This window comes from Haemorhous mexicanus, chromosome 9, assembly GCF_027477595.1.
Source record: "Haemorhous mexicanus isolate bHaeMex1 chromosome 9, bHaeMex1.pri, whole genome shotgun sequence".
NCBI lineage: Eukaryota > Metazoa > Chordata > Aves > Passeriformes > Fringillidae > Haemorhous > Haemorhous mexicanus.
The window spans coordinates 24,938,202-25,081,254 of NC_082349.1; the positions used below are offsets into that span (position 1 = coordinate 24,938,202).

At 44.2% G+C, this 143,053-nt stretch overlaps 2 protein-coding genes across 4 annotated transcripts in view; one reads left to right on the forward strand and one right to left on the reverse strand.

Annotated features, from left to right (window-relative positions):
• PTGS2 (prostaglandin-endoperoxide synthase 2) overlaps window positions 1–4,824 on the reverse strand; it is a 7,518-nt gene extending 2,694 nt beyond the window's left edge. The window contains exons 1-9 of the mRNA XM_059854566.1: window positions 4,699–4,824; window positions 4,236–4,352; window positions 3,968–4,111; window positions 3,400–3,543; window positions 2,838–3,019; window positions 1,958–2,041; window positions 1,541–1,787; window positions 354–640; window positions 44–191 (exon numbers count right to left, since the gene is read on the reverse strand). Coding sequence (XP_059710549.1) covers window positions 44–191; window positions 354–640; window positions 1,541–1,787; window positions 1,958–2,041; window positions 2,838–3,019; window positions 3,400–3,543; window positions 3,968–4,111; window positions 4,236–4,352; window positions 4,699–4,753 — 1,408 coding nt within the window. The 5' untranslated portion in view covers window positions 4,754–4,824. The remainder of the gene's footprint in view (window positions 1–43; window positions 192–353; window positions 641–1,540; window positions 1,788–1,957; window positions 2,042–2,837; window positions 3,020–3,399; window positions 3,544–3,967; window positions 4,112–4,235; window positions 4,353–4,698) is intronic.
• A 23,698-nt stretch (window positions 4,825–28,522) lies between these two features.
• PLA2G4A (phospholipase A2 group IVA) lies at window positions 28,523–96,016 on the forward strand. 3 transcript variants are annotated; one of them, XM_059854567.1, is made up of 19 exons: window positions 28,523–28,600; window positions 44,448–44,544; window positions 44,703–44,841; window positions 51,146–51,227; window positions 62,941–63,089; window positions 65,577–65,690; window positions 68,140–68,177; window positions 69,905–70,043; window positions 74,890–75,026; window positions 77,919–78,141; window positions 78,964–79,078; window positions 81,480–81,617; window positions 81,960–82,052; window positions 83,412–83,483; window positions 85,182–85,433; window positions 90,156–90,340; window positions 93,165–93,360; window positions 93,578–93,735; window positions 94,529–96,016. In XM_059854567.1, exons 3-19 carry the CDS (start codon window positions 44,809–44,811, stop codon window positions 94,661–94,663), a joined length of 2,259 nt encoding a protein of 752 aa, XP_059710550.1. In that variant the 5' UTR covers window positions 28,523–28,600; window positions 44,448–44,544; window positions 44,703–44,808; the 3' UTR covers window positions 94,664–96,016. The 3 variants fall into 3 exon arrangements, with proteins under 3 accessions (XP_059710550.1, XP_059710551.1, XP_059710552.1); XM_059854568.1 differs by lacking the exon at window positions 28,523–28,600 and adding an exon at window positions 28,685–28,826; XM_059854569.1 differs by lacking the exons at window positions 28,523–28,600; window positions 44,448–44,544; window positions 44,703–44,841 and adding an exon at window positions 50,346–50,394.
• Window positions 96,017–143,053: the final 47,037 nt, after the last annotated feature.

A 143,053-nucleotide genomic window follows, 5' to 3' on the forward strand; every position in this document is an offset into this window, starting at 1 on the left:
GGCAATGTCTCTCATTTGCTGGGAAGGAAATGAGGACTGTTACCTGTAAGCTCTTCGAAGGATCGGAATGGTTTCAGCATGAAGCGTTTCCTGTACTCATTCAAGGACTGGTACCTCATCTGCCTGCTTTGGTCAATGGAGGCCTTTGCCACTTTCTGCACTGCAGCAGGAACATTCTTCCCACCAGCAACCTGTACAATAAAGAGAAAAAGCTGTAAGATCTCCTGATATGAGTCATGAGGAAGTTGTGCCTTTCCAGTGATTAGTTTTAAATAGCTTTATCCCATTCTCTTGTCCCACCCACAGAGGCTCATCCCTCTGTTGCTTCACCATCAACTTGAGGAAGGACCTACCCTGCCAGCACTTTGCTTGGAGAAAGATTTGACCATATGGGATAGTCCGTGCTCCAGCATGATGGAGTTGTTGTAGAGGAACTGCTGGAAGGTGTACTCCTGGTCGTGGATCTGGAAGGTGTCGGGCAGCAGCGGGTGCCAGTGGTACAGGGTGTTGAACTCGGCTGCGATGCGGTTCTGGTACTGGAACTTCTGGTTGAACAGCAACTCAGGGTCAAACTTCAGCTTGAAGTGGTACCCACTCAGGTGCTGCACATAGTCCTCTATAACAATCTTGATTGTCTCTCCTGTTGGACAAAGGAACAGGAGAGAATGTTGGCACTGCTTCTCCTCAATGTCAGGGGAAACACCATTTCTGAACTGTTCTAAAATATACTACAGTGATCAGGACAACAAACATTTTTCTGTAATCTCTCCTAGAAAGCAATTAATGTATTTTATGGGACTAAGGGGTGAACAGCACTTCAGATCCCAAGAGTTCTCGGCTGTGGGTAGTGAGGTATTTTCTACAGCCTGTTTTCCCCCACCCAAGACACAATTCCTTGCACCATCCACAGAACAGCACACAGTAATATTTACACTGTGTTCAGCTATACAATATCTCTAGGACAGAGGGAGGGGATAATGAAGAAAGTAGATGTCTGAAAGCAAATCTCAGCTTCTGAACTACGTAATACAATTGTCTTGGTTTCTGGTTTCAGCTGGGGCAAGGTTTTTTCCAGCTTAGAGCACACCACCATTTACATAAGATGAAATATCACTGGGCACACAATTAGACAGGAGAACTATGCGGAGTTACATTTTACATAACCTTCTGAACCTTAGACTTAATCACAGCCTTTCTTTTAAAGCATACCTGAGCTGACCCAACCCTAGGGGAAAAAAACCCAAAACCCCAGATCAGGGAGCCTGAGGTCATCCAGCCTCCCAGGCTTTCTCTGAGAAAGGAACCTGAGCTTCCTGTCTTTTCACTGCTTTCGGTTCTGCTTCCCTCAGATGAGGGAATTGACTGTCCCTGAGTTTACTTCAGTTCCATCTTTAGCAGAGCTGGGGGGAAGCTCCACTCAACATGACCCCAGTGACAGGCCACCAAGGAGCCACTCACACCCCAATTTAGGGGATAGCTTCCCCCTCACTCCAGCCAGGCAGGCTGGAGCTGGAGCTGCACCTAGCAGCAGGGCTCTCACCAATCAGAATGAGCCGGGTGGTCTGGAAGAGCTGCTCGTCATCCCACTCGGGGTGCTGGTGCTTGAGCACATCGCAGACGCGGTTGTGCTCGCGCAGCCAGATCGTGGCGTACATCATGAGCCCCGGCACCAGCCCGAACACCTCCTGCCCCACGGAGAAGCGCAGGTGCTCGGGCACGTGGGGTGGGTACAGCATCTCCGCCTGCGTGTCCCGCACCGTCGGAGGGTACATCTCTCCATCGATCATCTGTGCGAGGGGGAAACAGCAGGAGCTGTGAGCTATGATACTTTGGTTAAGCTCTGTCCACTCTCTCAGCTCTGACTCACACTTTAGATCACCTACACCATTCACACAACACTAATTTAGGAAATCTACGCCATCCAGTAAGAAGGTAGGAATTCTGAGCTAAGACATACCTGGTATTTTAGCTTTCCATCCTTTCGAAGCCTCAGTTTAAGTTGTCTCTCCAGAGTCTCTCCATAAATGTGGTTCAAGTCAACCTATAAAATAAAAGCATTTGGGACATGAAGCCAACCTGCATTTTTTGCTATTTTAGGACCGAAGTCCCTGTTCTATGGATACCAATAGGAGTTCACCCCCTAGATGTTTACCTTTCAATTATATTACTGCTACCTTATAAGTATCATGCACCAATATTTAAGATGAAGCCAAATTATTTCCTGGCAACTGGAGCCATCTTTGCATACAAGGAGGTTGTTACATCAGCAATATAAAAGGACTCTGTTTAAAGTGCCAGCAATTTTTTATTATGCAGACAGCTTTCTATATATACAAACACAATTTATAGCTTTGGTTTGGACGTAAGAGTGACACTTATAGTAAAGAACTCTTTGTCCAAAGGATGCCTGTCTTGTAGGTAAAGATCTTAAATCCAAGTCTGCTTTTGAAGTTCTTTTTAAACTAAGCCTATTGGCAGTACATAAGCAATACTTAAGTGCTGGACACAGCTCTTTGGAACTGACAGAGCCCACAGAAGTTCTGGGTACTCACTACATCTAACATGCTTTAGGTGAAAGCAGATTTTGGGAACAATAAGAGATCCCTAGGCAGGTATTTTAAACAGAACCACTTATGCAGAGCACGCGTTTCCAACCCGGGAAGAGACGCTGCCAAACACTGGAATTTAGCCTGCGGAGCAGTTACAGAAGGGGTAATCCCATGGATTGTGGCACAGTGTGCGCACAGGTGTTTGTGTCCCCTGGATGCCATTCTGGCCATTCCAGGTGCTCTGCAGCTCCTGAAGAGCACGAGCCGTGTCCCCAGCCATGATCGTACCCCGTGGCCGAGCGCTCTGGTGAAGGCAGGGCCCCGCTTCTGGTCTGTCTTGAAGAACTGATGGGTGAAGTGCTGGGCAAAGAAGGTGAACATCACGTTTGTGCCTTGCGGGTCGGGAATAAACTTTCTCCTCAGCAAAAACTTCTCCACGATCAGCTTCGAATCGGGGAGTTCTTTCTTACCTGTGGGAGAAACAGACAGTGAGAAACTCAAGACAACTCTTTATGCCATACTGAAGTTTATTCCTAACAAAAAGGCTTAAGACTTTCAGTGGAATATAATGACAGCAGCATACAAACAAAGGGAATTACCTACTCTTCTATGCTCACTTTCTTGATTTTACTAGAAATTTCTAAATTCCCTGCTTTTAGCATCTAACTCAATAGCAAGAACAAGAATAATATCTTTTAGATCTTTAAACAATATATCCAAAACACAGTTATTCATCAAGTCAACTACACTGAAAAAAGGCTACAGACAAGCAGGTCTCATAGGAACTGCTACTTATTTTTTCCTCTAAGAAAAGACCAAGCAATCATTACGTGTCTGGTTTATTCCTGACCTTTAACACCCATTGGTGTTGGGCAGTCAAGTCCTACTGGTGGAAGGCTTCTTGTGTAGTAGGAAAGATTGGAATAAGCTTCCCAGGTTTTGTAACTGTAGTCACTATTGTAAGTTGGTGGGCTGTCAATCAAGTGTGATCTTGCTGAAAGGCAAATAAATATTTGGTTATTTTTAACTACATTTTAGGCTCAAAGAGTAAATGACAAAGCCAGATCTTTTGCATATATTTGGCAGCAGTTGTAAATTCCACACATATCAGTTACTGATGTTAAATATGATTACAGTTACTGAATAACAAGACTGGATCCTGGCTGATCAGCTGAACCTCACTATTAACACAAGCAATGGAGTGCCAAGTTCATGTCAGCAAAATCCTGGACTCTTGCAGAAAGCAGAATCAAGATGCACTTCAGCATGTTTCATACAAGCCTGCATCATGCAGAAGTCTTAAATTTTGGTGTTTTAAGTTCAATGCAATTTAGGCTGCTTGGTTTGTAAACAGATCAATTCAGTGCAATATTCTGGAGTAAGCTTTAAGAGGACTGGAAAAGACAATTGACACTTACACGTTAGTACATATCTCATAATAGTGTCCCTTAAGAAGGGAATGTTGTTGATGATATTCCAGGCTCCTTGGAAGTGGGTGAGGATGTAGTGGACAGTGTTTGGTGATGGTTTCAATGCTAGCTTCAGCCACGTGAAGAATTCCGCTGCAAACGACAATGGGAAGGTTATTATCAATTAGCTCATGAAAGATAACTTGCAATGCTGGAATTGGACTCTGTTTCATTTCCACGGAGAGGGGTACCTCTATATTCCACGAGGGATACTCACGTGTGGTGCAGTTCTGCCCGTAGAAGCCTGTCCTGGTGCAGTCGCACTCGTAGCGATCCGGCCCGGTGGTCATGCAGACGCCTCTGTTCTGGCAGGGATTCGAGCAGCAAGGATTGGCTGCGGGGGAACCAGAGCTCGGGTTAGCATCTCTGCAATACACTCCCACCTTCCCAGGGCTTTAGACAACGAACGAGAACGCCCTGGAGTTAAAGGCTGATCGGGAAGGCATCACAGCGACCATCCATACACGGCAACCTCTGGGGTACCAGGGAGAAGCTTTAAAAGCGCAGGAATTCGCCTCTTGTCTGCTGCCAGCAATAACCCCCCTCAGAAGGGGAGATCATCCCTCACAGGCCAGCGGGGACCTGGCACCCATAGAAAGCAGAGAAATGCCAAGAGAGTGAGGAGCAGGAGAAGCAGAAAGGCAAAGCGCGCGTTAATCCGGAGCGTGGCGCGGACTCACCGGCGCGGCCGGCGGCCAGCAGCGCGGCCAGCAGGGCCAGGGGCAGCAGCGGCATGGCTGGGATGGGCTGGGCTAGGCTGGGCTGGGCTGGCTCGGCAGCTCCAAGTGCCACCCGCTGCTGCACATCCCGTATTTATTGCAGCGCCGAGCTGAGTCACTAGCCGGAAGCATGAATTGGGAATTTCACCGCCAGCCCCGGCCCGCCCCGTCCCGCCCCAGCCTGGCCCCGCTCGGCGCAGGTGTGAGGCACGGCTGAGGGGACGGCACGGGGCTGGCCCCGCGCCTCGGCGGGCTGCTGGCAGCGCCGGGTTCCGCTGACTGACGGCTCACCGTGCGTTTAATTCATTCCGCGGGAGCTCGCAGGGCTGTGTCGCACACGGGCTGCAGAGCACTCGCGCTGCCAAGCGCCCCGCACAGCGGGAAGGAAGGAATAACGCAGGGAATTTAGTTTTAGTTTAGTTTTAGAGAATTTAGTGTGCCTGACAAGACCAGATCCTGTTATTTGGCATTTTTTGGAACAAATCGTGGCTTTTCCCCAGCACTTTTCCGTTAAACTCTCCATCACCATTCATCCCTACCCTCCCTTCCCCCCCGCTATGGTTGCACTGTAAACAAATTTTCCCTCATTTCTTTGAGAATACTTTATCGTTTGGTCATAGTTTATTTACGCTTTGCTACTATTTTTAGTGCCAAGTGCGTGAGGAACGACAAAGCAGGAGGATGTCATGCAGTTGTGCAACCCAGTGTGGAGCTGCACTTTCGCCCTCGATGTCAGCCTTATACACCAAAACCCCATAGTGGCATTTGCTGATGTTTGAACTGCAAATCTGGGACTTGACAGTGGATTCAGGCCGATTTAAATATAATCTTATTTTTGGCCCTGAAGTGTATTGTAGTCAGTGAGTAACTAGTGTACATCAGTGGTGGCTCTTTCTGGATGTTTTAAGACTGGTACACAAGAAGTTGCATAATCAGGAGAAGGCAGATAGTACTTTTTTATACATTTGCATGCAGAAACCACAGGCTGGGTCATACACTTAAGCAGAGGATATCTCTGTCAGCTGAACCGGGGGCCTGTGGCCACAGCCACGTCTTGCTCAGTCTTATCAAGTGTAAAAAGGTGAGATTTTTTTTTTTTTGCATAAGCCAAATCAATTAAATATGGAATGTTGGTTATCTAGTGGCTCAGGCTATGGCATGAATAGCACCAAGGATCTACACACATTTTCATACATTTCATATGTCCATCTCATGCTGATTTTGTTCCATCTCACAAAGCTTTCTTGGATGCTGTCACACAATAAGGCTTTACAGCAAACAGCAGGCATGTGTTTAAATAACATGCATAGGAAAATGTTTCCAGAGTTGTTTCCAGCAAAATTAAGGGGAAAACTGAAGCAATTGTGTGCAGCCAGACAATTGCCCCTGAAATGATAATTCAAAGGTAACTGCTATGATTTAGAGGACCCTGGAGACAGAGCTAACTGATGATGCTTAAAGTTTTGAATTATTATAATTATAATTAATCAATATGTAAACCAAGAAACAGGGTAGAACTCCAGGCTTTGGAGAGGATGTTCCCCCTTGAGAAGCAGTATTTCTGCAGCTGGAAAACCAGTCAGCACCCCCCACCTTCCACTCAATGCTGCAGTCAGTGTGATGTGAGCTCTCTCGAGTCTGATTTTGGCTGGGGAAGGTCACTTGTGTCACTGTCAGCTGCAGTAGAATTGAAGGGATTTTTCAGCTTTTCAAAATAAAGAAAAATCAGGGAGATACAATAGTGCTGCTTCTCAGAAGGCTGCCCTTCCCCACTTGTTGCTTTGGGATTATCTCGGGTAAAGAACTGGTTATATGTTGGAAAGGGAATTTTTCTCAGAAATGGAAGTTTGCTGTGGCAGGATTCACCACCAGGTGGAGATTTTACGCATCAACTAAGTGCTCTTTTCGTTTTTAGCACATTAACCATCTTTGCTAAGAATTAATGTTATTTTTCTTTCTGTTACTTGAAGTACCTTTTGGCCCAGGTCAGAGCAGCCTGTGGAACAGAGAACCTTCGTCAACCTCAGCCTTTTTGCATTTGCTGACATTTCTGCAGGAAGCAATTCCCTGAAGCTATTCCTGTTTCTATTTTAGGTTTAACTGCATAAATTCACACCTTTCCAAGGCAAGGGTTCAGGACAGAGGATGCAGTGACCTGTAAGGATTGACATGCTTCAGCAATGCCACCAAAAGAAAGGGAGATGGAGTGGCAGCAGGGAAAACATTGTCTGTTGGCACTGGTGCTTCTCCATTTTGCAGTGGGTCATCTGAACCCAGCTGAATTAGCGCTGAATTTACCCTTGAGCCTTTTTAATCTGTTTGAAATATTTTCCCTTCCTTTGTGACTGTGGCAATCTCATGTTTTGTAGTGCAGTAGTTTCCTGGGATGTGAATCAGTTTCATTTGCTCTGTGCCTTTTTTGCTGCTCTTTTATGGCAGAAGGAGCTCAATCTGAAGTTTGCTGTCAGCTTGGATGCGTTGCAAGCACACTCTGAGGCTGATTGGACATGGATATGATAACAATCCTGGGTGTTCTGACAATGTTCTTGAGCACTGAAGGACCTCCAGGGGAAGTTGGTGTCTTTAAGCTCCTGTTCTATGCCTTTTCCAGTATTACACCTCTCTTAACAGAAGGGTTTGATTATAAAATTCCTTTGTGCTTTCATGGGATCACTCTGGCTAGACAGCTAGGCTCTACTTTCCTGTGTCTTCCTACTGTGTCCTCATGGAGCACTCTGATCACTTGGGTCCCAGTTTCATTGGCACCCTGAGTTGTGCTGGAAAACAAAAGTACTCATTACCTGGTTTGGAGACAAGGGAGGTTTGCTTATTTTCCCCAGGAAAATTGCAGTAAAAAGGTGCCTCGTTTATGGGGTTTCCTCGTTATGGGGTTTACTGCAATTTTGGAATTTTTTGGAACACAATTCAGGCAAAACTATGTATGAAAAAAGAGGGTATGAGAGCTGGGAGCTGGACTGCCTTGCCCTCAGGAGAAATCCCATGGACGGTGATTGGCAAGGAATGTTTGTGCATGGGCTGGGGTTGCTGGCACACACCTGTTGCAGGGGGACCAGGAGGGTGAGCTGGGAGCTCACCTCAGTCATTGGGTAGGGAAATGGAGCATACCTTGTTATCCAAATCAGCTTCAGTTTGGGTTGTTTTTATTCCTGGAATTATATTCATTAAAATGTGGGGAAAAAAAAAGTGGCACAAAAATCTACATCTGCCTTGGGCAAGACATGAGCAAGTTTGAGTCCCCCTTTTATTTCCTTTTTAAGAGCTGCTTTCCTTTGGACTTCAGCTGCTGGAAAACAACATAAATCCACAGCTTGTGTTTTATTTGCAAGCCAGTAAGAGTTTTCAGGAATGTTTGCCAATATGATAGATTTTATTTTACCATTAACATCTGCATAGAGTAAACCCTGCTCAACAAACCCTTTCCAAGCCTCTGTTTTTAATAACATCTCTGAGTTCTTGTTTTAATTCCCTGGCATTCTTGACAGACCCAGTTACAAGTCTAAGGCTGTAATGAAACAGGTGAGAAGACTGACTTTACATCAGATTTACCTGCAGAGATGAGATATGAAATGAGATACCTGTGCAGTGCTGTGTGGTGCCAGGTTTCTCCCAGGCCTGTTTGCTTTGCAAATTCTTTGCCAGGTACCTGTATGATATCATGACTACAGGGCATTTGCACACTGCTTGGGACATGATACACATCAGTTTGAGAGGAAAAGAACACAAGAATTGCTCCCTTTTGCTCAGCTTAAATGCAGATCTCCACCTGATCCAAAGCAAGGCTGAACTCTTTCCTTGGGAGGTACCCAGACACTGAATCCCCATGATTTTAAATGAAAGGGAAGGAATGAAGCCCCTGCAGAAATGGCTTTCAGAACTGTGTTTTGTTTGTTCAGATGAAGTGTATTAGATGATTCCTTTCCTCATTGGCACTCTTGGTAGTCACAACTTCAGTCCTGCTTGACTAGTTCCTGACTAGTTCCTGCCCTAAATGACTTAAACTCAGCTTGAAGCTCTCTAGGACAACCTTTTTCCAAGGAGTGTAGATGAATGGAGGATGAAGCACAACATTTTTATCCTACATGGTAGTTTGAGGCAGAGGCTGGCTGAAAATTTAATCCTAGCTACAATCTGTTCCATTTTTAATTTTTTTTTTAGGTCACAAGACTTAAAATTCCTTTTTATGTTCAATTTAAAAGGGAAGGCCATAAACATGAACTATTGGATAAACATAAGATTTTTGGCAGCCACACTCTGGATTAGACTTGTATATTTTTTTAAACTTTTTTAAAAATTTAAAATAATTTCTCAGAGACTTTGTTTGGATACACTCATCTATGGTTGGTTTTTTTTTCCCTATATGAGCTGTACCTATTAAAATGGAAAATATTTTTCGTCATTTCTTGACTGAAGAAAAGGATGTTTTCTTTATTGGCAATTGTTATTGGTAATTGTTACCAAAGTTAAGCCATGAACCTCCCTGCTCCTATGATCCTGGTTTTTTTTGCAGAGCCCATTATTCCCCACGCAGCCTCCATGTGTTTCTGATGTGGACATTTGATCACAGGCAGATCTGAAATACGTCATGAGATTTTGTAACTGCCTTACATAAAGAAACGTCAGCTGACATTTTATCTGCTTTTGGTCACCAGCTGCAACTCACATTAAGGTAATTGCTTCTGCTGTGCCATTTTTAGTAAGCATTGTATGTTGAAAAGCTATCTTTCTGTGGGAAACCTGCACAGAAAACCCTCCTTAGAGAGATTTCCAAATACTTCCCTCCTCAATGCAGATGCTTGAATTTTTTTTAGCAACTTCCTGCTTAATGTTAGTAAAATCTGTCATCCAGCCTCATGCTCTTATGTTGTGCAAATACATTCATGTGGAATTTTCCTTTGCTTCAAGCACATCGACATTAAACTGGATAAGGGAAATGGAGGTAGGTTTTGCTGAGTGGAAAACTATTTCAGTGTAAGGCTTTCTTACATAAAACATGACGTTGGGTATTGAAATTTATTTAACTTTATTCATTAACACCGTTTTCCAGTCAATTTAAAGAAAGGAAACATTACTTCTGCAAATAAGATTTTTTTTTTCCTACAAGATCATTTACCAGATCAGTTTACAACAGTGCAAAACCTGCTGTTCCAGCAAGTAAGCTCTGCTCTGCAGGTTTTTGTAAGGTTGTCTGTGAATTCAAGGTTTCACGGAATCACAAAATCGCAAAATGGTTTGGGTTGGAAGGGACCTTAAAGCCCATCCAGTGTCACCCTGTGCCATGGACAGGAGCACCTTCCACTAGCCCAGGTTGCTCCCAACCCTGCCCAGCCTGGCTTGGGACACTTCCAGGGATCCAGGGGCAGCCACAGCTTCTCTGGGCACCCTGTGCCAGGTGCTCACCTCCATCACAGGGAACAATTCCTTCCCAGTACCCCATCTACCCCTATCTTGCTGTCTGGCAGTGGAAAGCCATTCCCTGTGTCCTATCACTCTCTCCCTTGTCCCAATTTCCCCTCCAGCTCTCCTGGAGCCCCTTTAAGCACTGGAAGGGGCTCCAAGGTCTCCCCAGAACAATGGCATCCAGTGCTTTGAGAAGGGGGACTCTGCAGCTCCTTGTTGTGACCCTTCCCTCGGTGCCCACAGGGAAGGTGCCACCAAGGTACCCTAAGGCTATTCCCTGGGGCCTAAAGGGGATTCAGATATTGATACTGAGACAGTGAGTTCCTTAAAACTAACTCTAGCTCTTCCCAGCTGGAGGCTGAAGGAGTCATCTGGTGTCAGCCAGAGAAGAATGTTCCATGACACAGCTCCCGTGGCAGCCCTTGGATGGACAGTGCCCGCACAAATTATGGCTTTGGCTTGCACCAGGGTGGGGAGGCTCCTGGAGCAGGCTCTGCCCACTGCAGCATACCCAAACTCCCAAGGCTCCTCTCTACTCATCTTCACTTCCAGAATTAAATCAGGACTGTTTTCCAATGGCTTGTCACTTTGACACACTTCCAGCATACCCTTACATTAAAAAAAAAACCAAACCAAAAACTAGGAAGAAATTAAGAAGTAAAAGGGATGGAATTATTTTGAATGAGCTGGTTACTGGTGAGGGAAGAGGACTCAGCGACCAGATTGCCCCGTGATCCTTTTCCACAACAGGCCTCCAGTGGGAATTGGAAACGCCTGAAGAAATACTGCGAGTTAAACTACTCAGGTCAGAACAAGATCTAGACAATGTATATCTCAGGAGATACAAACTGGAGAAATTCCCGCTTTATTCAAAATTAAATTAGATTATTGGGAAAGAGACATCACATCATATTTTGTCTTGCCAAGACATATGACTCTAAGCAAAAGCAAATCATCTGGAAATTCTTCAAATACTTTTCTGCTTTTTGAGACGGCCAGTTATTCAATGGCACAAAAACCTGGCCAGCTCACTGGGCTTAAAATCCAGCCTCCAAGGGAAACTGTGCCCTGGAGATGCTCATCAGGAGATAAAGCCTTGCTGGCTTTGACTCTTCTCCCTAGAATATGCAGTTAGGGAAAACATATAATGATCAAAATTACAGAAATAGAAAATAATTAGGGATCTACAAGCCCTGCAGTGGTTTTAAGAGCTCAGAGCCACAGCCCAGAGAATTTATATCTGCAAGGAAAAACATCCCATATCTCTTTTCAGTGCTGGAGCTGTGTTAGTCATCCCTCTTCAGCAATGTCATCCATTTATCGTTGCTGTTTGGATGTCTTGGGGAACTAGAAGCCAGCCAGGCGCTCTGTGTGCCTGCAGAAACAGCCCTTTGCAAAGAGCAGAACTGGCCATCACAGGATCCTTAAAGCTGGAAAAGACCTTGGAGACCATCAACTCCAACCACAATTCACAAGGGGATGTGTTCTCACACTAGAGAGTTTGTTCCAAGAACTGAAGTGTCCAGGTTAGGGATTAGCTCATGGCTAGATGAATTACTGTTTTTACAAGTAAAGTGTGTGAGTTTATGGTTATTGTTATTGTCCTTCACACAACTCATCCTATATTATGAATTTTGATGGTGTTACTTTGTGGAGCAGTTGTAAATTTGGTTTAATAATGACATGTCTCTCTTCCACTATTTTCCTGTTGATCCAGAGGCAGTCCTGACTATACTTTGGGATTTATTTCTCATCCTGACCTCCGGTGTAGAAGAGATAAGTCATAGAAGCCCAACAGAAAACAATCAGCTTGTCTGGTTCCGTGGTTTCTCTGGAAACTCTGTGCTGGTTGCCTCTCTGTTCATTAAGTAAATGAGGGCTTTGCAGCGCTCTGGCCGTATGTGTTATTTTGGGGTTTCGTTTCAGATGGCATTCTTCCGGGGATTGTTTTGGAGAGAGTTGCCAGCAACCTTGAGCCAGTGGGCTGGAGGCCAGGTTTAGGTGGAAATAGCAGGGTTTATATCCCCAGCACTGAGCTCTGTCTGGGCAGCTAATTTTGGGCTGGTGCTTCTTTGAGGCATCGTCAGTTCCTGCGTGTGTCTGGTTCCAGCCATCATAAAGGCTGTCACAGCCTTGGGCAGGCCATCAGTGGTGCCCAGGCCAGCAGCCAGTGGCAGGGCTGGTGGGAATCACAATTCCCTGCTGTTCCAGGGAGCTTTTCTGTGCCTGCAGCTCCGTAAGGGGTCCAGCTCTTCCTGGGGAAAGAACACCTGACTCTGTGCAATGCCTGCGTTTCCTCTTGATTCGATTTCCGTGGGAAGGGCCTGAGCTGTCATGAAAACCACTCCCTGTGGCTCCTCTCACCACAAACACACTCCTCCACCCTCTCTCCTGGACTCCATGAATTGGGATCAACTGGGGTTGGGCCCATGTGGGATGGCTGGGAATAGAAGTGTGGATGTGGCAAGAGAGACCTTGTGAACTTCCACTGGCTGAACTCCTGTGAAAGGCTGGAGTTCCTGCCCAGATCAATCAAATATGGATGGCTCCACACACTTCAGAATAATTCTGAAGTGTTGCAACGTAGCTCCTGGGGATTTTAAATGTTTATAGACTTTCCAGAGGGTAGGAAAGAGGGGAAATATTTACATGTAGATAATTTCTGTTATACTTGAGCAATAGAAATGCTGGGCCCCTTTCCCAAGGCTCCATGCTCCCTGCTCTGCAGGACTAATGAATGTAAATGAGTAAAGGCAGACCTGTGAGCAATGCTGAGTGGAGAAAAAGCCCCCAACAAATGCAAAGCACAGCAGGAATCACCAGATAACCACCTTACATCCTATTTTGTGTGCTGCACCCAGTGGGCGTGCAATATTTTCATCTCAGGTGATTTGTTAGCTGCTCCAAAACAAGTCTCTGCAGCCCCGTGGAGATTTACATTGCAATGATTTGGATGCTCTACTTATTCTTGGGCTGGAATATTTTAGTGATTGCCAATTACCTAGAAGTCCTCCTCAGCACAAGGCACTGCAAGATCAGTGTGAAATAAAGAACTTATGCACAGCATCAGAATCTGGACAGTTAAAATGTTCATGGTGGGCAGGAGTGAGCCAAGCCTGTCTGCAGAACTCCTCCAATGGTTTCATACACTGCTGGATAACACTTACCTAACTGACTTGGAACCACTTCCTATGCAAAAACCCCTATACGACTTCAGGCTTGCAGTCATCAAAAATTGTGTTGATTGAGACAATGTTTTTCATTCCACACCCTAAGGCTTTTGAATTTCATCCAGCTGAACCTTTCAAAACATCCCCTTCCCAGGTGTTCTGGTTCCAACTTAATTAGGAGGGTGATTTTAGTTTTACTCTTTCTCAGCTGTTCCATTTTGTTTGATGCTTAACCAAAATATTAATAAAATCTTCACCTCCTCTGCATTAAAAATTGGCTTTTCCACCTGATATAGCTCTGTCTTTTTCTTAAGGTGAATCTTTTTCTCTCACTTTGAATTTCACATTTGATATAGCCATTTCTAACCTTCTTTTTAAATTACCAGTGTCTGGAATCAGTCCTGATTTTGGGATGGAGTGCTCATCCCTGAGCTCTAATGCCTGTTGTGCCTGGGATCGGGCATTCATGAACAGGAGCACTACTAGAGAACATGCCTTTAAATACATTCAGCCCAGGCATATCCATATCCATTTCCAGGTATGGAATAGCATATTTGAAGCTTGTGGCAAACAATGTATTCTGCATTTGCAGAATTTTTGTTAAAAATAAGTGGTTTTTTTCCCTGAGGATATGCAAAGTGCTTTGTTTTGACAAGAGCTGAAATTATTTTAGTCCAGCCTGGTAAAGGGACTCACCCCTCTGCCCTTTCCATGCACCTGGGGTGGGTTAGAAGTGAGGCTTCCTGGAGAGGTTTCAGAATCACAGAATCATTCAGGTTGGAAAAGACCTCTAGGATCATCCAGTCCAACCCGTGGCTGATCACCAGAGCACTCAGCCCAATGAGTCTTTGTCAGCCAGACCAGAGCCCTGAGTGCCACATCCAGTCATTCCTTGAACACCTCCATGGATGGGGACTGGGCAGCCCCTTCCAGTGCCTGCCCACCCACAATTTTGAGTCAGTAAAGCTGCTGGATACTGAGGCTAGGAGGAGATGCATATAAAAACCTCTAGGGAAAAAAAAAAAAAAAAAAAAAAAAAAAAAAAAAAAAAAAAAAAACCAAGGAAAAAATCTTTACTTTGCTACCCTCAAAACTGAAAGGTAATAATTAACATGAAGGTAACCACTGCTAACAGAAATAAATAGTTTGTTTAGTTACTGAATAAAGTGCCATTAGGCAAATGAGATGACAAATTTGAATTGACGTGCATCCTAAAATAATCCATACAAATTTTGCAGGAGCGATAGGCACTGCTGTTGTTCTTTGAGGTCACTCCTCCCTTTATCCACATAACGTAACGTGGGCTGGGAGCTGTGTGAGCCTTGTTTGCCTTCCTGTTACAGGAGCTGTTCTGCTCCTGTAGTTCAGGGGTTTGTCATAAACCCCTGAAACCTCCTGAAAAGTTTATGGGGGATTATGAGGAGCTGCAAGCTCTGGAGCACCAGGCTATCCCGGTATCACTGGGACTGTGTGTTCAGCTCAGAGACTGGATTTAAGGAATAATGGGCATGGCTAGGTGATCATTTTGGCATCATGTTGTTCTTTTGTTTGATCAGAGAATAAAGCTGAAAGCGTAGCAAGACCGAAAATAATCATCTGTCTTTAGTTTCTCACTCTCAATGTCCTCCCACTTTGTTATCAAAAAGGAAAAATGTTGGTTTTCAAAATATTTGCCAACTGAAAATGCCCAGCAAGTTGCTCTCAGCTGGGTGTGGGCACTCATATGATACAGTCCATTTTCAGAACCACAGAATCCCAGAATGTTTTAGGTCGGGAAGGACCTTAAAGCCCATCCAGTTCCACCCCCTGCCCCTTCCACTATACCAGGCTGCTCCAAGCCCCATTCAGCCTGGCCTTGGACACTTCCACAGATGGGGAGTCCAAAACCTTTTCCCAATGATGGTGAGAGTGTGCAAGCCATGGATAGTGATGGACGTTACATGCTCTGTTCTGTCTCCTCCCCTGACTCTCACCTCAGCATTCTCCTGGCCAGGTTTCCAGTATTTATGTTTTATGAACTTTACTAGATGAATATGTGTAAGGCATAATAAAATTCATTTAAACAGAAAATCATAAATAACAATCATAATAAGATAATATGAAACAGATCAACATTTTGAGGAGAGAACACAAAATTTATCCACACATCTGGTGAAATAGTGACTCTTTTCGGGCTGTCTCCTTACAACTTTAAAAATGAGACAGGTGAAGCCAAAATAATGTTGGGCTTACAAAGGATTTTGATTTAATCCCGTCTGGTGAATATCTGTCTATATTGCAAATGGCACAACCTTCTTCCCATCCTTTAATGCACAGAATTATGATGAGGAAAAGGGGATTCTGATGTAGTCACCTCTAAAGAGCCACGCTGAGGAGGGGTCTGCAAGTGAATTGTTTTTACCTGTGGAAATATTATACTCAAAGCCAGCCTATTTCCAGCTGAAGTTTTAGGATACTGATCCCATTTATTGATCCCTAACCATCTACCAAATGTTTTAGGATCCTGATTCCACTTATTGATCCCTAACCATCCACCCAGCATCTTTTAGCTGTATCTTGTACCTCCTTTAGCAAAAATCACCACACAGTGGCATTTGTGTCATAGGTTTGTTTCTGTCACTACTCAGATCAAATTTCCCAGTATTTCCAGCAAGCAGAGACACAGAATAGGCTGAGCAGAATCACAGCTGTGAATTGTCAAGATAAATCAGCAGATAAATCATCTGAGAAGAGCAGAGAGTTAGAGCTGATAACTTAGTCAAGTTGGGTTTTTTTTCACAGAGGGAAGACTTGGGCAGGTCCTGTGAAAATACCCAAGAATTACAGCTTTTGGTTAGCATTAGCAAGGTGAAATTAAATCTGGAATCAACAATGATACAGGGACATCTTTGCTGCACAGAGGAGCACCTGGCTCTGGAGCCCTGGCAGTGTCCTAGCTCAGGTTGGCCAGGGCTTGGAGCAACCTGGGCTAGTGGAAGTTGTCCCTGTCCAGGGCAGGGGGTAGAACTGGATGGGCTTTGGGGGCCCTTCCAACCCAAACCATTCCAAGATTCTGTGAGTTTGTTAAACCTGAGCAAGTCCAGCTGTATAGAGGAAACCTCAGGAAGTTAATATTTCTCCTTTGGTTTCTTTTGTCTTTCTTGGTTGGCAATAATGGATATTACCCCAGTGTGATGCAGGTTGTGTTTGCCTTGCTTTTTGTGCCTGTTTGTGGCTCATACCATCCTGGACAGATACATTTATATAGATACAGAGTATGTGGACATATGCTTGCATGTGTGACACATCCAACCACATAAACTTTTATTCAAAGGGTTTTCTGAGAGCCCACTGTGAACAATTTATTTGGTGTGTTTGGAGCTCTAGACTTAATTCCAATTGGGCTTAGAAATCCATAGCATGTGCAATTGGAGATAAAATGTAGATAAAATTTTACTTAACCACTGTAGGAACTTGCAGTCAACTTGATTTAGATGTAGATTATTTCAAGCCTCTAACTCAAGTGGAAGACATGGATGCAGAGGCTTTGTGTGGTGCTGATGGGTTCAGAGTTTCACCATGCTCTGTGCACCCCATTTGCATCAGGGGCCTGTTGCACTCAAAGAAGGTAAAATTAACAATGGCAGATGGAATTCCTGGTCTTCCTTCTTACCCTTTGCTCCTGCATTCCCATCCAATCACTTGAGGCTGTGGAAGGGCAAAAGACAGGGATATTTCTCTAATATGGGAAGGGAGTTGTGGACTATCTGTGTGCCAGGCACAATCCTAGGGATTGCATAACTGCAGGAAAAACACGGCGCTGTTCTGGCACTGTCAGAGCTGGCATGGAGGAGGAGCAGAGTCCTTTGCTAGAACAAACAGTTCCCAAGTCAGCCTCAGTGCAGGGATCTCCCCCTTGAGATCCTTTCTGTTTTGTGGAGATTTTTTTAACTGTGCTGAGTTGAAACTGGAAATAATTTCCATCAGGCAAGGAGCAGTTAGTTTTTTCTACCTAATCTTTCCTTGCTAATGGCCCTCTGTATCTGCTGGACTGCTTGGGATTTTCTGAGCACTATTAACCTGGATTAATGACCTGAGCTCAGTTAGAACTGCAAGCACTGGGACCTTCAAGAATGTTAGAATTACTGCTCAGTTCTTAAAAACAATAAAGCATCTGGGTGTTTTACACTGAAGGATAAAATTTTAAAAAAGAAAAGGTCTGGATCCAAGATATGTTTTTAGGACTTCCAAAGTGAACCAAACTTTCAAAACTTGAGGTGTTTTGTTCAAGCTTGGGCTGAAAATGACTCTTTATACCCAGGAATAGTAATGTGCCCCTTCAAAATTCCAACATCCATTCCTAGCAGTGTTTTACAAAACTAATGGCTGAAGGGATGGCAGCTTAGTAACAGACTTTGAGTGAAGCATTGTCAAAAGGGGGAAGAATGAAATTCTGCCATCTCAAGTGCAAAGCTCCTTGAAATTTCCAGCAGGCTGATAATGGGTTGATTAGCAGTAAATCAAAGATGCTCAATAATTATGGTTTCCTTACAGAAGTAACTTCCCAGTTATTAGGAAGTTAACCCAGTATGATATTGAGGCTGGTCCCACCTCGTACCAGAGTGGGATGTAATGGTTTTTAGTGCAATTCCACCTAGATCCTGCCATTTCTTCTGAGTAAAGAAGAGCTGGAAGAAGTTCAGACCCAGAAATAAACCAGGTAAGTGCCTGGAAGGCTGGAGTTCTGAGAGGGTAATAAAGTAGGTAAATAGACAGCACAACTTGGCTCCATGACAGTTCACCTTCTATGGACACTGGTCAGGGAAAGAAGAGTTTCAGGTGTCTTTAAAAATAGCAGATAAAGTAATGGAGGAAATATTCATCTGGATACAGGGGACAGAATCCTTAGAAAATAATGTCTTGCAGATCATCCCATTCTCCCTCTGAGAAGTGATGGAAACATGGGAGGGTGCTGAGCAGCAGATGAGGAATGGGGAGGGGGTAGTTATAAGCAAAGCAGGCACAAACTGCTTTGTGAGGGGCAGGAGAGATGGCAAAATGCCATGTCCTGTTCTTTCCTTCTTCCAAGCATGCTGGGCCAGTCCCCCCAGTGCTGTGCAGGGAGTGGCTGCTGGAGGACAGCATCCCACTGAGGAGCTGGGACCGTTCCTTGTGCCAGAGCCTCTCCGAACACAGCTGCTCTGAGGGTTTTATCTCAGTGCCTGAGAATCCCTGCCTGGAACACACATTCCATCCCAATGACAGTGGGATTTTAGGTAGCAGGACCCACTTCAATTGCCTTTTCCCTCGTGGTTGATAGCAGAGAGCTGTGGTATGAGAGCTTGAGTTCAGGGCTGGTCTAGGAGCAGAGGCGGACATGTCCATCCAGAGGAGCCAGAGCAAGGAATTCCCACTGCCTACAGTGGCTCCCACTAACTGGGAAGTCATGCCCTGACAGGAGCCAGCCTGGGAGAGGTGTCACCTGAAGAAGGCTCTGGGGAGACCTCAGAGCCCCTTCCAGCCCCAAAAGGGGCTCCAGGAGAGGTGGAGAGGGACTTCGGACAAGGGATGGAGGAAGAGGACAAGAGGCTTCCCATTGCCAGAGGGTAGAGTTAGATGGGATATTGGGGAGAAATCCTTCCCTGTGAGGATGGGCAGGCCCTGGCACAGGGTGCCCAGAGAAGCTGTGGCTGCCCCTGGATCCCTGGCAGTGTCCAAGACCAGGCTGGATGGGGCTTGGAGCAACCTAGGCTAGTGGGAGGTGTCCCTGCCCATGACAGGGGGTGGAACAGGATGAACTTTTAGATACCTTCCAACCCAAACCATTTACTGATTCTGCATATTCCATAACTGATAACATTCCATGTCTGTTCTTTACTGATGGGTGTTGGGGGTTTTGCTTCTTTTTATTTAGGGAATTTTTTTGTGTGCACACTAGGAAAGAGCTGCTATTCCTGTCCTCACACCTTCACCTGAAAACCCCTCAATTTCAAAATTATAGTAATTCATAGGGTTATATTTTTCCATTCCAAGGGAGGCTCTACCTTCCTTGGCAGACACGTGTCTTTCAAACCAAGACAATGGGTGATATTCTCAAAGGGACAAGAGGAATCAGAGGCCTTGAGAACCACACTGGAGAGGTGGAGTATGGGTGGAAAATGCTTCTGGCAGAAGGACTTTTTTGGTGACCTTTACCACTCAGCAGTGTTACAATAAATTCTAAGAAAACACATAGGAAATTGGATGTTTGTAGCAAGTAATGGCCTGGAAGAACAGCCTGCAGCCTTAGGCAAAGCTGAAAGCCAAAGACGTAGCAAATTAATCATTAATCACAGTAATGGTTTGTTCTCAGCACTTTATTGTAAGAGATGTAGTTTTTTATTGTCAGGTACTCATGCTTTAGGATTTTCTCCTGGTTAGGCTTAGGATGGTTTTTATGTAGAGAATGCAAAAAGGATTTGGACTTGGAAAAATTAATGTAGTAATATGAATTATTTCCCCTGATGGAAATGATCCCATAGAATTCAGAACAAATAGAGAAAGTGGCCATTTGTGACACATTCCAGACCAGCCTTTAAGCATACAATTAAAATTAAGCATATGTTTATATCTCTTTGACGTCAGTGGGACTTCAACAGGGCTTAAGTGATGTCCTGACTAGAGAAGCTTCCATCACCTTATAGTTCTGATGATTTAAACCTGGACTAAAACAGATGTCCTTAAAGCCTCCATGCATTTTTATGTGATGTTCAATCCCACTGGCAAATGTGTTCACAATAGAATAAAAATGTAGTGCCAAGTGATATTCTGATCCAGAGCTGGCTGCAGGATGGATGGCAAGGTTTTATACAGCTTTGTCACAATTTGTCTCCACAGGAAGCTTCGTTTGGGGGTGTACAGGGAGAGGTCTCATTAGGGAAAAGGCAGCAGGGAATATTTTTACATTCCTTGAATAAGATGCCATCCTCCCATGTGGAAAGGGAAGAGTTAGCCAGCAAGGAAACAAGGGTTTGTTCTGATAAGCAAAGAGCTGGAATAAGCTCTGTGTGCTTGGCATCACATGAGAGGGGATGCTGATGTCAACTGTGCTGGACCTCTCAGGGCTGGTGTGCTGAGCTCTGGGTATTGACAACGACTGATGAATGTTGGTCGTAGTTTATGCTACTTCTGTGTTTAACACTTCTGTGTTTTAGAAAAAACAACAAGCAGAGCAAAAGGAGAAAGGTTGGGGTCTGCAGGCCCAGGAGTGGAGGGTGCAGCTGCAGGTGAGGACCCTGCTCTGCAGTCAGCACTGTTTCACCAGGGCAGCTGAGCTGAATTCCTCAAAAAAAAAGGTGGAACAGAGAAAAGAAAAATTCTGCAAATTTGTCTCAAACACAAGAACTGCTTTGTTCTCCTTATTTTCTGCATCTTGGCTATTTCTAACAATTTGCATACCTGGGTACCTTGTTGCCATGATGACTGTTCACCAGGCAATTATCAATATTATCTGTGACCTGTTTTCCTCATGTGTTTCATTCACTTGCCTGCTTTTGCAAGTGGCACAGGACTGTGTCCTTCTGCCACTAGCAGGCTGGTTTGTCATACTGAAACATTCCCATGTCACATACTGACAAAAATATAGTTCATGCTTCAATCTGTGGGTATTTTTTCTTCAGATGTTTTACTTGGCACCTCCACAGGAGTAAGCCCTGTTGGACTCACTGCAAGTGCAGAGTTATGTCCCTTCACATAATTTATTTTGGGAATATCCAGGACTGTCAAGAAGCGTAATCATTGAGGACTGAGCTCAATGCACCCATTTAGTCATTAATAAAAAAGGATTATGCTCTATCAAATAATAACATCCTCTACTAATTCCTGTATAAAGTTTGTTTTCTTTGGCAAATTGCTATATGTTCTTTTCCAGTAGATAGTGATACTTGTAAGGGGTGAGTAGATAAGGCATGAATCATTTGGTCAGAAAATATCCTGAGTGGGCCCACAGGGATCATGGAGTCTGACCCCTGTCCCTGCACAGACACCCCAACAATCCCACCCTGTGCATCCCTGGGAGCGTTGCCCAAACCCTCCTGGAGCTCTGGCAGCCTTGGGGCCATGCCCATTCTCTGGGGAGCCTGGGCAGTGCCCAGCACCCTCTGGGGAAGGACTTTTCCCTGATCTCCAGCCTGACCCTCCTGTTCTGGTGTTCTGCACTCTGATCTTCGGTTCTCTCCCAAGGCAGTGGGTAAGTGAGACAGAGATGGAGTTTAAATGCAGGATTCTGGAGAGAGGCCCTCCCAGAAGAGCCATTGCTTGTGGAGAAGGTGCCCCCTTTTTCACAGAATCATAGGGACCTCCTCAATTTTCTTACATAACAAAAAAATACCTTATCCTGGGAGGGTCCAGTTCATTACTGTGAGAACAAGTGAAAATCCCAAGGCACAGCTCATGTTTAGGAATCATCCACCACAGAGATTTTAGTTCCTTAGGAATTCAGCTGCCTTAGACCTCCCCAGACCCCTCTGTTCCAGCACAGAGCATGAGTCCATGGAGCTACAGAACAGGGATCACAGGGCTGGAAGCCTTTCCTTGCCTCATACTGCCTTGAGCTGCAGCACCAGGGATGCCAGGCTGGGGTTAGCTGATCTTGAAGTTTAAGAGAATGAGGAAAGATATATGAAAATTACTCAGAGTAGTTCTTAAACTCAACATTGTGCAAAAAGTCTAATTGGGATAGTCAGGCCCTGAGACACAAAATGAACTTTTTTTTCTTGCTGTATTGGAATGCCCAGGTATGTTTGTAGAGTTGTAAAAAAAAATCCTTCTGCATACACCATGTATTTATCCACTGTTCTGTATTGATCTCTGTGTTATGGTGACTTTGAATATTTCCAGGTCTTACTTCTGTTTTTTAACTTCTACTTGCAAAACAATCTGTCTGTTTGTTATTGTGAGGAGAGTGATGACACGCTGCCAGGCAGGGTGGTGTGGGTGATGTTTGCCTCATCCTGATGCTTTCCAGCTATTTCTGGGAGCAGATGTCTTTAATCACAAGGACCCTCCTCTTCAGAAATAAATAATGGAAGTATTCATCACTGTGTAAAGTGACTGCCAAGGATTAATCTGCATGATTGCTGGTAAGGAGCAGCAACTCACAAATTCAGCTGTCAGTGAGAAATCTTTAGGTTTGCTCATACTCCAGAGTGTCTTTGACCATTTGCAAGATAGAGAAAAGATTTCAGAGTTTCTCAGGGAGACATGTGCAAGTCTGTACAGTACCTGAGAAACAGCTGGCTCCTGATTTCCTTGGTTTATCTGTATATTAAGGCAAACATGTTTTACTTCCAGCTGATCTATTCCTCAGTGTCAAACAAAAAACCGGGCTAGAAAAAAAATTACAATTTCCTCATTCTGCAGATGTAAAAAATTGTTCACTTTTCTGTGAATTCTGCAAATTTGGTTGGGAGGTTGGGAGATTGTTCCATATCAGACTTATTTTTTATTCTTTTGGATTATTATGCTTTGTGTCAGACTGAATCAGTACATTGAGGTTCTGCTGCTCTAGAAGTATTTTGAAAATTCAAGTTCAGCCTCAGCAGACAAAAATATCTTTTTTTCCTTTGACAAAAAGAACTGAGGGTCCTTAACTCCTACTGGTTAAAAACCTGTCCCATTTGAGTTCAACTTGTTTTATAGAGTGTTTCTTTGTGGTTAGAAAATGTTTTTATGTGCTTTGCCTTTGTCACAATAATATAACAGATTTAGGGCATTAGGGAATAAAGTTTCCTGATAGTCAAAAACTTTGATGGCATCTAGGAACTTTCCTGAATGTCAGGACATATTTAAAATAAACCCAGCCCTCTGCCTGGTGTAGTGTCTCCTATCAGCCTTTGATATGGGGTTTTCATGGCTTAGTTCATGGGTGTGAGACAGAGTAACAGTCAGGAGAATGAGGACAAAATGGCCCAAAGAGATGAAGGCAGTGTTTGTCAACAGAAGATGCAAAACTCGGCAAAAACATTTCTCCAGAGCTTCTCCTTAGTCTGTCACACCTGGAGTGCTGCACCGCTCCTGGATTTCCATGATAATTTCTGATGTGGAACCAGGTCTCTTGTGGTCACAGCAGAGCTCAGATTGATTTTAGTCAAACGGAGAAGCCAAAGAGTAATGGCTGCATGGAAAGAAAAGGAAGGCATTAGAACAGAAATAGCCTCATTTGGGAGAGGAAATGTTCGAGTTACCCTTTAAATGGAGTGTTGTCTTTGAAGAGCCTGAATGAACCATAAAACCAGCGACCCATGGTGTTAATAACAGAGTGTGAAGTGAATGTTGATGGTGCCATTACTCTCAAAAGGGCAAACAAGGTTGTCTAAACACCTTCAGCTATTTAATGAAAAATACATCTCTTCAAAAGTATATCTCCAATATAGTCTCTGGGTTCCTCTCGGTTTTCTTGTGGTACTTGGGGGAGTCCTTTGCACTTCTTAGGAGTGGGGTTGACTTAATTTCTTTTGATTTATGTATTGACCACAAGGACTTCATTAGTTACTGATTTTTAGTCTGAATTTCAAACTGAATTCTATTTCTTGTAGCTTTTGTTTGAACTGACTTTTTCTCTAATAATGGTTACAGGACAGAGTTGAGACTTCTGGACCTGTGAGTCCTCACTTCTTCCTCACTTTATAATATTAAATTATATCTATAAATATGTGATAACCACATGATTTTTTTCAAGGGGAAATCAAGGGGAAACTGCTGGGCACGGTTGTCAACAAGGCACTGGGCATGAAGGCAGGTGGGAAATGACAGTGAGGACAACAGATCTGCAGAGTAATGAGCTACTTAGCACTCATGTTCTTAAAATGTTTGGGGCTTGTCTATTGCCTCCTTTAATGACTGATTTTTGTTTAGACTGAGGTAACTTTATTTATATCCATAATGTAAGTGGATATAATTTGATAAAATATTTGGTCCTGTACTCATCTCATTTAAAATGTCCTAGTATAAATAGGATCAGTCTCAGTATAAAATTATTCTTATTTGTTGAAAAGCCACAAGTCAAAGTCTCATGAAAAGCCAGTTTCCTGTCAAGGAAAGCTGGGAATATCAAGCCCTGGGCAACCTGGTTGGCCCCAGAACTGCCTCTGCCTTGAGCTGGAGTTGGATAGGAGCCTCCTGAGGTCCCTTGCAGCCACTTCTCCTGTGATCCCATCATTTTATGAGGACAGACACCATAGATCCAGTAGCAGGCAATTACAGGGACTGACTTCTCTCTCAATATGAAGTTTTCCCCTGACACGCTGCACTTCAAGCCCTCAGGGGATATTTCAGGATCACAGGATTGTGACTGAAAGCTGCTGTTATTTTAGCCCTTTCTGTTTGTTTCCATAAGTGCCATGGGTGGCTTGGCCACAGCCCCAGAAAACCACCTTGTAGGTGGAAGCAGGGAGAGAAAGAAGGAGAGGAATATCAAGGAATCAGGCACCTGACTGAGAGCTCCCTCCAGAAGTCTCCTCTGGTGCAAAGTTTTCTCATTCACAGTGGAAAGTCCTCCAGGATTATGGCTTATTTTTTTATGTCATAGGGGAAATATTTCCATGTGGGAGTGAGGAAGTAAGGGCAAAGGCAAATTGGCTTGGAGGAAAAGCCATTTTTCTGCAGTCCTGATATATCTGATAAATGGTCTTAAGGAGTTAAGTGGTAAAAAGGAATGCATTTACTCTGCTAGATGTCAATGATAGGAGGCAGCAGCTTGAAAATCCTGCTTTAGACAGAACCCCAGCTAAACCATGTCAGGATATGCAATGGATAAGCAAATGGCTAATTTTCACTTGGAGAAATCTTAATAGTCCCCCCCCCTCACCTCACGGTGCCATAGATAATCATTTTCACCACAGCAGGAGAGGTATTTTATCTTGACAAGAGCAAATGTCAGCCTTCCATGGAATACCTCATATTTGTGAGCCTGATCAAAGAATGATTTTTCACTGATACATGGTGAAATGCCTGGTGAAATGCCTGGAAGAAAGTAGTGTGAAGCATGGTGAAATGCCTGGAAGAAAGTAGTGTGAAGCATCTGACAAAATACCTCATTTTGTTTACTTAATTGCGTGTTTGTCCTGCTATCCCCACTCTCCTTTTTCCACGGTCTGCCTGAAGCTATGCCCTTGAGGACACCCTAAAGGGCCCCTGTAATTTGGCATGGCTTCCTTCAAAGTTCTGCTTCAGATGAGATCTCTTTGGTGCCTCTCAAGGCCCGTTCCCATACCCTGTTATTGCTTCGCCGCAGTCCAGGGCTGTTCCCATTGCCGCAGGAAGGGAGGGAAGCCAAGCAGGGTCTGGGGGCTCTGGCAGCTCTGGGCACACACAGGGGAGCAGGGTGGGTCAGGGACCCTGCAGCAGGCAGTGGGCTGAAACAGCCTGAAATTAGAACAACAAACTTTACATAAAAGACAAGGCAGAGAGGTTTCTTAACCCGTTCCAAGGTTAGTTGGTGAGGCACCCCGCAGCACAGTGTGTGGGGGAGAATGAGGCATGGGGAAAGGCAGCTGCTAAGTGTCCTTTGTCACAGGGGAAAAAAATAAATCATGAAACCCTACCCATAATTTTCTTGAAGAAACAGGATTAAGATTAAAAATAATTATATGAAGTAACAAGAACAGTCACAATGTAGAAAAAAGGGTTTTTATTTCTCCTTGCATCAACAAGAAGGGAAGAGGAATTTTTGACTTTTAGTTACTCAGCTCTTTATCAGGAGTCTGAGCTGTTTCCTTGACCAGGGAGAAATTGGAATTTTGATAATCAGAACTGACTCTGGGAGTTCTGATGGAAATACTGGAGTTCCCCTGCTCGCTGGGGGTGGTGTTTATTCCAGCACTTGCTATCTGTAAAACCACAAAATCTATAACCAAAGCCGTTCCCTCGGTGTTGCACTGTGGAGAGATTTAAAATGCCGAGAAAGAGAGTCAGAGATAAACCCTGAGTTTGCAGATGCCCCTTCCTTGGCAGAGTTCAGGGACAGCTGATCAGGCCTGCAAGCAGCACTTGGCTCCACACAAATCTGTGGCTGGAGCAGGGCTGTGCCAGGGAGCAGGGGGAGCAGGAGGACCCCCAGGAACGGGGCTCACACCTGCCCTGGGCACTCACGGTCACATCTGAGCACTGGGAACTCCTCTTGTGCTCAGCAGGGCATCTCTTGGGCACTTCAAAGAAGTGCATTTGGAGGAGTTAGAGCACAGATGAGGGGGTCAGAACTTCAGCCTTGCTATCAAAGGGGAAAGGGTAACTAACTCAATGAGAACAATTTTATTCATGTTTTTGGCATCTCTACGTGTCTCCAGACCAATACTGAGCTTGTCTGACACATTTCAGAGTCCTTTCCTACCAAGAGACGAGGTGAGGTGGTCTGCAGACAGTGGTTGACGTGGAAGACAAAAGGACCCAAATAATGGCACCATCGTGGATTCGCTGCATTTTTCTGGTCAGTGTTCCCTCAAATGGCACATTGAGGATGTGGAGGAAGAGGCTGCCACATCAAAGAGGAGCTTTCTGAGCTGGCAGTCTTAGGCTGACTTTCTAAACATACACTTGCCCTTCTTTGTGACAGCACTTACAGAGGGCAGCTCTTCCCTACCCTGCTTCCCTACCCTCACCAATGAGACAGACCACTAGATCATCAGTGGTGGGCAGGGCAGCTCAGCCCCTCAGTGCATCACAGCAGGGGACCAGTAAGATAATGGAGAAAATGAGAATTCTGGCTTGCTTTGTGCCGAGGGGTGGCTTGCTGCCCTCTAATTGTGGCTACTGCTTTGCCAGACACTCAGCTTTGTTAATACAATGTGAATGCCACCTACGTGCCCCTCGCTGGTATCCTTCGGTTTGCTGCGCTTTGAGGAGGTCTCAGCTGAGTCAATTCAGCCTTTTCTTCTCCCCTTTATCTTTGCTTTTTTAAGACCACATTTTTCAAGGAAGTGAGTTCCAATTTAGGCACTGAGTTTGTGCAAAAGCCCTAGCGTAAAAATGGGTCTTTGGAAAGAGCTTGACGTCAGCATTGAAGTCTCGTCTTTTGTTGTGTGTGGAGAAGAACTGGCATCTTAAAGAGTGCAGGTTATGTTGTGAGCAGAAGCTGAGGTTTAAGCCTGTCAGATTCTCCCACTGACTCACTGTGAGCTCCAAAAGCTCAGGTGGAAAATGCTTTTTTGGGTTTTAATCAAAGGATCATGGAATAGTTTGGGTTGGAAGGGACCCTAAAGCCCATCCAGTACCACCCCCTGCCATGGGCAGGGACACCTTCCACTGTCCCAGGTTGCTCCAAGCCCCATCCAGCCTGGCCTTGGGCACTTCCAGGGATCCAGGGGCAGCCACAGCTTCTCTGGGCACCCTGTGCCAGGGCCTGCCCACCCCCACAGGGAACAATTCTTTCTTAACCCAAACCTGCCCTCCTTCAGCTTAAGGCCACTCCCTGTTTAGCAGGAAACAATGCAGCAAATAATACAATACAATTTAGAAAGAAATTTTCCAATTTTGGTATATTTCAAAACACTTCAATTTCAAATCTATTAAAGCAAAACAGAAAAAATGTGAATGAATGAATGAATGGAAGGGAATTCTAAGGTAATCACCACAAAGGGCGAAAGTGATAGAATGAATAATGACTTAAAAGTCCACTTCTTAGATGGAAGTGTAAAGTGGACCAAAGGGGACTGAGTGGTCAAGCAACACCTTGGTGGACCTGGCCGAGGTTCACAGGGCACAATCACCGCTGTTTCAACACCCAATCTTTTCAAAACCAAGAGTGTGTAAGTGAAAGTGTTACACGTGCAAATGTTCACGAGGTACTTGAAGAGCATGAAAGTGTTTTGTGGTCACACCTGCTGAATCAAACACCTTGAGAGAGGCATATTCCCACAGTAACATCCACCGCCGCCGCGACAGCAAGGGCATTTTAACGCAAGGGATATTTTAATGCAAATTCCATTTATTTGATTACTATTTTCTACCACATCAGTCGGTCGCTCCGGCTCCGGCCAGGCGCTCCCCACGGCAGCGCCCGGGTGTCCTCCGTCCCCTCGGCCCGGTCACCGCAGCGCCCGGCGAGCCGGAGCGGCCGTAGCCCCACTGCTGTCCCCTCTCACGGCCGCTGTCCCCTCACACCCCCTGTCCCCCTCTCAGCTGCTGTCCCCCACGGCCCCGGCCGCCGCCTGGATCCTCCTTAAGAGGCGGTGGCGGCGCGGGCCCCTCCCCGCCCGGAGCGCGGAGTCGCCCGCGGCGGGAGCGGGAGCGGAGCGGGACGCGCCCGGCGGAGCCCGGCAGCCGTAAGCGCGGGGTGGGAGCGGGGGGGTCACCGCGGCCGGGCGCGGCTGCAGCGGTCGCAGGGCAGGCGAGGAGCGCTGTCGGGAACGGGGCCGGAGCGGAGCCGCCTGCGCGGCGGGACGGGACGGTCCGGCCCGGGGACGGCGGAGCCCCTGCGGGGAGCAGTCCCTGTGCGGACAGCCCCGGCCGCGCCCGGCCCGCTCCGCTCCGCGGTGGGGGCTCCGAGAGGTACGGGGAGGCAGCGCGGGGGAGCGGGGTGGGAGCGGGACCCGGGGTCCCTGCGCAGGTCCCCAGCTCCATCCCCGGCCGGGGCGGGGGTGCGTGCCTGGCCCCTGTCCCCGCAGCTGGCACGGGCAGGCGGTGAAGCAGTCGGGCGTGCGAGCTGTGGGGAAGTGCGGCAGGGCGGCTGCAGAGGGAACATTTCGCAAAATGCTTGCGAGAGCAGCTTTTTTCTCGGGTCCGATGTGAGAGAAATGTAAGAGTTCTTGGTCACGGCCTTTAGCAGGTTTATGTTCACTTACATTGGTGTGATCACGGACCAAAGTCACGGAATGGTTTGGCTTGGAAAAGACCCTAAAGCCTGTCCAGTCCCACCCTGCCCTGCGTAGGGACACCTTGCACTACCCCAGGCTGCTCCAATCCCGGTCCAGCCTGGTTTCCATGGGGCTCCCTGTGCCTCTTTGGGACTGCCACACTGACAGGTGCGGGGCGATTTGCTCTGGCCAGCCCTGCTGCACCTGTGCAACGGTGCTGCCCCAGCGGTGGGACCAGTTCCTGTGCTCCCCCAGCAGCTCCGGGCTTTGCACTGGGCTTTGTCCCCTTCCCTGGGGAGCTGGAACTGCTGGGGCTGGCTGACCCCTGCCCAGAGCTTGACCTTGTGCGTTCACTTTGGGGAAAATCCCTTTGGCCGCCTGAACTGCTGAGTGCGGAGTTTCCCATGTGGATGACGGGTTGCAGACTCCGGGTTACAGCTCCAGCCCCAAGGGAGGAGCAGTGGTGTGGGTAGGACCTTTAACTGCAGTGCGTGTTCCTGGCAGAAGATGCTGTTCTTCACCTTAGTAGGGTGAGATGCACGTGAAGCTGTTGATGCATGGGATCAGCTGCTTTGTTGTTACCGAGAGTTGTTCAGCCTGCTAAGGATTCCAGACAGAAAGCATGAATCTAAACCTGACATGCTTATTTTATTTTCTTTTCGTTAGTGAGAAGTTTTAAATATAAGGTGTAGAGATAAATGCTCTTCTAGGACTGTCCTGTCTCCAAATCTTCAAGTTGGCCTTGTCTACCTTTCTGCACTCTCCCGTTCCCCTGTGGCAGGGATCCATAACAAAAGAGAAATGCAAGTATTGATTTGTGCTTGAATCACATAAATTAACCTCTTCGTGCATGGCCAGTCAGTCTGCACTGGAAAAACACCATTTTGACTCTTGGCACCAAATGCTGTTTATGACTTGTTTTTTCTTAAAAAAATTAGGAAAAAAGCAAAAAAAAAAAAAAAAAAAAAAAAAAAAAGGAAAAAAAAGTTATCCAGTGCTGCTGCGTCACTAGAGTTGCATATTTGATTTCATCTTCACCTGAATATGTTCCACTCAACATTTTTATCATGAGTATAATTTTCATGGCACTTTGAATAGGTTACTTCTGCCAGTTGGCCTAAACCATCTAGAATGGGAAATATTTCAGGTTTTACCATGGTTTTTCCCTTCAGTTTGTGAATTTTCATCCTACAAAGGGGAAAAATCATGAGCACTGAGTATTTCCCTCAGAGATATTCCTGCAAAGCCATTGAGCAAACTTCACTGACACTTTGGATAACCTCAGTTCTTCTGACAATGCCAAGGGCTGAAGCCAGTGCAATGCAGAAACGACCTTCTGGGTGCACATTGCTGCAGGAGTAATGGGAATGGCTCTGTTGGAGTCTTTGAATTGATGTGCAATATCCAGGGATGTGGCAACCTCAGTGACTTCCATGTAGGTTGGAACAGGACAGCCTTGCCGGTGGAACTGGAGACTTGGGAACTGTGAATTCAAATCACATGAAGTTAATTGAATGGCTTGGGATGGAAAGTACCAGGGATAGCAACAAATAGCATCCAGAGAAGGAGGTGTCTCCTCCTTGTACCCAGAAGTCCAAGTATATTAAAACTGACTACAAAATACAAGAAAATACTTAGTTTTCCTTGAAAATTTCTAGCTCAAGAGGTGAAAGCTCACAGTATGGTATGGCCTGTGGTGAATGTGGAGTTGAGAGATTACATCCCAATTTATTTTTTACCTGACACATAACACTGCTGTGGAGCAGTCTCCCTATCCTTCAGGGCAATATCCTCTGCATCTGAGGAAGGGGAGTGGCCTTGAGGGAGCAAAACTGAATTCTTAACTAATTGTTTAGTTGACACTGATGAGCAAGTATGTGTTAACAATATTGGTGCCTTACAGTCTGGACATGATTTAAACTATAAAAGCAGGTCCTTCCCTACAGCTGTGGTTTAGCTAAGGATTCAGCTTCCGGTTAAAGCCTGAGGGCCACTCATGGGACACACTTTTAATCTGAGTTTGCCCCTGGTCTGGTTTTATTTCATTTGTCTCTTTCCAAACAGAAGCTCCACATAATTTGTGGAAGAATTTGATTTGCTGGGCAGGGGCAGCAGGATCCTGCTGTGAGGTGATGAACCCTTGTCTGGGTTTGCTGTGGCGCTGATATAACTGTGTCTTTCTCAGTAGTCTGAAAAACAAATATCAGAACCTGCCTTGGTAATGGAAATTACCTCATCACTGCCCTAGGTTATAATAACGTGATGTAGTAACAGAATACTTTCAAAAGAATTCTTCCTTTTTTAAAAAGAAGGAAAAAAGCAGCCCCTCATCACCTTGGTATTCAGACTTTCCTGAGGATTTTCATTTACTGTTTACCTCAGAGAGATGACCCAGATTTCCTGAGTGTACCAATTTCCAGTAGCCTGTGTGTCAATGTCTGGAGCAGAGTTACTCAGACCATGAGGCAGGGATGGGAGGTGGGCTCTAGGACAGGGGAAAGTGGTCCCCAAAGCAGGACCAAACTAAGCACCAAAATTTCCCCATAGATTATGGGGAAACAAAAGGACCTAGTGAAACTTTAAAATTTAATTTAAACTTTAATTTTTTAAAATGAAAAATATTGTGGCAATACTGCAAGTGAGAATTCATTGACTTTTTTTAGAAATACCTATTAGTTCTCCAGTTGTGGAGGTGTCCAGGGCCAGGTTGGATGGGGCTTGGAGCAGCCTGGGCTGGTGGAAGGTGTCCCTGGCCATGGCAGGGCTGGAACTGGATGGGCTTTGAGTTCCCTTCCAACCAATATCACTCTGAGATTCTGTGCTATTATATAGAATGGCACAGTTTATGTAAAAAATAAGCCAGCAGTGTTGGTGAGGGGAAAATATCAGCCATATATTGATAGATGTACAGATTTAACTCATTTTATCATGGGTTCATTATGGGCTGCCAGCAGTGGTGCTTCCTCAGCCTGTGCTGGTCCTGTCTCAGCTGGCAGCTGTGCCAGGGAACACAGACACTGCAGCTTTTCTCCCAGGTGTTTTCCTTTCCCAGAGTGTAGGCTGTGGGCATGACACTTCGATCTCACAGCCTACTTCTGCTGCGTGCTGGTAATTCCAAGACTCTCAGCACATGTAGGGAAGGATAGTTTTGGGATCTGGACTGACAAACAGCCAGAGTAGGAGTCAGTGTGGGAGTGTCCCAGACTCTTTAAGTGATCCCTGGAGGAAAAGCAGGTGCTTCCATGATAAAGTCCATGTGATTCCAGACGGATATCCCTCAAAGCACAGAGATGATGCTCTGGGAGTGCCCTTTGCTCTGTGCAAGAGGCACAGTCTGGAGTTGGTGCTGGAGCTGGAGAGGTGCCTGTGGTGCCTCTGAGCTCTGGGCTGCTGTCCAGGCTGCACAGCTCTGCTGGCAAGCTCTCTTTAATTGTGATGTTTAATCTCCTTCCAGATGAGTTGGTAGCACTGGTGACTTGGAGGGAAAGCTACAGAGCTGCTTTTTCTCCTGCTAACAGCATTACTTCAGCTTAGGATGCTGACAGTATTTAAAAATACAGCTAAGCCTGCAAACAAAAATAATTTTCTTTCCAGCTTCCCTAGGAAGCAACTTTAGGAAGGAGACACAAAACACAGGGTCAAAATCATCCACATACACAAGTTCTGAACCATTTGAGATGTATCAGTCGCATCTGTGTTTTTTTGTGGTTACTTGATAGTAAAGCTGTTGAACTGACTCATTTTTGATATTCATCTGGTATTTTCCTTAGAATGATTTCAGCATAAATCAGTAAGACTCTAATTTCTTTTCCTATTCGTATTATCAGTGCTCCTATGCTTTGCCAAGATGGGTATGAATGTGCACTTCTACAATAAATTATCCTTTTCTATTTACTGGGATTATAAAGGTCCTTATTTATGCACACATACAGATCTTATAATAAGATCTGTACAAATGTGTATTTCTTGCAGTAAGGGGCAGTCCCAGCCCCCAAGGGATTGCATTTTATTATGCAGGAAGGACAGGACTGATAAGTGGAATGTTGGGATAGGTGGAGTATGAATTGGATGCACATGTCCAGGCTGTCTCATCCCATCTGCTCCATGGCCTTGGCCAGACTATTAAATAGAAATATTTAGCCTTACATATTTGGTGTGAAGTTACTTTTGATTTGGTGGTGCTTCCCTGCCCCTCTACCATGTCTATTTCTCAAGGGTAGAGATTATAAATAGGATTTAATTACTAAAACTGTGTTTCTCCTGCATTTCACTTACTGCACTGTCAAGTGGATGTTAAAAAGAAATTCCCCCAAGCAGAGGTTTCATTCTGTCCCATCTCAGGGGAAAGCAAACGGCACCTGTGGGTGATTGCACTGAAAAGGGAGCAGCTCTGGCTGTGGCATGCACCAGCACTTTGCATGCTCCATCCCAAAAACTGTGCCTTTGGACCTCACATGCAAAACTGGAGCTCTGTGCAAAGCCAGCAGCTGCTGCCTGATCTGGCATTACTGGGAGGAACAACATAAAACTACACTTTGGGGAGAAGGTGGTTGTGGAATGTGAGTAAATGGAAATTTTATATTTGATCCTCTTGTGTTCTGTTTTTCAAAACTATAATTGAGAATTTTGAAAGACTTTTGTGGCACATCTGTTCTTTAATTTAATCAATATGGGTGTGTGTTGAAGTCAACATTGCAATAGTGGCCATGTCTTGTCCTAGACAATTTCTATAAAATACAGAACTAACTATTCATGTGCTGCTGTTCTGTTTGAATCCTTTTCCTCCTTAATCCAAGCAGAATGGATAATGAGTTTCTAACCACGGCACTGAGTGGAACACCCCTTTATCTCCTGATAAAGGCAGGACTCTGTAATTTTCACAAACCTGGTGGTTTTGGACAGTTGAATTGTGAAGAAAAAGTCATTTTTCCTGTGTAACCAAAGCCCTACAGCTGTGACTTAAGGACAGTGCTGATAAAAAACTTAACAAAAATGGGAACAGAGCTTGTACAGCATCTGAGAGGAGGGTGCTGGGAAGCAGGTCCTGGCTTTCCCTAAATCCAGAGTGTTTTTAGGGGTGTGTGTTTGTTTCAGTGATGGTACTCTCAGACTCCCTGCTTTTCCCAGGCACTGTGAGGTTCCCTTAGGGAGCTGCTGTGAAGCCTGTGCTGATGGTAATGAGAACCAGCTCTTTGCTAATGGCAAAGCCTGCCAACATCTTGCATTTCTCTGGCATTTTCCACTTGGAATAGGACATGTCCACACAGGTTTTTTTGGTGAGTGATTGCGTTCAGCTGGGAGGCGCTTCCAAGTGTTATTTTGCTTTTTAAACTGAAATTCCTTTTTCCAAGAATCTCAAATTCATTAACTCATTGTGCTATTCAATGAGCTCTTCAACTCCCCTGTGGCCTGGAGAACACAGGTTAAAGTTTTATAAGAGTGTTTTTGATATTGAGAAATTATATTGGATATTAGGAAGAAATCCTTCCCTATGAGGGTGAGGAGGCTCTGACACAGGGTGCCCAGAGAAGCTGTGGCTGCCCCTGGATCCCTGGCAGTGTCCAAGGCCAGGCTGGATGGAGCTTGGAGCAACCTGGGATAGTGGGAGGTGTCCCTGCCCGTGGCGCAGGGTGACACTGGATGGGCTGTAAGGTCACTTCAAACCTTCTATGATTCTGTGAAATTAATTGGCTTCTTCCAAGGCATTAAGTCAGATCTGAATCAAAATCACCATCTGAAAGGAATGGTGTGGGCAGGGCAAGGTCTTTCTACCCCAGCTGAGGGACCTTTCCTGGCCACTTAGTGGCTGTTTTCATTGAAGTGCTGTTTTTAGGGTTAAACTCTTTTTAAACTGATGTAGTTCTCTTCTGATAACTTTGTGCTTTGACAAATGGACATTTTCTTTATAGAAAATCTTCTTGAAAAGCGGGCAAACACCTGCACTCTGTGCTCTCTGCCCTGTAAAGTGTCAGTCATTTCCCTTTCACCACAGAGCCAACACATCCATGGGTGTTTCATATGCTGAGAGAGAGTTTGAGTTGGCAAGGGAGGGAGTAAGCCCTTGGTGTCTTAAGAAATAGTTAAATTAGAAGCTTAGGTAGTTTGGTAAGAGAGTAGTCATAGTTCATTTTAGTTTCCTGAACCAATCCCCTGTGCCTCAGAGAGGAGCATGAAAGTCCCCCTTGTGTCCCAGATTTTGCAAAGCTCTTTTAACAAGGGGGTATGTAAATTTGGGGTTTCTTCCTCCCTTTGATTGCGGTCCTTTTACTTTTGAAGTCACTGTGGCTCCTTAGTGATTGAGAGTTACTGTATCACACTCCTGAAATCCATGTTTAAGTTGCTGTGTTTTTATGGGCTTTGTTACTTCTGTGGGTTTTTTCTGTTTTGTGTAACCACTGATGGAATTTATGTCCTGGTATGTAAATTACACATTTTATCACATTACAGTAAAGAGAAATTAGTAAAGAGAAATTTACTTTTTTTGCTTGTCATAGGGAAAAATTTCCAAAAATTGTATAAAGATGTTGTTTTCAGTCTTGATCCATCTCCAAAGCCTTAGTTGGGAATGTTGGGCATTTATTTGTAGTGGCTTCAGTCCTTCCCTTCATCCTCTCAGGGAGTGACTGTGTGTCTGTGTGAATAACAGGTGATAGTTATCTAAAAACAAAGATTTTAGACAACCTGACCCAAAGCTTTACTCCTAAATCAGCGGGGGTGGCACTGTAGCTCTTGCCACAGCTCGGTGTTCTCCCTGTTGGCACTCTGGATCCATCTGGAATGGTGGGGCAGGAAACAGAAGCCCTTGGAACAAAGTAGGAGCCAGGCCTGGTTGGCAGGGCAGGGCTGGCAGAGCTGCCCAGGGAGCAGAGAACTTGGGGAAGTAGTGAGACCACGGCACAGGAAGAGGAAGGAGCTTGGGCTGGGGCAGTGAGGTGCCGCTCCCAGTGTGGTCTCCGAGCAGGAAGGTGCCACTGCTTGCCCTCTCCAGCAGGACAGGAGGGTGGAGGAGAGCCCTGCCAAGTCTGGTGCAGAAAATCAAACCCTTGTGCAAACGCTGTGCCAAGATGAGGTTGCCTTCAAACACAAGCTGGCAGCTCAGGAGCTGCTTGCTCCTGAGAGGTTGGGGCTGCCCCATCCCTGGAGATACCCAAGACCAGTGTGGATGGGGCTTGGAGCAAGCAGGGATAGTGAGTGGCATCCCTGTGGGTGGAACGAGATGGTCTTTAAGGCCCATTCCAACCCAGACCAGTCTGGGATTCTGTCTAACAGCTCAGATCCAGAGCTGAAGGTCTGCTTTGCCAGAGGTTTGGCTGTGTGGAGCCAGGTGGGGCTTGCTCCAGGTCTGGCTTTGCTCAGCAGCCAAGGGTTGGATACAAGACAAAGATCACTGTTATGGAAGTACTTAATTTCTCCTCTCAAAAATGTAATATATGTGTTGGGCATGTCTATGTTTGTCTTTGTGTCTGTGTGTAAAACATATATTTATGTTACTTACTCAGACTCCAGCTTGTCAATAGCCATGAACTATTTCCATATAAATTTTACTCTCAGCATTTAAAGAGGCTGAAAAATGTCAGCGTCAGAAGTTTGTTCATCACTACTTTTACTAGAAAGTCCAGACAGATTTCCTTGAGTCACTCCAATTTTGTCATGCTTTAAGTGTTGCGACCATAGAGACCAAAGGAAGTGTGGCACAATTGTCCCCTTGGCTGCAGACAGTGACCAGAGCTCGTGTTTGGAGTGAGGTGCCCAAAACCAGAAAGTTGAGTCACATTGTGCAGACATGCCGAGTGGGAGATGACAAAACATACCTTGTGAGTGCAGCCCTTCCTCCACCATGGCAGTGCCAGCAGCCTGGCTGGGGTTACAGCCTGTGCCAAAATGCCAGGAAATCCCCAAAATTGATACCAACTGAACTGAAAAAGAATCAAAAAGATATTGAAAGGAAATATTGAAGTACTGACCTTAAGGTCAGCTGAATTTGTTTTACTTGTGTTGCTGACCAGAAGCTAGCTGTTAAATTTTACCAGCTTGTTCCATTTTTAGCCATTTGTTGGGGGTTTTGTGTGAAACCGCTGCATAACTGTAGTGCAGAAGGGCTGTCAGCTGCCTCAGTTGAAGCCTGAGTGCATCAGGCACCTTTGCATGTTGGATTCTCTCACAAAACCCCATAAATACTTACATGAAAGCTTATTCTAATGTTTTCCCTGGAGTTTCTGTTTTTAAACCATTCCTACTTTACAGCAGGGAAGCAAAAGAAGGGGAATGAAGGTGTGGATAAGTTAAAGATATGCAAGAACCAAATCCTCATGATTTTTATAATCTTTAAAAGGCATTGGCTCAGAAATACTTAGAAGTTGGCTGAGCTCAGTGCTGTCCCCAAGGAACAGGGATGGGTTTGGAATGAGATTTTTGGAGGCTGACTCTAGAGCTCTAAATCATGCAGCAGCAGTTCTTGCCACGGTACCAGTGAGGCTTCTGATAGGGGGATCCTGAGGTTTTGACAGGCAGCAGCTCTTGACCACAGTGCAGCAGAGCAAGTGGAAAGTTTTGCCAATGCTCCAGGTAAGAAAGAAAGGCAGGGGAGGTTTTTTCCCTTCCTTTCCCCACTTCACATGAGCTTTAAAGGAATATAGTCAACAAAAAGCTCTGCGCAGTCAGGTGTTGCAGTTGAGATGTCTATCTTTAATTTTAGGAGTTCTTGCATAAGTGTTTGCATTCCTGGCAAGACTTTGGAAGCTGCCACTGGCAGTGAATTTTTCCATTTCAGAGAGCCTGGCTCTGGGTACTTGGGGCACCCAATATCTTGAAATTCAGAAGTGAGCCTTAAACTGGGTTTCCAAAAGTGAAAATACCCTTAAAAAATAACTGTCAAACATTCCTGGAAGTATCCAAGGTCATCTTGGACAAGGCTTGGAGCAACCTGGGGTGGTGGGAGGTGTCCCTGCCTGTGGCAAGGGGTTGCACTGGATGGGCTTTAAGGTCCCTTCCAACCCACATCATTCCAGGATTATATGATGGGAAGTTTATTTGTGGAATAACTAGGTCCCAAATTCTTACTGTATAGAAATCTTGGGCATTTTCCCATCTGCTTTTCCTAATTGCACTGTGCTCATTGTAAATTACCTGCAGAGGTGGGTTTGAGCAGTGCATTCTGATTGGTTTAGGTCTTTATCCTAATAATTGTTTTTAATGGAACTTCTGTCAGATTTTTCACGTTCCTCTTTGTTTCTTGGCTTTCTTGCTGGAAAACAAGTGAGCTACTTCCCACATAAGCCTGACCCACGCGGTGGGGATTACTGGTCAGCTGCCTGAGGTTTTTTGACCAGTTTTGAGACTCTGCCTTGTGGCTTTGATTTCTGTAGCAAAGGATAGTGACTGTTGCCATTTTTAAAGAGTATTCTTGGCATCTCTCAGCTGAGTTTGTTGTTCTTTCTCAAGGCTGTTTTTTATTTCCAGTGCAATTTCATTTAAGTAAAATATGATGTTGAAGAACAGTTATTTAAAGGTATTAACTCAAGGAGCTCTTTCATTCCTTGAATAAATGAGCTCCTTACTTTGAATTTACTCATTTCCACTTTGACATCCTTCTGTGAGTTTGCCATACAGTGAGTTCACATATGGGGGCATGGTTTTTCTCATAACCTCACAGGCTGTTGCAGCGAGTGGTTCTTGTTAAGTCCCCTTTGCGTAAGCAGGATAATTGTAACATAAACCATTGTGCCCTGTATCAGTTGCCTCTTCCTCAGACTTGCAGATGCTGTCTGTGGGGAAACTCCAGCACTTGGCTTGGTTTTCAGTCCAGGGAACTACCATGGCCAACGTGACACAGGTGTGGGGATTCAGGCAGAGATGCTTTCAGCCTCTTGAATATTCCTGTTGGGGAGGCCATTCCTTGCAGAATATAAGATAGGGAGGATGTTTTGAATCCAGCCTAATTCAAGTTTATCAAAGGACCATGTCTGATGCCCTTGACTCACCAAGCCTTGCATCGTGTATCATGGCCTGATAATTTTGCAACTTCTGTCTGCCTCACTTTTTTTGGCCTCTAAAGTAGCTTTCACCACTAGAAAAGGAGAAACTTTACATTGGTGGTAATTGTTGGGACTTTTCCAGAGTTTCAGCCCTGCTAGAGTGTTTACAGCCCTCCCTCCACTGTTGCTGTGTCACCTATACTTTCAGTAATTGTTTACAAGTCATCTTTAAAAAAAGATTCACAATCTTTTCATCTATTACCTCCCCTATAGCAGGAAGTCAGATCTTAAAATCTCCTGTCTAGCTATGCTGTGTCAACATCCTTGACAAGCTTCATCTCACAGTGTCCTCCAAAAATGTAGCACAAAGGTTGAACTTTTTGCCCTTCTGCTCAGAATCCTTCCTCCCACCCATACTTCCTTAGCAAGGCATGGGGAGAGCAGTCACAGAACTACAGAGTCACTGGGCTTGGAAAAGGCCTGTGACTGATCCCTACCTTGTCACCAGCCCAGAGCACTTCCTTGGACACCTCCAGGGATGGGGACTCCACTATGGGCAGTCCATTCCAAAGTCTCACAACCTTTTCCATTAAGAAATTCCTTCTGATGTCCAACCTGAGCACAGTTTTAGGCCGTTCCCTTTCTTCCTGTCCCTGTTCCTGGGAGCAGAGCTTGACCCCCCCAGCTGTCCCCTCCTGTCAGGAGTTGTGCAGAGCCACAAGGTCCCTCCTGAGCCTCCTTTTCTCCAGGCTGAGCCCCTTTCCCAGCTCCCTCAGCCTCTCCTGGTGCTCCAGACCCTTCCCCAGCCCCGTTCCCTTCCCTGGACATGCTCCAGACCCTCAAGGTCTCTCTGGCCATGAGGGCCAGAACTGGACACAGCACTCGAGGTCCCTCAGCAGTGCCAGCACAGGGCACAGCCACTGCCCTGGGCCTGTGCCCACACCAGGGCTGGCACAGCCCAGGGGCCATTTGCCTCTGCTCCACCTGGGCACACCTGGGCTCAGTTTTAAGTTCTGTCTCCAACACTCCCAGGGCCTCTTCCAGCTTTCCAGCCACTCTTCCCCTCAGCCTGGAGCTGCAGGGGGTTGGGGTGACCCAAGGCCAGGACCCAGCACTTGTCCTTGTTGAGCCTCATCCCCCTGGCCTTGGCCTGTGTGTCCACTTGGCACGTCAGCAGAGCATCTACTTTTTCATTTGTGGTGGAAGTGAAGTGATGGGTGCTCTACATGGAGCAGAGGTAATCCCTCCTCCTTGTGTGGGAAGCCCTAAATTAAGAAATAACATTACTGTGATTTTCCAGGATGCTGGACAAAGTCATGTAGAAACAGAGTATTTGTTATTTCTGTTATACAATCACAGGATCAATCTAACCAAATAAAATGCTGTAATGTGATTTGATAGAAATGGAGGGTGACATTCATACAAAAAGTCTGAGTCATTACTTAGCTTATTCTCTACCCCTTACTCTTCTCCTGATGGATTGAAAGTTAATGACTGTGCTGGTGAGTCACACTTATTATATTTAAAGTTGTTCCTGTCTTTGATTTTTTAAGAAGAATTGGACAGCTTGATATAAACAACTCCCTCTAATGATTTTTCTTACACTTGTGAAGACGTATTCTGGCAATGATATTTATATTATGCTGCGTTTACTCATTTTCAGGGCTTTTCCACTTCGTGAGACTAACTCCAGAGTAAGCTTGTGCTCAGCATGGGAAAAATCTCATTATTCTTCTAATCTTTTGACATATCCTGTACAAATGAATTATCTGTAGGAGTGTACTGAGAATGAAAATGTTCCAGTAATAATCTCTATGCGTGTATGTGTGTGTGCGTGTGTAGCTTCTTTTTGTGAGTTATGTGTTATAGTTGGTCTTCCAAGAGGATAATCCCTTCTCCATTTCAGTCTGTCACCTCAAGTGAGTATGAGCTGAGATCACAGAAGGCTGTTGACTCAAGGAGTGATCCAGCTATCCACTGTTAGCTTGGTACTGATGGTGCTTGAAACTGTGCCTAGCAATGAAACACCCTTGTCCTGGCAGAGGTAGAGTTCACTTCTGGGTGTCAGTGAGATTTAGGCACTTAGGGAAAGGCTGGCTCTCCATGACAAGGGAGAAAGGGAAAGGCTAGCTTTCCATGACAGGGCCAGGCTGAACTGTGGCCTGTGTGCTGTGTAATTTGTAAACTTGGAAATTGACCAATAAAACAGTGAGAAGCAGAGGGTCATGGAATGATTTGGGTTAGAAGGCACCTTAATGCCCATCCAGTGCCACCCCCTGCCATGGGCAGGGATACTTTCCCAGGTTGCTCCAGGCCCTGTCCAGCCTGGCCTCGGACACTTCCAGGGATCCAGGGGCAGCCACAGCTTCTCTGGGCACCCTGTGCCCCACCACCCTTAGAGGGAAGAATATCTTCTGTATGTCGAACCTAAATTTCCCCTCAGTCAGTTTGGAGTCGTTCCCCCTTGTCGTGTCACAATTCCTGATGCAGAGTCCCCTTGTGGCTTCCTTTAGGCTCCTTCACATCCTGAAGTGCTGCTGGAAGGTCTCCACGCAGCCCTCTGTTCTCCAGTTAACTTAATCTCTTCTTTGATCACCTCTGATAAATAGTTAAACAGTTGATGTTGGTGGTACTGCCTTGAGGTGCTCTTTAGGAAGGAATGCTGTCAGCCCCAGCAATAGCACAGTCACAGATGGTGTAACACCACCAGGTATACGGGAAACAAAACAGCCTGAGTTGGTAATATCAGAATGTCCTTGAAGATGTGTTTAGAGGCACTGCTTCCCCTGTGTCTGCCAAGGGTGGGGCTCACCAACTCCAGCTCAAGTGCAGGACTTGGTGTGTGCTTGTGATACAGCCCTGAGTTAGTTATGGTCAGCCTGGGGAAGAGGAGGCTGAGGGCAGAGCTCACCGGGGGCTGCAGATCCTCCAATCTCTGCTCCCTGTGCCAGGAGCCAAGGAATGGCTGGACCTGGGCCAGAGGAAGGTTTTCCTGGATAACAGGAATGGTTCTTCCCCCAGAGGGTGGTAGGCACTGACCAGGCTTCCCAAGGAATGGGCATGGCCCCAAGGCTGCCAGAGCTCCAGGAGTGTTTGGACAATGGTCCCAGGGATTGCTGGGGTGTCTGTGCAGGGCCAGGAATCAGACTGGATGATCCTTGGGGGTTCCTTCCCACTCAGGACATTCTGTGATTTCATGAAGACTTTCCCATTAGGCTGTGTGGGATGGATGGCATCTAGGGGAAAGTGTTAAGCAAGATAATTTTGGGATTACAGCTCTATTTGCTGCAGATGTTTGCAGTAAACATTCTTCAAGACTTTCTTCATGGCTTTTGATGAGTGTAATCAGGATTTCCTGGTTGCTCTGTATTTGGCTCCTCTGCCACACTACGATTTTTAGATCTAGAAATCTCTTAATTTGCTTTGCCCAAACTCCATGGGTAATGCAGTGCGAGCTTCCAGAGGGTGTGGTGTAATTAACTGATTTAAATTAAATCCACTGTAAGGGATTAAGTATTCAAGTCACTTAAATGTCTGCTTTCTCTTGAGGTGTCCTGCTGGCTCTGAGAAGAGCGTGGATAGTTGGCTCTGAGAAGAGCATGGATAGCTGTTCCGGCCCTGGGCCCCTGAAATGGCACTGGGGCCCATCCTTGGGTACGTGCCCGTCCTTGGGTACCTGCCTGAGAGACTCTGATTAACACAGCAAGCCAGGAGCTGCCATGGAGAACCATGGCATGGGCAGGGCTGGATGTGCAGTGCTGATGGTCGGAACAGTGTGGCACCCCGAGGTGCCAGGCTTTGTGAGCGAGGTCCCCTTGCTCCCTGTCCCTGCTAAGAGCCCTGCCCGTGGCCTGCGCTGTGCGTGGGTGTTGGGATGCAGTTGTTGATGACGTGCTTGCATTTTTGTCCATTTGCAGGATCCTTGCCTCATCCAGCATGGAGGGCAGATGGCGCTTGGGGACTCTGCTGGCCCCGTAGCCAGAGGCTGTTTGCTGTCTGCAGCATCACCAGCGCGCTTCCTGCAGATGTCGAAACAAATGAGGCAGGGGGTTGCAGGGAGAGAGAGCATGATCTCATGTCTGAACCAGTTGAGGGATCATCTGGGGAACTGGAGCTCTGCCTTTAGGATGCAGGATGTTAACTCCAACCAGACTTTTCGTCCTGGGTCCAACCTGTTCTCTTATTTCCCCAGACAGAGCAGTATCCTTGGTTTGGTTTTGTGTATCCTCTCAAAGCGAGTGTGTTAGTTGGCTGTGCACTTAGGGGAAATGAATATTTTCTGGTTTTACAAATTTCCTCTCCGTTATGGTGATTGGGTAGCTCCTGCTGTTCCCTTTCCTGGATTGCCTTCCAAGATGTCAACAGTTCCTCCGGAAATTATATAGCTGGGCAGGTTTACCATGATTCTCCAATGCTGAAGTCTTTCTTATTCACACTTCCTCAGATAAAAATGAATAAATAAACCCAGGGTGATTCCTAGCCTCAAACTATTGTTAGGGCTGACAGGAAAGGGTGGTCAGGCATGACCAGGGAAGTGATGGAATTGCTGTCTCTGGAAGTGTTCTGAAAACGTGTGAGATATGATGCTTTGGGACATGGTTTAGTGATGGGCCTGGCAGTGCTGGATTAATGGTTGGACTTGATGATCTTGGAGGGCTTATCCAGCCTTAATGATTCAGTGATTGAAGAAAGGACATTGTAATGTTCTAGTGATCATAATGAAACTAACTTTTTAATTGTCATTCCTTCATGTAGTTGCTCAAGAGCAAAGGTTTGGGAGTGATATATACAATTGTTTAGGGCTTATCATACTGTTTCAGAATTGAGCATTAGGAATCATTGCCTTGAGACCAAACCCCAAATGGTGCTTCACTTCTTTTCACTTTGAAATTTCTGCTCATGGTTCAGGTCTGACGATGGTCCAGCTGGATCTGAGAACTGATCCTGTCCAGCAGTTCCCTGGGTTTTTTAAAGATGCAGACAAGAGTAACCTCTGGTACTTGGATGGTTAAAAACTGTTCTGACTTTGAAGGCCTCCGGTGGCCCCTGATCTTCACCGAGTGCTCAGAAAGCAGTGGCCTATGGAGAGCCTGTGGAAGAGCCATAAAGTCCTGATTTGCAGTTTGCCCCTCCAAGCCTCTGGAACATCTCCAGTCAGATGCGGTTGGCTGGGAGGTTACATACAGCTCCAGCTGGAGTTCCCTTCCTGGATTTACAGAGGGCAGTATTGCTGCTCCTGCAGACCTCACAGTCATAACTAGCACAATAATGCATGGAAGCATAAATACTACAATATAGTTACGGAATAAGTATAATTCCTCTCTCCTTTTGTTTATCTGTAGAGCTGCTAGAAACCCTGACATGACTGGAATTTAAGATTCTGGATTCCTGCTCTTACCCTGAAGAAATAAGCACGAGGAATTTCTCCAGCTTGGGCAGGTAAATACCTATATCTCCACAGCTTATGTGGAATTAAGTTCTTGGTAAACAAATTAATTGTGGAAACCTTCCTAAAGAATAGTAACCGATTTGCTCTGTAAAATATAGTTCAGAAGGAACAGATTAATTTTAATTATATTTTATTTTTTATTTATTAGTTAAACAACCTTTCATACTGAGCTCTGCTTTGAGAAAAGGGGAAGCCTCTCCTGTGTGTGATTGAAATAGATACTTGGCAGTTGCCTTGAATAAACGAAGGCAAAAATGTCTATCATAGATCCTTATCAACACATTGTGGTGAGTAGCACTGAATCTTTTATATATATATGTGTGTGTGTGTGTGTATATATATATATATATATATATATATATACACCATCTTCTCTGATTATATATACACTGTCTTGTATAATGACTTCCCTGCTGGAAGTTACTCTAAATAAGCACATAACATTAGAGTTGTTACTATTTCATGAAGAAATGGTGTGTCTAGTTTTCTTCTTTACAGTGCAGGTTTTTTTTTGCGGGGTGGGAAGGAGGAGGAAGTTGTACTCTTTTCCTTTTCATTAGTATGAGTGGAGAGCTAAGTTGACATTTTGGGATATTTAGATCTTAGACTGCTGTATGTCACTAATGTTGGTTCAAAGAGAGTCCTCACAATATATTGTGCAAATTCTGAGTGAGATGATCTGTGCCACTCAGCAGCACACTGTGCCCCTGCTCCCTTCCTCCTGCTTTATTCCAGTGTTCCTGCTGCATCCTTGTCCCAGCTGTCACACCCTTGGGATGGCAGTGAACCAGTGGATCCTGCTGAATGAGCAAAAAACCCATTCAATACAAAAATAGACAAAAATTTCTTAGGGAGAATTCCTTCCCTGTGAGGATGGGGAGGCCCTGGCACAGGGTGCCCAGAGCAGCTGGGGCTGCCCCTGGATCCCTGGCAGTGTCCCAGGCCAGGTGGGCAGGGCTTGGAGTACCCTGGGCTAGTGGAAGGTGTCCCTGCCCATGGCCTGGAGTGGCACTGGATGGGCTTCAGGGTCCCTCCCAAGCCAAACCACTCTGGAATTCCATGGAAGGGTTAGAAATTCCATTCTGGCTGTTGGAGCTGGCCCGAGGGGAGGGTGAGCTCAGCCCATAGATGTGTAGAAGTAGGAGCAAGGGAATGAGTAGGAAATGGGAGCAGAACTGCCCTCAGTGGCTCAGCAGCCTCTGAACACAGCTGTGCTGGAAGCGAGTTTCCAAAGCAAACACTGGGATGGGAATTCCTGCCCAAGTCACAATCCAGAGCCACACTGGGGGTGTTCCTTTCAGGGGCTTCTCGTAACAGCACAGGGCTGACAGCACCAGTGAGGTGTCCCCAGAATTAGCTGCCCCACACTTGTCACAGTGTTTTACTTTTACATGGCTAAAAATACTCCCTGTGCTTCCTACAAGTGATCTCTTATCAGCCCTGTGGTTTGTACCCCATGCACTCACATCCTCCACACCAGCCTGCAGCCAGCAGATGTCAAACTGGCTTTTACTCCCTGCCCAGTCCTGGGAACTGCTGGGAGGGAGGACAAACCTCAGGGTGATGTCTGTGTTAAAACAATACTGGCTTAATTCCTCCCAGCATCAGTGCCCTCTCCTGGATGGATTGCTTGGAATGATCTGTAGCTTTGTGGGAGAGGTCTTTGAGGCACTTGGTTATGTATTTTAATAAAACACTTACATGAAAGGACTTTTTGATACCAGTAATCAACAAAATGGAGCTGTCCTACATATGTAATATAATAAATAAAAATAATATGTAGTAAATGTAGTTACAGCTCCCTGGGAATGCTGAGCTGTTGCTAATTCCAGAATCAACACTGTTTGTGCAAGAGCTGATCCTTTAATTGCTTGGAAAGTGAATGGAAATCTTTGAAGTTTTTTAATTTGAAAACTGAAATCCTGTGGAAAGTTTTATTGCAATTTTGAGTGGTCCTGGGCAGCAGGGTCAAATTAATGCAAAAATACTGGATTTAAATGATATTTGGCATTAAATTACTCAAAAGGATTCTGAATTTTCCAGAAGTCCTTGTGCTGGCTTTTGTGTGTTTTCTGAGCTTTTTTTTCCTCATTTTATGAAAGACTCTGAGGTATAAATTAACATGTTCAGAAAGCTGCTGCAGGTGCAGACAGAACTGACTATTCCAAAAATGCAAAGAATTAAAGTGTGTAATACCTCTTCATTTACTTTGATATGGGGGATAAATATTATAACAATGGAATAAAGCACTTCAAGATAAAATTTGTGTGTGGGCACAAAAGTTTGTCTTAACTGTAAAACCCTGTGAAAGAAGAGCATGGGCTCCATGAAAATCAATTAGTTCAGTAAACAAGCAAATATTTTCATTTGTCCAGCTCCATTGTTAGCTCAGGTGTCCTTAACATGAAGGAAGTAAACCCATTTAATACCTGTGCAGTCTGCCTGATTGCCTGGCACACAGAATGCCCATGTCCTGGTGGAGCTGTGCTCTGTGACTCAGCATTCTGGAATATGACAAATGTGATTTTGAGCACATGCAAATCCCTGCCTGGCCGGGCACGGCTGGAAGGGCGGCAGGCAAAACCCGCCCTTTGTGTGCCGGGAGATCCTGGGGCTCTGCCCCAGCCCCTGGTGGGAAGGGGTGGTGTTGGTGTGCAGGGACATCTAAATGAGAGCAAAGCAGGTAATTGGGAAATTTTACTGAGGGCAAGGAAAGCGCTCAAAGGTGAGAGAGGAGCAAAGGAGAGCTGAGGTGTGAGAACAGGAGATGCTGAACTGTGGCTGTGCAGGTGTGGAAAATGCTGTGGACTCAATAGTGAATATTGTCCATCTGAGTTTCCATAACTCAGAAAACCCATATTTAGGGCATGGTGAAAACTTTTTGGTTTTTCTCTTTTCCTCGCTAAATTTACAGAGAAAGAGGAAGTGAAATGAAACCCATGTGTGAAGTGGGTCACTTTGGATGGTGTATTTTAGTTTTTTAAATTCATAGAATCCCAGAATGGGTTGAGTTGGATGGGACCTTAAAGCCCATCCCACCTCACTGCCATGGGCAGGGACACCTTGCGCTGGAGTTAATTGTGAGCTTTTGAAATTTGTAACTTGTCCTAGATTTTTAAAGGAATGTAAATGTTGCTCCTCTCAGTGTTGCAAGGTTTAAGTGATTTATTTACCATCATCTGTTTTTCAGAAGTGCTTGAGGTATTTGTACAGATTTTTATCAAGACTTAAGGTGAACATAAGTCTCTTGAGAAAATGCAGCTTAGTCATCTAAACTAGCAAGGGCTGGATTTGTAAGGGCATTCAGAGTCAGTACATTTCTCATTGTGTTTTCAGGGGCCTTTATGAGAACTCCTTCTGAAAAACTAAAAAAAAAAAAAAAATGCTTCTGAAATATGGACATTTAGGCCTTTTGATCTCCTTAGAAATTGAACTCTAGGTGGAAAATTGCCCTAATTTCCACTTGCATTTAATTTGCATGAAAAACATTTATTTTGGTGTAAGAAGAGATTCTAGACTTTCGAGCGTCTTGTGTGTATTTGTGTATTTTTTTTTGTTTTTGTTTTTCACTAAGAGGAGATTGTTTATTTCAGTAGTGGTGAATTTCTTCCAAGTGTGTGACCATGGCCAAATATTAATAACTGTGTATAACTGTAATCCTCAGTGTGTTGTTTTGGGTGAGGCACAGGGAAAGCAGATACTGCTTTTCTGTTTTGCCAGGCCTCTTTGTTTTCACATGCCTTTCAGAGGATCTCAGTCTTAAACCAGACTTAATTTTCTTGGCAGTACAACAGCTGGAATGATGGGGGTTGCTGCTTAAGTCAATAAAAAGCAATTTTTGTGAAGGCATTAGTAAAACAGTTATGAACTTGTAATAGAAATAGGTGATCTCTGTGCTGCTGTGAAGAATGCAAACTGGGAAGTGGTGGCTTGGCCTTGCTTTGATGGTGGGCATAAGAATTTAGGCATGAGTTTAGGCATATGGGAGATGCAAGCAAATTATTTTACAGAGTGCTTGTTATCAGGGGGTATGATGTAGTATGTCCCTTTTCCAGCCAGAGCTGTGGGACATTGGATATGCGCATGAACTTCACCTATCAGCTGAGAACTAAACCCAGCTCACCCATGTCTCATCCTTGTCACTTAATTATAACTCCTCTTCACTGTTAAATGCTCAGTGATCTCTGATTTGTGGTCTCCAGCGAGGACAAGCTCTTTCTTGACAGCTGAGAAAAAAGAGGAGGGTGGTGTGTTTGTACTTTGGGCTGTTTCTTTTAATTACAAGGTTGGATATGACAAAGGAAATGCTTCAGTCTGTATGAAGAAACTGAGGCCAGTTGTGAAACCAACTTCATCAATCTGGCATACTTGGGAGGTAATATAATAGGAGATAATAAAGCAGCTTTGGACATTTTCAGGCAGCAAACTGGAAATAGGGGGCAGCGAGAGCCCATGGTTTCTGGGGAGTCACAGCTTGTAAAAGTTCTTGGGGCAGGGTAAATGACAGAGCTGGGGTGACTTCACACAGTTGTGTTCCCAGCCCTTCCCAGATACCCCTGAAAATCCCCATTTACCCTGCTGTGGAGGAAAACTCTGGACTTCTTTTTGCCCTCTGGCATAGGCAGAAATTTGTTCAGGGAGAAGTCTCATCCTCCTTCCCCTTCATCCATCTCGGAAGCTTCAGTGCAGAAGGTTATGGATGTCACTCAGTCATTGGGATGTCTTCATGTCAGCCCATGGAAGGCTGTGAAATAGGTGTTGCTCCTTAGGAACTCTGGGTTCCCACAGGTGAGCCCTCTCTGCTGGCTCTGATTCTTTCAAGGTCCAGCATCCCACTGGGAGAGTTGGGAAGAATCTGAATTCCCTTTTTCCTGTGAGTGCTGAACCACTTGCAGTGCCATGACAGTCTCAGTGCACCACAGGTGCCATTGCCAGTTTCCCCCTGCCAGTTTCCCCTTGCCTGGATCCAGATAACTCCTGTGGCTGCCAGGGGAAAATTCCAGAGCCAGGCAGACAGTCCTGGCTGGATCCTGCAGTAGCTGGCACAGTGTGGGGGTGATTCCAGCCAAATAAAGCTGATAAACCCAGTGTCTGGGTCAGGCATAGCTGCAGTGGAGTCACCCCTGCCTGGCTGTGGGTGTTTTCTCCTGGAGCCTTTGCCACGGGGATGTGGCCGTGCCTTGCCACACCTCAGGCTGCTGCAGGAGTTGTGCTGCTGTCACTGGAGGTGCTTTTTAATGACTCCTGACTCAAATGCCAGTTAAGCACTCACAAGTCACTTTGCTGTCTTTAGAAGATTAGTTTTGGCTTTCCTCCTTTTTTTTTTTTTTTTTTTTTTTTTTTTTTTTTTTTTTGAGAAAATGCTATGTAACCTATAAGATGTTAACTTTTTTCTTTATTGGTATGAGAGGGATCCAGTTTGGCTCAGGTCTCTGGGTGTGAGCTGTAGACACAAAATAAGGAGGTTTGGCTGAAACAACCAGTTCTAGAAAAAAAGAGAAAGTATCCAAAAGACAAAATAGCAGGAAAGCATCAGGCATAGCCTGAATAAGCATGTCCCATAGCAAGAGTATTGTCTATGATTGTAAATGAATTTCAGAATTTCAGTGAATTTCCTGATGGTGGCCTTCTCCCTGGTTGTTTTGGTCCCAGTGACTGAGTTTATTTTAATGTACTTCACAAGGTCAGTGAGCGGTTAGGAAAAGATAGAAAATATACAATTATGTGAGACCTCATCCTGGCTTTAATACCTCACATTTCCTTCCAATCTCTGTGTTCCTGTAAAGGCAGTATTAGTTGCCCTGCAGTCTGCACTGGTGATCCTCAGTGGTATCCAGCAGGTAGGTCAAACTCAGGGCTATGGAGATCAAGCAAAACTACAGCTGAGTTGGTGACCTCTTTTATTAAGGCTTTTGCTTTTTGTTTCTTAATTTCATATCTTTTCCTACTTCCCTGGTTTCCTGAGGACACACCTGCTCCTAGGCAGGCAGCTCCTGCTGTGTGTTTGGGCTTTGGAGGAAACAAGAACCTCCAGAAAGTGCAGGAAAGGTGCTGGTGGCTGTTTTAACAGCTTGCTTTGCACCTTCCTTACATTGTCTTGAGGCTTCTTTCACACTGAATATTGATGTGTACTAGAAAGTACAGCACTAACTCTACCCCTTGTGTCTGCAGTGTGCATTTATCTGCCCCAGACCACAGACTTGGAAGTAATTCCTCTCATTCTTTTTAGCAGGAGAAGGCAGTTACCACGACAAGCTGTAAAATAGCCCATTTTTATTTTTCCCTTGCCGTCCTCAATGGTTCCTGCCTGACTAAATGCCTTGGAGCAGGTTCTGTGGTGAGAGGGAGTGTTGTTGGTTGAGATTAGTAGGTGTGGCTGCAGGAAAATCCAGCAGCCCCAGTGCAGGTACCTCTTGGTAAAGCTCCAGGGTGCAGTTCAGCTTTAGGATGCTCTATCCAGTATGAGTTTCCCTTACGTTTTGACTGGGTGATTTCTCTCTCTCTGTTTTTGGACAAAATGAAACCTTATTTTGAGAGATGGGGTGTTTTTTGGTTCTGGAGCTTAATCACCTCTCACTCTCTGACTTTCAGGTGGAGCACCAGTACTCACACATATTCACTGTGACAGTAAGGAAAGCCACAAATGTCACCAAGGGAGCCATTGGTGACATGCGTGAGTATCTCTCTATTTTACTTTTCTTCTGTGAGCCTGGGCAGGGAGGGGGAGCTGGTGACTCATTGTGTATTAAAGGGTTGTCAGTGGGCTGGTGGTGGATGTCTGTCTGTCCGTCTAAAGCCAGGGCAGTGTCCCCATGTCACTGCTCACTCTCACTCAGAGAGCAGATGTGCCGCTCCTTCTTTCCATGGATCCCGAAGGGCTGAGTGACTTGTAAACGATTTGCCTACCAGCCAGCAACACCTACAATTAGCTTCTTGGCTGGATCAGAAGTGCTGTGTGAGTGCAGTGAAACTGGAAATTGCTGCCACCTCACAGGGCTGTGGTTTGGTGGGGGATAGAAAGAGCCTCAGCTCTGCTGAGTCAGTGCAGAAAGCAGAAAAAAATGTAAGTCCATTAAAAAAAAACCCCGTCCAAATGGGCCAGCAGATCTTGTGGTGGGGAGGTGGATGACAACAGCACTTCTTCCTCTTTCTGGGAGGCTGCTGAGCCTCTGGACTACACAGCTGAGCAGGAAACCACTAGGAAGAAAAACTCTGCTCTGCTCTTAAGGAGGGAAGAGGGAGAGAATATTGGATGAATCTGCAAAAAGAACACTCCTTTTTCCTTAGGTCTGTCTGCTTTGCTGCCAGGCCACCTCTCCCTTTTCCCAGTGCTCCCCAGTGCTTGCAGGCCGGGGCAGGAAGGATGAACATGACCTTTGTCTCCTGCTTTCCCATCAAACTGATTGGATATACAGGTGTTTCCCAACTCCTGGAAACTACTTTTGGGTCAAAGTACAGCAGCTGCTCTGACCCACCCATCCTGCTCTTTGCTTCAGGGGGTTGAAGTCTGCTGTTGATGCTAAAATCGCAGGAGGGTTCTTGAGAGGGGGATGTTCAACAGCCACGAGTACAAGGGAAGAGAGGGGAGCCCTGGCAAAGGGGAAAAGAGGGAATTGGGAGTCTGTCATCCTCTGTGGGGTAAGGGGAAGGAGCACACAGGGAAGATGCAGTGGTGTGTGTATGTGTGGATACAGATATATATAATTTTATAGATACAGTGGTCTTTAGATAAGAAGACCTCAGGAAAGAGCTGGAAGAGTGCAACAAGGAGCCCATGAGTTTGTGTGTGTAAGAGGATGAGTTAAATGGAGAGACACAGGTTCTTGGATACAGGTGGCCATCATGAGGCAGTGTGGGCAACATGGGCAGGGCAAAAAGAGAAGCTGAAGTGGGGACCCCATGATATGATATTAAATAGAGTATGGAAAGGATGACAAAAGCCAGAAGATCATGGCAACTTTGTGCACCAGAGCAAATATGGCCCTATAGTATAAACTTCAAATATTATTCTTCAATACAGTTGTATTTTTTTTCTAGAAAAAAAAAAAAAATCCTCGTATCTTAGCAAGTCATCAAAATCAAGAAGCTGATCAAGAGGAACATTTTATTTTGATAAAACCTGCCAGAGTGATGCTGTAGGGCCACTGAAACCTGCTTGGCTTCTTGTCTGAGACAATTGCCAGAGCTCAGTAGCCTGAGGCACTCCAGGCTGAGGCATCTCTGGGTGAGCTTCAAGGACCCAGGGCTGGTCCTTGGGGTCCTGGCAGATGCCCCAAAGCGAGAAAAAACAGATCATTGTTGGTTTGGGTTTTTTTTTAATTTTGGGAAAATTTAAAGTATTTTTATTCCCTGTTATGGGAGCCTGGCAGCTACTTGATGAAATGAATGAATGTGTTAATAACTGTGGGGAGGTGCTTGAAGCTATGAGTGGGGAAGGGCCTTTACAGTTGATTGTGCCAACTTATTTTTTTATATATATATATATATATATATATATATATATATATATATATATATATATATATATATACACACATATATATATATATACACACATATATATACATATATTTGTTTTATTTGATTTGCCAAAAATTAAACTTGTTGAGGGAATTGCTGAACTTTTCCATCAGGTTTTTTGTCTCAAGGACAGGAAGATGGCTGTGACAGACCATGTGTGAACCCTGTTTGGGGTGGGTGCCTGAATTTCACTTCCCTCGTGGACGCTCCCAAGCTGTTGACCCTTCTGAGGAGTTCCCCTTAGTTTTTTCTGTTATTTTTGCTCCAGGTTATGAACTAGAGGTGCTCTGGGAACAATTTTACGTTGTGGTGTGATGGAGGCCTGGGGCAACACAAGGGATTTTGTTTGTTTTGCTGTTCTTTTTTCCATATCAGCCTTTCCAAGACTTTCTGGAACAGCTCTGAGATATCTGAGCAAATCTAAATTAATGAAATATGCTGAAGTGCTTTCTGTGATAATTTTCATTGGAGGTCCTGAACTCTACCTGCGCTCAAGGATTTTTAGCTGGCAGGTCTGGTGTGTTTGGTGCCCCACACAATGGGTGGCATGGAAGCACTGACTCCTCTGGCATGGCTATCCACACCTCTGTCTCCTCAAGCCCAGGCTGGGCAGATAACCAGTATTTCTAGAAAATTTTCCAAGATTTCTTGAGCTCTTCATGAATGGGCAGTGTAAATGGTTGTGTCATCCTCAGGCCATTTTGTCATTCCTTGAATCTGTGTGTGGGAGTGATAAATGAGATTTCCTGTAAGAACTCCACCCCCAAGATGGTGGGAAGGGGGCAAAAGAGGTTTGAGGGCAGACCCTTTCTTTCCCAGCAGCTCATTCAAGTCCCTTCTTATTTCAGGCATTTGCCCATTTATTGTTGCCTCTATAGAAGTCCTTCCTTTATTGGTGTCACTTGTTGCAGTTTTAGTGTCCCCTGGGAGTGGGTGACTCCCAGACCCTGGATACCTCCTGTCAACATCCAGGTGATGCAGCTGGAGCTGTACAAAGGTTTCAATCCTGGTTTAGAGGCTGCTGCTCTGGTAGGTGTGCTCAACTCCTGAGCAGGCTGGGAGGTTTATGAGCTGAGTAAGTGCAGCAGATGGGTGCTGGGTGACCTTGGCTGGCTGCTGTCACTCCCTCTGTCAACAAGACAGGGAGAGAACATGACAAAAGGGTCACACGAGGACAGGGACAGCTCTCACCTCTCACCACATAAGCAAACAGGCTCACTTTAAGAAAATTACTGTCATTTATTGCCAGTTAATCGTAGCAGCCTAGGACAGTCAGGAATAAAGGAAAACCCACCTCCTGTACACCTTTCCTTCTGTCCTGCTGCATCCTTCTACCAGCTGTCATTGGGATTGGGGTCAGCCAATAGACCCTGCTGAATTCAGAAACACAGTTCAATGAAAAGGAAGACAAAAAATATATTAGGAAGAAATTTTTCCCTGTGAGGGTGGGGAGGCCCTGGAACAGAGAAGCTGTGGCTGCCCCTGGATCCCTGGAAGTGTCCAAGGCCAGGCTGGACAGAGCTTAGAGCAACCTGGGCTAGTGGAACGTGTCCCTGCCCATGGCAGGGAGAGCTTTACAGCCCCTTCCAACTCAAGCCATTCTAGAATTCTATGTCCCTCCTGCCCCAAACCTGCTACATAAAGCTATTACAAAGTGAAAAATCAGAAAATCTGCATGGCTTTGGTGAGGATTTCATTATCTTAATTGCTTAGCTTGCTGCTGATTCCAGACCTTGTAAAATCACTTCTCTGACTGGACCTCTTGAAAAAGACTTTGCCTCTGGCCCAGTGAGTTCTTATATAGTAGATGTGTAGTTTTGAGTCTACTCAGATGCCACCCAAACTGTAGAGCCTTTCCTTACTTCCATGACAGTACAAGAACTTATAGGGAAATAAAAAACAGAGTCCAAAACTGCAGCATTGTGGAAGAGAAATGCTTGCAAGCTGGGTCTCCTTTCCATAGCATCTCTCCACTTCTGGACTTTCAAGGATCTTGGTGGAAAACTGGGTCAGAGGAAGCATTGTAAAATGTGTCTTCTATCTTTAGGTGTGTATTTAAGTGTACTGGCTTTCACAACAAACGGTGGTATCTGCAGAGGGAACCAGTCGTGTGACTCTGCTCTTAACGATCACTCATCTTGCTTAATCCTGTTTGGGATTTGCAGCTTTTCCTTGCTTCATCTTCTTTTGATGCTGCAGTAATGAGCAGTGTGGGGGTACCAGTAATTGGTTTTTCTGGGTCTGTATTGAAGGCACTTGAAACAGTAATTTGTGTTCAGACTCAAGTGTTTATTATTTATTATCAGTAAAGCAGTCTCATCCCTGTGAGTTCTGCAGCTTTTCATTAGAAGGCACAAAATGGCCAACAATCTCTTGTGACAAGGGCTTTTAAGACTAAATTATCCAATTAAGAACTGACACCTGGTTTATTTCCCTTTTAACCCAGTAACTGATCCCAAAGAGCTGCAATGTGGACTTTTCTGCCCAATTACAAAATGCCACCCAAACCCATGAAGAAGAAGGAAGAAGAAGCATGAAGAAGAAACCCAGGACAACACCCTGTGCCCTCCATCTTTCTTCCATCCACAACATACTAAAAATTCCAAAACCTGAATTTCTCACTAAGTGACACACCTACACTGCTCTCTATAATCTGTTGCACACTTTTGTGGATTCCAGTCTATCTTGACGTCTGGAAACTTTTTCCAGGAATGAGGGTCAAAGTCAGTGCTGCCATGGGGATCAGGTTATGCCAGAGCAGACAGAGAAATATTCCCTGTGGTGCCCTGGGTTTTCCACATTCTGGGTAATTTTAGGAAAAAATTCCCCTCTTAAAAATGTTTAAAGTTTGCTAGCTTGCAGCACTGGCACTCAGCTTCTCTCCAGTTGCTGCCCACCCCTTTGGAATCAGAGATGTGTCTCCACTGCAGTTAAGCTGCTCAGATAAAAAAGTGCTGGGAGCAGTCCAGTCACCAGAGCTCAGCTCTGGTGCAAAACTTGCCCAAATAGAGCTGGGAAGAAGCTCTTGGCTGGCTCTTGGCATGGTCAGCCCATGTCACTGCAGCCACTGGGTTCAGGAGATGCCCTTCCTCATGGCTTCCTGCATCTCCAAAGGAAACTGGGATGGGAACACACCTTTACCGATCTGGGATGTCCAGCATGCACTGTTTGTCCCTCACACCCCTGTCCCCTGGGGCTGTTCCCTGTGAGCCAGAGCTCTTGGGGTTCAAGCTGGCTTGGTTATAAACCCAAGTCATGGCAGTCCAGGCAGGTGTGAGCAGGGTTTTAAACCTGGCCTAGCTGAAAGGAAGGAACTGGAGATCTGCCTGCTTGTATTATGGTTTGTGTTACAGCAGCTCATTCAAGACTCATCCAGCTGTTCTCTGGACTGCAGCTGGACAGTCCTGCACCCTGAATTAGCTACAGTGCACTTACCTGGTGGAGTGCCATCAGATAAGGCTCTTCCTGCAAGGCCCTGGAGCAGCTCCTGATTTTTGCAAGGGGAAAACAAGCTAAACAGCTCCCCTTTTCCAGCCTAACAGCCTGGGAAAAGTAGGTCAGAGTTGGCCAATCCTCCACATCCTACAAGCTGCATGTGCTTTGTGTGGCTGAAATATGGATCCATAAAAGATGGATAAAAGAAAAAAATCTTAAATGAACAGTGCTGCTAACAACTGCTCAAGATGTCTACTGCAGATCTCAGTCTAACACTGAGGCAAGCAAATGCTAGATTTCAGTTTCCTTGGCACACCCAGTGTCCTTTACCTTTTGTGTGGATATCCACTGCTGGGAGGTGGAAGTCATGTTAGAAACCGGCTCTTGTGTTCCATAGTGAAACTGATCCAGATAATGTTGCTCTTCCCAGCTGCAAAAATATAATTTTGATGAGAAATTCTGTCTGTGAGTGCTTGCCATGGAGTTACTGAGGGGGGACTTGTTTTTGTGAGAAGTTGCTGAAAATTCATTCCCGTCCTACAGGAAGCTCTCCCATGACTCTGATATGCTGTGATGGTGATGTGGAGCAGTGCTGGCTCAGGCCTGGGATCCATCTTGTGTGGCTGGAGAAGCCCCTGTCCCTGCTCCAGGCTGTGACCAGCCCCAGAGCTCGGCTGGGAGCTGCTCCTGTCCTGTAGGCACACAGTTGGTGGTAATTGGGAGTGGGGCTGCCAAGCCTTATCCCTAATGAGCTACAGCTGTGAGCAGCAGGTGAGCAGCACTGACAGCAATGAGCCATGGAGTGCCCAGGGGCACTGACCAACCACCAAAGGGAACAGAGAGCACACAGGTGCACTGCATCAACAGGAGGGGATGAAAGGTGGGACTAAAGAACAGGAAAGGTGGATGCTTGCAGCCTTCTGAAGAGGTGTGGTGTTACTCTGTATGTCATGGCCATTTAAGCTGGGATGCTCTCCCATGAGCTGTCCTGCTTCAGGCAGAGCTTCCTGGTGGGGCTCCCCTCCAGGACCTGTGGCCATCCACTTTGGGCCTTTCCATTTAGCAGGGAGCTCCCAGTTGTCCCCTGTGATAATTTGACTTTTTCTTGCTTTTGGTTCTTTTCCCTCCCATCTCGTGTCCCAGGAGTGCTTTGAAGTTGTGTTAGGGTTGGGCTAATGCCTGATCCTAGGGAGAATTGGGAAGAACATCAGTCACAGTGAGATGTAAATGAAGAATACAAACAGGGTAAGAATGTGATACTTCCCACTGATCCTCTCCTTTCCTTGCCTGCCTTCAGTGGGACTCCCTGAGCTGGATGTGCCTTGGGGGTCATCAGCTGTCACTGGGTTTCTCTTGCAGAAAATTTATTGGTTTTACTTCAATCCACATAAGTCTTCTCATCCACAGCTCTTTGGATAAGGAGTTCTGCAGGTTGCTGCCTGAAGGAGACTTTTAATTCATTTTGAAAATGTTATTTTAAAAGCATGAGCTGAAGAATCTGAACTATATCAGTTTGGGGCCTGTGCAGATAACCTAGAGAAGGCAGTGTTTCTTTTCCTCTTGGCCCTTCCACAAATGCGGTTTGACCAAAAGCTGACTTGTTTGGGGATTTTTTGCCCTCTCAAGGCTGGATCAGTGGAAGCAGTAGTGTCCTGCACCAGTGAACTGGGTGATAGTGCAGTGCCTGTGCTGGGAGCTGGTGCTTCCCTCCACTGAAGTAATGCTAGAGACGAAAAGCACTGTCATAAAAGGCACAAATAATTTTTATGAAGGTGTTACCTAATCCCAGGATTTCTCATAGCATAGCTGCTGCTTCAGAGCTGCCTTACTTCCCTTGGAGTCACCTTCTGCTCATGAAATCAGGCACTGCATCACCCCTTTGCAAAATCCCCAGAGCCACCAGCCCTGGCATTCCCTGTGGTGCCTTAAACACAAGCAGCAGGCAGTACTCCTGGGGTTTTTGGGTTGCTGTGGCCTTCTGGCAGGTCTCCTGGCATTTGCATTATTGCTAGGCTATGGATTTGTCTGGAGCATTTCAAATATCTGTTCCATGGTTGGAAGGACAGTTATTGATAAGTACAGTTTTTAAGAATTCCCTTTTTAAAAACTAAAAAAATCACATAAAGCTGGGAAAACCCATGATTTTAATTACTTTTTCTCCTGACCGTGGCAGAGACACCAACTCATATTTCCATGCCACTGTGAGGCCCCATAAAATTCACAATTTGAATAGAAATTGTGTAATTACTTAGCTTCCTTCCCCTTTGAGGGGAGAGAGGTCATTCATTATTGGCTTGGCCTCAGCCAAGCTGCTCAGCTGCATGTGCTAAACAAGTTGTAGTGTGGTGCAGCAAGCCAAAAAAATGGTGGGAAATACACAAAGATGGTCCTTTGGGACCTAGTAAGTTTTTGTCAGTGGGATTGCACTTAATGGTGGATAAATTAAAGGTTATTACCACTTTTTATTTTGAGATAGATATGTGTCTATCTCAGTATTATATTTGAACAGGCTTTCTATGGTTTCTTTATGGTAACTATGCTGTTGAAGTAATTGAATTTGGAATGACTGAAATATAAATCATATATCTGAACTATTAATCATATTAATATAGATGCCTGATGACAGCCATCTCACCAATCTTAATAACATAAGATCAAATGGTTTGCAGTCATTGCAGAAAATTTGACAGGTTTCCCTAATAGCCAGATTGCTTAAAGCATTACTCATTTTTCACTGTGAAAATGTTTGACCCTAATTATTGTCCACTGTGTGTTTCACTTGGTGATTCACAGTGTAATTTAAAGGGAGAATCCTGTAGCCATGACTTCAATAAAGGAGATAAATTAGATGAGGAAAAGTCAGTGAATCCTTACTTTCTACCTCTCAGCCATTCCCAAGGCAGCAGTTTAAAACCAGCAAAGGGGATGCTGACTCTGCTCTTGTTTTTGGATGTGTGTCTTCAGCCCATGGAGCTTTGGGTGGGGGGCTGTAAATCTGGATTATCACCAACATTTTGTTAATTACCCAAGACTTCATCTGCCTCCAAGCTGCTAATTGCAAGACCCTCATTGGCATCAGTGCTGAAAGCCTTAATTGTGTTTTTTAGAATGCAGGTGGGGTTTGAGATACCTCTGCTTAATTGTTGGTTCAGCCTGCCTTGTTTCTGAGAAATGGTGATGGAGCAGCAGGCTTGCATAAGGAACAGCCTTAGGGCTAGGTGCACAGAAACTCTGCTTTCCTCAGAAATGTCCTGGGAACAAGTGCAATTCCCCCAGGTGGCTGCTGCTGAGGCAGCTGCTGCAACAAAAGTCCAGTTCCCCAACAGTGCTGCCCCTACACCAAATCCTTAAGGCTGGAAAAGACCTTTAGGGTCATCAGGTCCAGGTAAAGATCATTCTCACACATAGGTAATTCTCTTGTCGTGATTGAACGACAGCTTTTGACCCATACACCATAATGATTCTTCCTTTTAAAAGCAAAATATAGATGGCAGTCTTCCAGTGCCTAAAGGGGCTCCAGGAGAGTTGGAGAGGAACTTGGGACAAGGGCTGGGGAGGGGCAGGACACAGGGAATGGCTTCCCACTGCCAGAGGGCAGGGACAGATGGGATACTGAAGAGAAATCCTTCCCTGTGGGGGTAGCACAGGGTGTCCTGAGAAGCTGTGGCTGCCCCTGGATCCCTGGCAGTGTCCCAGGCTGGACAGGGCTTGGAGCAACCTGGGCTAGTGGAAGGTGTCCCTGCCCATGGCAGGGGTAGGACTGGATGGGCTTTAAGGTCCCTCCTAACCCAAACCAATCTGGGGTTCTGTGATAACAGTGGTAGTCAAGCTATTTTTAGTCATGTTTTCAGCTTAGTTTTTTCAACATTGCCTGGCAAATGAATTAGCAGAAGCCCAGGCAGGAATTAAAAACACTCATGCTGAGAGTGCACACTGGCTGTTTAATGTACATTTGATAACTTCAATGTTTTGCAATACATTAAGTGAATACTTCTGTGTTATTTGCCAGATTGCTGGTAGTTTTTGGTCCTCCTCCAAAGGGTGAGATTTTGATTAATATATCTTAAAGAAGTATTTAGTATTGCTTATAGCAGTATCTTAATCAGAACAAGCAGTCTTCCCATGTATTTTCTCTTCATCTAAAGAAGGAAGTTAAAAAATAATAGATTTTCATTTTCTTAACTGAAAAAGCTCCAAATAAACTTTTAAACATGAAAGGGCAGGTGATTAAATCTTTGCCTTGGGTTAAAAAGCTAATAAAGAGCTGGAGTGAGATGACTTGGCAATACTGAACTACCAAGACTGATTTTTCCAAGTTCAGTTGATCCATGTCTTGGGTTTAGTTTCTGTTTCAACACTTACTGGGATTTGCCTCATAGAAAGGTAGTGATGGATCTGCATGTCAGAGGTCTGGGGTTTCTACGTGCTTTGGGATTTTAAATATGGATAGGAAACCATTTGCTGTTTGTGTTGATAAGAAAAATTGGATTTTTGTAAGCATTGGGACTGATCACAGCATGATCTGAATTGAGAGGGAGACATTGATCTTTTGCCCAGAACTCTGCTCAGCCATCAAGATTTTGTCTAAAATCCAGGTTTTTGTAGGCAACTTCAGTCCCTTGGCAGGGCAAGCCTGGGTGTTTATTGCCAAAGTCGTGCTGAATATCAAGACTTAGTAAGACCTTGTCACTTCATGGATTTTTAGTTTCAGAGAACCTTGTTTCTCTTGGTGCTTTTCTTTGTGGCTGAGCTTTGTGTAGTAGTTGGAAGGAATAGAAAAGTTGGCAAGTTGGAACATCTGCCCGTGAGGAAAGACTTGGGGCTTGATCCCCCAGTTCCCCTGCCCAAAATGAAGAGACAAGATCAGGCATAACTCCTCAGCAGCTAATAAAGGTTGCTATTTAAAGCCTTTCCACACTGATCCCCAGCTTTAAATAGCTGCTTGTTCATTACTCAAGGAGCACTGAGACCACCTCAGTGTAGCAATTAGCTGAGCCCCACAGTTATGGAGCACAGTGGAAAACTCCTTGACAAATTGGATTAGGGTAACACTGAATAGGATTTGCCTGGGGATGCATTCAGAACCTCCTGAATGGTTTCCAAAAGCCTTTGTTTTTGGTTGTTTGGTCAGGGTTTTTTCCCCAAAAGATATTTAATTTGAAATTACCCAACTTTTTTGTTTTCCTCTTTACCTTCTTCTCACATCAGGAGGGAGAAGTGATTCTGGTCCTCAGGAATCTCATGGATAAGGTCTTATTGAACTCCCAGAGTTTCTAGAATTTGCCTTCATTGAAAAAAAGTATCTTTAGACTGAAAATGTGTACAAGGAGGAATGTTTGGACTTGCTTTTCCTTGTGATAGGATTTAATCTGAGCACTGCCCAGGCTCCCCAGGGAATGGGCACGGCCCCAAGGCTGCCAGAGCTCCAGGAGGGTTTGGACAATGCTCCCAGGGACGCACAGGGTGGGATTGTTGGGGTGTCTGGGCAGGGCCTGGAGTTGCACTGATGATCCTTGTGGGTCCCTTTCCATTTCAGGATATTCTGTGATTCCATGTTTCAGTTGGAAAGATGGGTGTTTTACCACAGCAGAGCAAGAAGCTTTTCCTGATTCACCATAACCACAGAAATAACTTCCCCTGCTCTCCTGGGAGGCATCTGAGCCCTGGCCTCATTTGACACAAAAAACCCCCTCATTGTACAGAAAACCCCTGCTTTAACTTGTTAGAGAGTGCATTTTTATGGCTGCATTCTGTGCTTCAGGAATGGCTATTTTTAGATACACATCCGAGAGGATTTGCCAATGTTTTCTTTTCTCCCCCTGGTAATTCCTATCAGCTGCAGTTGCCATATCTCTGTTTTCAGTCGGTGTTCTGCTGTGTAAATGAGGTGTCCTCATCCGGTGGTGGCTCCCCAGGGCTATGGTGGTGGCAGTGTTTCAGAACTGAGTGCTCCTTATGCTGTGAGCAGCACTGCAGTGCTGGGACAGATTTCCTCCATCACTCCCAAACCAGCAAAGGTGAAAGAGGATCCAAAACCCACGACAAACTGCTTGTTTTCATTATTTTGTGGGATACTTGCTGCTGTGGCACGAGCCGAAACCATTAAAGGCTAGAAAGAGAGGAAGAAATAAAAGCTTTTTAAAACACCACTCTCTGGCAGATGTTTGCATATTCCCAATTAACTTGACTCAGTCCCTGTGCCCTTCTGTTTGCTCAAGGCTTTGCCCCTCTCCTCCTAAAACCCTAATGTTTCTTTTGGGGAGATCGTTGGTATTGTTGTATCATTCATGTCATTACATTTATGTAACTTAAAGAGTTGCATATCTTTCTGTCCTTTGCCATGAGGGGATCTGTGGTTTCGCAGAAGTTGTACAGATTTTTCCAGCCCAAGCTGGAGTTTTCCCTTGCCTGACCTGTGTTGTGCTCCACAGTTGACACTCCAGATCCCTATGTGGAGCTGTTCATCCCCACTGCCCCTGACTGCAGGAAGAGAACCAAGCACTTCAACAACGACATCAACCCCGTGTGGGACGAGACCTTCGAGTTCATTCTGGACCCCAATCTGGAGAATGTCCTGGAGGTAAATCCCATGGCTGGGCTGGGCAGATGAAGGGTAAAACAACAGTGCCTTACACATGTATGGCATTTGATGTCTCAAGATCACCCCTTTGTTTAAAATTTTAAACCTGGGTTTAGCTGTGGTGCTAAGCAAGCAGTATTGGATAAATTGAGTTATTCAAGGAGTAGCCTGAAGAGTCATTACAAGATATGCCTGTGAGTCATCCCTTGGACAGCTTCTGAGGAATTGTAACTTCTTGTTCCTCACATCAGCTGCAGAGTACTCCCTGCTTCCTACCCTGATTCAGCTCTTACAGATAGGGAATAGGTGGGGCTTAAGTCAAGTCTCTGCCCATGGAGACAGAGCAAAAGGCTGGTTCTGCTGTGTCCTCCTTGCCTGGAGCCCACCCAGGGCTCTTCTGCACACTCCATGTGCAGCCTTGTTGGCCAAGCCATTGTTCAGTCTCGTGTGTTAAACTTATCCAGGCTGCACACAAGAGCTGAATGTTAGGTGAGAGTGTTTTCTGAGTGGGCATGGCAAGGATTTAAGGTTAGCTCTGGTCCTTTGTGAGCTCTTTTATCATAGAGGATGGCCCTGCCACCTGCTCTCTTCTGACCCTAGCTTACAGAGTTCAGTCTAAATTGGCTAACTGGGACAGAGGGTGCAGCCTGGGAAGGTTTTTCTTGAGCCTGTGACCATCAGACCTTGGGTCTGAAAGGGAATTGTGCTTCCTACAAGTTCCCTGTGTTCTGAGGAAGGCTCCACAGTTTGAGCATTACACCTATTGCTTGTTGGATCATGAGGAACTATCCCATGCATCCTGCACTAGAGACAAAAGGCATTAGGGAATTCACAATTGATTTCCAGGGCATCAGTTCCTGCCTGTTTCTCTGGTGCCATTTCTGGATCTCCTAGAGCAGAGCCTGGGCCCTATTCTGAGCTAACTTTCACTTAGGCAGGTTCTCTAGGAATGTTTGAATTTGTTGAGGATGAAATTTGGTTCAAGTGTTTTGAAAAAGATAAAATTACTACAGTCACAAACACAGCAAGATGAGTTATAGGTAGAAATCTGTCTTCACAATATTTAGTTATTGTAAAGACACATTTTTGGCTGTTGCTGGTTCTGAGATAGTGCAATAAAATTCCCTGATAATTGCCTGCAGAGAGTAGATGATAACATTTAATAATGGTTAATTGCGGGCCTGGTAGTGTAGGCAAGAGCCTTTGGATTCTGCAATGGAGTGCGGTGTCAGAAATGTGTAAAGTCACCTCCCCACTCAAATCCTCTGTGAATTCTGAAGCTCAGACTCCACAATCCTTGTGACTCCTTGAATTGTTTCAATCTGCATCTTTAACTCCATCCCAAGGGCAGTTTGCCCTCAAGTGTAAGCAGCTCTTTAAAATCCCACTGAGAAGTTTTTGCTTTAAGAGACAGCGCTCAGAGATTGCAGGAATGGGCATAAAGTTCCTCAAGGAAACAGAGCAGTGTAAATACCATTAAAATAATGAGCTCTGTCCTAAAATAAAGAGAATTCATAATTTCAAAGGATTGCTTATGGCACAGGATGAGGAAAATTCTTTATAGCTGAGAAGAGGCTGATCCCAGATGTAGCAACTAATTATTCAAGTGATTGTATCTTGATTCCTTTTGTTTTCTGCAAAAGATACAGTCCAAGCCATGAACATGTGATATTTTAGAAGATATAATGACACAAAGTGGAAAAAGAACCCATAAATCAGATGAGTCTGATTTAATAAAAACCCTGTAAATGATAATTTGAAAATCTTTCTGAATATCTTCCTTGAGGACTTGGAAAGCAGCCATGGGGAAAAAAGTCTGCTAAACATAGATCCACATGGATTAGAGCAAAAGCATGGAATGGTGATCTGCCATATCCACATTCTTCTTTGGATATGATCACATTTTTGAAAGGTTTCTGCTCCAGCATGGACGGTATGAGAAGAGACTTGAAGGTCTGGCTGGACACAGAGATCAGTTTTGTGTTAATTGGAATGCTGCACACTTTGCCAAATCACTGCTGTAACAATCTTGGTGTGTAGAGTCAAGGCTGGGGTATGTGGATTCCATCTTCTCTGAAAAGTTGCTGGATGTTTTTTTGGCTGAGCACAGTTAGAACTATACAAGTTTATCCATAGGGAAATTTTACTGACTGGAAATTTGAAGGTACTGTGCTTTGCTTCTGTACTGTATGTGAAATTTGAAGGTGTTAGAAAGATGGTGAGATTTGCTGCCAGAAAGGTGCTGAGATTAAAATCCTGTTGTGAGTAATCCTGGTGTGCTCCTGCAGTTCAGTTCCTTGAAGTGCCACCTCCACTGTCCATGTGCATATCCTGTTTTAAAAGAAGTGTCAGTTGGCACTAGACATTGACTGGGTTGAGTCAGGCCCATTCTTCTTCCATATTTTTTTTTTAACTTCAGGCATGAGCTTGATGGAATTAAAAAGGGATTTCTTGCAGTGGAATTGAATATCTGGATATCTCTTACAGGTTACTCTCATGGATGCCAACTATGTTATGGATGAGACTCTTGGCACGTCCACATTTGCCATCTCTTCTCTGAAACTGGGAGAGAAGAAGGAGGTCCAGCTAACTTTCAATGATGTAAGTTGGACATCCATGACTTTGCCCTGGTCAGAAGTTTTCTGAGCATTCACTGTTGCCCATGGACAAACACAGAGCCTAAAGCCTAATTAAGCCTTAATTATCCATCTTCTTACAGCTCTGCTGAGAGGACAATGAAGTAAAGCAGTGCCACTGAATCCCTTGGTGTCCCTGCTGGAAGAATCCTCTTTAAAAGTCTAGTTTGGGACTTCCTCTGCCTAAGGCAGTTCCTTGCACACTCAATGCAGTTTAGTTTCATGGCCTCAGTTAGTGTGGGGTTACTCAGTTTGCTGGTCAGTGCATTGCCCCTCCTGATGCTGCCTGTGGCTTTCAGAAAGCTGCAGGAATTCTTTTATCATTACATGTTCCACTTTTTGGAAGTGGCTTGTTGTAACACAGACCTGCTAAACATGCAGTGATGTAGGTGATGCAGTAATTGGATTATTCCCTTTAAACATGTCTGCAGATCAGATGGAGTCTCTTGAACGGGGCTTGTCTGCCTGCACTGTAACTCCTGGAAACTATTGTTAAATCTGGGGGGAATTGAGCTTATTCTGCACGTATTGAAATCTATAAATACCATCTGCATTTCTGGTTTGGGCTATGGTTGATTGTATGATCAGAGATCTTGATTTGTCACCACTCTGCTGTTTTCCACGTGATACAACTTTAAAAGCATAGTTAACAGCAAATAACTGGTTAAAAACCTATTTATTGGAAACCAGAGAGCTTCATATGTGAAGTTTAGCATTTCATTTGGCATAGCCTTAGGGTAGTTGGAATTTTGATACCCTCCGTTATTTTTCCTTTTTAAAATAACAGCATTTTTGAAGTTTCTGCATATTTATTTCACTAAGTTTCAGTAACTCTTGGGCTTCCAGAGCATGGCCTGAGAGCAGGTCCTGGTTCTGCCAGGCATGAGGTGGGGCAGTGAGAAAGAACTGATGAATAAATTTTGCAAACACAGTTCACAGATCTTATTCCATTAATACAAGGCCTTGCCTTGCTTGAACTTCTCATCAGTGTTCAGCAAAGCTTGGTAGGGAGTCATAGGGTGAAAAACAATGCATAAAAGGCAAAGACACTCTGAAATCTATAAGCAAATACTTAAGGGGAGATGAAGTCAGGTTGAGCCCGATATAGACAATGTATACCTAGAATTCCTGAAACTGAAAATGAAATAATATTCCTGAAATGTCTGTGGCAGTCTGTGTAAGGTATAGAAAATGCCATGATATCTCCCTGTTGGAATGCTTCCCTCCAAGGGTTTCTTTCATGTGCATACATTTTTATAGGCATTGGATCACTGCATGGTTTCAGGAGTGCTTTCTAAATTAGTAATGCCAGGTGGGGAATAATGTAATTGCTTCCCTGCCTTTGAAGTGCTTCCTCAGTGACTCTTCACTCTGTTTGTTCATGTCCTCCCTTTGTTGTTTCTCTGCCTGTTCTTTCTTTCTCCCCCCACCTTGCTCATACCCTGCCTCATTTGCAATTCCTGTGTCAGGAATTGGGTTTGCATGTGGGAGTCAGAGGCAGCTGTGCATCCCAGATCCTTCTCTGCTATCTGAGGGTCAGGCAGCCCTTCAGTCTGGGCTGTTGTGGCTCCATCCCTGGTGCTCACATGTCCCAAGTGAGGAGGAGAATCTGGTTTTACATAGAGGACACTCTGAGTCTGTCACTCCTCCAGGGCTGCGCCAGCAAGGCCATTGCACAGAGAGAGGGTGAAAATACCTCTCCATTCTGTCTGAGTTCCACAGCCAGTACTCCTGGATTGTGCCTGACAGGGAATTGGTGCTTTAATCATAATTTTTTAACTTCTTGCCTGCAGGCAGCCCTTTCAGTGCTCTGTGAAAGGCAGAGGAGGCCAACCCATAGCTCGTGGCCAGGCAGTTCGGTGTGGTTGGCAAGTGAAGCCATTGTGCAGTGAAATTTATTGCATTTTCCAGCGAGCTGTTAGCAATCACCCTTCCTGACTGCTAAATAAGGCATGTTTAGCTGTGGAGGGACGCTTGGTGGCTCCTGTGGAACACAGAACAGTGATTCCCTCGCACAGGTGGCACTTACGTGTGATCCCCTGCTTCTCCTGCCAGCCATGAGTGGGTGAAGAGCATCAGATCCCCTCAGGACAGAGATGACCTGCATGTCAGAAAGGGATTAGCAGTGCAAGAAAGGCAAGACAGTGGGATCTGAGGAATGAAAGCCAGCACTTACCAGCATTTTCCACTGTATTCAATTCTAGTGGTGTATTTTGGAATCACAATGTGTGCTTTAAAAAAAAACCATAGAAAAGAATCTCATTCATAGGTGCCAAAAATATCCTCCTTTTTTAAAAAAAGTGAAGAGGAAAAAAAGAAAGAAAAGTTCTGACAGTAGTAGTTGATGTTCCAGGTGTGTTTGTGGGTTTTCCCTCTTTTAGTGCTGTAACCATATTGGAATATTTCTTGTTTAGGTCACAGAAATGACTTTGGAATTGTCTCTGGAAGTATGGTGAGTATCTATTTTTTTTTTTTAAGGTGAAAACATATCAGTAGCAAAAGAATTTCTTTTATTTTAAACTGTTCATTAAAATTTTCGTGGAATCACAGAATATCGTGAATTGGAAGGGACCCACAAGGATCATCAAAGTCCAACTCCTGGCCCAGCACAGGATACCCCAAGAATCCCACCCTGTTGAGATTTTCTTAAAAACATGTGAGGTAGAGTGCAAAAATTCCCTGTTGTAGCATAGAAAGATCAGGTACAGGTAAAAGTGATGAGATTTTACCACTTTGGTTTATTTTCATGTTGTAATTCTGTTATTGACTAAACACCCTTACTGGGACTAAGAGGTGTGACCCTTCCAAATGTTTGCAGGAACGAGGCCATCCCATGTAGATCTCCCAGCCTGGTTTATGTGAAGGCCTTTCCTTCTCAAGGGCTTTGTTTCTAAAAAACCCACAGACCTCACTCAGGTGCAGCTGCATCCTCACTGTTTTACCTTCTCTGGCAACTTGGTCCCTCACATGAACTTTCAGCTGCTTTTACAGAGCTGCTCCTAAAATGTATTTAAATGTAAATACCACACAGTGAAGGTTTAGGTGAAGATTTAGGGCCAGGCGTTCTCCATGTAAGAGCTAAGCGGATGCCTACCTCTATTTGTCCCTTTTTTCTCCCTCTCTAGTTGTCTTCCCCCCTCCTTCTTCACCTATCCTGGTGAGCGACCATAAATCATATTGAGGCATAAGCACAACAATAGATTTCAAGTCTAAAAATGATTTTCTGAGAGCAAGGAGTTTAAGGAGTCATTTTTTTGTCTGTAGCTATAAATAGGAGCACTGAGCACTGTAATAGTCAAGTTATTTCCTGATTACTCCGGATGACAAACATCCCCCAGGGATACTTTCTGCTCATCATGTTGTACTAGGAAAATGCATTTGTGGGTGGTCCTTGAGACCACCCTGAACCAGCCAGGCTTTGTACTTTACAAGCATTTCATATCTCTGACATTAAATAAACACAAGATGCTTGGCTGTGTCTTCTTCTTAGGCTTTGAAATGCAAAGGATCTTATCAAGTTCTGCTGCTATTCCCTGATAGCCATGCAGATTGTGGTTATCTTCATGGAACATTGCTTCTAGGGACTCTTTTTACCCCTTTTCTTAATCCTATTATTTTATTGCATAATTGGTTGTTTTAAAAAAGATGAGAATTATAATCTGAGCCCAAATGGATCCATTCCACCAATCTGGGGAATTATTACCTGAGCCTAAAGGATCCATTTCACCCCCATATGCTTTTCAGTGGGACCAGGGTGGATTTGTCTACTCCTCCTCTTTGCTGTCCATGGGAGGTGGCAGCTGAAGTTGTACCTTAAGTACAGCGCTGAGATCCTTGCACAGCCTCGTGTACATTTTTTATCCCACAATGTAGAGAAAATACTGAGAAAAGGGCTCAGTTTTTCCTGTGCTGTAGGTTTATAATTGTATGTGAGTGCAGAACTCACTTGCTCTATTTAATGATTTGCTTTTAATGAGTTCTATATAAAATGCATGTCTTAAAGACACGTTGCACTTTGCCTCCATCACTCTAGAGCGAATGGATGGCGTCACATGAAAAATACCATTTTATTTCATCTTCTGTAAGTGGGTGAGGATTTTCTGCTGGTTTCCCAGGGAGGTGTTTGTGATACTGTTTAGAATCGAGCCTCTTGTGACAGCCTGTCCCTTTCCCAAACAGCTCCTCCACAGACCTGAGGTTCAGCATGGCCCTGTGCGATGAGGAGAAGAGGTTCCGGCAGCAGCGCAGAGACAACATGGTGCACAGCATCAAATCATTCCTGGGGGAGAACAGCCACAGCCTGAGCTCCTCCCGTGATGTAAGTGTGCAGAGTTCCCAGCAGGGTTAGCATCCCCTTTGGAGTCCTTCATTTGCCTGTCAGAGGAAAGAATGAGGTGTGTGAGGTGGAAGGGTTTGATGGAGAAAGATTATAGATTATAAAAATCCTTTTCTTCTGTGAACATTAAATATTTAGCCTGGAGAGTAATTTTTCTTGGCTCTAAATTTAGAAATTAAAGTTTATGACCAGGGGAAACTATAAAAGGAATGATTCAGATTAGATATTACAAAGAAATCCTTCCCTGTGAGGGTGAGGAGGCCCTGGCACAGGGTGCCCAGAGAAGCTGTGGCTGCCTCTGGATCCCTGGAAGAGTCCCAGGCCAGGTTGGACTGGACTTAGAGCAGCCTGGGCTAGTGGAAGGTGTCCCTGTGATGGCAGTGAATGAGCTTTAAGGTCCTTTCCAAAGAAATCATTCTGGGGTTCTGTGATTCATTGCCCCTTAAACAAACTGCTTCAATTTTTCCCAGTTTGAATCCCAGGCTTTGTTAAGGTGTTGGCTCTGAGGGGAGATTGCCATCTGAAAAGTGCCTCAGGGTGTGTGAAATACCTGCTGAATCCTGCAGTGGCTCTGGGCACTCACCCAGCACAGAATATGCCCCTACATGCCCAGTACCCATCCCATGCTCTGTGCCCTTTATCTCTGAAAGACTAGACAGAAAATGAGCTGGTTTAAATTTAGAGTCAGCTTGGAAATTAGATTATTTCTTCCCTTCCTTCTTTTCCTTGAGCCAGTTTGACTGGATTAGGGTTATGAAGTTCAATTTCTTTGAAACATGAGGAACTGCAGCTTTCCTTGACTTGCTGGTGCTTTGGACCAAGCCAAGAGGAGGAGAAGCCAGCAGATCTCAGTGGGCTGATGGTGGCTTGGGGCATCTCACAGAATCAGGGAATGGTTTGGGTGGGAAGGGACTGTAAGGATCATCCAGTACCACCCCCTGCCATGGGCAGGGACACCTTCCACTAGCCCAGGGTGATCCAAGCCCTGTCCAACCTGGCTTGGACACCTCCAGGGATCCAGGGGCGGTCACAGCTTCTCTGGGCACCCTGTGCCGGGGCCTCACACCACAGTGAGGAAGGGCCCAGATCCTCCTGAGCTCTTCAGTGGTTTCATAAAACACTTCATTATTTAGAATTAACTAATAATCCACTTGGTACAGATCCACTTAGTTTGTTGTACCTTTCCCATTCTCTCTCTTCCTTGCCCATTCCCTCTCATGTGCTTCTTCCAGAATTGTGAGAGGGACACTTTGTGCCTATGGGGGTGCCAAGCAATGAACAGAGTCCATGAATTAATCTGGGTTGATCCCTTCATTGCTATTGATTCCTTCTGTACATTTTAAATATAAGGAGAATGTGACAGTCTTTTGCAACCAGCACTGAAGAATGTCTTTTACATTTCCCTGAAGTTTTGAGCAGCTGGTAAATGTTTTACTGTTGTGTACTTTTGAACTCTGTCTTGCTTCATGAAACTTTCTGAGGCACGTGAAAGAATTTAACAAGTATTGTTCATATTTTAATTGGACTGGGAAAAAATTTGTGTATTGAGAAGGAACATTTTCAAAGATTCCTAATTTTCAATTCAGTTATTTTAATCTTAACACATCCAGATCTTCTCAGAGTAGGAATCTGTCAGTGTGACATTGGTGTGACCTAGAGCAGAATAAGATCTTTCACAGAAAGGATGTGGTTGTTCTGCCAAACTCCCATTGGAATTGGGAGTTTTCATTGCCTCAGGTCTCAGTTCCATGGAGGTGGTATCTGTACATGAATTATTACAAAGGACAGCTAAGATCTCTTATTCTTTGTGTCATCATCTTCCCTTGGTATTCCTCACTGACTCCAGTAGTGAAATTTTATCAGTTAAATTGCATCTTCCCAGACAGTAACTGTAGGTATCCTCCCATTTTTCATATGCCAAATGCGTATTTCTAAGCTTACAGAATTTTTATCTGTTTTTAGCAATGAAAAAACCCTTTCTGTTCAAATTAAACTCTAGCTTTACTTTTATTGCTGCAGATGGATGGTAGCCGGAGGATTTATGGCATGTTTGAAGTCTTAACATGAAGTTGGGAGACACTGAGTAGTCTTAGCTGTCTGTGGGCCTTGTTTAATCTTGAACAAGTCACATACTCAAAATTCACCCAAGCTGCTTCATCTCTGAGTGGCTTGTGCTTTGCAGGGATGCTGAGAGGCTTTAATACATCTGAATTCATTATACATGTCTGGATGGGGAAGTGAGTAGTTCCAAATTTCCTATCTTAATACTGAGGCACGTTCTGGAAACACAGAGATAGAGATTTCTCGTGCTTCTATTATTGTTCGGTTTATTTTTTTAATTTTTCTGCTTCAAGCAATTTTCTAAAAATACCATAATCTTCCAAAGGAAGCATATAGTTCTCTGTGACTGGATTTGCAGAACAATTTTTTAATAATCATGTGTGTGTTCTCTGGCATTCTTTTTCCACCACAGGTATTCAGATTTTGTGCACTGTGTTTCCAGGGCATTTGGATAAAGACCTCTGCACTACTCATTGCCAAAACAAGATTTAGTATGGTTTAGATTTTTTTCTTGCCTGATTACTGGAAGATAGGATTAAGAACCTTTTGGTTTGAGTGAACTCATGTACTGGTGATTCTGTACAAAGGATTTGGGGCTCAATAGAAGAGTGTGCAGCCCTTGGTATCCTCTTTGCTCAGTTCTTCATCAGGTTGTGGTTTCTTGATTCTTGGCTTTGGGTGCTCTGGGTGCAGCTCCTTCCCCCCTTCCCTGCCTCTGCCCTATTTATCCCATAGAGCAACTTGCAGGACGAGGGTATTTCATTTCACTTTTTACTGTTTTGTGCCCTTAAGCACATCAGAAACTGAATTGAGGTTAAAAAGCTGGTTTAACAAACAAGGAGGAGGCAACCAGGTGGAGTTGGGCTCTGCTCCCAGGGAACAGGGACAGGATGAGAGGGAATGGCCTCAAGCTGTGCCAGGAGAGGATCAGGTTGGATATTAGGGAAAATTTCTTCATGGAAAGGGCTGTAAAGCATTGGAAGGGGCTGCCCCTATCATCCCTGGAAGTGCTCAAAAAATGCCTGGGTGTGGCACTTTGGGGACAAGGTTTAGTGGTGAACACAGTGGTCGTGCTGGACTGGTGGTTGGACTTGATGATCTTGGAGGTCTTTTCCAACCTGAAGGATTTTGTGATTCCATAGTCCACCTTCCCCTGGCTGTACCCACCCTTCCCAGTGCAGGAACCTGGGATGCCCAGAGTGCCTGTGGAACAGGAAGCATTTGCAGTCAGGATGTTGGTGACTCTCCTGGGCATCCCCAGCCCATCTCCATAGTGGATTCCTCTGCCTCCTGAGGGACTCTCCCCTTTTCCCAGTGCCAGTGCACTGAGGGGTGGAGCAGTGGTGCTCTGGGAGTGTTCTCAAATGCCTTCTCCAGGCTTGCACCTGCAGGTGACATCTCCATCCTGTTGGGATGTGTCTGCTCAGGCTGAGTGGGCAGTGCTCCTGAGGAGCTTTCAAAGCCTCCCCAGGTTATTAAAGGAGTGATTGCTGACATGTCTCTTCCTTCAAAGCAGCTGCTCCGTTATTGGGGTGTTGGCTTAACAAAACATATCCCAAAACATATCCCAAATCATTCCCTGGGCTGTGTCATTTTTGGGATAGATCCCTATCTCTGGAGCTGCACGATGAATACCTGTGGTTTCTATTACTAAAGCTGAACACTTAGGGAGGAGGTAACAGAACCATCTCACTGCATCAGGAATAAGCAGTTTTTGGGAGTGGAAGCCTCAAGAAACATCTTGAGTGCCTTGGTCATTGTTCACGGGCATTTCCTTGGGACAGTCAGTGCTCAGGGGAGTTTCATGGCTTAGAGCAGGGAGTCTGCAGAAAGAACAGGACTCTGTCATACATGGATCCTTTTCCTGTCACAAATCCTGTCTATTGGCGCCTGGAATTGCCTTTCAGGGGGATTCTTGACAGATTAGCAATTTGATCAGATAGGGGCTTTCTGCACAGTGTGATTCTTTTTATGCTCAGTAACAACCAAGAGGTGGTTCCTTTGTCACCTCTGAACAGTGGAAAATCCTCCTGGATTTTGGAAACTGGGAACCAGATGAGCCCCTTACTTAGGCCAAAACATGTGATGGTGGGAGCAAATGAATATTTGTTTTATTTTGTCTTCTTTTTAGATACCTGGGGAAGCTGTGCAGTTGAGGGGAACAGCCTGGATGTCAGGTCTAGGCAGTAAGAAGGAGAAGAGTGTAAAATGAACCCCTGTGGACACAATTTTAACCTGGTGCCATAATAAACATGGTTCTGCTCACTCCTCTCTTGGTGGCTGAGTAGTTGTCCAGATCCCCATGAATTCCCATTGGCTCTCTGGTAGTTTTTGCAAAGTGATGGTAAAACTGAGATTGTCTTCATGCTTTGTAGTAATCATAGATGGTTTTGTTATAAAACTTGTTTTTAAACTCCCAGTTAAACTCCCAGACAATATTATTTGTCTCTTTTCTGTTTCTCATTAGTAAATATTACTGCCTTTGGCTCTGTCACAGTGATACAAATTGGATTAAAGCTGGTGTTTAGATTACTTTAAAATCCCAGTGGTCTTGTAACTGAATAGTTCATTTAATAACTGAATTTAATATCTCCTCTATTTCACATCATGGATAAGAAGGACAGATTTATTTCATGCTACAAGTGGTGACTTGTAGCATTAAACAAATAAATTCTAATTCTTCTTGGGATGTCCAGGGGCTGGCCTGGGTGCTCCCAGAGCATGTCCTTGTCCCTGATGTGGTGCTGGTGTTGTCTCATCCCTGCAGGTGCCGGTGATCGCTGTGCTGGGCTCAGGAGGGGGGTTCCGGGCCATGGTGGGCTTTGCTGGAGTCATGAAAGCACTTTATGAGTCAGGAGTCCTGGACTGTGCCACCTACATTGCTGGGCTCTCTGGATCCACCTGGTAAGGCCTTCCTCTTGCTTATCCTCAGCTTCCCTGCAGCAAGTTCTGAAGGAATTGTCACCAGAGCTGGCTTATTTCTATGGTTATAATTCACATCACGTTTTACACATCCAAGTCTGCTGGGGGAGGTGTTTTGGATGCCCCAAAGGGCAAGGACAGTTCAGGCTGCAGGTGCTCTTCCAGGAGCTTTGAGAGCAGAAATGGATGGAAAAAGGTGCCACACATATGCACCCATATTTCTATATCAACACCTCATGTGTGTTGTTTTATTTTCCTGATGAAAAGTGAAAACCCAGAAAAATCCCTTGTGATTTGAAGCTGATGACTCAATCAACCCCAAATATGTTGTATGCTTCAGGAGGGCTTTTAGAGCTCCTTAAAATCACTGAAAGATCTTCTCCATTTTACAGCCAGTGTAAAATACTGGGGATGTCTGGGGCCTGGCTGCCACCCTGCAGGGCATCCCCCTGTCTCAGTCCCACTGGCACTGTTTAATTTAGACAATACCTCAGGTTTTAAAATAGTTCATTTAACCTTGAGGAGCAAGCACAGGCATTGATGGGGAAGATCTTCAGTTCCTGATGAGTAGCTGTGAAGAACACAAATTATTTTGGAGATTCCCAGGGAAAGGACAAGGAGTAATTGGTTTAACTCTTAGGGGAATTGCTGCAGTGAGAGTGGCCAAGCAGGAGAATGTGTTGAGCCATCCTCACCTGAGGCTGGGGACGGTGTCATCCTCAGGCTGACTCAGTGCTCCTGTGAAAGCTGAACTTCACTGAGCACCAAGAGGCTGGAGCAGATACCTGAGGGATGAGATTATACAATTGTCTCAATTCTTTGAGATAAAAAGACTTGTTGTAGTATGAACAAGCAGGGAATCTGCCTGGGATGAGTTTTATCAGCTGGTTTAGCTCTAAGGAAGCACATGAATTTTAATTCCACACTCGAACCCCAGAGTTGACTCTTGAAGGAGATAATGATCAGTTCTATTCCTTGTATGGGTTTTTTTTGTCAATTATTTTTCATTGTGTGAAGCTTGCTTCCCCTCTCCCAGGCTAGAGGGAAGCTTTCAGAATGCCAGGAGGTTTTGAAATGCCAGGAGTGTCTGTGAACTAGAGTAAATTTCTCCTTTAGATTGCACTATAAAAGGTGGGAGCCCATCTCTCACTGGTGGTGGGGGCAGATTTGTCACTGGCCACTGAGAGAGATGGATGGATTTCTGTCACAGCTGTGAGAAGCAGAAGGTGGATGAAGAGCAGTGGAATAGAGCAATGTGGTGTTGAAACATTACCTGTGTTTCTAGGGAAGGGTTTGCAATCCCTGCTCAGGACAGATGTCACTTTGCTGGCTATGAGGTCCTTTTTGGGGAAAATCCAGGGGTGAATACGTAGTTGATCTAATGTAAACCTATAACATCTGAGTTAAAATAGTGAGATTATCATTTATATTAGATTATCTGAACTGCTCCAGTCAGAAACAGATTGGAGACGGTTTGTGTTTGAACAAATTTGCCTTTGCTGTCTGATGTCATCCTTCAGTCTTTGCTTGCTTGATGAATAAATAAATTGACACTTTGGCACTCCCTTCCTTTTCTTTCTTTTCCATGTAGTCTGTCTTTTGGGAATAATTCTCTTTTCTTTTTTTTCCTAAAGGGTGGAGAATTCCTTTCCTGGTGGGACAGGCAGGTTTTTACTTGTCCCCTCAGCTGCATGCCTAACCTTGGAGCAATGCTTTTCTGCCATCTTGCTTGAACCTTGTGCTGACTTCTGCAGCTTCATTCCCCTTTCCCTGCACCCAGGAGCTCACGTGGAGCCTGTGGATGGAGTCCTGGCAGCCCACGTGGGACAGGGCTGGTTGTGCTGTCACACAAATGGCTGGGCATGACCTCAGGGCCAGGCTGACCCCGTGTGTGTCTCAGAGCTGTACCTGGGCCAGGTCTCTGGGTAAATAATTGTAAATGAGCCTGTCACAGATTAGAAGGGCCTGTCTTGTGTGACCTAACCCAACCAAGTGGAAGCCAGGGCTGCCTGCATGCATGTCTGAGCTTTGTTTACAGTAAAACTAAACTTGTTTCTTAGTGACAAACTCAGGATTTACGTCATCCTCACAGTCAGCTAGCTCTCTGTGCAGGTTGTAGTTACTGTGCTTCAGTTTATTATGGAAGCATCATATCCTGGGAAGTGGGGCCATATCCAGGCCTGGCTGAGCCCCCAGCCTGGGCAGCAGGGGAGGGGGATCCTGCTCCTGTGCCCCTGAGCTCAGGTGAGACCCCACCTGCAGAGCTGTCCCAGAGAAGCTGTGGCAGCCCCTGGATCCCTGGCAGTGTCCAAGGCCAGACTGGCTGGGGGGCATGGAGTAACCTGGGATAGTGGGAGGTGTCCCCGCCCATGGCATGGGGTAGGACTGGATGGGCTTTAAGGTCCATTCAACCCAAACCATTCTGGTATTCTGTGATACACTGAGAAAGTTCAGGAATTTTTCATTAGTGATAATGAACTGGAGGGCAGAGAGGTAACTCTTACAGGGAGAGAGCTGCATGTGTCCTTCAAGCACCTCCAGTCTGTCACACAGCTATGCTGACAGGAGGAGCTCCTTTGGGCTTAGGATGTTCTGCCTGCTATCTCTTAAACAGAAAAATGAGGACTCTTTAATCATTTGCTTCATACACATTGTGGAAAATGTATGTTGAGTGTTTGATCCTGTGCTTATATTTAGAACAAATTGCTCAGCTTTCTATGCTTTGAGAAAAAGGAAAATACGGTTTCTTACAAAGGAGTTAATTAACGTGATTTAATCAGTAACTCTATCAACTCATGTATGAATTTCATGTAGCTTCCAGGCAGCTGACACTGCAGCAGCTTTGATGTTCACAGAGCCTGTTTGCCTTTGCAGGTATATGTCAACTCTGTATTCCCACCCTGACTTCCCAGCCAAGGGCCCAAAGGAGATCAATGAGGAGCTGATGAACTCGGTGAGCCACAACCCCCTGCTGCTGCTCACCCCTCAGAAGGTCAAGCGCTACATCGAGGCTCTGTGGAACAAGAAGAGCTCAGGGCAGCCTGTCACCTTCACAGACATCTTTGGCATGCTCATAGGGGAGACACTGATCCATGATGTGAGTGCTCATTTAAGCTGTCAAACTCTCATATAATTCCCATCGTTACTATTTTTTTTTATTACCTTAGTTGCATTTAATACAGGGTGCATATTTTGCTATAAGAAACAGCATTTGCTTAAAAAAGTACTGTTTGATGCTTCTTAAGCTGTCAAACTCTTGTATCATTCCCATTGTTACTGTTTCTTTGAAATGACCTTAGTGACATATAATAAAGGGTGCACATTTTGCTATAAGAAACAGCATTTGCTTTAAAAAGTACTAATTTCAATGTGAAAGATCCCCTTGGTTTCTTTGAAAATAAGACAATAGGAGAGCTTCATATTGTATTCTGTAATTGAAAATTCTTAATTGGCTGAATCGGGCACAAAGATTTCCAGTTATGAGTCAAGTGAGCAGCTGCTGGAATTGATCTTGTGGCAAGATGGAAATGTGTTAATAGAGTTGCAGATGTGTTTTATACGCTTCTATCCCTACACTGATAATGGGTTTTAAACAATTTAAAACTGAGACAGAGGCAACACAGCATTTAGTGGCAGATGTATTGAATTGTATCTTGCTGAAGGGCTGTGAATGGTTGTGTGAGGTTGGTTAGAAGTCCCTGTGTACCAAGGGATGAAAAAAATGCACAGAGGTTTAATTTAAATCAGAACCTGACACATCAGTAAAGAACTTTTTGTATCAAATATCATCGACAGGAGGAGTCTCTCAGACCTTTATATGAAATAAAAATGTGATGTTTATGTTTTTATACATATATGTATATGTATCAGCAGGCCTTTCCAGGGTGTGTTTGGGACCAATGTCTTTCTTTCCCTGCAGAGGATGGACACCACTCTGAGCAACATGAAAGAGAAGGTCAATAATGCCCAGTGTGCTCTGCCACTCTTCACCTGTCTGCACGTCAAACCAGATGTGTCAGAGCTGATGTTTGCAGGTGTGTTCCCAGTCTGTGTTGAGTCACTTGTGGCAAGGAGGGAGGTGTGTGGCTGGTTAAAAAGCTTTTTTTCTTTTTAATGCACCTGAGACTAATTGCATCTGACTTCTGGGAATCTGACAGAGTGATAAGAAGTTACTCAGGGATAGATGATGACATATTCAGGTAGGAGTGCCAAGCCAAAGAGAAACCTGGTGACTACAACAGGGAAAAGATGTTTAAATTAGGGTCTCAAACAAGAAAGGGAAAATGTCCTCAGTCGCCTTCTCTTTCAGAGAAAGGTGACATCAACAGTTAGACTCGATGATCTTAGAGGTCTTTACCAACTCTAATGATTCTGTGATTAAAATTGAACAAACAAATTAGATATAATGCCTCTTTTTCACTTCTTGCCCAGTGTGAAGTGCTGTTTGTAATACAAAAAAACACCCTTTTGCTTGTATTTTTTCCATAGGTTTTCATCCCCTCTGGTAACTTCAGTTGAGAGTGGGTCCAGTTGTGGAAGATGCTACACTAAGATAAGGATGTGTGCATCTATAGTTATATACAAGACTGGAAAGGGAAGTGCCAGGTGGTTTGCCTCAGGCTTAAATGTCATTGTATTTCCTAAAATAGTTACTTGGAGAAGTGGCTGTCAAAGCTTTGGTTGGAAATGAAAATGAGGAATTGTAAATTAGGCTAAATATTTAATGGGAAAATATGCCTTTAACTTTTCTACTTTGGAACCAGATACCTTTTTGTTTGAAAATAGGAGTATTTTGGGGTTTAGATGAACTTCTGTTTTTCAGTCTATTTTAACTGGATTACTGTTTTAAAACCAAAATGATCTTTTGTTAATAATGCCTTTCTCTAAGTAAGATCAGAAGCACCTGGAGGCTTTACTTTGCTCTATAAAAAGGTATTCCTGGTGCCAGTGGATCTTGGGTTTGCATTTTGCCAAAATGACATCTCTGTCATTACAGAGGGTGCTAGATCTTGATTGCTTCTTATCTTAAGCTCCATAACTCCTTTTAGCTGTTCCTGATGTGAGAGCTGCAGTAAATTTTGAACAGAAATATTTACACTTCCTAATTTACATTAATTCTTAGGCAGAAATTTTGTTTCCCTGAGCAGGCTTTGTAATTTGAGAAATCTCCTTCAGTGCAAATGCAAGCTGGAGGTGGACTAACACAAATTAATTCTAATTCTCAGTTCAGCTTTGCTGTCACCCTGGTTCTGCATACATATCTGCCAATTCATACATATCTGCCAATTCATGTTTATACAGCTAAAAGGAAATATGAAATTCCTGGACTGGGACTTCAGTGAAATTACCTTCTGTTCCAGTGAATGTGAAGATTTGTGGGTGACTTTTTTGGAAAATAGGATGTTGTATTTGACTTAGCTCAGATAAGCATTACCCTTACCTGAAATGAAACTCCCAGCAGTCATGATTAAATCTTGCCTTTTCAGGAAAAGTGTTCACCTTCTGCTCCACACGTCAGCAGGAATATCCTGAGGGTGGATGACAAGTGGGGATATTTCCAAGCTGTCTCTTTCACCTTTCTTTTATAGAATTACTTCTGATTTATTTCCAGTCAAATCAACCCCTGCTAAAAATAGGGAAGGTGAAAGAGATGAATGGGCGAAATGCTAAAAAGGAAAGATATGTTTTGTTTGTTATTTGCTCCCTTTTTGAACTGAATTCTCTGATGGAAGCAACTCCACTGGTATAAAAAAAAAAGTTTCCAAGTCAGCTAAGATCCATTTTCAAAGGCCTACATCAATAGAATCTGCATCACTTTTGATATTTTCTGCTAAGATCAGAAAATGCATTTGAACATTTTATTCCATATTTTTCTTGAGCTCTCTGTTCAATAAAATGGACTTTTAAGGAGATCTTTGGCAGTGTTTGAATTGATAAGTTTATCAGCTGCCTCTCAGCTTTGTCTTTGATACTGGCTTCCCCACAGAACTTGGTTTGGGTAGAATCCAAATGCCTCTGCTAGAATATTTCACAACCCTTGGCATAGTCAGTAATTGGTTTTGTGCCACCTCTGTCACTGCTCTCCATTTTCTTGTGGAATTGCAGTGAAGGAAAAGCAGCTTGGAGCTGAGACCCACATGTGGCAGGGAACCATGCTGAAGCAGAGGATGAAAACCAGATGTCACGCTGTGTTCCTCATTTGTAATCTCTTCTTTTATACCTCTGGTTTTCCAACCTCATTCTGCTCACCAAAGTTTGTTGTGATAAGAGAAATGAGGATTCTTTCCCTACTGAGATATCACTGACCTTGATTTGATATCCCTAATGGTTATTTGGCTTCCCATTTCACTAAAATTTCTTTGCTTGGTTCATTTCTCCATCATTTCCCTCCATCCAGAGATTTCTGACTGAGCAGTTTTGTTACTGACTTTGCAGACTGGGTGGAGTTCAGTCCGTATGAAATTGGAATGGCCAAGTATGGCACTTTCATGTCTCCTGATCTGTTTGGAAGCAAGTTTTTTATGGGGACAGTGGTGAAGAAATATGCTGAAAATCCCTTGCATTTCCTGATGGGTGAGTATGTGACAAAAAGAGACTTAAAAAGAAAAGCAATTTCAGTAATTCATGGACTTTTAAATGCAGTCACACAAAGTGTGAGACAGGAAGTGGAGCGCTCAGTTTGTTGGAAGGCATTCATTTGAAAGAGTTCACAGATATGGATTGGCATTGTTGATTTGTTTCTCATTTCTGTGGGGTTTTGTTCTGATTTGGACATCTGAGCTTATGACTTGGCCTGCTCCAAACTCAGAGGTGTGTTCAGAGAGCAGCCAACTGCTTCAGTAGTGCTTATTAAGATATGTGGGGTTTATTTCCTTTCTGCCCATCACCATTCATTGTTTATTTTTTCTCTTTCAGGTGTCTGGGGCAGTGCATTTTCAATATTGTTTAACAGAGTCCTTGGTGTCTCCAATTCTCAGAATAAAGGGCCCACCATGGAAGAAGAATTAGGTACTATTAGTAAATAATTCCACTATGCAGAGCAATTACTAGCAAGATTCTCCCTCTGTGGAAGGATGGCACTGCTTGTAGTCATTTAAGAATGTGGAATTAATTACCTTTAATTGCTGGCACTGCTGGATGCTGCCGAGGTGGGGAAAGAGCACTGGGAATGTTCTTTCCTTTCTTTCATTTTTGTTTCTGGTCACTCTGAGCTGCTGAAAGTCACATGCATCTATCCAGCTCTTTTTAGGTAGCTAATAGAATCCTCTCTTTGTGGTGATGTGTGATTTTTGGGGAGCAGAAGCTGACAAATATTTAATAGTTATTTGTGTAGTCTTTTGACACTGGGCTATAAAAGGGTTTAGCAAAATGCACCTGAATTTTCTAACCTCTGGATTGTTAAATTGCTCCATTCGAACCACAGCCTGTTGGTTATCTGGTCCTTTACTTGCAAATTGAGTGGTTTTGGTTTCACTCCTGGTACAGAAATGACAAGGTGACTGTAAAGAAAGAGTTGTGGCTTGGTTTGGTTGGACTTCATCAAGTTTTAGCTGAGAATGTAGTCAATGATAAAAGGCTTTTCACACTTCTGTTTCCTGTTGAGAAAACAGCATTACAGGGGAAGATATGACCAATAAAGAAATTGTCCTAGACAGCCAGAGCTTTCTGAAGAGCAAGAAGAGCAAATGTAGATTGAGATAGTTTTTAAATAATAACCTCTGTCTGCCTCCTAATGGATGGAATTCAGCTGTTTGCTAATCTCTTTATGGATGAGAATGAGACCTCCAGGTTCCTATTTCTGATACAACTCCTGAGTGTTAACTGCTCCTCATGGAGGATCCCTGTCAATAAATGTGATCGTGGAAAAGTTTGCTTTTGAAAGATAGTGAGACACGGAATGTTATCTGTCATCTGTGACTCATTTCACATATAATTTAAAAAATATTCTTTGAAGTGGGATCAGATGTGAAAATATTCATGTGACTTGAACCACAGTCTGGAGCAGAGCTGGAGATGTTCCAGTGCCACCTTGGCACCACAATAACATTTTCCTAATTCAGTAGGAGCTACTGAGAGGACAGAAGCTAAACATCTACATTTAAATGAAGGTGAATAAAGTGTGTCAGGTATGCAGAGGGGAGTGGGAGGTACTGCTTTAGGGTTGCATCTTCTTTTCCAGCCCAAAAATTGCAGGCTAAATCCAATGCTTGCTGATCACAGTATAATGTCCACAGCAGAACCAGTCTCTTCAGCTGTATTTTCTATTACAAAGACTGAGAATTTTATGACTCAGATTGTTTCAAAATTCTTAACTGTTCTGCCAGTTAAACCCCAGCAGATTAAAGGAATTTATATTTCTTTCAACAGAAAATATTAGGCTAAAGCACCTTGTGAGCAATGACAGCTCAGACAGTGAAGATGAGTCACAGCATCCAAAAGGTAAGGAAGTGCTTACATTTCATTTCATTATTTCCTTTTTCCATCAGCTTTTGTGTGGCTGAGCAGAATAGAGAACAAGAGACCCCAGGAGGTTCTGGGCTTCACTTCATGTCTCCTGCTCAAGCTGGTCAGCAGGTGATTATCTCACATATGTCTGGAATTCCACATACATCCCAAAAAATGTGGTTTGCTGGGCCAGAGCTCTCCAGAAGTCTGTTTCCTGGAAGCTGCTGAGCTCAGGCACCTTGGAATTGCTGCCAGCCCCCTAAACCAACACTATCCATTGTTTTCAAGGGTTTAGTGATCAAATACTTACCTGGGAATGGTTTAATGTGTGTTTCCAGCATTCACAAGTGTCTTCTAGCACCTTTACAAATGACATCTGATACAGGAAATTCCTCATGCATGGCACAGTGTTTGTAACAGTGCCCAAATCCAGGTGCCCAGAAGACGCACAGCCAAAAAGAGAATGTTGGGCAGTGGGAAGCAAAGATTCTCTTGACAATTACCTCTAAGAACCTAAAGCACCTGGAGATTCTAGTGTCTTAGTCAGCTTTCTGTATTTGATTATATTTTTGGGGTGATTTTCACCTGCAAAAATCGAGTTTTATTTTTAGCAAGTGGAGCAAAGATGAGAGTGCAGCTGTTTGTGATTTCAGGATCTACAGAAGAAAAGACAATCCTGTATGGTGAGACAGGGAATTGTGTCATTAGCTCAGCTCAGTGATTGCTTCTTCAGCTCCCCTTATGTGTAAAACCGTAGGTGGTACCAGGTTTTGTGTTTATTTGTGGATTTCCTGTTTAAACACTACAGCCAGCACCAAACACATTTCCCTCCTAGTTTGTAGCCATAGTGAACAACCAACAAATCTGGGATTGTAAACACTTGGAAATCCTTCTCACTTCCGTAGAATGTTATTGGACAGATGTTGGACTTCTCTGATGCTTGTCTTCTCTCTACTTATGTAAATCTCAGCTTCTTCAAACCCTTGCTTAAAGAGGCAAGTTTAAAAGCTGGATTTAAAGTATCAAGCTTGAGCCTGAATTATTTTCTTATCCAAAACACCCCCAAAATTCAAGTTTTGACGGGTGAATGAGTGCAGGGTGGTGCCAGTCCAGGTAATTTTTACTGCGAGCTCCAACTACAGACATCTAAGTCTGGATCTTTCATTGTATTCTTTAGTTAATTAAACCCAGATATTGTTTACAGTTTACTGTAATGATAATTTCAGGTATTTTCGAATTCCCATGCTATAGCATTATCCTTTATGCAGACTCACTCTGCTTTCCTGAGCAAAGCTGGATTTCTCACAGGCAGGAAAGATGGAGAAGGCTGTCAGTACACATCCAGATGAATTTATGTCTACATCAAGTGTGGGTCTTATCAGCTCAGATCTATCCCTGAGCTTACAGAGAAAGCCCTGCTCAGGTTATCTAATGCTCCCAGTCTATTTTCCTGATGGACACATCCACACTGTTGTGGTGTAGATGAAAGATTTCACTGGGCTGTGAAGTTGAAAGGATGAATTCTCTGCACTTCTCCGAAATCATCGTTTCAAAGCTCCATCATGCAGCCCCCAGCTTGTTGAAAGAATTTTTGTATTTTTGTACATCCTTTATTGTATAGCCCCTGCAATGATGTGGTTACACTTGCTGTGTTTAAATATCGCCGCTGGGTGTTTCCATTTTTGTGTGCAGGCACAGAGGGCGCTGAGGCCAAGCGGGAGTGCCAGGGGAGGCTGCAGGAGAGCAGCCAGGAGAGCTGGGTGCAGCGCATGCTAATGGCGCTGGTGGGGGACAGCGCCCTGTTCAACACACGCGAGGGCCGCGCTGGCAAGGTGCACAACTTCATGCTGGGGCTGAACCTCAACAGCTGCTACCCCCTGTCCCCTCTGGCAGAACTGCTCACCCAGGAGTCCCTGGAGGAGGAGGAGCCGGCAGCAGTGGCAGGTCAGTTCCTAGAACACTGGTGCTGTGTGTGGTTATCTGTGAAGGCAGAGGCAGCGCATTCCCAGCACGGTAGCATCACACCAGGAGGGCCACAACAGCTCCGTGGGCATTGCCCAGCAGTGGAGCTTGTGAGAGGACTGGGAGGCTCAAAGGGCACCACACGGTGACTTCTGTCTGCTCCCTGCCCTGTCTCTTGGCACAGCTTGTGGGACAGCCACTGGAGGGATAGTGGCTCTTGGTTTGGCAGAAGGGAGCCAGACTGCTTTTGTGTATTTGTTACATCCACTTACATCCACTTTCTCACTGTCTTGGCCTTTTCCAAAGAGTATCCAGGTTGTTCCTTGGCTCTCTTTGATGCTAAGCCTGCTGGTGGAAATGAAACCTTTCCTTGTACTCCTACAGGGCTTCCCTGTTGCAAAACCTTTGTAGTTCATCTGCTGTCTTTGTGTTTTGAAAAACCCCTGGAGGCAACACACTTCTTCACTTGTAGGATCACAGAATCCGTGAATTTTGGAAGGGACCCGCCAAGATCATGGAGTCTGACCCCTGTCCCTGCACAGACACCCCAACAATCCCCCCCTGTGCATCCCTGGGAGCATTGCCCAAACCCTCCTGGAGCTCTGGCAGCCTTGGGGCTGTGCCCATTCCCTGGGGAGCCTGGGCAGTGCCCAGCACCCTCTGGGGAAGAACCTTTCCCTGAGCTCCAGCCTGATCCTGCCCTGACACAGCGGATAGATTCTTACTTTGCTGACACCATGTTCTTCCCAGTGAGAACCCCCCTGACAAACCACTCCCATTCCAGGGTCCCTGATGTGCAGGTGCATCCATGTTTCATGTTGGCTTAAGTAAGAATGCTGATAGAGGATAAGAATTTCAGAAAAATATGCATTTGCAAAAGAAGTTCAAAGTCTTCCCTCATTCTGTGAGGGATGTGGAGTGTGGAACAGTAGCTGTGAAGAATAATTGTGTTTGGTTGGGATTTTGGAGCCTTTGCCTTAGTGTTCACTGCAGTCTGCTCAGTGAAAGGCAGTTAATTTCTCTGTGTTCTTCTGGCACTGTAAGTGTCCAAGGCCAGGCTGGACAGGACTTGGAGCAACCTGGAATAGTGGAAGAGGTCTCTGACCATGGTAGGGGGTGGCCCTGAGTGATCTTAAAGGTCCTTTCCAACCCATGATTCTGTGATCCATCAAGCAAAGAAGAACTACACCTCTCTGAAGGGGGTGTTCCCTCCAGGCTGTTCCTCCCAGCACAGCCCTACCAACTATCCCTGGTGACAGCACCATTCTCCTCCACCCTCATTTCCTATGCAGAGAAAGGAGATTGTCCCAACTGCTCATTAAGCAACAGTAAATACCTGATGTCATTTAAAAGCTTAAGTAGCAGCCGTGCTCTAATGTGTATTTGTTAATGTAACAAATCCCTTGCAGGGCTTGAAGAGTAATTTCCATCTGGACTCCACTTTCTAAATATTTCTGTCATCTCAGTGGTGTTTACAACTGGGTAGTCTTAATATTTATAGTACTTGGAAAAGAGGCAGGAAAGTGGGTAGGAAATTTATGGTTGGAAAAAATGACAGTTGATGAGAATTTTGCATAATTAAGACACGTGGATAGTCTTCAGAATCAACTGTCAGCTTCCTGGGATTTGATTTAGATGGAAATAAAATGCTGGTTTGACAGAACTCTGCACCTCTGACACAATTACTTTGGAGTGCCTGAAACTTCTGTGGGTTAAAATAGGAAAAGTTTGACATGGCTGCATTTTTTTTTTTTTTTTTTTTTGCTGTTAGCCAAAGCCCACATTCATAAACCTGCAGTTACAGCTCAAATGTGACAGCTGTGAGTGGTTGCAATATTGTAGTGAAGAATAGTTAAAAACCACTTTGAAATGTCAGTAGTTAATATAAAATGTAATCATTCAGTAGTGAGATGAGTGTATCCACATTTTAATGCTGTGAATTTTCCTAATATATGGAAGAGCTGAGGAGCCTAGAGGCATAGATAGAAAGGAGACTGTGGTGTAAAATTTAAATCCTTAAATTACTGTGGCACTGCATGCATTTAAGCTGTGCTTATTTATTCCTAGCACTGGCAGTTTACCTGTCAGCTTGAGTGCAGAGGGAAGTCTGTATTGCTTTAAGACTTACTCTCCTTTATTGCCATACACTCCAAAGGAGAAATAAGTGAATCAAAAAGGATATCAATAAAACTTCCCATCTCTGGCTGTCCCAAACCCTCTGCAGAGGATGAACTGTGGCTGACCTAGGGCAATCTTACAGTCATTACTGAGTTAGTGCCTGCAGCAGAGATCCCAGCTGCTTGGTCTGGAAGTAAAACCCTTGGCTTTGCTTTACCAGGGATTCTATTTGTGGAGATAATGCTAAACATTTTCTTATTTCATCAAGAGTGATTTCATTGTGAACTCTGAGTTGTTCTTTTTCTTTTCTTGATGTTACAACACACCAGAACAATTTGAGAAAATGCCAAGTGCATAACAATGGGGAAAAATAACCCCTAATCCCTGCTTCCTTATTTCAGTATTTATGGAAACAGTTGTAGTGGATGGACGTCAGTAGCAAGTGCCCTTCTGATCTGCCCTCTTCCCACTGGAGCTGCCATCTGTGGCAGACTTGGTCTCTAGGATGTGCCCTCTTTATGATTTCCTAACAAATATCTGTCTGTGTATCCCATTGCTGGGAAGCTGACAGGACTGAGCTGGCTAAACGTGGAGCTGGGCTGGTAAACACAGACCCACAGAGTTGTTAAGGCTGGAAAAAGCCTTTAAGATCATCAAGTCCAACCATCAACCCAGCACCGCCACTGTCCCCAGGTGCCACATCCTCCCATTTTCTCCCAGTTTGCTGTTTGATGGACTGGAAGATGCTAGTAATAGGAATGCGTCTTTCTTAAAAGACTAAAAATTCATGTCCCAGGCTCTGGGATTTTATGAAGACTGTGATTACTTAAACTCACTTATATGGCTGTAATAAATTTATTGATGGCATGAAGACATTTTCTCCTTTCAAATATAGTAAGATTATTTTGATAAATTTGATTTTAGGGTCATGAGGGTTGTAAGCAATAGGATCCATCTCACTCTTCAGTGTTGGGAGGAAGTTTGTGTGGCAGTAATAACACTCCCATCACAAACACTGTTATAGCTGATGTTGTTCTTGATTAAAAGATCTTTCAAATTCAATTTTTGTAACATAAGAAAAGATGAAACTTGTGCAAAAATATTTTTGCAATTCCTTAAAAGTTCTAGTGAGAACAAAGGTTAAATTATGTTTGACTTGTTAAACAAGAGGAAAACCAAATTGGTCTACATGTGCTAAAGGGAACTGGAAACCCACACTGTAGTCAGTGTGGGTTTTACTGTTTTTTAAGTTATGATGGATTTGATAAATACTGATATGCTTTCATTCATTTATGCTAATTCATGATTATGAAATATATCTAAAATAAATCCTAAAATAAGTTTATAAACACAGCCCTTTAGCAATAGGCAATGATTTAGAAGTGTTCTCTCCTTTAGAAATCAAGGCAAATAGTGGGAAAATGGTGCCTTATTATTTAGAAAAGGGTCCTCTTATAAATTACTATCAGTATAACTATCATTGTCAATAAGTAGATGCCAGGAAATTCAATTATAGAGAAATAATTATATTTTTCCATCCAGAATTCCTTACATTACACTGCCCTCTACAGATATGAGCATTAGATTTTTCATTAAAAACCAAAACCATGCACTGAAAAAATTTGTAAGGTCCAGAACAAGAGAAGACTGTCAGGGGAAAAGTTTTTAAGTACAGCAGGGATAGTTTAGTAGTGTCCAGAGACTTGGGTAAGTGTGAAGACACCCAGGGAAAATGGGTTGGTTTTTCCTGAGCTGTACCTGAGGGAATGTTGGGGTTAGAGGGAAACATCAGCAGGTTGGGCTTAGAGAAAAGAGTGGATGATACCACACTGGGACAGCACCAGCAGCAAGTGGCTGACAGGGAATTCTGTCCAGTGCCTGAATTATGGATATGGGTCACTATTTCTCTTTCTTCCTGCTGGAGTGGTGAGAGTGAGGTCATCAGGTCTGGTGCAGCTTGGAAAACAAGACTTGATAGTCCCAATTTAATGAGCAGGAGCAAGCACAGACAAGTGTCACAGGAGGGCAGAGCCACATGGAGGATTTTTGGGTAAATTTGGGAGAGCTGGGAAGGATATGGGGTTGGGAGGGAACCTAGGGGAATAGGTTTGGGCCAGGCAGCTGTTCCAGGGCTCTGCACCCTCAAAGAAAAGTTCTTCCTCGTGTTGAGATGGAGCTTGTTGTGTTCCAGTTTATGGCCCTTGCTCCTCATCCTGTCACTAGCATTACTGAACAGAGTCTGGGACCATCCTCTGACACCCCCATATGTCTCTTGACATCCCATAAACTTTTTCCTTTGTCTGTGGCTGGGATCAAACCTGGGTGTTTGTCCCCTTTGGTTCACCTCCTTTGGGTCTACCTCATGAACCTCCTGAGGGCCCTTCCAGTTGTGGCTTTTCATCTCATTCTCCAGTTTTTAAGAGTTTTAGTTACACTTGAATTCCTGGTGTGTTTACCTGGGATACACTGTACAGTTCAAATTCCATGCTCTCCCCAGAACCTAGGGAGACACTGGAAAGCTCATCAGAGCCTCAGTTCTTAACTCAGATGTCCCTGGTTGGTTTGGTTTTCCCATGTTCCACACAGATCCTGATGAGTTTGAGAGGATCTATGAGCCCCTGGATGTGAAGAGCAAGAAGATCCACATTGTGGACAGTGGGCTGACCTTTAACCTGCCCTACCCGCTCATCCTGAGGCCCCAGAGAGGTGTGGATCTCATCATCTCCTTTGATTTCTCAGCCAGGCCAAGTGATTCCAGCCCTCCTTTCAAAGTAAGTGACACAGGCCCTTCCTTTCCTGCATTCAGGGGTTTAAGGTGACTCAGTTCTATTCCACATCGTCCCAGAAAGGCCTTGATGCTGTTGTATCTGCAGCTTTGGAATATTTCTTTCCATGTCAAGGCAGAATATTGCCCTGTGCCTCAGTTCCTGTTTACATGCCTTCTGTGAGGCAACTAGCATAAAGAGGGATCGTGAACTTGCTTTGAAGCAGGAGCTTGGTTGTTTTTATGGAAGTTTTGCTTTGGCACTGATTGCAGAGTTTTATTTTCTGTCAGAATTAAACAATTAAGTCATTTTCCCTGCTGTACTCTCCCTCCACCCAGCTGCTCTCCTCTGTGTGCTGTGATGTAAATGGATGGTTTGGTGTCATCATCTTGCAGAAATGCCTCATCTCAGGATTGCTAAATAAATAACCTTTTGGAATCAGGGCTCACTCTTCATTTACATCTCACAGGATAATCCTGGTTTAAAATCCATCTTAAATCCATCCAGGCCAGAGCAAAAGAGCAACAGGGAGTAAGTGCCGTGGCTGTTTTCTGCAGCAGGTGTGGAAAGCGCAGCTGTCAGTCTGTACCACCTGCACATCCACACAGCTCCAGATGATCCCAAAGCCTTTACATGGATCATTTGGGTAACTGCTACAGAAAAAGCAGCACTTCAGAGACTGCTGTGAGGTTCTTACTTCGTGCTGTGGTTTAGTGGGCGTGCTGGGATTTGGTTGATCTGTGTGATCTTCGAGGTCTTTTCCAACAGTAATGATTCTACTGTCCTCAGAAAAGAGGCATTATTTATTTTAAACCCAAATGGATTTTTAAAATAAATTTTAAGGGAACTCAGAAAACATTCCTGTTTGAGGAACAGCTGGCATTCCTTGTTGCTTTACAGACAAATTTTAGTTACAGCAAAGAGAATTCTTTTCCTTCAGCTGCTATGGAGTGACAAAACCCCCAAAACAACATTAGAAGGCAACAGCAGTAGCAAAATGAGCTTGAGATCACTGCTGCCAACTGCAAAACCAAATTACAGGAGAATAAAAAGAAGAAATTCCTGTAATCTCTAGGTCTCTTGGGACTACCGGGGAGAATAGAGCACTGAGAAGGCTTCCTAGTGCTTGAGATCCTTTGTTTTTCCTTAAATCACTGAATCCCAGAGTCTGGATTTTCCCTTAATATTCTATTTGCATAAGGATGCATCTCCTTTTTTTTGTCAAGAGTGTTTATCCCAGCAGCTAAATTTGCTGACACAGCACTGCCATTGCCTCTGAAACATCTTTTCCCTCCCTTTTTTAACATTCCAAGGGTGGAGTCGGTGCAAAAGGCTGTGTATGGTCACCCCTGCTACCCTTAGCATTCTGTCTTTGTCAGCTGCAATTTTCTGGGTTGTTTTGGGGAACATGGAGAGATTAGTGAGCACTCAGGTGGCATCCTGAAGGTTTTTCTCCAAAATGTCATTTTCAAAATGCAAAAAAATCCCTTAACATGATAAAAAACGGTGGGAAAATTCAATGGTGCCTTAGGTTTTCCAGGAGCCTCCTTTGAAGGGAATTGTTTTTGGAGCACAAGTGGGTATGTGCTGAGGCAGAAACAGGTGTATTCCTGAGGCAGAGGACAGGAACAGGAACCAGTTCTGCCCCATTGGTGCATTGCAAAGAGCCAATGCCACTTCAGAAGTGGGCCTGTATCTATGGTAGCACTCTAATATTTTACTCAATGACTCGAGCCTTGGTTTACCATTTTACACCCACTATCTCTTAATCTCTTGTGTATCCAAAACAGTTGTCCAAAGAGGGGTCCTATTTCATTGAAAACCAAGATTAAAGATGTTTGACCTTCCCTCTCCTCCCTCTCACACACCCTCATTACATGCTTTTGAGTCATTATTTACAAATTATCCTGTTTACTGAGTTGTCATGAGGAAAAAGAAGCCTGTTTTCCAGAGCTCTTCACACGGTGTGCTTTGAGAGGCCCCTGAGTGTGGGGGTTAATTCTGAGCACAACAATGCTTGGCCCAGTGTTTAGGAGCTCTCAGTGGTTGCCACAGCACTGGTACTGCTTTGCAAAGTAAAATTATAGATGGCTTTTCCCTCACTGTCAGCTCTGTAAATTCAGCCCCAGGTTTCTGGGGCAGACCACGTTCCTTCCTGTGATTCACGGGGGCAGGTGGCAGAGCCTGGGCAGGGTGAGTGAGGTGCTCAGTTGGTCCTGCTGAGTCATCTGTGCTGAGATGGACTTGATTAGTCCTGAGAACCACGGGGTGGTTTGGGCTGGAAGGGACATTAACCTCATCCCACCCCTGCCATGGGCAGGGACACCTTCCAGCCCAGTGTGCTCCAAGCCCCATCCAGCCTGGCCTTGGACTCTCCCAGGGATCCAGGGGCAGCCACAGCTTCTCTGGGCACCCTGTGCCAGGGCCTGCCCACTCTCACAGGAAAGGATTCCTTCCCAATATCCCATCTAAACCTACTCTCTGCCAATGAGAAGCCATTCCCTCTGTCCTGTCACTCCATCCCTTGGAAATTGTCTCTCTCCATGTTTCCTTTCAGCTCCTTCAGGTACTGCAAGGCCACAGTGAGGTCACCCTAAAGCTTCTCCTCTCCAGGCTGTACAGTCCCAACTCTCCCAGTCTTTTCTTCCAGCAGAGCTGCTCCATCCCTCTGACCATCCTGGTGCCTCCTCTGCACTCCATATCCTTCCTGTATTGGAGATTTAATAATTTATGGAATACATTTACCACCCCACACAATCCCTGTCTCTGGAAACCTCCTGACTTTGCAGTGGAAGCTTTTGTGCCACCTGAGTCTTTCTCCTCTTTCCAGGAAATCCTGCTGGCTGAAAAATGGGCCAAAATGAACAAGCTTCCTTTCCCCAAGATAGACCCCAACGTGTTTGACAGGGAGGGCCTGAAGGAGTGCTACGTTTTCAAACCCAAGGACACCTCCTCGGAGAAGGACTGTCCAACCATCATCCACTTTGTGCTGGCCAACATCAACTTCAGGAAGTACAAAGCTCCAGGTGAGCTCACAATTCCTGATGCTGAATGCACCTGTTCCTCTGGAATCACTTGGTGGTTATGTACTAGAAACCTTTTGCCTCTGAAACACCTCCAGCTTTTGTCTGCTCTCCAGCTTTGTCTGTCCTTAGGGAATTGATTCAAAGGAGCCATTAAAAATAAGGTAATAAATCTTCAACCCTAACATTTGGATGAAATTTTTGTGTTTATCCTGTGCAGGTGTTCCCAGAGAAACACAAGAAGAGAAGGATTTTGCAGACTTCGATATTTTTGATGATCCAGACACGCCTTTCTCTACCTTCAACTTCCAGTATCCCAACGAGGCTTTCAAGAGGCTCCATGACCTCATGGAGTTCAACACCCTCAATAACATGGATGTGAGTATGGGGGGGTTAAAGGGGCTGGATTGTTACAGGGGGAAGTGGGTGATATGAGGAAAGCCCTAAATCTGCCCTACAGAAGGTACAGGGCTTTGCCTCAGTGTTTGCCTGATTTTCTCATTTGGTTCTTGCCTTGGTTTTGCCATTTTACCATCCCACGCCATTCAGGATAACTGAGCAAAGGGCACTGTTAAAGATGTGCAGGACTTTATACTCAGTTTTTTTTGTCTAATTGGACAAAAAGGACACTGGAAGTTTTCTCTGAAGGAAATTTCTTTATGAGCTAACTCAGTAAGAATTATTTGTAATTGATAGTTAGTGAAATGTGACATCATGATCCCAACATCTGTGTAGTGACAAGTGTAATGATCATCCCAGATAAAGATACAGGGGTTTTAATCAATGTAGTGAAGAAAACTTGTTACATCAGCACAAAAGATTTAAAAGTGAAGATTTAATCTTTCTCAACATAATAGTTACTTTCCACATCCTTGAAATATGGATTTTCTCAGTGTTTGGATTTACCCTTCTGAGTTTCACTGGGGCTTTTTTAGATAGTGTGTATTTTTGTGTGACTTCTTTGGTGTTAGTGGCCTCCCTCATATTTTTACTAACCACATTAAAATCAGTATTTTATACACTCAGAAAATACTATTTGTGCTAAAACTCATCGATCCCTCTGCTCAGTGATGGAGGGGAGCTAAAAGTGGGAGCAGCAGCTGTTAATGGGAGAAGGGGCTGTTTCTGTCCATTTCAAAGTGTTCAAATTGAGCTTTGCTGCTGGCTGCAGGTGATCAAGGAGGCGATGGTAGAGAGCATCGAGTACAGGAAGCAGAACCCCTCGCGCTGCTCTGTGTCCCTCAGCAGTGTGGAGGCCAGGAGGTTCTTCAACAAGAGCAACCTCAACAACAGCAACCACACATAGAGGCTGTGCCCGGCCCTGCCCTGCCCAGAAACTGCTCCTGCCTTTGGAACTGCAGGCAAAAGGACTTGAGTGGAGCATCCCTGCTCCTCACTGGGCTCTGCAACACTCCTGAGAATGCCTTCTTGTGAATTCTCATGTTCCAATAGCATTTTGTACTGCTTTTTTGAGAGCTAAAAACATTTCAGTAGGCTGAGATCCTCGTTTTTAAAACTGTGGAATTAGTTGGAGATCATTGGGTTCAGCGTCTTTGTGTTTTCTTATAAAATTGTAAACACTGGTTTCTTTTGGGGGGGTAATTGAGTTTTAATTGATGTAAACTGGGCATAGCTTGAAGGGTAATTAGAAAAAAAAAAATTGATGGAATTAGAAAAAAAAAATTGAAATCCACTTTATTGCTATATGAGAATGTCTGTACCACTCAGCAAAAAAACAAAACCTTTGATACTTTCTTTTTCTTACTTAATCCTCAAAATTACATTGCTTGAACTCTTGTGCTACTGGCAGCCATATGTTAAATTATTGTCAGTTTGTGTATTTCTGACCTGAATGTTTCTTCATAAATTGACTGTGATTTTGCATTTGAGCATGGTTAAAACAACACATTTCTGCAAAGGGACAGTAGCAATGTTTACTGGGGATTTGGTAGAACATGCCCAGGTAAGAATGTGAAGCCTTAAGGACTATTTTTAAAATATATTCTTAGTACTTTGGTTAATGAAAGACTGTGCATGGACAGAGATTATTTTAGTACCATCTCAGCCAGTATTGCTGGAACTCTGCAGATGCACAGAAAATGCAGCTGCACCTCTGAAAACTTTAACTGTTAAAGTCAGTAAATCCCTGGGAAGGGAAATAATTACAATGCATTTCTTTAACAGCCACTATACCAAAGAATTGTGGAGTGGTTGGGGGTGGAAAGGACCTTAAAGTAGATCTCATTCCACCCCCTGCCATGGGCAGGGACACCTCCCACTAGCCCGGGTTTGTCCAAGTCTACATGCAAAGTTCTGTGGTTAAATAACATTTCCTGTATTGATTCAATAGATTTTATTTCTGTTTGAGTTAGTGCATGTTTAAAATCAACAGAGAAAATAAAAGTAACTTATCTTAGTGCTGCATAATTTAAACACTTTCCATAAAGAAAGGAGCTGGTACCATTATATTATTGTAATATTTTCTTTTAAATGTCGTCTTTCCTTTTGGTAATGTAATGTTTGTATTTTTAATGTACAAAATAAAAAATACATATGTGATATGTGCCTACTCTGTTTCATGGAAGAGTTTTATCATGCTTTATACAGTTTATATTATCACAGTGTTACCAGATGATAAAAAATAAAACTTTATTTGTCACCTGCTGTTTTCAGACAGTTTTATTTTGATAATTTGTGGGCTATTTTCAGTTTTTTGTGAAGAGATGTGGAGCAGCTCAATGGTGAGGGGCAGCTCACAAGATTGACAGTGCATGGGATGAGTCTTTGCTGCCTTTAATCTTGGATTCCTTATAAAGCAGGGAAGCTCCTTAGACATTATTAAAAATAATGCAGAAGAAAATTATTGCAGGAAAATCCCTCTTCTGACACAAAATGTTATACCAGCACACAGAATTTTCCCATACTTAGAAATTTAATCCTTTGTTTCTCATTTTCCCTCCCTTTAATCCAGATTCTTCTGCTTTGTGTGTACAGTATTTTTTCCCAACCCAGCCTGTGATCCCTAGGAGGCATGAAAAGGTGGATTTAGAAAATGAATTATTTCAGGCTTCAAGCATTACTGTAGGGGCAGCACATGGGAGATCCTTCGTGCCTGAAGGACATGGAAGTGCCACCCTGCACTGGTGAAGGGGGTGAAGCCTTGGGGGTGAGCTCAATTCCTGGAAAACAGTTCTGGTATGGTCTAGAAAATGGCTGTTACGGGCTCTAGAGTCCATCTCTGGTGTGCTCTGGAAACCAGCTCTGGTGTTTTCTGGAGAGCCTCTCTGGTGAGCTCTGGAAAATGGATCTGGAAAACATCTCTGGTGGGCTCTGGGACACCCAGCACTGAGGGTGGCCTTGAGCTTCTCTTCCTTGGGACCTTGGGCCAGGCTGCAGTGCTGGGATGGGTGCTGGAAGTCTCTGCCTGCCTTTTCCTTTACCAGCAGAAGGGAATGCTCAGAATAAATCCCACTGACCTCGGGAGCACTGGAGCTCTGAGCAGTGGCCTTGGCCTGTTTGTGTTTGTGAGAAGAAAAGCTGTTTTAGCAGGGAATGGAGCTGCATCCAATGCCCTTTCCTGTTCCCCTGGGCATGTTTTGTCTGTGGGATGACACCTGAGCCCTGAGGGATCACCTGCAGAGCTGCTCCTACAGAGCACACAGAGCTGGTTTTCCAGGAGATCTGCTTGTGCTCAGGAGTGGATGTGGGATCAAACATGAGATTGTGCAACCCCTTGTGTTGACATAACAGGCTTTGCTCTGGCGCTCACTGGAAGCAAAGCCGAGCAGACGTTTCCTGGAGCTGTAAATTCACCCCTCACTGGCTGCTGGCACCTGGGGTGGACAGGTTTGTGTGGGGATGTGACTCAGCCAGGAGGTCACGCAGGGCCCTTCTCACAAGGGGTGGGAGGCTGGGGCAGGAGGGTTCCCAGGAATTCCCCATGGCAACACAAACACAGCGTTTCTGAGCATGCCAGGAGCAGGCCCTGGGGCACGGCCAGGACACGGCAATTCCTTAACCTTTAGACAAATCAAACTCCACAGGAACAGCAAATCTGTGGCTGTGTAATCCATGAGGGCCTCACAAACCTGAAATCAGAGAACAAAGGCCAAGCCAAAAGACTCCTGGTTTTGTCAGGAGATGTTTGGGAACAGAGCTCCCTGAGCAGGCAGCCATAAGCGTGGAGAGATCCATGTGGTAGGGTGGATCTCAGGGGTGCCAGGAACATGGGCCAGCTCTGAGAAAGGGGACAAATGGGGCACTGAAAGGGGAAAACCAGCTGGGATGGGGTCACTGGTGCTGGGCTGGGTCTGATGTCTGTAGATTTTGCTTCTCTGCCATTCCATCTTCACCTGGAGCCAGCAGCCCGTTCGTGAGGCCCAGCAGGCCGTCCTGAGACCTGTCAGAAAACACTCAAGGAATTTAACGTCAAACCACCTCTATACTGAAACATTTTGTCTTTAATCAGTACAATGCTCTCCCAGTATGTCCTCCACAAAGGCAGTGGCCAAACTGGCCTCAGAAACCTGGGAACCTTGAGGTGGTTTTGGCCTCTGTGTGTCTCTCAAATTCTCACCCAGGTATATGGTTTTAGGCAAGTCAAAGCTGAGCAGGGAAAAATAGGCAGCTCTGGGCTTATTTGGGTGTGAAAGTGTAACTTCTACCATTGAATAATAAGCTAGACTAGTAAAGCTACACCTCCCATCCTTGGCAGTGTCCCAGGCCAGGTCGGACAAGGCTTGGAGCAAGCTGGGCTAGTGGAAGGTGTCCCTGCCCACAGCAGGGGTGGGACTGGATGGGTTTTAAGACTTTTCCCAACTGAAACCATTCCATGATTTTATGATTCTCTGTATCATTTGTTTGGTTCTGTTTTGTAATTTAGCTGCATTTCTGCTCCTCACCCAACTTTTTGGATGGATTGAGGGGGGTGGATGCTGGGCCAGCACTGACAGCAGGGGACACAGGACTTGTGCCAGGCTGTCTGTAAATTCTGGGATGAGGAGGAGAACGTAGGAGACATCCTCCACATCCCGCTGGTGCTTAACACCTTCCAGACGTTTTCTCACAGCTCGTTCAGGGCGTGTGCTGGAAAACACAAACCGGAATTAACGCCACGGCTTTAAAAGAGACCGAGGGAAATGTTTCACCAGCGTGTTTGGGAAGCACAGACACTGATGCTTTGCAGCTGTGGATTCAAAGCAAATCCTTCTGGTCCGGTTTCACCATACCCCAGGGATTTGCCTGAGGGCATTTTTGTGTGACAGGTCAGCCCCTGCTTCTCTCACTGATTAATGCCAGGATGCTGCCAGCACAGAGGAAGACAGCCTGGAGGGCTGGGGTCGGGAAGGTCCCTCTGCTCCTCTGGAACTGCTCTGTCCCTTTATAACCCTGCCAGGAAGCTGTTTTGATCTGATGCTTTTTAGAACTTGCAGAAGCCCAGAAGTTAGTAATGCTGTTTAACCCTCATTTGCTGTTCCTCCCTCAGCTTCAAGCCTCTTTTAACACCTTGTTTAAAAACACATTTTAAACCCATTTTTAGGTAAGGAAATTTATTCCAAGGTGACACAGAACAGGTTTCAATACCTCACCAGACCACAAGCCTTTTGCTGGTGTTGTCTCTGTGTCTTTTCTGTCTCTTTTTTCAAGAGCTGCCATGAAACAAATTAGAGAATAATTTGACACTTTGTCTTTATTGCTCACTTCCTTTTCTTTTATTTTGGAATCTTGGGATCATGGAACCATTCAGGTTGGGAAATACCTAACGTATCACCAAGTCCAGCCACCAGTCCAGCACCACCACCAGGTTCAGCATTAAACCTGGTCCCCAAGTGCCACATCCACATGGTTTTTGAACACCTCTAGGGATGGTGACTCCACCACGCTCCATGACATGGCTGTGAGCTGGGACAGCTGGAAGATCCAGCAGCAGGTGTGGGGTGGTGTGAGGGAGCAATGTTTCAGTGTAAATTGTTTGAAACACAGGAAACGCATTCTTCTAGATGAAGAACACAGGTATTTATACAGTCAAATATATGTATTTAAAATTTATGTTCAACTTAAGAACTGTCACTGCTCAAGACCAAACTCACCCCACTTTTCCTCTCACCCCTGAGGGCCTGTGCATGTTTCCAGATAAAGGAAGTATTTAAAGGCCCAAAGGTCGCTGTCCTGCTGTTTTGTCCCTGTGTGAGGAAAGGGCAGCAGGTTTGAGGTTGGGGTTGGTCTTTGTGCTTGTAAATGATTTAGTACCAGTGGCAAGGAGGGTGAGTTGTGCAAGCAGCAAAATGTGATGAGAGTGACCTAAATTTAATAAAATGTCTAAAAACTGTGAGGAGGTGAAAAGCAGGTGAACACTGAGGGACTGAGTTGTCTACTGCAGGCTTTACACACTCCCAGAGTCAGAAAGCCTCTCTCTGCCCTGAAGGCTGCAGCCTCAGGTGTTTTGTACAGCACACACTTTAATGTAGATGTTTTTCTTCCAGGCAGTGATAACTGCCCACAATATCAAAAATTCCTATCAATCTGAGAGAAAATTGGAAGGCACAGAGTTTAGTCTAACACTGAGTTTTAGACCATCCTTTTCCTCTGAGTTCTCCCTCTGCCCAGCCAAGGCAGTTCTGAACTCTTGTAACCCAGGACATGAGTGGTCTTTAATCAGTGTCATACTGTTTTCTCTTTTATTTAATGTTTTGTTTTAGGACTTGGTTTAAAAGGATTTAGCAGGAGAGATCTGGACTGGGCCAGTGGCATAGCTGATACACAGGGTAGAAAACAGGTCAGCAAATGTGAAAGAATCATAGATGGGTTTGGGTTGGAAGGGAGTTTAAATTTCATGCAGTTCCACAGGCAGGGACACCTTCCACTAGCCCAGGTTGCTCCAAGTCCCATCCAGCCTGGCCTTGGACACTTCCAGGGACCCAGGGGCAGCCACAGCTTCTCTGGGCACCCTGTGCCAGGGCCTCACCACCCTCACAGAGAGGGATTCCTTCCCAGTATCTAATCCAGTGTTGGTGGAGCTGATTGAAATGAAATAAACCCACCAGAGCCTGTTTGATTCCTTAAACAGATGTTAACAGGAAGGAGGGGATGCCCAAAAGGGCAAGGTCCAAACCCAGCAGCCCCTCCTGTGTGTGTGGCTGGAAGGACGAGGCCAGAGCTCCTCCTGTGGAGCTCAGTTTGGTGAAGTTTGAACATTTCACTCCAGTGTAAAATTCCAACATTTGTGTTCTGCAGTGTGACCAAAGCTAACTCTCCTGCTCTGTTGTGTAATGTAATAAATGTCAGCTTGACAAATTCAACTTCATTGAAATAGTTTTTTATAATTGCCCATGGTGTTGTAAGATGAACTTTACGAATATTTGTTGGCTTAAAGGATGCATGCCACTGAATCACTGTTCTGTGGTGGCAAATCCTTGCAGTGGAAAACAGCCCTTGTTCATATTTTCCCAGTTCCCTGTGTGGTGGGACACGGAGGAAAGCTCTTACAAAACAGAGAAGTTGGTGTTATGAATCCACAGGTAATAGCCAAGCAATGATATTTCACCATCTAAATAAACACAGGGTGTTTAGGAAAAATAGAAATAATGTGAAGATCCAGCCTTTACTTCCCAGCAGGAGGAGGACACAGAGCTCGACTGGCTCCCAGATGGGTTCCTTGGTGTCCCCATGTCCCCAGCCCCCGTCACTGAGGGCTGAAGGTCTTGGCAGAGCGATGTCACTCGGGGAGGAAGGGCAGTCCTGGCTGCCAGGGGCTGCTCCCTGCAAAACCTGAGCACTTCCAGCCTCCCTCAGCCTGCAGAGGGGAGAAAGCCCTTTGCCAGGCCAGCACCAAGTGATAAATGCTGTGATGTACAAGGCCAGTAAATGGGGAATTAATGATTCTTGACATTCCTCCCGGATGCACTAACAGCTTTTTGCAGTACATTAACACCAGGTGCCTCTGAGCAACCTGGCTGTCCCTCAGGCAACCTCTGCAACCCAATGAGTGCCTCAGGGACATCACAGTCAGTTCTTCAAGCTGCACAGAGAGGTGATTAACCTTGGAACAGAAATCGTTTCAGTGGAAAACTGGACAGGTTTCATTCGTCCCTTACAGGAAGGCTTAGCTGCCCATTTATCATCAGATTTTCCTCAGCAATCTTACCCCAAAACTTGCTTTTCTCTTTCTCAGTGGTAATGCAGAAAAAATAATTGGAAGTCTCCTCTTTTCTTTTTGCCTCAGAATTCTGTACAAGGATGCAAGACATTTGTGACTGAACAGTTGAGGAGCTTTATGTTTTTGGGATTCTCTAGGTTAGTGAAAGGAAAACACGGAGAGGGAACTCTCAGTGCCTCTGTGCACTGAGCCCCCGAGTTTAACCCAGCCCCCTCCATCTGTGAGTGCTCTTCAAGACTCTAAGTTCAATTAGTTAATGCACAGTTAATTGCCAAGTGTTTTACACATCGATACATCCACTTTACATCCCCTTCATAGGGGCTGTGGCTGTTAAAACCTTTGCCAGCCCACAGCTCACGTTATGAACAAGGACAACTGTGTGAAAAAAAAAACAAAAAAAACCTCTGCATCTAAAAGTAGGAAAATCGAGATTTCTGATGATTTTGAGTTGCTGACAAGCCAAGGGAGAGCTGCTGGCCCTTTCTTTTATCCAGCAGGAACTGCAGGAGGCAGTGAGTGTCTGGGAGAGACCTTGGCACTGTGGCTGGGAATTGCAGTGTGGGATCCTCACGTGTCTCAAATTTTGCTCTGTGCCTTATTGGTTTTCTTGCCTTTAGGCATTTTCAGCTGTAAATACTCAACAGATAAGTAGCTCATAAATTGTTATGTATCACTCTGAGAAGGCAAGAAAGAAAATGAGACACTTTACTTGGGCTTAATTTTAAACTGTCAGAGTTTTAAATGCAGATAAACATATACAATTATTTATAGCAGTTGTTCTTTAGAAACTACATAGCCAATGTACATTCAAGATGTGACAGATTTAACAGCAAATTTTTGAGGAATCCCTGGCTTTTTGTGAGCTTTGGGTTGTATCTTGGGTAATGTTCTCTAGGTGTGCTCTAGTGCAGTACTTCAGATGCTGTGGTTGACATTCCATACATTCATCCATAAAAATCCCAAAATGGTTTGGGTGGGAGGGACATTTAGGCTCATCTTGTTCCAACCCTCTGCCATGGGCAGGGACACCTTGCAGCAGATAAGATCTGTTGGTTCAATGTTTTTGGAAGAAGACTCAGATGTAGTGTAGAGCATTTACCTGTGCTGAGAGTATGATGGGAGGTTTGATCTCAACCCTTTTTTTTTTTTTTTACCAAGAGCAAAAATTCCTGCCACTATTTACTAAACTTGTTTACTCTTCTCTCCCATCTTAATGGATGTGAAGGTCCTGAGGGTCAACCATCCCATCACAGAGTGGCCTCTGGCCCATTTTGCATTTTATAAGCAGCAAGGGGAAATCTCAGGTTAAAGATTTTCTGTGTCACAATTCCACAGCGAGGGGACTCACACAGAGGCAGGGCTGGGGGAAGATCGCTGGCACAGGGTGCCCAGAGAAGCTGTGGCTGCCCCTGGCAGTGTCCAAGGCCAGGCTGGATGGGGCTTGGAGCCACCTGGGCTGGTGGAAGGTGTCCCTGCCCATGGCAGAGCTGGAATGGGGTGAGTTCTAGCATCTCTTCCAACCCAAACCAATTCTATGAAGAACAGAAGGAATGGAGGCACCAAGAAAAGAGAAGAAATTTCAGCATCTCTTCCCCATGTTGCCATGGACATCCCTAACAGCCTGACATCTATCAAAACACCCCTGGAAGTCATCCAGCCTCCTTCTGTAGCTTTCTGTGGCTGGCAGCACTCCCAAGCTCCCTGACCCTTCAGCCAAACAGGAGCACTAATGAGCCATCAGGTTTTTCCCAGGCATTATTTTAAGTCTCTAGCCCTGAACTAAACAAACCCCTCATTCCTCCTCAGTTAATATTTACCTGCACAAATGAGGCTGGATTATTTCACAGGTTAGTTTGTAATTGTTTCCTGCTTTATTTTGTCTTCCTGACAACGAATCACAAAATCCTGAGGCTGGAAAACACTCAAATACTCTATCAAAGTGTGGCCCAGATTCATCAGGATTCTGATTAAGGACAGTTGTGCAGGATCTGTATTTTCATCCAGAGCAACCTGTCTCCAATTAGTGGCTAAATTTATTCTGGAATTCAGCAAATAAATCCACAATGAGATTTGTGTTTAGGGACTCAAGGAAGTTTCAGCAGCATAAAAACTACAAGAAATATCTCCAAAAGTCATGAGTTTGTAACAGGGAGGAAATGTTAAAAATTAATTTAATACTTCCTTGGTTTAGAATTAATATTGCATATATTTCTTTGATGTGAGAAGAAAAAAAAAAAAAAGAAGATCCTGGAGAATGTTTTGTTGCTACTCTGAAATGGACATGAATGTAAATTTTCAATGACAGTTTCTTCCAGCACTAAGCCAACCTTGGTAAGTGGCACTGTAAAAATGGGGTGGTTTCAGTGGGCACAAAATCAATAGAGTGGCCCAGAATTCCAACATTTTTTTCTATGTTTTCCCGTTGTAAGTCCAGTTAGATCCTGTGTTTGCAGCAAAGTTCCTATTTTGTTCCTTGTTCCCTAAAAAAAACATGTTTACTTGAAGCTCTGTCCAAGTTACCCTCCCAAAAGTGTTCAGCTATCCCCTGTATGTTGTCTCTAAATCAGAATGACAATAATTATTAGGCAGATGTAGAAGCACAGGGGAAAAAATATGTAATTCCAGGCACTGTACAGAGACTTTTAGTTCTAGCAGGTGAAGTGTTTAAATTCAAATGTCATTTTTCATTGAGTACTTTGAAGAAATTCAATGTTGCTCTGCTTGACACTGACAAGAAATGGTAAAAACAAATACAGAGTATGCAAGAGGCAGTAGAGGCTCCACTGGGTTCAGTGCAGAACAGAACCTCAGAGTTTTCTCAAAAGTACTTTAAAATATTGCAGTGCCATCTACAATTTTTAAACTTTTTTTTCTTTTTTTTTTTTTTTTTTTTTTTTTTTTGAGGAGAGAGCTGTGAGGAATTATGGAATCCCAGACTGCTTTGGATGGGAAAGGATCTCAAAACTCCTCCCATTCCATCCCCCTGCCATGGGCAGGGACACCTTCCACTGGACCAGGTGGCACAGGGTACAAATCCAGGCTATTTTACTAAAGTGGTTAGAAGGTTGCTTAACTTTGGCTTCTTTCCATTGGGTTTAGAGGATGTTTTCCTTGCTGCTAATTATTATGTCCTTCATCAGTGTTCAGAAAGGCTTGAATACATCAGCCATAAAAACCTCAGTCCATAAGTTATAGCACTCAGTCAGTGACTGGGTACTCTGAAGTCCTGGCTTATCAATTTCTCAAAATGTAAATTTTTCCTTCATTTTTTGGTAAAAAAATTCTATTTTTTAAAATGCTTAAAATGTCTTGCCTTAGTGAAATCTCTTTGAAGTGAATTTAAGTGACAAACTTCAACCCCCCTTCTCTTTTTTTGTCTTTCAATGTTTTGCTGATGAACTTGTGTTTGTAACATGAAAGATATGATAGACTTGTACTTTGAGGTTTTTTCCTAATTTTATTAATTTCTACAGTAAAAGGTTTGTTTATCTTCATTCAGTAGTTTGTACTCAAAACATGGATATTGAATATTCACTTCTCACTTTAAACCCAAGAAATTTTAGCTCAAGGAAACTGGAAAACACAACAGGGATTTTTACTATGGAATTTTGCAATTTACTCTGTTACAGTGTTCCTGTAAGGGTGTATGAAACTGAAGCTGAGGCCAGGAGAAGGAGTCAAGGGTCTGTCTGGAATAAATTGCTAGCAAAGCTGTGGAGAAAGAACAAATTGCTGATTTGATGTGTGCACAGCTGCAGCAACCTGAGCTTGGTTCTTGGAGCATGAGGAGCCCTGGAAGCTGGGAATGGGAGCTGGAAAGGCTGACGCTGATTTTGTACAGTTTCTATATCCGTCCTGATGTGTGTTTCCCCCGTCCTCCTCACCCTGATGCTGCCTCGCACAAACCAGTCCCAGTCCCAGCATCTCCTGGTTTCTGGGCGCCACCTCTTGGTGCTGGGACAGCTCCTCCCTTTGGTGCTGGACAGGGACTGAGGGACTCTGCCCGGATTTCTGTTCTTCAGCGGGGAAAGCCATGGATGTGAGGGGCAGCAGCTGCAAGTTTAGTACCCCCACCCGAGGAAATGGGAAATCTCATTTCAAAGAGAAACCAATTCCAGACCTGCCCTTGTGAACCACACAGTGGTGAGCTGAAATGGATTTTAATATTTTGGGTCAGATCAGGTTTGTCCAGTTGGGTTTTGTTGCTGTTTTACTCCTCATTATTGTTTTTGTGGGGGTTTTTAGTCCCCATGAGTAGCCGATGCCTGATCTTCCAGAGAAACCCACTATAACCCCTAGGGAGACAGTGGTGTGAAGTGGAAACATCACAGGATGAGGTTCAGCATCCTGTTCATTAACTCACAGGTGCATTTCTCCACTGCCCATCCATCCATCCATCCATCCATCCATCCATCCATCCATCCATCCATCCATCCATCCATCCATCCATCCATCCATCCATCCACCCACTTGCACAACTGATTAAAGTTTCACTAACTGATTAAGACATTGCACTGCAGCACCCTGAGAGGTGCTAATGTATAAATACCCACCTTGCAGCCTGCCTGGAGCCCTGAGGAGGAACAGGAAGGGAAGGGAAGGAGTTAAGTGCTGTTGCTTTTTTTCTAGCAGGGATTTGTGCCACAACACCCTCGGATGATTTACAGTCTGTCTCTGGTCCCAAGTTTTATGCTGCTACCCAGGATTAACTGATTTTAGTGTTCAAGGGGGATAAAATGATAAAACTAAAAGGCAGTCTGTAAATTCCAGCAACAAGGGCTGCCTTTTGCAATAGATGGGGCCTGGACATTTTTATGTTCCTCTTTATTTGCAGTTTGCCTCTACCTGGGGGAGCCAACATTAATTGCCAGGAGGTGAAGAGAGAACAGGGCTACGACCTGGGTCTGTGGAAGGCTTGGAAAAGCACAAGGATATTCCTTCATTTTAGCCCTTCTTAGACAGGTATACGGAATTGTTAACAAGAAGCAATAAAAAGTTTTATAGGAATGGAGGGGGTCCATGAGTATTTAAAGAGCAGGCTGGAAAGTGCAGGTGGTGAAGACAAAGCAGAAAGTAACAAGATCAAGCTGCACCAGGGAAAATCTGGTGTAAATTCCTCCCCTCCAACACAAATAAGAAGTTTCTTACTGTGAGGGTGGTGCGGCCCTGGCACAGGTTGCTCAGAGAAGCTTTTTGTGGCTTTCTTTTTTCCTCACTTTCAGAAGACAATTTTGCACCTGGATTCAAAGGGTTCATTACGAAGGAAAGGAACTGGAAATGGGTACAAGTTTGAGTGGTCAATTGTTGTCTCTCATTATTAGATTAACTAGGACAGAAATCCCAGTGGGGCGGGAGCAAAACACTGGAGATCAAAGTGGCAGGGTTTATTTTAATTTTTTAAAATTGTTTTTCCTTAAATGAAAATGTGGTGTTCTGTGTCCCCTCCCTTTCCTCCCCAGCCAAACACAGGATTTTGACTCAATGGTCTTACAGCTCCTTCCTAACCTTAATGATTCTATGACTGCAAGTGCATAATGATGACTACCAGCCCTATAAAATTTTTTTTTATTACTTTCTGCTGTCCCAGCCATAATTCAAGGGCCCAGCTTTGTTCCATGAATCTGAAATTGGTGTGAATGGGTTATGTTTGGAGTTGAATACCGAGATGGGAATTGCAGACTCATTTCCAGCACCAGAAAGGAGCTCACAGGGATCATTACTCACCTTGTTTACCCTACAGGCCATCCTTAGGATGTGTGTCATTGCCCATTTTCCGTATGGCATCCCAGGGACTGGTGTTCTTCTTGGCTGGCTGGCCCAGGCAAAGCTGGGAGGCTCAGGGACATCAATCAGGCCACCCAGATACTTGTAAAGCTTCTAACACTGCACTATATTTCTCAGTATTTGAGTTTATCCTCCTCTGGCTCCTGTGTGCCGAGCAGTAAAACTGGAATTATTCCATCAAATCTCCTTGGTTTTTTCTTTTCCTAGAATATGGCCAGGTTTTCTTGTGTCTGGAGCAAAAGACAAGGGAAAGAAAAGGAAAACAAGTAGAAAATGAGTTTGCTGAAAATAAGTGGTTCCTATTTTCTCTCCTGTTTGGTAGGAGTCTGGAAACAAGCTGGAGTGAAATCTCTAATGATAACATTTTTATCTGGAGGTAAATGAATGGATGAAAAATATTTCATTTGAAATAGAAATTTCAGGTCAGTTTGACAAATATGGGATATGGAAGTGCCCAAGGCCAGGTTGTACAGGTGTTGGAGCCACCTGGGACAGTGGAAGGTGTCCCTGCCCATGGCAGGGGGTGGCACTGGGTGGGCTCTGATGTCCCTTCTGACCCAAACCATTCTGGGACTGTGTGACTCCCATTCTGTCAAGCAAATGGGAGTCAAGGCACAGGTTGAGGAAATAATTTTTGTAATGTGGGAGTTGGCGGCTGAAAAGAGACTGAAATCTTTCATTCTTTTATTCCTATGAGGGGTCAGGAAATCTGTAAATGGCTCAAAGGACAATTGCAGTGATCAGTGCTTTGATCCCAGCTGGATTTTGAAGGGAGTACCCCAAGAGGCCAATATGTGTTTGTACATTCAAAATGCTCTGAAAATGCAATGAATTCCTCTTGGTAATCTCACCCTCAGCTTTGACCCCGGGTTACTGTTTAATACAAACAGTAAATGAGAGAAGATGAATTAGCATTGAAAGAGACTAAATAACCCACGAGAGCAGTAAGGAACAAACAGAATAAATCTGTCTCTTGTGGGCAGTGTTGGCTCTTAACACCTTGCTCATGTTTTTGTTTCTTTGAGGGGAGGGAGTCAGGGAGATGGAGGTGGAAACGATGCTGATGTGCCACTTGGGGTCCAGCAAGCCTTCCCTGAATGCCCAGACAGAGAGGCTGTCTGATAAATTCTCACTGCACATTTATGGTGCTGAATTAGTCTTGCAGCTGAAGAGAATTTAGCCTCTCCTGGAGATCATATCAGTCTCTAAAGGTAGAGGAGTAAAATGTGGCACTGCTGTCCCTCAGGGCAGCAAGTGGAGAGCCCTGGAAATGAAGTCAGAGGGCCCTGAAATGAAGTGCTGGGGACTTTGGCTCTCGAGGCTGCATTATCCCCAGCTGCACGAGCTGCCCCAGGTGATGGTAGAAAGCTTTCCTGATGTCCCAGGGGATGGGCTGCTGCAGGAGCTCTGCAGGAAGAGATTCACTTGTGATTTGCTTGCTTTGCACACAAAATTTCTATTTTTCTGTGGGAACCAGGAGCATGTGCAGCCTCTTCCTGGGGCCTCTTTCTGTCTCTTTCTCCTCTTTAACCTCTGTGTATCACTGAAGGGATGTCAGTGACAGACAAAGGTGATATAGAGACTCCATCATCAGAAGGCATGAAAAGCACTTTATTATTAGAAATTCACAGTTCTTATAGAAACAATAGTGACCTACGACTTGATCAGCTTTTAGGGATCTTCTCTCACCTATTGGTCAAGAAAGGACAACTTGTTCTTGTAAACATCTTTGACAAACAGAGATTGCCTGCCAGGTGCAGAGATTGGGATAATAATTGTTTTAATTCTTTCTCACAGCTTCCCAGGAAAATCCTGGGAGAGCTTAGTCTCTCTCTCTTCAGAGGATATGTCATTACCACATCTATGCTCTTATTTCCCCCTCTTTTGGGGCTCCTCGGGAGTTCCTCAGGCCCACCATGTTTGTACACCACACCCAGGGGACAGCTCTGTCCCACAGTGTCCCTGGCATGGCTGGTTGCTGTTTCTGATTGCCACTTCAAGCTCATTCCCTGCAGGAAAATTTTTGTGGGAAATTTAATGAGGTTTCCTTTATTTTTTTGTACTCTGGGATTTTATTTTATTTTTTTTTTAAACAATCACTTATTCACAGCAACTCCAGTGTATTTTCAGGGATGGCAGGAGCAGAGTAGAGGCAAAGGAAAGGCACCCAATGTGTTCTGAGCTGGTGGGAAAACCAAACCATGGTAGTTTGACCTCTCCAAAAATGAGAAACTATCAAGAAGCAACAAATCCCACCATCATTTTGACCCCTGGCAAAATTGGCTCACAATTCCTCATCTATTTAAGAGTTAGGCTGAGACACTACAGGTGGGATCCAGTTTTCAGGAGAAGCTGCTGGAAGCTGGTGTTCTTACAAAAGCACTTGTGGAGGAGATAGCAGCCCTCCTGGGCTTGATATTCCTTTGTCACAGCTGGAAACTTCCCAGCAGGAGCTGGAGCAAGCCCTGAAGTGGGCAATAAGAAACATTTGGGAAGAAGAATAAATGAGCCCAGATCTGACAGCCCTGCAGAATGTGCCCCAGAGAGTGTAAGCTGAGTCATTTAGGTTTAGTTCTTTAGCTCTTTAAACAATATTTCAAGTGACCATTAATTCCAGTTGGGAGTTTCAGAGGGTGATTGGGAGTGAGGAGAAAGAGTTTCTTGCCAAAAAAACTGAGGTAGAGTCAAGAGCTGCTGTTACTTTTGTCTTATTTGCACATGAATCGATGTGAATTACTCTGCCTCCTGATCCCTGCTCTGCTGGTGTGGGTCATTCGGCAGCACCTTGGAGAGGGGATCTTTGTGGAAATAACTCGTGTTGGTGACTTATTAGCACTCAGAAATAGGAGAATGTAGCAGAGAGCCCCCAAAATGCTGCCATGGGAAGCTACAGAGGGTGTGGGGCTTGTAAACACTCCATGATGTTTACACATCGCAGACACAGAAGATTTCCCTCTAATGTACAACCCTCCCTTTTAATTTTTAATTCTTATGGAATTTAGGGGTTTTTCTTCCTCATTGTTTCTTTCATCTTTCAATATCTAATTTAATTTATCAGCAAACCTAAAGTTTATTTGTAAAAGCAAATATCTTTTTCCATTCATCAATCAGTGGAATCCTTCCCATTGTTTCTTTTATCTCCCAGTGCTGGTTTTATCTACCAGCAAACCCACAGCTTGTTTGTAAAGACAAATTCACTATTCCTCTCGAGAGGGACCTTAAAACTCACCTTGTTCCACCCCTGCCATTGTGGGGACTCCTTTCACTGGACTATCTGCTCCTTCCTGCAGTCTGTCACCTTTCCCCACCTGCTGAGGGGTTTGTGGGATATTTGTGTGTGTGTGTGTTATTAGTTTACCTCTTTTGTCAGCAGAAATGCCGTAATATCCCATTTAGATTTGGCAAAGTGGGATTTGACTGGGGCTGTTTAAGCAGCTCTAAGAACAGTGGGGAAGGTAAGGGCACGCCCTTATTTTCTCCCTTAATCCGCTCCCATTCCCGAGGATGAGCTTTCCCTGCTCTGCAAGTTCTCCCCACATCCTCTAGATGCTACTCGTGCTCTGCAGGAGCCTCAATTCCTGAGCAAAGCCCCGAGCCGAGCTGTGGAGCTCCTTCTGTGCCAAACACAGCATCAGCATCTCCCTCCCCTCCCCTAATTCGCTTTCTCGATTGTTCCTGTCACAGCGAGAATTTACAAAATTGTCACTTAAGAGGAGAAAGTGACAATTTCCCTCGAAATCTTCTGGTTGCAGGGACCTCTGTTACCCTTTTCCTCAGCACATTAAATGCATCCAGTGCAAGGCAACACTTGCAACAACCAGCAAATAGTGAGGCTGCTCATTTTAACTCTTACCCGAGTCTGAGTTTGGTCCTGGGAGGAATTTCTGATGAGCTTTGCACTCTCTGTTATTAGTTCAGGGATTAAAGGAATGTGTTGTGAAGTTTGCCATTAATTTTTATTTTTGATTCCCATGTTTTCACCTGTTGTTGTTCTGTTACATTAGTGTTAAGGAAAATGTCTTTTTAATGAGAATTTGGGTGTCTTTGTGTCTCTTCTTGTGGTGTTTTTGCCTGACCACTCCCTGGGGGAAGAACCTTTTTCTGATATCCAGCCTAACCCTCCTCTGACACAGCTCCAGCCATTCCCATGCTCAGATTCATTGTAAAACTGAGTTTTATCTCTCTGCCTTGACTTCTACTCTTTTTCCTTCCACTTCACTGGGAGACCTCCAGCAAAACATCCCAGTGCAGACAGTCAGGAGGAGGTTTTCAGTCTGCTATCACACTGAGGGGTCTAGGGAAGGTCAAAGCACCCATATATCCTGCTGAATGGCCCCACAATGGCTTCAGGCTGCCTGCAGGTTCAGCAAGATGACATTGCATGGGTTAACCATAAATTACAAATCAACGGCAAACTAGAACTGAAGCATGAGGGAGCAGCAACAGCTTCTGGGACTTGACAGAGAGATCCTAGCCTTCAGAGGGTTAGAATGTTTAAATTCCAGGCCACATTCCTGTGCCAGGTCTTTGCTGGGCACTCAGCCTCTCCTTGCCTCCCCAGTCTGATTTTAACTTACTTCCCTTCCTTGTCTGTGCCTGCAGGGACCAGGGAGAAAGGCTCAGCTGAGTGTGGCATGAGTGTTAATTAATAATAGACCACTTATGCTGTGGAAGAGCTGCTTGTGTGCAGTTTTGGGTGTTCTTTTCAAAGGTCAGAAAAGACACAAGCAGCAAACCCTCCATCCATCCTCTCAGAGGGGATGCTGTTTCAAAGTGGCTTTGTACAAAAGCCACAAAATTCTCCCTCAGTAGCCACAACTGCATAGGTGTGGTGTCAAACCTCTGGTCACATGTAAATGTTTTCAGAGGGAAAATGCAGCTTTTTCAAGCCAAATCCCTGTGGCTTCAGCTCTGAGTTATTCCAGCTCCTTCTGCATGAAGCGTTTTAGAATGTTTATATACAATCTAGTTAATATGAAGCCCTTCATAAATTTTAACTGTCTGTGGCAACAGCTCAATAAATTTTCTTGGCCCAGCCAACTGTGTCTCTTGTAGAAAGTATTTAATGTTTGTAAGGAGCCCCAGGCAGGTGGGGTTTGGCAGATTCATGGTTGGCTGTGGACAAGCAAAGGGAGCAGCCTGGGAGTGCTTGTCCTGCCCCAGCCCAGGCTGTGCTGGAGCTGCCTGAGGTTGGCAGAGCAGGAGACAGCAGGATCATGATGAACTGGTGTTAAAATGCAGGTGAATTGGCATTAAAATGTGGGATTTCTTTCCTAGGAAAGTCATCCAGGACTCATGGACATGAAGGCTTGGACCTTCCTGGTCCAGTGGGAGGTGTCCCTGTCCATGGTGGAACTGGATGGGCTTTAAGGTCTCTCCCAAACCCAAACCACTCTGGCATTCTGTGGTGACCCATGTTACAGCTCTCCTCCCTGAAAGGTTTTAACTGACTTCTCCAAGAACAGGAGGTTCGCCAGCAGGTTGGTTCTTTCTTACTGCCTGGAAGTTCAGCTTCCCTTGGGGGTAACCTCAGTATGGATATTAGCTGATGATCCCCACCCCAGTGGCGTCAAAGCTTCCATTTCTTAAATTCCATTCAAAAGCACAGAGAAATTCTCATACCAAACAATTCTGCTGGGTCACCAGCCCCAGATAATGAATATTTGCTGGGTGAGGGAGGTGCTGAGCATGACCCCACTGCACGGGGCTCCTCTACTCCCACCCTGTAGTTGTGTGTTCCAAGACCTTCCCTTCCTCTCTCACAGCTCAGCAAAACAGGAATCTGCACAAATTTCTCACATCTTGTGTTTGCACAACACTTGGTTGTGTGCTCTGTCCCAGCTTAAAACGTGCAGTGTTGAAAACCCTTCATTTTTCTCTCCTTGTAAGATACCAATTTATATTTTTCTACCTGGCTGAGAATCCAGTGCTTTTCCGAATGTTCAGTGGAAAAAAAAACCTATGCAAAAGTGCTGGATCTCATCCCATCCCCAGTCATTTACTTCCTTCAGCAGATCATGAAAGAAAGAAAGAAAACAGAGCAGTTCAGAGGTGGTTTTTGTATCAGGAACAATTCCCTTTTCTGCTCCAAAGTGCTGATTGTAGAGTGCATGTGGTACCTGCACACCCTGGGACCAGCACCTGCAGCTGCTGGACTGCCCCAGACACCCCAACTGTCCCCAGAGGAATAAAATGAACAATTTTGGAGAGTGCCTTGGGGATGCAGGCTGTCAGCCTTTTTCAGATTGTTGTGCTTTTGCTTCCTCTGAGGCTTTTCCTGGCTGTGACTGTTCCAAATGATCCCAGAAGGGATTTTACACCGGGTGTAAATACGTTCTGATGGGTGAGGACTTTGATAGTTTGGAAGGGTGTGCTTTCATGTGGGTGTTTTGCAGGTTTAATTTTCGGTGTGCTTTCATGTAGGTGTTTTGCAGGTTTAATTTCCATTTGGTTAGGTTTGGTTTGTGTCAGGAACTGGAGTTGGATGGGGATTTCATTGCTACAGATGGTGCCTTGACAGAAATCTTTGGTCTAGTACAAATGGAACAGAAATTTCAAATTATGCCCACAGGCTCAGAAGAAGAGAATCCAGATCAGTAATGCAGCAGGTGTTGGCCATTTGTAATTCCTGTTTCCCCATTTGGTTTACATCAAGCAGCCCTTCAGTTCTGGGACTTGTGCAGCTTTGGCTCTGATATATTGATGTCAGCAATACCTTTTATTTTCCCTGAAACACAATGTCTGTACATGTGATTCAACCAGGGTTCAAGCTGAGTGCCAGCCAAGGCTTTGTTAACTTTTTTTTTTTTGCCCATCCTTTGGGAACAGCTCGATTTGCACCTGAAATGAGCATGCTGAGCTTTCCTGGTGCCTCTGCCTAGGATAATCCTGATTTAAAAGCCCTGACTGGAAACTTCAGCAGCCCTTGGCTCTGGTATTTAGAAACACAGAGTATTTTGATGGTCTTGGTCAGCTTGGTTTTTCCTCCTTGGGAATTAAAGGGAAAGTTTGAGGATAATGATTAGTCTTGTCCTTTTCTAGTGTTGGACCATGGTAAAATTTCCAAAGCAAAGGAAGCATCAGTCTTGGTGCCTTGCTGGAGTTTATTTTAGATGGTGCTGGTTGTACATTTGCACAAATCAGGTTTTAGCTGTGCCACATTTTTTGGTATGGAAGAATGGAGTTTCTTAAAGCAAGGTTCACCCTATAGGAGAAAATATTAACTCCAAGTTGACCATAATGGGATAATAATGGAAAGCTTCTGAACATTGTGGTTTTTTTTTTTTTAAAGTCGCTCTATGCCAACAATTCTTCCTAACCTGATGTATAACATGACATGTTTCATTTAAAAATAAAAAGTGTATGAGGAAATATTCTTACTATTTAGTTTAACTTAAAACTTAAAAAAAGGGTAGAACACATCTGTTAAAAAAAGGGGGGAAAAGGGGGTTTAGAACTTACTGAGGTATAAAACATTCTGGGATCATTTGAAAAGGCCAGCACCAAAACTGTTAGAAGACATGAATTTAATCTTCTACCTTGGTTTATTTGATGGCTGTTCTTGTATCTAGGATCCTTCTTATGGGTTTATTGGCTAAAATTGAATAATCCAGTGCCACATTCCTCATACTGGTGCTTTTGATGCAGAACTCCAGGATTCAGGACAAGGTGCTGGCCTGCTCATATATGATGTGTGTGCTTTGGCTTTATGGCCAGGTTTCAGCCTTTTCCCAAAGCTTCACTGGAGGAGGCTGTTTGTGTGTGACAGTTGTCTGAGAGGTTTCCATCTGAACTGTTTCATTAGCTGAAATTAGTTCAATTTAATTGTTTCTGGCTTGTGCTGCCGGGCTGCAGCTGGGAGGTCCTTCCTCACCAGACCCCGGCCTGTGTCTCTTTTGGGGATAATCCTCTAGGCTTTACCTGGAACATGCTCATGAATTCTGGTTGTTCTCTGTCTTGCCAAACTGCCTGTCCCCCCATTTGTCACCTCTGCATGAATGTCCTGTGAGACACAGGGCATTTCTTCCCTCTGCTTCCCAGTCATCATTTGCCATATGGACAGAATGTTTTCTTTGGACAGTAACTGCAACTTGGAAACTGGGATTTTATTGCAGATATCACAGAATCACTGCCTGCTTTGGGTTGGAAGGACCTTCAAGATTATCTTGTTCCATCCCTGCCACAGGCAGGTGAGAGGTCCCTCTCAGCAGGGAACCTTCCACTGTCCCAGGTTGCTCCAAGACCCATCCAGCCTGGCCTGGAACTCTCTAAACCACCCTGAAAACCAAATCATGGGGGGTGGAGAGATGATTTCAGAGCTCTGAGTGGAGCAACACCCACAGGGGAGCCCAATACAAAGAAGGATCAATCACAGGAATGTAAACTTTGAAATAAAAGCAGAATATTGCTTTAGGTCTCATAGGAAAGTGAAATAAAAATGCCCTGAAAGCAGCAAAGGAGAGGCTGAGGTTGACACCAGCTCCTGTTGGTGTAGACACAGAATTCACTCTGTCATTCTTGCTTGTTTTTTATTATTCTTGTTATTTATTATTCAGAGGGGATTATACAAATGGATTCATTAGCATTTTAGCACAGATCCAGCTGAACTGCTGGAAAAGAACACCCTCAAACCAAGGAAGGAAGGAAGGAGTTTTCCTCACAACTTGCCCCATCTCCTGGTATCTGCTCTTTGCAAATTATTTTGCACAAAGGTGAACAGGAGGCAGTGTCTGATATTGGAAAGTGGAATAGAGCTCTTTTTCCCATGCTGTGTTACCAAAGCTCCTTGTTCACCAGATGGATACTTATCCTTTAATGCTTGATATACAGCTGAAAGATGAATTGAAAGCCTCAGTGGATTTCTTGGTTCCTCTCTTGGTTGATGTGAAAAAATCCTGCCAGGGATGGCACTAGGACTGGCCAAAGGACTTGTCTGAGAATAACAAAGCTGCAGAAAAAAATCTCCTTCTGTCTGTTGATGTTTAACCTCTCCCCTTATGGTGGGGAGGAGGATTGGGAAGAAAGCAGCAGTTTCCTAATTGAAACACAATAAAATATAATAATAATTGTGGTCAAAGGGAGAGAGACAGAGGAAAACAGCAGAAAAGGTGAGTGATGCCCAATATCTGAGTCCCCCAGCAATGATTGCTGCCTCCAGTCAGCTCCCCCAGTTTATGCACTGGGCATGGCATTCCAGGGGATGGAATATCCCCCTGGCCTGTTGTGGGTCAGCTGTCTGGGCCGTGATCCTGCCTTCCTCCTCAAGGAGAACTGCACAATCCATCCCAGTTTTGGGAAGGAGAATAAATAATGCATTGGCAGATACACAGCACAGGTACCTGCATGTAATTTTAATGAGTGTGGAGCTGGAATTTAAGTGTTGTTTTTCCAGCACACCTCTGCACATCCTGTGAAACAGGTGAGGGATTGTGCAGAGTGGGCCACTAAAGGAATGCAGTTATCTGATCTTGGAGGTCTTTTCCAACTTTGATGATTCTGAGCTGCTGTCTCACAAATCAGAGTGAAATTGCTTTTTAGAATCTGGAAAAGTTGTGTGTATGAATTCCAAACTGTGTCAATTAACTCAACACAAAGCACTGAGCTGGCCTTTATTTGCATAACCAACTAGTATTTTTTATGGAAACACCAAGACTTTAGAAATGCTATCATATCACTGTGGCAAGAAGAAAAAATGCACTTTTAAAACTCAGTGTCTCAGAGGATGCAAGTTCACATTCCTGAGGGGAGGGCTGGGATTGGCAGCACACACAGAGCTAATGCTGTTCAAAGTGGTTGAACCCTGTCACAGTCTCAGATGTGACTCAAGAAAGGACAGCAGAGCTGACCTACATCCCTTTGAGTTTAGGGATGCTGACGAGGAGTTTAGGTAAACGAGGATAAAACTCCTTTAATCTGCTGGCAGGTTATTTGATTTTTTTTTATGTTTTAAGAAGAATTCCTTCTCTCTTTGCTCTGACTGCTAAAACTAAGTTGCCTGGGAAACACATAAACCAAAACTGTTCCATGCATCCCTGGTGCTCACTTGGTGATCCAACAAAAAGAAGTGCTCCCAGGAAAAGCAGCCATTCGCTGTGTGGTTGGATTTATTTTGCTGTGTGTTAAAATCTGCAGAGCTGTAAGATAAAAAAACCTGGAGAAATCAACCTCAAGTCCAGCATGGTTTTTCACCCTAAGTATGAGGGTCTTAACAGCCCCATTTTCCTTTGTATTACAAGTTCTTCCTATGGTTAATCTCCTTCCAATTTCTCAGCAGTTGATTAAACTTCCTTTTTTTTTTTTTTTTTTTTATGAGAGAGAGGAAAATCAATATAAAAACCTGATAGCTCAAATTCATTTTTATTTTTGGAGAAGCCTTAAAGCCCTCAGTAAATGAGGCTATAGGTTGAGGATGAGCACCAGCCTGTCCTTGCCATGCTTTATTCTTAGAAGCTCCTGTTCTGGGCTTTGCCATTTGTGCCTCAGATCTGATCTAATTGTCAAAGACAAAGAACTGCTCTGGCAGCCTCTCCCAGGGATAATCTCTTATGCTGAGAAAATCTTTAGACTTAATTAAGACAGTTTTATCATTCCTGTGAACTTGCAGAGTGGCACAAAAAGGCCCTATTAATGCTCAGAAGATCTCTCTATTCTAATCCAGTGATATTAAGCAGGGGTTTATTTCAATGAAGGTAACAACCCTCTCCAAGTGGGACTTGTTTTGCACAGAGCTCTGGATCATTCCTTTATCTCCTCTAGAGATGTAACTTGAAAACTTACTCTACAAATAATTATTTTTACATCTTAAAAGTGGTGCTAAACTCAAGACCCTGATTGAGCTGTCATCGGGAAAGTATAAATATCCTCTGAGTTTACCTCTTATAAGGCCTTTTTATTTTTATAACTGTTTAACAAGAAATGTAAAGTTATGCATCTGATCAAAGGACGTCCCCTGATGTTTTATGCAACGTGTCTGCCTTTGACTGGAACAAAAAATAGATCTGAGAGTACTTTAATCTGTTGAAAGCAGAACTGTACTTAACAGTGAGCATCACATCTCAATTGTTTGAAGTGACTTTGGGTTCTCTCATCTGACTTGACATTGTTTTACTTCATTGCTCGTGCATTTAAGATAAAAGAAGATCATTACTATTTTAAAGTTAACATAAAGAAAGTAGTCATGATCAACAGCAAAGGTTCCCAGCTCCTTGTCTGTGGGTTTTGGGGATGCTGCTTGTGAGTGACTCTGTGTATGCTCTGTGTGTTCAGTTATGTATTTATGTTGAATTACTAGTGCTCTACATTGTGGTACTAAAGAGCTGGAGGACAGTGTTGTGTAAACAACAGAAAGACTCTTTCAGGTCCTCACTTTGGTTTGCAAATTTGGGCTTGGATTCCTGCAGAAAGATTAGTGCTGTTTTCTGGTGGAGTTTACACTGGTTGAACATGAAGCCTTTAGTGAAAGGGAAAATGTGTGAACTTCAGAAACTTGCTTTTGGCTTGAGACTGCTCATCACGTCCTCTCCAGTAATCAGAGTCTATTTTACTGACTCTCAAACAGAGGAATTAGGAGGATTTGCTTCCACCTGGATACCTAGCAGCTCACAGGCACAGGGTGCCCAGAGAAGCTGTGGCTGCCCCTGGATCCCTGGCAGTGTCCAAGGCCAGGCCGGACAGGACTTGGAGCTCCCTGGGACAGTGTAAGGCTTCCCTGCCCATGGCAGCAGGTGGAACAAGAGATTTAAGGTCCCTTCCAACCCAAACCTTTCTGGGATTCAAGTACAGCTCCCATCCTGGACAGGCTTTAGCAGAGGGGTTGGCTGGCAGGGAGCAATGGAAATGGCAGGGAGGTGTTGCACTCCTGGGGGAGGCTGAGTGTGCCTGGGCCTTGACTGCATCCCATTAATGTCCCCTGCCATGGGCCCTGGGGGATGGCTGTGTGCTGCCTTAAGGCACCTTTGCTGCACCTCCTGCTTTTCAGATCACAGATTTCTTACAGTTCTGGGTCATGGTTGATCCAGATATGCCAGCCATGACTTTGGGAAGTTCAGCTCCTGCTTCTTGAGGTTCTCCCCTTCCTACTCCCTCATCTCCATCAGCCCTTCATTCCAACCAGCCATTTCATCCTGAAGAAAGACTTCTGGACCAATCATTCCTTGGAACTCATCCCCCCTCCAGTGAAAAGTTCTGACCTCAAATGATCTTCAGGGAAAGAAGATGTTTTACTAAACCCCTCCCCTTTTGCTCTGCTCCATGTTTACTCCTTAGGAGTAAAGTCTTAGGAGTCTTAGGAGCCTTTAAGCACAGACCATAACAGTCTGTGGAGTCTGTACCTGCCCAGTACAGGGACACTGCCCCCTGTTCTGTGACAGTGGCTTCCTTTGTGGACAAGGATTTGTCCATATCCAGTCTTGGCCATCCCACTCTGGCTGTTGCAGAAATCAAAGGGAAAGACCTGGTAAGGACTTGCTGACCTGCCACAACCAAAATCTGCTGCAGCTTTAGGTATTCCGGTAGTGCTGTTCCAGTTTTATTGCAGTTCTGTTGCTAAATTACAGATGTTGGACAGGTAACAGAGAGGTGGTGGGGCTGAAATATTCTTCAGCTGCACAATTAGAATGAAACCAGAGCAAATGTAGACCAGTGAAGTTTCTGTCCCTGCACCTTGTACCTGGCTCATCCTGTGGGTTCTGCCATTGCTTTTTTTGACCTACCTGAGCTGCCATTGCATGGCATGAGAATTCTCTTTTAACATGAGAATTCTTCCCAATCAGGAAGTAATTATAATCATAGACTGAAATATTAAATGGAACAACAAGCACAGTTGTATTTATTTTTTATTGCAGCATATGTTTCTCTCCTGAGTTTTGGAAGATGCTGCTGCTTTCTCTTCAATCAGAGAAAGGAATGAGCCATGACATTTCTTTTTAATGAAAATGCTGATCTAGTGTTATCTTTGTGGAGCTAAATGAAAAGTTTCTAAGGCTGACTTGGTTGAATACATTTATGGTTTAGCCTGGGGAGTACTGATTTAGTGCTGGTGAGAAGCTGGATATCTTTTTTCATGTTGAGGCTGATTTTTAAGAGGCAGAGAAAACTTGGCCTGCTTGGTATTTGGTAGGATGGTTTTATATGGTGAGAAAATCCAACTGTTGAGCAGTGACATGTGTCTGTTTGAAAGAATCCTTCCCTGCTAAAAGGGAAGCAGTGCTCAGGTTTATCTTTATGGAAGGGAATGGATCATCCAAGATGATGTGTGGATTGTTGTTTGGGATTTTTGGGGTACTCCTGTGTGGTTCCTGTTTGGTTTTTTCTTTAGTTATTATTTTTTATTTTTAGGGAGGACAATAGGATTGAGGTCCCTCAATCCACAAGAAAAATCTGGTTACTCTCTCCCACATCAGGGATATGATCTTCTGAAGCAATGGGAGAGGCTCTAACAGTGACACCCAATCTCTAAACAAGCCAGTCTTCATCAGAGGTTCTTAGGTGATTTAAAAAGAGAATATTTAGGTGTCTGGCAGGAGCTGATTTTCTGCTGTTTGCAACAAAGTGACTGCAGCAGTCCTTTCTCAGGGCCCAGCGTGCAGAGAGCTGTTAAATACAGAATTTTCCTTGGCTTAGTGGCTCACAGAGAGTGGGTTTTCAATAAACAATACACTTTAGTTTCAACAAACAAAAAAAAAGCACACAAACACTGGGCCAAAGGACTCCAAATAATGTGTGGTTGGCTTGGGGGAAATTGCCATTTTAAAGAGCAGAACAGTGCTGCTTTTAATGCAGGTGCCCAGACCATTGAGACTGGCTGGGCTCTCTTCAGATAAGTGGTTTCATAGCCCATTATCAAATAGGAACTGGGAAGGTGAAAAAAACCAATGGCATGTTTTGTTGGCTGAAATTTCAAAGCTTTCACACTTAAAAAAAAAAAAAGAAACAAACAGATTAAAGAAATAAGATTAATTAACAGAAAAATTAACAGATTAGAGAAAGAAAAAATAACTTCTAAAGATTTAGAAACCTTAGACATGTTTTAAGAAAAGACCAGCAAATCCAGTACAACAAGGAGAAAAATCCTTCCTGCAAAACCCTTCCTGCAAATCCTTCAAACTCTTCCCTCCCCCATATTCAGCTTATTTCTATTTAGAAACTATTTTTGGTGTGTTTCAAAGACTTTCTGGATCGATTTAAGCTAATTGCAACAAGTTGGGGTAGTACCTTTAGAGGAAAACACAGATTTTAGTAATTTTTTATTTATCCAAAACATCTCCTTGAACTTAAAGTTCCTCATGCAAATTGGTATGTGGTGAGACATTTTAGCCTTTCAGAATTAAAAGAGAAACATCTATTTCTAATTTTTCAGTTCAAGCAGTTTTACCTTGCTTCAGGTGATTTCAATTTTTGCCTCTGCATTGCAAATATAATGATAAAAGTTTTCTTTCCTTTTGGTTCTTTGCCCTTCTCTTTTCCTAGATTAGATTTTGCTGGCATGGATTTTGTCACTGGTGTGTGTTGTCAGGGCAGCTTTTCCCCTGGATGTGGTTGGAAGGAGCTGGAATGGGATGGAGCCAGTTTGTGTCCCTGCTGAGTCATTTCCTGAACTCTGCACTCCCAGCCAATGATGCAAAGTTATGATAATCTGGCTTTAGGATGGGAACAGAATCCCACCAGCTCCTTGAAGAAATTCCCTGCCTGAAAAGATATGTGTAGGATAATCATACAGGCAGTGTAGCCCTGCAATATCTTTTCCCCTTCATTTGGTAAATAATGGAAAAATCCCTCCCCTACCTTCCTGAAATTTCAAGTCATGGGTTTTTTCATTCCATAAATCTCTTGGTTGATGTGGTTGTTGCCAGCTAGAATGAGACCAGCTCTTGTACATCCTTGCTTTTCTGCCCATCTTGCCATCATTTTCTTCATTGATATATGTCAATATTCTTGTAAGACATGATTATCTGCCTCCTATTTCCAGCTGTTGTTCCACGTGGCTTTAAAACACCCCTGTTCCCACACATGTTCTTTTAGAATAATAAAATTATTAAGGTGAGAAACCTCTCAGATCATCCAGTCCAAGCAATCTTTCCAGACATCTCAGTCCTGAAATTTCATCAGTAAGATGTGCAAGATACATACAATATACAAGAATATGTGCATATTCTTGTACAATATACAAGAATGTGTTTTGGTGTGGGTATGTGTGTTACAGCGGTCAAAATGATACAGATAAATATTACTCTCCACAGGAGACTTTTGAACTGCATGGCTTTAGCCATGAGTCATAATGTAGCCAGTTGTTACCAGTTTTTCTCATTGCAGCTGAACAAGTCCAAAGGAAGAGCAGGGAGAAAGGAGAAGGTTCTGCTTCTGTTTGGACGGGTTCAGCCAATTATGGGCAAGTTTCTTTGACTTTCTTTCACTGACCCTACTCCAGTGGCTGTTACTGGCAAAGATGTGTTTTTAAATGCCATTTAAATATATAAATATATAAAAATACATGGCATGTATTTCTTGTGAGGTTCTGCTCTGGTATCTGCTGCTCTCATGCAGTAAATTATTTTTCTGCTCTAGATTAACAAAGCTGCAACACTCTGTGCCAGGGGCAAATCCTGATGGATCTGCACTCCTGGGTCAGGGTGGTGATCAATGGTGAGAGCTTTGCAGGGCACAGTGTCCAAAAAAATCCCATTCCCCAGCTGGAATATAGATAATATCACTAAAACCACACAATACTTCATGCTGGTTTGCCCTGGGAAGATGGGTTTTTTTGCAAATGAGGTAGAGGGGATTCTGGTGGGATTAATAGGTCTGTGGATGGTGCAAACTAGACAGAAGGTTGTGCCAAACTCTGTCCTTTCTGTCTGGAACCACCCACCTTTGCAGTTGGCTGTTGTCATGCTCTGAAATGCCCCTTCCTCTGCAGCCCAGGGTGTGTGGGGTGATATCATGGGATGGAAATCCCCTGAGTGACCTGGAGTTGTGTTTGCTCTCCCCAGCTCTGTCTGTGGAGCTGGGGATCCTTATCACCCTCTCCTGGCAGGTCCAGGTAATCCCATAGGAGTTTGGCCAATCTCCAGAGAGCTCCGTGGGAGGAGACTGGGACACTTGGCTGGAGTAAGGCTGAAACTCGACTGACAGGATCCTCAGCAAGACAATTCCACTCTTCCCAAGGTCCTTTGTGCTCCACAGGTGCTCATATTTGAGAATCCCTCCGGATCCAGAAAAGAAAAAAAAAACAAACCCAAAAAACATCCAACCAAAGCAACAAAAACAAAACAAACAAAACCCCCCCACAAACAAACAAAAAACCAAAACCAAACCAACCAACCAAACAAAAAAACCCCAAACAAACAAACAACCCCCCCCAAAGAACCCCCAAACTGTTATTCTTGAAATGCCAGCAGTCTAGTTTATACAATGTCCTGAAGTCCTGAATTTGTCATATTTGCCATATGCTCCCTCCATCCTTGCTCTGATGTGACCCTGTTGAGCACCAGTGGCAGAGCAAGGATGTAAGATGGTTTTCCTGATGGGATGTCAGGAGGAAAAAGGGAATACACAAAGGAGGATGAGGGATTTTTGGCTAAACAGAAGCTGCATTTTCATCCCACCTTTCAACTAATTTCAATAAATACATTAAAAAATGTAAGGTAAAATAAAGAGGGGGAAAATACTCTTTACAAACCACCTTAAAAATGAATTTAGAGGCTTTTATATCTGGTAACATAAAGTACAAGTGAATGGCAAAGTAGCAGCAAATCCCTAGAGCAGGCCCACATCCCATGTTTTAATAAAAGGTATGATGCAAACAAGAATCTGATTCATAATTAGTGGAGGTGATTTGCATTTGTACAAAAAAAAAAAATCACCTTTGCACAATTCTAGGAGAAGGAAAATAATTATAAAAATTCAGTTTTAGGGTTGCAACAACATAAAGGCACCTCAGTGTGGATATGAAAATGTTGTCTTGGTTGGTTTGTCAGCCACAGCCTGGGCTTCACTTCCCTGTTTGGTTCCTTATCATGCTCAAAAGGTTGGAAATTCCAGGAAAATGCAACAACCCCACTTGTAAGGAGCAGCTACAAATATAGGTCAGGACTTGGTTTAGCCAAAAGATGGTGCTAATGTATTTATGGAGTTGATTAGAGCCAAAACTGAGGAGGGAAAACACAAAATTCACCATCCAGTGCTGCATTTTAAATAATGAATGAGCATTTTTATTTACAGTAAGCCATGGTGAATGTAAACAATTTAATTTTTACAGATAACATTCAGCTTCTCCAAATGGATTATTAGATATTAGCAGCTTGGTGGGATATTTCAGAAAGAGGATAAATGAAAATATACTTGGATGGTAACCTTTAAATTTCACAATTATATTGAAATTCCTGAGACTGGCCTCTCTTCTTATTAAAAAAAATAAAAGTGATTGAAACTGCACAGAAAGTACGAGAAATGTGTAAGCAGGATAGAGACAAACTGTACTTTCTGCCTAACCAGATTTGCATGTTTCCCTTGATTTATATTAGTTTAGATTTGACTGACTTCATCTCTGAGATGCAACAGAGTTTTGGAAATCCTGCTAAGCTCCACATTTCCAAAAGCCCAAATTCCCCCATAATAGTGGAGAGAGCCTACTGTCACTTGTTGGCAGAGAGTTGCAGCCTCTCAAATTCTCTGTGGGTTGGAATTTTTCCCGTGTCCTCCAAGAATTCTGCTGTCAAACCCTAGAGGAGGAAGTGCTGGCACAACATGTTCTCTGTGCCACTTCTCCCTGTCCCCTCCCTGAGCTGTTCCTGTCACACAGAGGGTCCTTCAGCCTCTCCCAGTGCCACTCCACCTGCACATTTCACTTTTTGATTTTTAAATTTCACCAGAGCACACGAAAATTTAAACCAAATATAATCCTGGGGCAAAATAAGCAGAATATAATCCTATAATTCCTCCCCTCTCACACCCTGCCCTGAGGTTCCAGATTTTTCTGCCCTGTTTTTATTTATGATGGCCAGGAACAGGTGCAGAGCTTCAGTGCTGATAGCAAAAACAGAGAAATCTTTTATGGAATACAGTTCTTCCACATCCTTTTATCCATTTTGGGGGCATTTTGTGGGGAATCCTTCCTGCCTGTGTGGGCATTCCCCAGCAAATCATTCAGAAGTTGTGCCTTGCACTGTTGGGTTTCACCCTTGATTTTTAGGATAATTTGAACTCTAGGAGGTGACTTCCCAACCTTGGTTTTTTCCCCCATCACTTTGGGTGCTAAGCAGTGTCAGCATCTTCTCAGACATGGTTGCTCTACCTTTTTTTTTTTTTTATTTGAAAAGAGGGAAAACCCAACACTTTCAAGATTTCCTGGTGCCTTCCTCTCAGCAGAAATGTAACCCCCAGAGCTGGTCAGCAGCCACATAGAATAAAAAATGATGAGCCATTTCCCAAAAATTTGGCAGCATCACTCTGGTTTTTGCTTGGTTATTGCTTCCACTCAGGGATTTAATTAATAGTTGCATTTTTCACAGGGAAGAGGGGCAGACAAACAGTTTTGAATTATCTGAGCCTTTAAGGATGAAAAGTGGTCACACAGACTGAGTTGTGGGAGTGACTCACAACTTTTGGAGATTTCTGGCCTCAGAGCAGAAGTTCTGTGTGTTTAGCAAGAAGGCTAATTGCTAAATTTGAGCTAAATTCTTATTTACCTACGCCATACACCTGTGCTTTCCTCCAGATCTGTGTTAAGCCAACCTGACCAGGTTCAGGAGGTGATATTCTTACACCCTGACTTTCCCTTTCCCCCTGGAGGTGTGGCCTCAATTGTTATTTCTGTTTTGTTTGCTTTGCAAACTTGTCAGTCTTTAATTGCAGCATCTGATGATAAATATAACCAAACTGCTTCTACAGCTTCATATTACATTTTTTTTTTTTAATTGAGTGCACAGAAACTGCCTCAGCATCTCTACCCCTGTCAGTGTTATTAATGGAAGGAAGAATTTGTGTGGAGCAAACTTTAGCTTTTCCTCATTATGCCCCAAAGGAATTGTTATCACAAACAGGCAAGAGAAAAGATATTGAGCATCAGGAAATAAAATGTGAAGGGATATCTCAGGTTTTAAGGCTTGTACATGGCAGGGTCTAAAAATACTTGTGAACATATTTTTCCTGACTGCAAAGGGTAAAACTTTTCCATCTGACTTCTCGCAGACCAGATCAAATGCTTATAATGGAAAATGAAAAAAAATTCTAAAACAGTTTGGAAATTGAAATGATTGATTTTCCTTATGTATGTGGCAAGTTCTTGGGATAAAGAAGCCATAAACTATAAATATGCACTACTAGAAATGGTGTACATTGTTTTCTTGTGATGGCATTTTCAACAACTGCAAAACAAAAGCAGAATGATATATGGAATTTAAATCCAGGGGTGTTATTAGGCTTTTCAAATGAAATCATGGCTGACTAAAACTCCTTCAATTCCACCTTAGGACATTCACCCACTTCATTTAAATATTATTACTTTTGAAAAACATATAAATGTCTGCATAAGTTGATTATTTTATTATTTAAATTCCTGTAGGTGTCTGGCAAGTTTCTGGTTGCTACATTTCGATTTCTTTTATCAGAATTGCAGGAATTTGCCTGAGTTTGTGTTCTACCTGCACGGTTTCTTTATGACCAGGGAGGAGTGAATTGGTTTTCCTTTCCCTGTGTGCTGCAGCACCTGCTTCTCTGCAGCTGGAACAGAAACAGGAGCTGGGCCTGCTTTGCACAAATGAGATGGAATGGCAGGAAATCCAGGTGGGAAATGGGCAATGTGTGTGCACTGAGAGCCATTTACACAGGCTCACAGGCAGAACTGAACCTTGTCTTTTAGGCTGTGTTTAGGCTGATTTAGGAAATACAAATGGTGACAGTGTGTGCCCAGAGACTTTTGCTGGATTTCAGAGATGACTGTAACTGCAGAGCTGATTTAGACCCAAAGCTGTGCACACACACAGAGCATTTTTGCATCCTTGCCATTTTTTATCATCTTTAAAGTCAGGTGCAATGTGTACCCTGCGAGAGAAGGGGGTGAAGTTGTAACCAAAAGCTGTTCAAATGACATTCTGGCACTTTCATTGGACATAAGTAGATCAGGGCAGTGGTCAAGGCTGCCAGAGCTCCAGCAGGCTTGTCTTGCCCACCCTGTGAGGAGAGCTCTCTGCAAAGAGGGATGTTCAGGTGCTCCCAGGCAGGGTAAAGGCTTCCTCAAATTATTTGGGGAAGGTTTCTTTCCTTTTCTTACTCTATCAGAGTGCCCCTGACTGGCCTCTCTTGTGCCTGTGCCTCACCCCACCCTTCTCAGAGCTGTGCCATCCCAAGCACTCCCTGCAGTGGGGTCCAGCCTCCCTCCCCATGCCCACCCTGCCTGCTCTCCTGGTGCCCTGTGCCCACCCTGCCTGCTCTCCTGGTGCCCCAGCCTGCAGCCAGGCGCTCCCACCCTGTCCCTGGTACTGTGGAGATGCCAGAGCCAGCAGAGTGCAGTTCCTCCTGCCCCTTCTCAGGCTGTGACCACCTGGTGTCCCTCTGTCCTGCCCTGAAATCCCTCCAGTGTCCTGCTGCTCGGCCTCCTTTGGATGTGAGAGTGGCAGCTCTGCAGTGAGAGCTGTGGTGGCCACGGCCGTGCTGGGAGGGACAGCTGCTTCTGTGACAGCCTGCAGTTGTTGTGTTGAGCCCAGTCAAAACAAAGTGAAACAGTAATTAAGATTTATGAAATAATTGTCTCACAAAGGGCCACTGAAAAGGAGAAGCCATAATAAAAAGGCTGAAAGGAAAGGAATTGCTTGTTGCTGGGACAACTGAAAATGTAGCAGCAGGTAAGGCTATTGCTGATGGGCTGAAAATCTGAAATTTAAATGTTCTCTCTGCTTTCAGCCAGTGCCACGAGTGAATTTTTCTGCATGCCTGACCTGCTTTGTAGTCGGCTGGTGTGGGCTTGTGACTTGCATGTAGCTTCATTTGCTAATGCAAACCCCAGCGTTGGTAATGCCTGCCTGAGTGATGCTCCACTGCCCTTCTCAGACTCCTGTTGGAGTGAAACACTGACTAAGATGATCTGAGCTCCTCTGCTGCTACCTGAATCCGTGTGCAACTGGGCTACTTTCAATTATAGAATAGTGAAAGCTTTGAATTCCTGCTCCAGACGAGTTATTAACGTCAGTATCACACTGTGATAAAACCCCATTTTTAATCTTGCAGTACTTAAGGTACATAAAGCATCGCTGCTGCTTGAGATTTACTGGCTTCCCACTGCTCAGGTTCACTTTGTCAGCAGCAGAGGAAAGTCAGCTTTGAGCTCGCAGATAAAATGGAAAGAACTGGAAGAAGTTGTTGTTCAAAGCTCTTCTGTGGGTGAGGGGGAAATTACAGAGTTAGTGCAAATTGTCTGCTTTGCTTAATTAAAAACAAAACAAAACAAAAAAGGCAAAACAACACCCAGCCCTCAAATCTCAACAACTTATGGGAACTATAGAAACATCCATAATGGTTAAGGAATTATCAAGTCTTATCTCTTCACCAGTTGAGGTTATCTTTGGTTCCTGTGGATGGGATTTAGACCTTAACAGCAAATTTTTTCCCTGGAAATATGGGAGGAGAAATGGTGCTTAAACCCAAGACTGTTATAGTCTGGGTATTGGAGAGCTGAGCTGAGGTTGGGCACCCTCACCTCAGCAGCCTGGAAAACTCAGTTTGGGATTACCCAGCTTGTGCTCAAGCTCTTAAAGCTCCTCCTGCTTTTCCCTTGCTCCAAAAGCTTTCTGTCAATACTTTTTTTACTGCACAAAGCTTTGGCTGACCCTTTTGGGGGGTTTTGCAGAGCAGAACATGAGCTGGAGCTGCACAGCAGATTAAATCGTGGGCTGCTCTGCTGGCAGGGCTTTAGGGGTTGGTGAAGGCTCAGGGAATGTGTGACTGCACCAAATTCCCCTCTCCTGCTTCCTGCTTGGACACCTGTGGGCACAGAGGTGGATATTCCAGTGGATAATTGGGTATTTCAGCACCAGCACCTCACTATTTAGTAGTAGCTTTTTATGAAATGATGCAATTTCATCACCTCTGTGTGCTTTCTTTTTTTTTTTTTTTTGACAGCCAGTGTTAGAGCCAGGTTTTGCTGGTGTAAATAGGCATTAAAACTGCTTTAATTACTCTGCTTTACCCCTATGGAGGCTGCTGGCACTTGGCAGCTTCTCTTCAGTGCAACCTAATTACTGCACAGGCAACAATTTTCTCTTCACAAACCACCTGACCTTGTCAAGCAGGTTCACTGCTGACCACAATCTGCTCCCCAAACTTCCAGCTCCTTAAAAAAGGTGATTATAAGCACAACATTCTGCAGAGGAGTTGAGTTTTCCCTGGCTTGCACTGGAAAGATGTTTCCCACCAGGCAATGCAGGGAGAATTGGACACTGGGACAGTGCAGCCAAAACAAATTTACTCCCAAAGATGATAAAATTTCAAAGTTTTGGTGCGAGATGTGATAACTTTGAAATATCTCAGCAGGTTTTTAAATTTATATATTGTTTTATGCAAATAGCCATCCATTTAATGGATGGGCTTGTGGGCTGTGAGTGTTTTTAGATCTAGTTTGCTCTAGTAAGCTGCTGTCTCACTACTACAGATTTTCAGATTATTTTGTCTAAAGCAGGTACATCTGGAAGAAAGTGCAGAAAAACATCAGAAACCAAAAGAGAGAGAGGTTTTATATTGACCACAGCATGACTCCAGCTTTCATCTTTGCAAAGAAATCATTTATTCACAATATCACATTGTTTTTCCTTTGAGGGAGTTTCAAACATGCCTGGGGAAGGCTCCTACTGTCTGATAACTCTAATTATCAAACTCTATCCAAAATTAACCTGGGCTGCTCTTCCAGTCTGAGGCTTTTCAATATCCAGTTTGGGGAGCACTGTGGGTGCACAGGAGAAGTGTGTTGGGAGATGAGAGCAGGAGCTCTGTGGCTCCATCATATTCCTTGGAAAAATGTCATCTACCTTGTTCATGTGGGACATCCTGGTTCATGTGCATGTTTTGGGATACAAAGGGTGACCTGAGCAGTTTCTAAAGGATGGTTTAACTCAAATGGATGAGGAAGAGGTAAATTGGGGTTTCTTCATTCCCTCTGTTGCAGAGGAGGAAGGAAGAAGGGCTGAATGGAAAGGCAGGGAAAACTCTGGAGAGCTCAGCTTCAAAACAGAACTCAAGTTTCCTGAGTGTTACATTTTAATCAATAGTTTTGCTGGGTGTCTCCCATGAGCAGTTGCACACATTTATCTCTACCCTTTTGGGAGTCACACTCATTCCATACTTCCACACTTCCACAGTGCCTGGCTGTGTCACTGTGGTGTGTTCCAAAAATTATGTACCCCACAGGCAATTCAGTTTGCTTATTCCTGCATTCCAGTCAAGCTAATATTAATTATAGCTAGGCTCTAGTTAAATACTGCATGGTAAATTAATAATTTATAAGTATCAGAAGCCTCTAAATTGGCTGCAGCTCCCCAGTACTGATTTGGGGAGCACCCTGATAAACATTTTGTCTCACAGAAAGGAAGCAGCTTGTCAACTCTTTGCTTCATATGTGGGACAGGTAATGCTTTGCTCTGTGCACAGGCTGTCAAGTTGAGTTTAAATTTACAGGCATTAAATTAATATCTGCATGATTGCAACCATCAGATCAAAATATTCTTTGTGAATTTAAACTTGGAAATAAAAGAAGCATTTGAGCAGGCATGTATCTGTGTGTTTGGGCTTTCCAGGTGGGAAATCCTCAGTGGGTGAATCCAGAGCCCCTTGGCAGCCCACTCTTGAGAGAGTGCCAAATTTTATCCAGACTTGTGTGGGATTTCATGGTTTATTACAGCCCCTAGCATTTTCTAGCCCCTAGCCAGTGCATTATTTTGCTGTGGCTACCCCACAAACCCTGTTACCAATACATGAGTGTGCTTTGAACTCTCTGTTGCTCTCTTATTTCATATTTCATGGTATTTTTCTCTGTTTTGTAAGAGCTTTGTGTTAGGCAAGGCTTCAGGACATCTTGGTACATGAGATAAAGATTTGAGTGTTTCATTGTCCGCTTTATCCCCTTACTGGATTTTATTCACTCTGTTACTGAGTAGGAGGAGGCAAGAAGCATTTGTGCATTTGATTTCTTTTCGATTCACTGCTATTAATGAATAAATTATATTCATTGGTAGTATTGATAAATTAAGCCAGTAGAATACACAGAGATTGGCAGATTTGAGGTTCCAGATTTGTATTCTTCCAGGATCAGAACAAGTCACTGGATTCATAGTTGCTAAAGGAGAAAGTGATGCCATGGGATAGACAAGGCATGTGCTCTAATGCATTTTTTTGTTCCAATAATATCTTGGATATCAGTGCTCAGGATTTTTCTTTGCATCTGAGTGTTGCCAATGGCAGCCAGTCTGGCATTAGCCAGAAATCGACACTGCCTGAGGATCTGCTAAAGGCTGGAAGGGGTGAATGAGAAGGGATGCTGAGCAGGGTGGGTGAGGCTCTCCTGCACTGGGATCACAGGGAGCAGCCACAGGAAATCTGGAATTCCCCTCCTGTCCCGGGATAAACCCAGAGTGTCTCTAACTGCTGCAACTTCCTTGTAGCCTTTGCTTTCTTTTTAGTCCCACAGTGGGGATGGCTGGCTGTAGTTTCAATCTGCTTTTAGGAGGTCTTTAAGAAAACCAGAGTTTCTTGGGAAATCCCCCTCTGGCTTTCTTCTGAAATGAGAGCAGCAATGATAATAACCCCGCAAAATGTTATTTATGTTTCATTTATTGCTACTTTGTCCAAGCCAACGTTTTTATCAGTGCTCCGGGCAAAAGCAGTGATGGCAGTAAATCACAGGACATTTCCTCTGCTCCGGGGAGTTCCAGGGAGGCTGGAAGTGCTAATGCCCTGGGCAACATCCCTGCCGGGGATTCAAAGGCTGATCTCTCTCCACCCTCTCTGTGTGAGGGTGGGACATCCTCTCCAGCCTTGCCAGACCTGAGTTTAACGAGGAGCAGAGTGAGCTCCTGTCCTGAGCACAGAAACACTCTCCAAACCTCTCAGAGCCATGAGAAGGGCTGTTTGAAGTAGATGCTCTCCCAGCACCTGAGGGATGAAAGGTTAGGGGTGGAGATGGACACCTTGGCTTTAAAGGGCTTTCTTGGCTCCCTGAATTGTCCCTGAGCTCCAGGGACAGGACAGTGCTTCTGTTAAATTCCTTCTTTCACCTCTGGCTCCAGACAGGGGTTTTGGGGGCTCATTCATCCACCCATCCTGGGTGGTGTTAAATCCTCCTGACTGTGGAGCTCCTGGCATGAGTTTTCTTCTCATGTTGCTATTTCAGAGAAAATGAAAGTGTCTGAAGAGAATTTTAAACCTGGCTAATGCAGAATGCCCAACTCCTCAGTGTCTTTTTTAAAGGCAGTGAAAGCTGCCATTTGTGTTAAAATCAAGTGGGATGTGACTCTCCAGGCTTCAGTAAATTGTTCCTGTCACTTGGTCTCTGACTTCTGCATTCCTGCTTCTCTGAAACTTATTAAACATATCTGAAAAACAGAAGGGAAAGCAGCACACCACAGGTCACAGTAAATGATGTTGTTTATACTTAGTTGAGGCTAGGAGAGGCAGTAAATTAGTCTGGGCTCCTCACATCAGGGAGACTTTGGATGACATTGAATATCCGAGTGGCTCTCTGCAGGGACATGGTGTGCTGCCTCATTTCCTAACTTTTGTCTAATTCTGAATGAAAAGGAATGGACGTGCATGATGCCTATCAGCAAATTAGGACATGGAGAGACAAATAACCTTGGTCTGGAGGAGAGCATGGCCTGTGTTGGTGATGGGGAAGAAATGCATTTTCTTCTGGTTTGTCACAATTCTCATGGCACCTTTCATGAAACACCACATGAGCCCAATCTTTTGTCTTCCCCTCTTTTATAGCAGTCCCAGACCACTCACTAAATATGTAGTTTAGCTTTAACTGAGCTGTTTGTGTTTTCCCAGAACAGATCAGATTGGGTGGGTATTGCCTTTCTTACTATTCCCATTCACTCATCCCAATCTGTATGATCAGCACAGGCAGGATCTTGCAAACACCTGAAAAATTGGTTTCTTTTTTTTCTAAACGTGGACCATGGAAACCACACTTAGAAAAGACACAGAAAGAAGATGTAAAAAAAATTTGTGACTTGCCCAAAACCAGCTGGTGTTCTGGATCCTGCAGGTGTTCCCAGAATCCTTTGTATAGTGGGAGACTCTTCTTTTTGTGTGTTATTTTCCTGAAGCAAATTGAGGACTCCTTATTATCCTCCTGCAGTGTGCAGACAGAGCATTCCTTCTGCTAGTTCTCCTCCTGGCTTTGGGAACTGTGCATGACCAACCTGAGCTAGATCTTTTAATCCTCAGTCTGGGATTTTGGGAACTTTCCTGAGAAAATGAATTGTGACACTATTAGTCTGTGTAACCTTTTCTATTCCTTGGTAGAAAGTCTTAAATTGTATTTTAAGTGAGAAAAAGAGGTGAATATACCTTTGTTTTGGAAAGAAAGGAAAGGATTGAGTGCTTCAATCCTTGGAAATTGTTTATTACAGAGGACAGCTCCTGGTTTATATTATGTGTGGGTGATGTGTGTTTGAGAAGTTTTATTGCCTGGTTCAGGCTCATTAAAGCTCCTTTTGGAGGTGTCACTTCTGAGAAGGGAGCAGGAGGGATGGAGCACAGAAAGGCCTCCTGCCTCCAGGCACTCCCTTACTCCAACTCCTATTACTCATTCTAAATCCTGGCTCTCCAACATTTATCTTGTAAAATAACCAATATTTTTGTAAAATGATTAGATTGACAAAAGAAATAGAGACCTATTTTATATGATGATACATTGTGAAATTAAAGTTGACAGCCGATAGCCTTTATCTGGAGAGGCACTTTAGAGAGAAAAGTAATCAATGGAGAAAGTTCTAGGGAAATGTTAGCATAAGAATGAGTGGCTTCAAATAGTCTGCTCATAAATTCCAGCTGGACTTCAGAAGTTTGCTCACAGATAGAGGAAATGAGGCTCTGGAATGACTTTCCAATAATAATGGGAAAAGCAATCAAGCGAGTTGTGAAGATGAAATAAGTTTTGTGCAGGTAACTGTGCTATAAAATTATAATCTCATTCATTCCCTGGGAACTTTCTCATGGGCCTGTGTTTCTGTCCTCGTGGAAATTCCCCAGTGGGCAGGACTGGGGCTCTGTTGGCAGAATGGCATCCCCTAAAGACTCTTATTTCTATGAAGTTTCATAAAAAACCTTTAGGCTTTCAAGAATATGGATAAAAACTGGCTTGGGGTGGCCCTGGCTGGCTGCTCTCTCACACCCCACTCCTCAAGACATCCTGTTGTTCATGTGCTGGTGGAGAAGATGGGATGTAATTAGTTCATTCTTCTGCCATCCTGCCTTGAAGTGTAGGAAAAAATTCCTTTATTTTTGAGCATTTCTAACTTTCTTCACAGTTGGCATCTTTAAAGGCCTCTGAGAGATGTAAACAGCAACATTCCCATTTTCCACATGAAAATAAACCTTGCCAGCTTGGTTGGAACTAATTTTCTAATTAATGGCTCCCTGATTTTCTCTCTTCCTTAGAAGCTGTAGTATTCCTGGGGATAACAGCACTTTTGTTGTTGTTAGGCACGACTGGGTTATTTTTCCCTAGTGAGTGTCTCTTTTGATTTAACTGTAGGCACTTAGGGAGAACAATATGGAGGAGATAAATGAAAGTGCACAGAAAATATTCATTAAAAATATAGGTCCTTGTCTCACTTGCCACGGAAGAGCAAGATGCAAGATTGTTTTTCTTTAGATCCTTTCCTCACAGCCTATTAACAACCTCCTCTCTTTTTTCTTTTTTAACTTTCTATTTCTTTCCCCAAAGTCAGCAATGTGTTTAAGGAGTGAAAACATTCTCCTTTGAAGGTCACCCCACTCTCAGACTGACTTGACTGTTGATTGCCCTTGAGCTTGTGGCTTTAACTCACATTAACCCCATTTGTTTTTAATTAAGAATGTCTTTTGAGCAAAGACAGTCCATCACTGCTGCCAACAGGTAAATTTTGCCCTTTAATACCAAGTCTTATATTTCAGTTTAACAGAGATGAAGCTTTGAGGGCGATTTTACTCAGACTATAGATTTTTAAGCAGGAATGCAAATTGTCTCACAATTTGCCATGGTCCAATTTAATCTAATGGCTTTCAAAGTGAATTCTGACAGAAACAACTCACTCAGCCATAGACCCAGCTGCATGTTTTCAGGTATTTCCTTGGTGTCCAGTGTGTACCAGGTAACATTTCTGTTCATTAACACTGACCCTGTCCTCCAAAGACCCTTTCAGAACTGGCAGGCTCTCTCTTCCTCTCTTCCCTTTGCTAGTGGTATCCACAAAATGTTGCTATGGGGTTAGCTAATCAAACACAAGCTTTGATATATGGGCTGAAGTGCTTAGAAAGTGGAAAACAATTTAAAAAATCAAACCCAAAGACCCACAGATTTTTGGGGTAAGCCCGGGGTTTGTGTTTTTCATCAATTTACTTAATTTTTCCTGTTTTCTGGAAAAATAAAGGAATTTTTCCTGTTTTCTGCATCCAAGAAGATAACATGGAGAAGGTTGTCTGGGGCCAATTAGCAGCAGTTCTCTGAATTAGCAGCATAGCAAATTTGGATGATCTTGTGCCAGGACCTGTTCATGACCAAAACATTTTTATCTTTTCCATTAAAGACATTGAATTTTCTGACTGATATGTTTTGGGTGACAAGTATCATTATACTGGAATTGTTTCCTTGCTAGTGGCAGGAATGTGGCATTTCTTTCCTATCCTACATTGGTTTGGGTGCTACCAACACCATCCACTGAATCACAGAACTACAGGATGGTGTGGGATGGACCTCAAAGCCCATCCAGTGCCACCCATGCCATGGGCAGGGACACCTTCCACTAGCCCATATTTGCTCCAAGCCCCATCCAACCTGGCCTAGGACACTGCCAGGGATCCAGGGGCAGCCACAGCTTCTCTGGGCACCCTGTGCCAGGGCCTGCCCACCCTCACAGGGAAAAATTCCTTCCCAACATCCCACCTAACCCTGCCCTCAGGGAAACCATTCCCCCCTGTCCCATCCCTCCAGCCCAATTTAAACTGTTTTATTTCTATTAATTGTTTCTTGCCTGTATTAATCACATAATGCTGATTCCTTGCATAGAGCACAATTTCTGTGCAAAGAAACCAAGCAAGAAAATGTAATCCTGTCTAAAATTTGCAAGAGAAAGGGCAATAAGGGTTTTGGAGAGTATTAAAACATTTCAGATGATATTTGGCAGCTGAAGGCATACAAATTCCTAAATCTTTCTGAATTAGTAGTGATTAGTAAATATTATACATGCATTTCTAGGGTTTTTGCCTTCTCTTTTAAGCCACTTCTGTGTTCTGACAACACAAATGGAAATTGTGGCCGTTGTGACTGGAATGCTGATAACTGAAGCAGGCTCTTTTAGGCAGTGGGATTTATTAGCTGGCTTTGCTTGAGCTGGATAATATCATTACTATCACATTTATATTTACACAATTAATTTGCTTTGCTTTTGACAAGACAACAGAATTTCTGACTTTTTTTTTTTTTTTTTTTTTTTTTTTTTTTTTTTCTCCTTTGCTTGTTATTTCTTGGCAATGTAGTAAAATCTGCCTGTGGAGTAAACCCTTTCCTTCTAATAGGGGGTTCTGCTCAAAACATCTAAATTTTTGTTATTTCATGTACTCCCTCCTCCTCCTCCCCTCCTTGCTGGACTTTTTGATAATAGATTCTTGGTTTTTTCTATTGGTTCTTAGGAAAACTATTGAAAAGGAAGGCAGCAATAGTAATCAAACTGAATTATAGCAAAGCTCTGGCTTTCAGCTCACAATTGCTACAGAAATGGGGCCCAATTCATTATAAACTATAGGCACATAAAAGTCAAATTTCCTTTCCTTTATTTGGCTGGTTACTTGATGTTTTCTTTCTTACAGGTTCTTTCTTGCAGGAAAATTTAACAGCTGAGTGCTCTCTGCCTACATGGGAGACCCCACTGCAATAACTTTGGGAGAAACAAGTAGGAAGTGTTTCCTTCACTTAAAATTTTAGGTGTTTTTTATTTTATTTTTCTTTTTTTCCCACTTAGCACTCTGCACCAACGGGTGTGTCTTTTACTGCCTCTCAAAGCCACATTTCTAGTGCTGCTGCTCCTCTGTGCCTGCATTTGTGCTTGTTAAGGAAAAAGTGCTGGAGGCTGCTTCCAACGTTTTCCTTGCATCCCTATTTTCTTATGTGCACACCTCTGCTCCTGGCTCAGGGAATCACAGGATCTCCAGTCCTGGAAGGGACCCTCAAGCACCACTGAGTCCAACTTCTGGCTCAGGACACCCCAACAATCCCACCCTGTGCATCCCTGGGAGCCTTGTCCAAACCCTCCTGGAGCTCTGGCAGCCTTGGGGCTGTGCCCATTCCCTGGGGAGCCTGGGCAGTGCCCAGCACCCTCTGGGGAAGAACCTTTCCCTGAGCTTCAGCCTGACCATGCCCTGGCACAGCTCCAGCCATCCCCTGGGTGCTGTCCCTGGGCACAGAGAGCAGAGATTGGAGCTGCCCTGTGCTGCCCCAAGGGTGGGGATGCCAAAGGTGTTCCTGCAGGAAGTGCAGCCCAAAGGAACCCCTGCTCTTCACAAAGAGCTCAGCAGAGACTTTGGTAAGGAGCAGGACAGACAGCAGAAAGGAGAGGGGAAAAAAGTCCAACAAAGCAGAGGGTGCTGGGCACTGCCCAGGCCCCCCAGGGAATGGGCACAGCCCCAAGGCTGCCAGAGCTCCAGGAGGGTTTGGGCAATGCTCCCAGGGATGCACAGGGTGGGACTGTTGGGGTGTCTGGGCAGGGACAGGGCTGGACTGGATGCTCCTGTGGGTCCCTTCCCACCCAGGATGTTCTGGGGTTCTGGGATTCTATCCCAGCAGAGGCTGCTTGCCAACAAACATTCCCTGCTGGAGTTTCTGTACTTGCAACTCTGTCCCAGGGGCAGGCCCAGAGATCCTTTGCTGACATCCTGGAGGGAACCTAGGGTTAAAATGAAAGTAGATTTGTAGCCACTGTATTGCCAGTATGACTTTCCAGAATCACAGAATGGGACCCCACAGAACTGGGGTGGATGGGACCTCAGAGATCATCCAGACTAGAGCAGCTGTGGCTGCCCCTGGATCCCTGCAAGTGTCCAGAGCCAGGTTGGACAGGGCTTGGAGGAACCTGGGACAGTGGAAGGTGTCCCTGCCCTTGGCAGGGGGTGGCACTGGGTGATCTTCAAGGTCTTTTCCAACCCAAACCCTTCCACAACTCTCTGATTCTGTTCTTTGTCTCAAGCTGTGTGCCACTTTAAAGCAGGGATTTTCCACATCAGAAGTGTTTAAATTAGAAGCTGAGGTGGTGCTCCAGAGCCATCCCTGGAACTGGAAGGGTAGGGCTGGATTTGGGGGAAGAAGGCAGCTCTGGAGGCACCACTGCTTCCCTTGAGTCCGGGATTTCCCTCTGAATTCCAAACCATCCCACCCTGCAGCGAACTGTGCCTGTCTGTGGGAGGAAAAGATGAAACGGGAGCCTTGCAGATCCCTGAGAAGGGTAATCAGTCAAATTCGTGTTTTGGAGGGGAAAAGGAAGCTCTTGCTGATAAGAAAGTGTCTCTTTGATTCTAATCTCTTTCACCTGTTGAACAATTATCGATGACTTTCATTACGGGGCTTTGTTGCCGGTGCTGTGAAAGGAGAATAATCAGGGCTGCGTTATGGTACATGGAAAAAGCCTGTCTCTATTTGCATGGTAATGAAGTACTACCCAAGGTGTTAGAAGGAGAATCAATAGGCTAATGAGATTTTATGCAAACAATCTCAAGTAACAACCTGGGCTCACCCTTAGATAAAAGGATTTGTTTGAAATAGGAAAATACTTATAAGGTGGGTTTTCTTTCTTTAAAAAAAATATGTATTTTTATATCGGTGCAAATGGAAACATGAAAAAAGATCTGTTTTTTTAAGTATTACAGAAAATAATTCCAATCTATCTGAATGTTGTAGAAATAATGGCCTAATCAGGCTCAGTCTTATAAAGTCCTCTGTATCAGTTTCATTTTTTGGTGCTGATATTTAGCCTTGAGGATGAAGGGTGTAGAAGTCCACAGCTGAAGGCAAACCACCCTGTCTGGAATAAAAAATAAAATACTAAATATTATTGCCTACAGCTCCTCAGGTAACACCCACTGACAGTGCACTGGAGGTAGACAACTTTTTGAGGGAAGACCTGACCATCTGGGGACAGTGCTTAGACTGAGGTAAACACACCTCAGTATTCTGGAAAAAATGTGTGGATTTGTCTTTTTAGCTTTGTATGGGTGCCTTTTTTTTTTTCTATTTTAATTACAATTGATTTTTGCTATCATTTAAGCACAGTAGTGTTGCAGAAAACACATTTTTCTGCTGGGCTATCGGGCTGAAAATTGAGATTTGCTCCAGATTTTGGTAGGAAGAGGGAGATGAGCTCTGTGTTTTCTTGGAGACAGACAGAGAAAGCTGCAGGGAACTACTGTGCCCAAATCTCCTCTGAGTTAGCCTGGTTATGCCTGGGAAAAATCTGGGCAAAATTTGCTTTTTATGCATTTAAGGTGCTGTGTAATAAGGTACAGAAATATGGGTCCAGCTGTCCAAGGCCATGTGAAACCTCACAAAGTGGGGTTTATCCACCACACACAAAAAATACAAATTGCAAACTCTCCTGGTTTATTAGACAGACGTGGGAAAAGCAGAGGCACCATCAGGAACCTCAGGCAAAACCAAAGGAAAATTTAGTAAAGACAGAACTTAATGATTCTCTTTTTTCTATCTTCCACGTAGCTCAAGCATGAGAGAGAAAACCACATTTTTATCCAGAAATCTGCCTTCCCACCAAAAATCCTCATTCTCTTTTTGCAAGAAATGAGTTTTCTATATTTTCTCCAGTGCTGCTGACTGGGTTTGTCTTCACCAGGCAGTGCAGGAGGTGTCTGTCCCCAGCCAGGGACAAAAACTCTGATGGACTGTCATGAAAAGGACAGGGAGGAGAGGAAGACTTCCTGTAGCCTTAAGGATGCATTTTCCCTGCCAGCTGCTCCTGCTGCTCTGTTCCTAATGGCATTGGGAATGCCCAGCTCTGCCATGGCCCAGCTCCTGTCCAGCCTGGGCTGGGAGGTCCTTGCTGCTCCCAAGCGTTGGGGTTCTTTTGTTTCCATGAGTGCTCAAAACTGAGTGGAGGAAAAGAGCCAAGTTATCTTCAGAATCCCAAAATGGTTTGGTTGGAAGGGACCTTAAATCTCTTGTTCCACTCCCTGCCATGGGCAGGGACACCTTGCACTTGGTTGTTCCAAGCCCTGTCCAACCTGGCCATAGACATTGCCAGGGATCCAGGGGCAGCCACAGCTTCTCTGGGCACCCTGTGCCAGGGCCTGCCCACCCTCACAGGGAACAATTCCTTCCCAATATCCAATCTAACTCTACCCTCTGGCAGTGGGAAGCCATTATTCTCCCTTGTCTCAAGTCCCTCTCCAGCTCTTCAGGCACTGGAAGTTCTCATAAGGTCTTATCAGACCCTTCTCTTCTCCAGGCTGAACAATTCCAGTTGTCCCAGCCTTTCCTCACAGGAGAGGTTTTCCCTCCCTCTGATCATCTTTTGCTAAAGAACAGGTAAATGGAATGAATTTCCACTAAAATAAAGTTATTTCTTGCTAAAAATGCCAAGGAATCTGGTTCCTTATAGAAATAAAATAGAAATGTGTCCTTTCTCAGTTATTACTTCCTTATTGTATTTTTATTTTTTACTTTTGCTTTCTGATGAAACCAAGCTCCCTAAGATGTGGGCAAAGCAGCATTTTCATAACAGAGCACATAATGCCCCACAGTGAGATGTGTCTACTTTGAATTTCCTTGGGATGCTGCCAAGATGCTCTTCAAGAGGAAAAAAGTGACAGGAATGCTCCTTGAGGGGAGTGGTGCTTCCTTGCACTGGGGAACTGCTGGCTGTGTTTGGGAGAGGGGTTTGAACAACCCTAACAGCTTTTGGGTAAGAGCTATGGGGTTTTTTTGCTGTGGGGAAGAGACTGACAAAGCTGAGGCTTTCTGATACAGCATTTCCAAGCTGCTGTCTCCCTCTGGGTGTTGTCTCACTGATTTCTTTTCACTCCCTTCCCTTCTTGCACACCTGTGGATTGCAGAGCAGGTGAGAGCTGTGCAGTGTGAGCACAGAAATGCTGCTCTGACAGGAGGTCAGGTCTCCTTCCATGAGCTTCCGAATATTGTATTTGCTGGGAATGCCCCAACGAGGGCAGGAATGATGCACCTGACTCCATCTTCTCAGCAGGCTCATTTATTACTTTATTATACTATATTATAGTAAAGAATACTATACTATACTAAAGAATACAGAAAGGACACTTAATGCTAAAAAGATAATAGTGAAAACTTGTGACTCTTTCCAGAGCCTGGACAGAGCTTGGCCCTGATTGGCCAAAGAGTGAAAACAACTCACACCAGAATCCAATGGAAAAATCACCTGTGGGTAAACAATCTCCAAACACATTCCACATGAGCACAACACAGAAGAAGCAAAGGAGATAAGAATTATTTTTCTTTTCTCTGAGGTTTCTCAGCTTCCCAGGAGAAAAATCCTGGGTGAAGGGGTTTTTTCAGAGAATGTGAATGCCACCTCCCAGCACTAAACCCCACACTTTTGGGAACAAAAGGCAGAGTATCTGAGCTTTGTGTGCTGGGGCTGCTGACATTGGCAGGGACATATTCCCATGTCCCTGTTGTCTGCAGGCAGGGAACTACATTTCCCTGACTCTCTGGGATGATGGTGGGGTGCTGATGCTTTTTATTTGGGCTTTTTAGCTCAACTCTGAGTAAAACTGGAGAGAAAGCAGATGGGAGGGAAGAAGAGATTTTGTTTGGCATGTTGTTTTTCCATCAGCTTTCTCCACAGTTTTGTTTACTGAAAACAATCTAAGTTTGCCATTATGTATTTACTGGATTTTTAATGGGAAGGATCATCATTAAAAACCCCTGACAAGCTAAATTAGGCTCTCTGCTTTGGTTTTAACCGGTCTGATGAGAACTTGCAATATAATCTATAACTATTTATGAGTCAATTTTTTTCACTGATATAAATCCCTTTTTAATTCTTCTGTGAGGTCCTTCAGTTTCTCCTACTGCGGAGCCCAAGGGAACCAGAAAATTAAAATCTAAGGCAGCGATTACAGTGAATTATAATTTACTGTTTCCCATATGAAGAATTAGTTTTCCCCATTTCTTGTTCTTGTTACAACCTTTGTCAAGAACATAAATTATCAAAATTCTTCATTGGTTAATATTCCATGTGAATTCTAGGGGAAGTGAGACAGTATGTCCTTTGTGCTGCACTGCTTCCTGGGCTGGATTTCTTTTTAAACAAAAGGATGATGCAAAGTCAAATTCTTGCTCTTTTATAAAGTGAAGCCATCAAGACATTAATTTATTTTGTGGTCCTTAGGTGTGGAAATACCCCAGTGGAAAGATGGTGGCAAAGGGATGATCCTGCATGGGATAATCATGACTTGATTTGATTCCTTACACAGCCTCCAAAATGGAACTGAACTCATTCTGCAGGGGATGGGGACAGATTCAATGTCCTTGGC

Excerpts from the sequence above, each read along its gene's own strand:
- PLA2G4A (XM_059854567.1), top strand. The coding sequence starts at position 44,809 with ATGTCTATCATAGATCCTTATCAACACATTGTG. Across the intron at positions 78,142-78,963 it reads GGGAGACACTGATCCATGAT|AGGATGGACACCACTCTGAG; the intron begins GTGAGTGCTCAT and ends CTTTCCCTGCAG. Across the intron at positions 85,434-90,155 it reads GGAGCCGGCAGCAGTGGCAG|ATCCTGATGAGTTTGAGAGG; the intron begins GTCAGTTCCTAG and ends TGTTCCACACAG.